This window comes from Emydura macquarii, unplaced genomic scaffold, assembly GCF_026122565.2.
Source record: "Emydura macquarii macquarii isolate MOO-44397 ecotype Brisbane River unplaced genomic scaffold, CSIRO-AGI_Emac_v2 contig_383, whole genome shotgun sequence".
NCBI lineage: Eukaryota > Metazoa > Chordata > Testudines > Chelidae > Emydura > Emydura macquarii.
In genome coordinates this window covers 12,640,781-12,784,959 of record NW_027130520.1, presented here as the reverse complement: position 1 = coordinate 12,784,959, position 144,179 = coordinate 12,640,781, and the positions used below count along the sequence as shown (strand labels likewise).

The 144,179-nt window shown below is 41.0% G+C and overlaps 1 protein-coding gene across 4 annotated transcripts; it reads left to right on the top strand.

Moving 5' to 3' along the window:
- The first annotated feature begins 81,518 nt into the window (after nucleotides 1-81,518).
- Nucleotides 81,519-141,986, top strand: SYBU (syntabulin). Of its 4 annotated transcripts, XM_067537406.1 has the most exons (8): nucleotides 81,519-81,628; nucleotides 82,246-82,306; nucleotides 84,755-84,965; nucleotides 108,228-108,425; nucleotides 130,452-130,554; nucleotides 133,291-133,494; nucleotides 139,092-139,238; nucleotides 140,216-141,986. In XM_067537406.1, the coding sequence occupies exons 2-8, from the start codon at nucleotides 82,280-82,282 to the stop codon at nucleotides 141,342-141,344; spliced, it is 2,019 nt and encodes a 672-aa protein (XP_067393507.1). In that variant the 5' UTR covers nucleotides 81,519-81,628; nucleotides 82,246-82,279; the 3' UTR covers nucleotides 141,345-141,986. The 4 variants fall into 4 exon arrangements, with proteins under 4 accessions (XP_067393507.1, XP_067393505.1, XP_067393504.1 ...); XM_067537404.1 differs by lacking the exons at nucleotides 81,519-81,628; nucleotides 82,246-82,306 and adding an exon at nucleotides 83,909-84,515 and having other exon boundaries at nucleotides 133,291-133,395; XM_067537403.1 differs by lacking the exons at nucleotides 81,519-81,628; nucleotides 82,246-82,306 and adding an exon at nucleotides 83,909-84,515.
- The last annotated feature ends 2,193 nt before the right edge of the window (nucleotides 141,987-144,179 follow it).

Genomic DNA, 144,179 nt, shown 5'->3' with positions numbered 1-144,179 from the left:
TGCATCCAATTTGTGGTTGTGAAGGTGCTGTTAAAGTTACTCAGGACAGCAAAAGAAAATTGGTTTGAGCAGCAGAGCACAGCAGACTTGCATGTGGGAGTCAAGTAAAGGATGTCCTTGGCAGCAGCCAATGTCTTCCTTGCTGTACCATCACTTTCCCTTCTGTTTTCTATTGCCTTTTTCTCATTTCCATTCTCCCCCTCTTCTTTTTCACTGCCTTCACATTTTCCATACCACCAAAAGCTCCCTTTATAACCTCCTTTTCTTATGTTGTTTTGTTATTGAAGGAAATCTGGAATTTTAACTCTTCCCAACAGAGTTACAATAGTTCTCTTTCCAGACATATGTCTTTTATCACAGATAGCAGAAGCCATATGAATTAATTTCATGACTGGAAGATTTCTGGATATGTAGTTCTTACAACATGCTCTGATTTGGCTGAGCTGCAGAGCAGAAACCTTAGCAATAATTGATAAATGCAAATGTTTAAGCGAGATAATTATTTTATTTCACAGTGAGTGGGAGTGTAACTAGTGTTTGGAAAAACACAAGAAGTTCAGACATTCAGTTGACACAAGGGACTCAAAAGTTCAGATCTTACAGAAACTATCTAGACCAGCTGGATCTGGAAAATGGCTGCCTGGAAAAAAAATCACAAGATGGTTTTTCCCTTAAGGCTTCTGATAAGAAATCAGCCTTTCAAGCAGTGTGTCGGCACTTCCACTTCTGATCCTAGCCAGAACCAACCGGAATACATGAGAAGTAGTTTTTATTAAAAAATGTGGAATAAAATACTTTCTTATTGAAAAATGAGGTCAACGTTGAAATTTTCTGAAGGAGAAAATAATGTTGACAGACTCTTCTGCCAGGGAAAACTAAAATATTTCAGGTCAACTGAAAATGCCAAAATGGAACATTTTGAAATTTCTAATAAAATTTTTTCAGAACTTTTGTCTGGATATTTTGACTTTTCATCCTAAATCAGGACAAAAAAAATTGAAGTATCAGAATTTTATGCATGATGGAAATTTCATTTTTCAATCAGCCCTACTGAAAAGTGATGTGGGGGAAGTCATCAGAACATTTTTCTTTTGAACCTTCAAAATGGTTCCTTTGCCCTTACAGTTGAGTAAAGCTACTGTTGATTTTTATTTTATTTTATTTACCTACAATCTCACTTCCCAAGAAAGTCATTCATCAGCTTCTCAGTTCTAAAGTCCATTGTACTCTGTTCCCTGGAATGCAAATATTTTTGTCTCACAACAATTTAAGATAATTAATTTGGTATGTGGGTTTTATGGATCTGATTTTTTAAACTGGAGACTTGCAGGACTGTTTAAATTATGCACTTTATTTGTGCTTGCTAGGATCACAAATATATTCATGATTTGTAGATTGTAGTAGACAAATGGCCAGGTAAGGGCCTGATTCACCCAGACTAGTGAGCACATATCTAACTTTGAGCACATGAGTAGTCCCATGGATTTCAATGGGATTCCTCATAAGCTTAAACTCATTGATGTGAATAAGTAAATGATTAACTTTAAAATTGTGAAAAATAAAAACCCAGTTGAAACCACTGGAACAATTCACATACTTAAAGTTAGGCATATGCTCAAGTATCTTACTGAGTCAGAGCCAAAATATATATCAGAAATTTAGTAGCATTTGCATATAGAATTTTCAGTTGTGTTTGCATACACAAATTAGGTGAGCAATTTCACATGCTTTTTGCATATGAGCCTGGGCCTTTTTGTCAATCAGATCCAGATGATGAGGAAGAAAAAGACTGAAACTGAATGACAGCAAAATGGGAGTTTTGAAAGAGGATCTGCTTTTAAAAATGTATTTGTTTACCTGCTAACGCAAATCATAAATGTCTTTGCCATAAATGACCATTGAAAATCACCCCTTCTTGTTCAGAGGTTTTCACCCCTACACATCACTTTCCAGCAGTATTGCCAGCATCAAGCATTTAAAAACCATGAATTGGACAAAAAAACTCATGAGATTTTTAAAAATATAAATTTGGGAGGTTTTTTTATTTGGTTTCCTGTTTCTAAGCCCTTAGGATTCCCTCAGTCCATATTTTTAGTATTTTCTTTAAATTAAAAGGGCTAGAAAGTACTTTTACTTTTTTGTTTTAATGAAAACAGATTCTCAGATATTCACCTGACTCCTAGACCAGGGGCTTTAAAGACAAACACTGAAGATAATGAGAATTGCGATGAAATCACAAGAGTTGGCAATATTGACAGAGAGGAATAATGTAGTTAGAATTGGGAAATTTTATACTGCGTTAGTATTGTATGACTCTGAAACTTGTTATAATGCAGTAAACTATAAAATAATCTGAGCAATATTGCCCACAAATAGGCATACTCTAAGCAGCTTTAACAAATTACTGGAGTCCTCCATTCAATGACTAGGCCTGCTGTTGATGTCTCACCTGTGTTACCACTGCTGAGCCTTGACCTGGGACCATCATGATCTGTGTGGGGAACTTCACCACAGTCTGACAGCAACTCTTTTAAATGAGTCAAAATTGAATGTCCCTATGGCTAAACCAGAAGAGCTGTGCTAAACTTACATTGCTAAATGCTATTCTGTATATCTCTCAATCATCTAGAACTTACCCAGTGACAAATACAGGGGATTTTAGTACTAAACTGGCACTGTCATCTATTCCAGTTCTTCAAAGTACATCTTTTTAGCCTTTTCTTTGTTCTACTTCTGCTGTATCACCTACATCCAAAGAAAATAATATACAACTCTAAAACGCCTCTATCTAGTTTCTTGGACAGTTCCCCAACATTCTGGTGGAGTTGCAAATGTGACACTACTTCTAATGCATATGCTATTCTAGTAGTAATGCAATTTACTCATTGCTTATGTTATAGAATGAGATTGTGTAACAACTTTTCTCTATGATTAAGGCGTCTTTTTCTGCTATGAATGTAGGTAGACGTCTCCTCGGAAGTTTTAGCACACTTCATTGCTAGACAAGAGACCCCCATTCCATGGGGCAGTGGAAACTAGATGGATGGCTAAGTAGACTGCAGGAGTCCACACACTCTGTAACCATAGTGATGGAAATGACTGGATAGCTGCATCTCCTGACAGAGGTGATAAGGTGTCAATTGTAGCCCTGGAAGAGGCACTTCATCCCATCTACCTGGCTGGAGACAAAACATTAATGCTGAATGATGGAAATGATATTCTGATTTGGAGCACTTCTTTCTTAGCATGTGATATGAGGAATGTTTTCAAACCCAAATATATCAACTTTTTAACTTCATATTATCTTCCTCCCTGGTGTTCCAAATCCATCCTTTACTTGAATTCTTTAACTGGTTTCTTTTAAACTCACCTATAAGGCTCATGACAGTAACATCCCCACCTTTATACCTGCTCTCAGTTCTCCCTCCTCCTTGTGCATCTCTCTGCATGCATCCCCATCCTTTCTCTTATTTCTATCTCCAGGCCCAAAAGTTCCCATTGATGTGACTGTTGTTGACGTCAGTGAAAATGTATCAGGTCGTCTTTTGCCCCTATTTTAGTCTTGTGCTTCACTCAAGTTGCTCCCTTTGATTGGAATAGTCTCTCACGTCCTGTTTGCAAAGCATCTTCTACCTTCTCCAAATACTGCCTTAAAACCCACTTCTTCCAAGAATTCTTCCTACCTTTTACTCTTTACCACTGATCTCTCTCCACACCATCCTTTACCTGAACTATAGGCCTGTGTCTTTGTTTGCTCCTGCTTAGCCTATAAACTCAGTCCAAAAGAATAACATCTTATTCTAAGATTTTAAAGTGCTATTTAAATGTACAGGGCTATAAAAACCATTACCAATGCTAAAAATAATTATAAATAATTCAAGCTCACCTTTTATTTCTTTACAATGTGAAAGGCATTAGGCACAGAACCTTGTTTGTCTCACTACTGTAAGTAGTTTCCTGAAACTCATTGATATGATTCACATGAGTAAGGATAGCATGATTTTAACCAAGAATCTAAAATCACTTGGTTGTCAGGTTTCCTTTTATGTTGGGGTGGCTAGCTGGGCTGGGAGGATTTGGTTTCTCCCCATGTAAATGAAAAAAATGTCTCAAAGGATTGATGGGATAAAGGGTCAGAAATCAGACTCAGAGGTACTATCCAAGCTTGACAAAAGTAGGTTTTGGCCAAGAAAACGAAAGTCTAAAATGTTAGTTAAAAATTGGAAGTGTCAAGAAAGAGTATCTACAGTGAGGCTGTCATCCAATTACACCTCAGTAAACTCAAGTTTGTCATCCATTGCTGTTATTTAAAACTATTTTTCCTCTAAAAGCTCAAAACTCAAATACCTTGAAGGTCTCCTCAACTTTCATTTTTCAGAACATAAAAGGTTCTCTATCAAAGAGAGCTTTTGTTGATGTAAATGCTTGATTAGGAACCTTCTTGTGTTTCTGAAGGAAAAGGGGGCTCTCAACTAGGTCTCATAAAATATACACGAAAGTACTCTTTGTAAGTCATAAGTACATTTTTAGTACTTCATGCCAAATGAAAAAATAATGGCTTTACATTGCCTCCAATAAAAACATAAGAATGAACATACTGGGTCAGACTAATGGTCTATTTAGCCCAGTATCCTGTCTTCCGACAGTGGGCAATGCCAGGTGCTTCAGAGTGAATTAACAGAACAGGTAATCATCAAGTGATCCATCCCATCACCCATTCCCAGCTCTGGCAAACAGTAGTCCCTGAATATCTGGCTAATAGCCATTGATGGACCTATCCTGCATGAATTTATCTAGATCGTTTTTGAACCTCATATAGTCTTGGCCTTCACAACATCCTCTGGCAAGGAGTTCTACAGGTTGACTGTGTGGTGTGTGAAAAAATAATTCCTTTTGTTTATTTTAAACCTGCTGCCTATTAATATTTAGTAACTGGCCTAGGAAGGAAGCTACCATACTTGTGGAAATGGTATGAAAGAGATCGGAGAAGGAAGACAAGTAGGCAAGCCTATCTGACAGATAGAACAGAGTGTTGGGCAGGGAGGAGTGGCATAGAAGGCACAGAAAAGGAACATTGGAACCCAGTTTAAGGTATGTTTTTTTCACTTGAATTCTTAATCTGAAGAAAAATCCACTGGTCCCAGATACCACTACTTTAGGGCAGCCCTAAGTAATTAGAAACAATTACATGTCTGAGAATGGAACCTGCATTTCCACTGTTCTCAAGTCAGAATGCTCCCATGAGGAACAGCCTTTTGTGCTGGGAAAGCCACTTGTCTAAATGGATAATACTTTCCCTAAACAAAAAGTAAATGTAAACTGCTTTAAGCTTTTATTGTCTCATCCCTGTGCTTTTACCAGCTTGTCATCTTTTGTTATTACAGTGAAGTGAGATGAACTCTTCTATGATGATGATGATGATGATTCCTGCTCGAACATGCAGGAATGAAATCAGGAAGGCCAAAGCACAATTGGAGTTGCAGCTAGCAAGGGATGTGAAGGGGAACAAGAAGGGTTTCTACAGGTATGTTACCAAAAAGAGGAAGATTAGGGAAAGTGTGAGCCCCTTACAGAATGGGGGAGGCAACCTAGTGACAGAGGATGTGGAGAAAGCTGAGGTACTCAATGCCTTTTTTGCCTGTCTTCACAGACAAGGTCAGCTCCCAGACTACTGCACTGGGCGGCACAGAATGGGAAGGAGGTGAACATCCCGCAGTGCTAAAGGAACAGGTCCAAGACTATTTAGAAAGATTGGACATACACAAGTCCATGGGGCCAGATGCAATGCACCCAAGGGTGCTGAGGGAGTTGGCTGATGTGATTTCAGAGTCATTAGCTATTATCTTTGAAAGCTTGTGGCAATTGGGGAAGGTCCCTGATGACTGGAAAAAAGCAAATATAGTGCCCATCTTCAAGAAAGGGAGGAAAGAAGATGCGGGGCACTACAGACTGTTCAGTCTCACCTCAATCCCTGGAAAAATCATGGAGCAGGTCCTCAAGGAATCCATTTTAAGGCACTTAGAAGAGAGGAAGGTGATCAGCAACAGTAACATTGATTCACCAAGGGAAAGTCATGCCTGACCAATCTGATTGCTTTCTGTGAAGAAGTGACTAGCTTTGTGAATGTGGAGAAAGCGGTGGACATGATATACCTTGACTTTAGCAAAGCTTTTGATACGGTCTCTCACAGTATTCTTATCAGCAAGTTAAGGAAGTATGGGTTGGATGAATGGACTATAAAATGGATAGAGAACTGGCTAGATCATAGGGCTCAACGAGTAGTGATCAATGGCTCCATGTCTAGCTGGCAGCCGGTCACAAGCGGAGTGCCCCAGGCATCGGTCCTGGGGCCAGTTTTGTTCAACATCTTCATTAATGATCTGGAGGATGGGGTAGATTGCACCCTCAGCAAGTTTGCAGATGACACTAAACTGAGGGGAGTGGTAGATACCCTGGAAGTTAGGGATAGGATACAGAAGGACCCAAACAAACTGGAGGATTGGGCCAAAAGAAATCTGATGAAGTTCAGCAAGGACAAGTGTAGAGTCCTGCACTAAGGAAGGAAGAATCCCATGCACAGTTACAGACTGGGGACCAATGAGCTAGGCAGCAGTTCTGCAGAAAAGGACCTGGGGGTAACAGTGGATAAAAAGCTGGATATGAGTCAGCAGTGTGCCCTGGTTGCCAAGAAAGCTAATAGCATATTGGACTGCATTAATAGGAGCATTGCCAGCAGATCGCGGGAAGTGATTATTCTCCTCTATTCGGCATTGGTGAGGCCGCATTTGGAGTATTGTGTCCAGTTTTGGGCCCCCGACTACAAAAAGGATGTGGAGAAGTTGGAGAGAGTCCAGCGGAGGGCAACAAAAATTATTAGGGGGCTGGAGCACAAGACTTATGAGGAGAGGCTGTGGGAACTAGGCTTGTTTAGTCTGCAGAAGAGAAGAGTGAGGGGGGATTTGATAGCAGCCTTTAACTACCTGAAAGGGGGGTCCAGGGAGGATGGAGCTAGGCTGTTCTCAGTGGTGGCAGATGACAGAACAAGGAGCAACGGTCTCAAGTTGCAGTGGGGGAGGTCTAGGTTGGACATTAGGAAAAAGTTTTTCACTAGGAGGGTGGTGAAGCACTGGAATGGGTTACCTAGGGAGGTGGTGGAATCTCCATCTTTGGAGGTTTTTAAGCTGAGTCTTGAGAAAGCCCTGGCTGGGATTATTTGGCTGAGGTTAGTCCTGGTTAGTCCTGCTTTGAGCAGGGGGTTGGACTAGATGACCTCCTAAGGTCCCTTCCAACTCTATGATTCTATGATGAAAGTTTTAAATGGTGCCCATTCAGTGACCTGATTTCATTTCAAATATGGTGTCTCTACTCTTGGAAAGATCCAGGAAATCAAAGGAGGGCAGGTCATGACAGATAGTTAAAATCCCTGCTATGTTTTGCAAGTTCCAACATGTCACTCTGACACTCCTCTGCTGAAATGGTTTGACATGTTTGTTTGGGCTGTTTTTTAAAGTTTGACTTTTCTTTTGTTCTCTTTTTGCTAATTTCCTTTTATTGTCCATGGCATAATAAAGAGGCAAAGAGTGCTGTTACCACTGAAAACAACTAGGACTCTGATCCTCCCTTCAATTGCAGTAGTTTTTGTAAACAGCTATCTTACTTGGTTTGATCCCTTTCAATCAGTCCTTAATCTTTACACTTGTACGTGTGATTGTTCAGATCCTTCTTTTCTCTCACCTTTCTTGTGGTTGTTCCATGTTCCTATAATTTTCCTGATTTCCTCTGAGAAATGCTAAAACCAAGCCATGTGACTTGATAACCTTCAGTTATAATTTAAAAGTTATAAGAAAAATCCTTAAAGGGCTTTTTGTCTTGCCTACACTGAAATGTTTACACATTGTTGAGTTGAGTAGGGATCAACTACCTGTGCATCTGAACCAAGCTATACTAAACACCATGGTTTCAGATAGCATGGCTGAGCCCTGCTCCAGTGGCTGGAACAATGTTTTCTTCTCTAACTAATTTACTCATTCCTGACCAGAGCCTGAGCAGAGATATAGTGAATTGTTCATATCCTATCAGTCATCTCATCTGAACAAGCCACTTAGGACTGCTGAACACCGATTAGACATTCACTGTTTGTCATGAACTCCCACTAATTTCAATGGGATGGAATGCTAGTCTTGATTTTATTTTTATTTCCTTGATTTTTGTCAATGTGTCTTAATATTAACATTAAGTAAAATGAGTGTCATGTAATTTTTTTTTACCAATGGGCTTTTTTCAATAAACCAACAAAAAAAAAGTAATACCTCTGACATACACAGAATGGAAATGCCCCAATACACTAAAATAACCACTCTTTTAGATCCCAGCTTGAAAAGATGAGCTTCACTGAACTTAGATGACTCACAAGGTGTAAAGGTAAGCATATATATAAGTCTTTGAAGGACTGGGACCTTGTTTTGCAGATCATTGATGCAATGGACTTTGAGAAGCTTGTGACCCATGATGTCAGTTTTTGGGCAGTAAGGGGTGTTTTAAGGTGTTGCATACCTAGTAATTTTATTGCAAAAGTTACTAAAAGTGTGTAATCTAGAGAAACAAAAAATCATAGGGCAACTCTTAATTGTACCTCACAATGCAAATTCAGGGATGTAATTCCCATTATTTTAATAACATTAGATACTTGTGATGCCCTAGGAACACCATAATTAAAGACAAGGAAAATAATCACGATTATTAACTATGACTGTAGCTTTTGTCTTTCTGGCAGGAAATTCTCAGAACAGCTAAAACTTTGGGGGAGGGGTTTGTTTGTTTTCTTCAGAAACAGATCATGTCAGTACCAAACTGGTGATTTGTACCAGGAGGAAGTGCTCTATTCTTTGATGAAACAATCTTGTTGGTTGTTTGCCTTTTGACCAAATGGTTCCTAGATTTACAACCTACCCTTTTTTTAGTACATTTACAATTTGTAGGTAGACTCCTTTGAAAAAATTCTATAAAAGTCATAAATCACAATAATTCAGATTTATAACACCTGCCTGAGCAGGGGACTGGATGACCTCTTGTAGTCCCTTCCAGCCCTACATTTCTATGATTTCTATGATTATTTACATCTTTTAAACATAGTATAAAAGAAAGTAATATAGAATGGCAATGCAAAATAGAAGTAATAAAGTTGCCTTCCAGAGTTGGTGTAAACACACATGGGAGGTAATAAATATGGTTTTATGGCTAAGATGTATCAACCTCTAACATTTTTGGTGCCTATCAGTGGCTAATAGAAAACAGAAATTTTCTAGGCATTTCCTTAATTTGTTCAAACATTTAATTTTATTAAATAAGCAACCAAACCCCTGAGAGCTATCATAGTCTCTCAAACATCATTTGTATTAAAGTAATTATAAGAATCTCCTAAAATTCAGTAAAGGAGAAGATAAATTTGTAATAACCTAAGATTATATAATGACATTATTAATAACTCTTTCTCATCAATATTGAGGTTCATCCCTACACAATAAGTGCAGAAAGACCTCAAAACAGATATAAACTTTTTGTGAAAATTCATCACTGAAGTGATGAAAGCTAATTAGATGGTTTGCATTAATGTTAGGGAGGGTTTCCAAAATATGCTCTTATGAAATACTGGACTTAATTCTCATTTTCAGAACAAAAGTAACTGCTTAGATGCATGAGTTCACAAGAAGTATCTAAAGCCCTATAACCTCAGGGTACTTTGTTGTAGAGACTGAAACTGCAAACAGTACTTGGAGCTGGAAAAAAAAAATCTGTATCATTGTGTGAACCCTGATTCAAATCAATGAGAGGCTTTCCACTGATTTCAAAGCACAATCAAGGCCATAGAACATTACCTGCACATTTGAGCAGTGATGGAAGGCTGTGCAATGAATCTTAAAATATTTGCCCTGACCATTAAGACTATGTGCATTGTTTAAAATTTTTTTTACCAACCTGTGAAATATCAGAGAAAACCCCAAAGCAACCAGTGCAGCTTGCTTCATTCTGTTTTACGTACAGCTCTAGATTGGGCTGCGAATGGATGTAATGGGTTAGTTTAAATCCAAACAGAGGGTTTGATCCTGCATTCCTTTCACATTCTAAATTCCCATCTAAGTCAATGAGAGTTTGGGGTTCTAGAGGAACACAGGCTCAGACTCTGAAAATAGATCAAATCAGCTGTGGGGTCTGTTCTTCAAGGATGCTCTGTAAAAGGGCTAATTCACTTGATTTCACAGAACTTAACTGGGAAAGGTACTAATGTGCTGTAGCAAGCTGGTCACTGGCTGCCCAGCCACAAATCACAGGCACAATGAAAGCCTACCTACGGCCTATCAGATAGAGCTGTTTAGAATCTGGAATTTCATGGGAAATTTTAAATTTAAATTTTAAATACTTCAAAGTTTCAAATATTTTGACCTCATTGTTTCAATAATTTGTTTCAATAATTTTTTATTTAAATTTTTGTCAATTCATTCATAAGTTGCAAATACCCTGAATACAGAGAGTTAAATAGTTACAATTCAGAGTGAGCAATAGTGGTTCTTGTTTAGGCCCTGGAGCAGTCCAGTCAAGGGTTAGGCCTCTTCAAGCTTAACGCCTAGATATCCTCTCCAGTTCAGTCTCTGTTCAAGCAAATAGGAGCCTGCATGTTTCCAGGACAGGTTCAGCTAGTGTGTCTCATTGGGGCCTCTCTGCATGGACTCCCTGCCCAGCTGTTGCTGTTCCCCCATAAGTCCCACACAGACCTGCACCCAGCTGTGACATCCCGCCATCCCAGCCTATTCAACACATGGCTCTGCCTACATTTCCTACGGATAACTCTGTGTATCTGACTTCCCTGCAGTTCTGGCTTGCCGTGAGGTTTCTGCTTCCCAACCGAGCCCAGCCACTTCTGGTTCCCTGGCCTGGTCAGCCGGAAGGACATGTGCAGTGAGAGAGGGATGATGGAAATCGTATTTCCCTGCTTAGCAGATCCATCACAATTTATAATCTGCTGTCATTGTTTTTCATATCATTCTTTTATGTTTAGTTTCTTAAAAGGTCATGCCAGCTGTAGACAGGGCATGTAGAGCATCACCCTGGCTGGACACCACTGGCATCTGAAGTGGGAGTGTTGAGGCGCAATTCAACAACAAAAGGCTTATACTGTAATATCTTAAACTGTCTTGGAATTCCTGTTCTCTGGGCTTTCAAGACCTTGCATTTGCAATGCAGAAACTACTTGTTTGTGCTGAATTAGGTCCTAAATAAGTGAAATAAATGTATTGTATAAATTTCAAAATTACTGTGCATCCCACTGCAAGTAGGCAGAGTAGATGTAGTATCTGCAGCATGAGTTCTATGACAATTCTGAGAGGTTATAAAGATCATTTGGCGCTCCCTAGAAGTGATCCTGAAGTTCTATCACATCCTGCCCCAGTGATGTCTTCTGGAGGAAGAACCAGCAAGTTCTTTCAGCAAGACAATTACCTGGGTTTAGAGGCTGCTCAAGAAGGCAATCCCAGTTTTGCAGTTAACTAGTTGAGCAGTTAACTAACTGCAGCTGAGCCTATTTAGGCTCAACATCTTTCAAGAAGGGTGCACTACTTGTATAGGAGAGATGCACACAAAGTAGTTGTGCTGGACAGAACCAGGGCAGGGAGAGGTAGGGAAAGCACAGAAACTAGACTGTCCGGTTTATTGTTTTCTATTTTTGAGTTTACTGCTTGTAAAACATCTTGAAGTGAATTCAGTTAGGAACTTTTCCCAAACTGGTGTCTAACAAGAAAATCTGCAATAAAACTCTACTCAGACAGCATGATTTGTGTCCAAACCTGACCCTTGGGTGAACTTTATCTTTTATCATTCTGACCCTGGTCCTGCTATGGAAATCACTGAACATGAATGTTGCAAAAATAAAACTACAATCTCAAGACTGTCTATGCTGCAGATGGTAGGGTACTTCCCAACCTGGGCAGACAGACATGTGCTAGCTCTGCTTGAATTAGCACACTAAAAATAGCAGCGTGTGTCTATGAATCAATATGTCCATAGTGGCTCAGGCTAACTGCCCAGGTACCAAGCCTCATAAATGATAAAGGAGTGAAATTGTCAGTGAACTAGACTCCTTGCCCCCCAAAATCACACATAGGTGCATAAGAGATTGAAAATGGTAGTCTTTCTCCACTCATGTAAATCAGGCTGCAAGTATCAGTCAGCTTGCTGTTGTTGTTTTTTATTTTTATACATCTTGTGATTTTTTTCATACATTAGTCCACGAATTTTGAATGACTGACAATAACTCATTCATAGCTCAAACTCATATACTGTGTCCTTTTCTTTAATTGTAATGAGTGCCAGTCTGCTATTTTTCATATAACTCTCAGAGGCAGCTATCTTAGTGTATATTATAGTGTGAAGAAAATATCTTCCTTGGCTAATTAGATTGGAAACATTACTCATCTAATTCTTGCCAGTGTGGTGTAGACTCAGGATGCGTAAGCCATAATAACAATAATTCTTACCTCTTGTATAATGCTTTTATTCACAGAGCTCAAACATGAATAATGTTCTCTCTTGATAATGTTTTAATTATCTAATAATACTGTCTCTTAGGCCTAATCCTTTGTATGAAAGAACATTTTATTTTTGTAAGGCGACTATTATGTGCTTATGAAAGGGGAAAACTAATGTATTGTGAAGAGCTACAAGAAGGTATAATGCAGATAGGTGCTCTGCTAATCATCCTCCCCAGTGTTCTGCCAATGCACTCTAGCCTGAACCATGACTTTTGAGGGATGGGGCAAGAGGGCAAAAATTCTCATTGTGACTGTTGTAATAACCTGCTTCACCTATGTTATTGTAGTGTTGTTACCCTAGTGGATCAGTGTTAAATTGTGAATATTTTTCATCTAAGAGAAACGAAATCAGTATCAAAGTTGTGTAAAATATTGTTTTTCTTCTTTGGTCAACACAACACATCCAACTAGGAGCATATGATTTTTTTTAACCTTCAAAAGTACCTGATATTGGCCACTTCTGGAGGCAGCAGACAGATGTGATGGCTGAATTAGTGTGGCAAATTCCCTGTTTCAATAGGATTTAAAGTGTTCACCGGAGTTTCAAATTTAGGCAAATAAGACCATGAAGTTTTACATGAAAAATATAAGCTCAGTTTTTCCATTAATCTCCCATGATCTGGTTTGCCTTGTTGCTGCTTCCATCCAGGATCAGACTCCTGTGTGCAAAAAACCTGCTGATATCATCATTTCACTGAGTGCTCAGGTCTCTCTGGACCTATTTGAAAGCAGCCAGCTAAAAAGCATCAGAAAGGAACATCAGCAGTCAGTTTAGCAGGAGCAACTGGAGATGTATGAATTAGTCTGAACTATTTCTGTTAATATGGATTGTAACTGGGGCTAAGGGTTGGCATGTTGAAAGAAAAAAAAAGAGAGAGCATCTTAAACTATCGCTTTAAAATAAACTGCTGTGATTTTGTACTGTCGAGGCATCACTTTTATAAAACTAAATATTTTTCTACAAGTACAAAGTGCGTGGGCAAAAACATCTTGACTCAACCTCAACTCAAATTTTGATCCACTGTCTGGTCACTCATACAGTAAATGGTTCTCTGTTTCACTGGATCATTGTCATCTTTGTCCGACCTTAGGTAGAAGTTAAATTTTTCTGGACAGTAATTGCCAGGATTATTCTTAGTTCCATTTTGAAGGATGGTACCTTGTTTGATTTTGTCCACTGCTGTGGTTCCCTCACCCTCCAAGTTCTTTTCTAAACTTATTGTCAAGGGGTTGCTCAGTTTGTTAGTTAATTCCCATTACTTTTTCTATTGTCTTTCTCATCAAGCAGTCTTTGTTAGCTTTGCCTATTGAATATATATACACAGATTAGATATCAGGGCACTGAGTGAGACAAAGAGACTGAGACACCCTAAACAATATGAACACAGTTATGCAATGCATTAATCATCAAGCTAACAAAAGAAGTTTAGCAAAAAAAGGTAAATCTTCTCAGCTACCATAACAAAGATCAATGTATCTTTGCTCAGAATATCTAGAGGCTGCAGCTCAGTATGTCAGGAGCATTGTGTTTTCATTTCCGTAGCTACTCTTTGCTCTACATACAGGTTAATTAAGATCATCGTTGATTTTTCCAGCTCTAATTACTTATTATTTCTTCCAGCATCTGCATGGACAAGTCGTTCTCATCTGGCATTATGTCTTTTCAATCTTGTCTCACATTGCATTTTTAAGAGGAATGTACTATTTTAATATTTTTGTACCACTACCATGAATAGTCTCAGGGGAAAAGTGATTTGAATTATCTCTTAAACAAAGTTCTTGTTTTGTTTTGGGGTTTGGGTTTTTGTTTTTGAAAAAACAAGAAACATTCTACACTGTTGGCCAAATTCATCCCTAATATCATACCAGTGTCCTTATTTTTCACAGGATACTTCATACAACTATTGCATATGATGGGTGAAAGCAGGGGTGCTGTAACCATTTTTGTAGTGGGGGTGCTAAGAGCCATTGAACCAAACTGTAAACCCTGTATATATTGGAAACCATTTCAAGCCAGGAGGTGCAGCAGCACCCCTGCATCCCTAGTTCCAGCACATACGAGTTAAAGATTGGTCTTTCATCATAAGACAGAGAGGAATTAACTATTTATTGCTTTGTATGGTATGTATCACTATTCAGTCTGCTGTTCTGTGATGCAAGGTAAACTGCTCTCTGGGAAATCTTTCTGTACATTTTTCAGTTGCTTGTAGACTTCTTGCCTTAAAAAGCCTAAATCTGTGACTTGTTTGTACATCTCTCTCTGCTTATTCTTAGCTCATTACTAGATACAAAATAGCTGCACATCAGCTTTCTGAAGAACTTGACTGTATTTCAGAACAACCCTCACTTGTTGAGCACTGGTATGTAGCATGGTTGTTAAGACCCTATATTGCATTCTGGCTAGTCTTGCAAATTTAGCCCCTCTTTCAGCAAGTACTTAAGCATGTGCTTAAAAAGTTAAGTATGAGCTTAAGTGCTTTGCTGAATCAGATCTTAAACTGTGACTTTACTTAAATAATCATTTATGATGTCTTTACTTAACATTAGTCTATCATTTCCCTGTTTGTGTCTTAAATTAGGCATTCACTTTGCCTAATGAGCCAGAGATCCCATTAATTACTGAGCAGCAGCTAAAGTAGTCTTTTCCCTGTTCAAAAGAGTTGCATCTTTTTTCCACTTCCCCTGCATATAGTTATCAGAATTTTTTATTTCCCTCCACTTCCTTATCATGATTGTATCTGAAGCCCTTGTATTGTGTTTGTCTGATTTAAGCTGAAGGCTTTGACAAACAGTTCTTACTCGTGTGTTTTCTAAAGGAAAGTCTTAAGTTGCAGCACTCCACGAAAGACAATACTAGATAAACTTTTTAATTACCATTTTTTTTGCTTCTCTTATTTTTCTTCTATAACTCTTAGCCACAATCATATATTCTGCTTCTGATATGTCTCTGCTGTAAATTGGTCACAGTTTTTCATCCTAACGGGACTACTTTTCTTTGGAATTTAGTATCTAGGATAAAATTGTAAGTATTTAAGTAACTTAGGCTCTTAAATCCCATTTTCAAATGTGGCTTAGACATTTAACAGCCTAACTGGCAGTGAAAGTCAATGGGACTTAAGCTCCTAAATCACTGAGGCCCTTTTGAAAATTTTATCTTTTGTGGCTCAGATCCTTCCTGTCCTCCTTCATCCTTGTTTCCACATATCAAGCAGCAATGGTTGCCAGAATTGCTTTTCATCATTTGTGTTTGGCAAGAATGTCATCTCCTTTATATAATTGCTCCTTCTGGCCTTAAAATCTATGGTAAGCACCCTAACCGAACCCTCCTCTAAAGTTACAGAAGCCTTCGTTGGGCTCCATTAAAAAGCATCCTATGTTTCAGCCTCCTAATAAGAGATGTCAAGACAATTCAGATGCACTGGGGATCATCAATCCTGTTTTCATATCTCATTCACAAAATGAGATTTATAAACTGTCTAAAAATACACGCAGGCATAGGACCACTGCTGAAAGGAAGCAAAATGATAGCAAGGTTCTGGTGGGGGTGACTTATTGTGGTTGATTTGGAACAACCCTTCATAACAAGATTACTTACGAATTTAAGTATGTTCCACTGAATATTTTTAACAAATAAGTGACTCACAGGCAGAAAAACAACAGTTTATATGGGGTAAGGTTTCTATTTTAATGAATTAACTTAGTCTGAGTAAAAGCCAAGCATTTTACAATATTACTTTATACAGCCTGCATAATTTTGTAAATAAGGCTAAATATAAATGCTACAGATAATACAGATTCTTTTTGCTCAGTTGGTAGAGGTTTTTGGAGCAAAAGGTTCTTATGATCATGGGGTGCATGTGGCTGTGGTGGGTAGAACAGCTGATGACCATGAAGTTCCAGGCAGTACAGAATCATTAGTGTCCATTCTGCATAAAGAAAACTGTACTCTGTTGTTCCATGACACTGAGGATTAGATTTGAACAAGAAAATGGAAGGGGGGGGGATTCAACATTTCACAATAAATTTTCTTGGGATGGCAGTGAAGACAGTTTGTCCTTTTGAAAAAGGCTATGTTCAGTTTTTGCAGTTCCAATTTCTAATGTCATCCACAGTGTGGGTGTTGGGGAGGAAGGGGGAAGGATAGGGTTCTTCCTTCCTTCCTTCTTAAAGGAGACACACAACATTTCATCCCTCTATCAATTTCAGCAATACAGAACACTGAAGTAAGGATGTTGATTTCAACTTTCTGTTAAATGGTCCAATTAGGCACAACTTGTTTTAATCAACAAGGAATCTCTCAAATACTTAGAAGTAGCAGATGCAACATTTGCAGACATGCATAATATTCTTCAGAACTGGCAACCATCAAGGAAGAATTTAGGAGAAGCATTCCATTCCTAGAGCTTTTGACAAGGATATCCTCAGAGGAGGCATCAAACAATTAGGGCATATCCAGTTATAACTCTTTTGCTATTACAACCTGTCAGAGGAATAGATTCATGTATGTGTATTTCTCTGGATTGTATGCCCCACCTTTTCATTTTTAAGGTCATTTTAAGAGGTCTTAAATAAAAAGGTCCTGACATATGCCTGTATCTTCTCTATGGAAATATAGGATACAGGAAGGAGCAGTTTACCTGGCCTCTCTGCTAATCACAAAATGCTGATCAAATGGGTATATGTTCCCCTGGATTGTTACAGGTGTTTTCATGTATTGGTGTATGCACCAGCTTTAGGCATAAATCTCACTGAGCTTCTTTGTATTATAGTTTATAGGAAAGGACTTTTCTGATCCAAAATTGGCAATTCCTTGAATCCTATACTTGTGAAAGAAACTCGCCACAGTTAAGCATTCAGTTTTGTTTGTGACCCTGAAGTAGAGTTCATGTGCAAAGTAACTGCCCATGTAAGAAATAAAGACCCCTGAGTTTTGATGATGGTAGATGGCTATTGAAGTGTAAAGTGTTACATAATTGTATAGAGGAACTCCATTTTTGCATTTCCCCGAAAACTTGTTACTAATTAAAAATAAAAAAGTACAGCATTTCTTATCTAATGAGTCTTGCATTGGTTAAACTGAAATATGTAGTGTGGATGACACTAGTATTTTGAGTTTTATTCTTCCAGTCCCTTTCTCCTTTAAAAAACATCAGTCATCAGTGAAAGATATTCCATTTTTGGAAACCAGAGCTTGACCTTATAGCTCTCCTTGAATAGTCCCAGGGATGTCTTCCTTATGTTGCCCAATTAAACAATTCTCCAGGCTCCTTACAGCCATCTATTTGTATGTTACCAGTTAAAATGTTCTTGTTCTATGCAGATTCACATCTGTGAGAGCAGCAGAGAAAATGTTTTATTTCCATGATTTCTAAATTCCTTAAATTAGTAATTTAATTAACCAATCCACTCAAACTGCCTTCTGTCATTAGAATTTTTCTCCTACAGAACTTTCCATTTTTACTGCCTTGTAACAAACACTTTTGACTGGCCAAATGGTCACATTGAGCTTTTTATAGATCTTAATTAAACTTGCCTTGAGTTCTTCATCTGAACTCTGGCAAAGAGGATCCTTGATATATTAAGTAATTCTTCCTCTAATACACTCAGGTCAATATATGCAAACCTCAGTGCCTACAGTAGTTCATTTGTACTACTGTAGTACATAAAGGATTCAACTGAGATTGAGGCCTCCATTGTGCTAGGCACTGTACAAATTCAGAGTTAAGTGAAGTCCCCATGCAACAGAGCTTAAAGTCTGAATAGCCAAGATAGAAACAAGTAGTAGTGTTGCCTCTCTCCAGCCCAAGCAGTTAACCAATATCTGAAGCCTTGTTGGGTGGTTTCCATTAGAAGGAAAAAGGGATGATACATTTTTTCTTTGGTGCAATTCTCTTTATTTACAAAGAGTATGCACAAAGTCCTGTTTCGGTGAATACAAAAGATACACACAACAGCAGGCAACTTCCTTGCTTATAATTTTCAAGTCTCCCCTTCTACTCAGGTCTGTGCCCCAGGGAATTCTGTCTCTCTACTCCTTCTCAGGACTACACTCATGACTGGTTCTTTGGCAATCTGCTTATTTTCTGGCTTTAACACACACAGTTTGCCAAACAATCTACAACCCGTTTCTGCAGCCAGGGAAACCCTTAACTCACATGGTTTAGTTTCTAATCAGGCCTGGCCGCATGGCACATTTCCTTAGGCAGTAGCTTCTATTGGTTCCAGCTATCTCACTATATAAAGGGGCTTAATTGCTACTTATATTTAGCCTGAAAGAAGGGAGCTTAGCACACTCATTGTCTCTATGCAGGTCTTGTAATTGTCTATAGATCAAAGACTACTTGATGCCAGCCATTAACAGCTCCCAGCATAACAGTGGTATTATCCCCATTTTACAGATGAGAACTGAGTAAAAGAGATATTAAGTGATCTGCCCAAGATTACACAGGAAGTTTGTGGTGAAACCAGAAACAGACCCCAGATCTCCTGAGTTCTAGGCCAACATCTTAACCACAAGACCACCCTTCCTCTCAAGTTTGGTAGCTAAATCTATATTTAGCATCTAAATTAGGCTCCAATCCTGCAAACATTTACACATGTGTTTACCATAGTAATGGGCTAAACTAAAGTCTATGGCACTGCTCACATGCCTAAAGTTAGTTAAACCTGTGGGTGATTTTGCAGGATTAGGCCTAAATGGCCTGATTTTCAAAGGTGCTGAGTACCTGCAGCTCCCTAAAAATCAATGGAATTTATGTGTGCTCATCACTGCTTAAAAAAAGGCCAGTTATTTATTTGGGGCCCTAAGTCAGACATCCATTTTTCCATATTTTGTACCTCGGTGCATCTGTACGAAACTATTCTTAATTTTACAAAAACAATCTTGACAAAGCTGACAGTTGTTTGAGGTGGGAGTTTTACTGGCTATACTTTTCTGAATTATGTTAACTGCACAGCAACTATACTGATAAAAATAATTGCAAGCAACAATGTTGTTTTACTTCCAGTCAGTAATTTATAAAAAGAAACCCTTTCCTCAAAACTCCTAAAACAGGAATTTTTAGAGAAATAAAGGTTTTAACTTAACTCTCTATAAAGAAATACATTCAAATACCCCCGCAGTTAAATTGGCATAATTTTATACACAGCAACGTTAGACTATCTTGAGAATAAAGAACCATTTTCATTGCAAATGAAACAGCTCCATTAACCAATTTATTCGGCAAAAAAGCTGATAGAAATGCTTATTTTTTTCTGTTTAAATCACTTTGTCTGGTTGAGAGTAAAGTGCTGGTCTGAATCAGCATCATCAGGAACTTCACAAGTTTGTTCAATTTACATTGTGCCTATTCCTAAAAATTGTGGTGTCTTTTAAAAGAGTCATGGAACATCCATGCATCACGGCATGTTTTTATGCTAACTAACCATTTGTTATGCTGACCCATTTGCTTCAAATGCCAAAGATATCCAAAGGAGAATAACTCTTTGCAGGAGCTCTGTCAAGAAGCAAAAGATAATGCTTTATTTTTAACATAGAGAGATTAAAAATGATATAGTTGGTAGTGCCAGCACACAGCTCAGCTGAGCTTAAAACAGAGGGAGGCAAATGTGGCTGTGATTCTAGAAAAGTTTCTGTGATTCTAGAAACTGAGCTGGCCCTGGCACAAGTCAGAACATCCCTTAAACTGTGCTAATATCAACAAGCTGGGAATGGGCCCCGAGTGGGCATTATACCAGTAAGGATCACCAAAGAGCACCATGATCCAGCCTTGCCCCTGACATGCTTCCTGTATCAGGTGATGGTAACAAGTGGAGTTAGAGCAAGTTACGGTGCTTTTACATTACCTGGGTATTCCCCAGCATCAGAAGAATCCCTCACTATTCCTTTGGGGTTGTTCTTCTAGCTGCTTTGCACACCCTGAGCAGAGCAAACCAGTGGAATGGGGGCGAAGGATCCAGCCATGAAGCTCTCAAAAACGTGTAGTAACTCTTAGCTACTTACCCATGATTAGCCTTGATAACTGGCCCAGCTGGCACAGAACCCAAGTTTTCATTAAACCTCAAAATCCTTACTCTGGCCCATGTGCTTTGCTTTTAGACTGAGCAGAATATGGCAGTAATGTATTTTTATACATTGTTTTAAGGGTCTGGCGGTGATGCCCTCTGTAGAAGTTGGCAAATCAGTCAACCTCAGTTTCCCCATCTATAAGACAGCAATAATAATGCTTACCTACCTACCTCATAAGAGTGCTGTGGATTCTTTACTTAATGTCATAAGCAAACCAATGGAATGGGGGCTAACTTTGGTGATGAAAGCATTAAGTGAGTGCTATGTATTAATCCCAGTGATTTTAATTGTAGTGCCCTGTCTACTGGATTACCTCTTGCCACAGTAAATGGAATTAACATTCACTATAATTCAAACACAGCATTGGTGGTTTATAGTAAAAATTAAAAAAAAATTATTAACAGTAGAACATAGCTTAGTGATGCCAGTAAAAGGAATTAAGGTAGAAAGAGTTACATGCAAAGAAAAGTGAAAACAGGCATCTAAAAGTCTAGATATAGGCTTTGTTCAATATGGTTTATCACTTATATTCAATATAAGTGAGAAACTTTAACTACCTGAAAGGGGTTTCCAGGGAGGATGGAGCTAGGCTGTTGTCAGTGGTGGCAAAGAACAAGGAGCAATGGTCTAAAGTTGCAGTGTGGGAGGTCTAGGTTGGACATTAGGAAAAACTTTTTCATTAGGAGGTTGGTGAAGCACTGGAATGGGTTACCTAGGGAAGTGGTGAAATATGCATCCTTAGAGGTTTTTAAGGTGTGGCTTGACAAAGTCCTGGCTGGGATGGTTTAGTTGGAGTTGGTCCTACTTTGAGCAGGGGGTTGGACTAGATGACCTCCTGAGGTCCGTTCCAACCCTAATCTTCTATGATTCTATGAATATCCAGAAACTTCAACCCCCACTCAGTTGAAGGACCCATTTTTCTCAGCTTGCAAGGGCTCTTTTCCCTTGTGTCTGTCTTGTATGGATGCCATAGATGGTGTCTGTCTTTGCTTATACCTGCCAAAGTTCAATAACTTTGTTTCAAGAAACAGGATGACCTAATGCTGTTCATACCATCCCGTAGGCTTCCCATCCCCCTGCATGTAAATAGGGATTCCATTGTTTTGATTCCACCATGTTTAATTTACACAGGAGACAGGTAAATAGCTGTCTTCTCTCTTGTTAGGGAGGAAACTTGTTTCTCATGTTTGGCCACAGACTTTAAAGCATAATATCATCAAGTATCCATGTTTCTTCATATAGTGTTAATACATACATTTCACAATGATACAAATCACCAGTGTGTCATTAGCTTTCAGAAAAGACCTCACCGTATACAATTCTATAATTCAATTCCTTATCACTTGAGGTTCAACTGCCCTGTTTTTTTAGCGCAGTGAACCTTTGCAATGGATTCTTCTGAAGGTTACCACTCAAAATAAGGTGTATTCAAGCCTGAGGAAGGTGACATGGAATCTGGTGGTGAAAGAAACTCCATGCTCTTTCTTCCCCCACTTGTTATCTTAAATACAAATTGTTCTGTTTCCTGCTATTTCCTCCCCCTGCTGTCTTGATGATCCTGTTTACTGCTTGTATATAAATTAAGGTAAACACACATTTTTTTGTTTAGGATAGACCTATTTAACATCTCCCCTGACGTGGTTTACACACACTTTAGTCATAATTGCAGCATATATTCACAACTCTTAATCCACATTGCATACACACGTTATGCAAGAATATTAATGATCTGGGAGTTATTAGTTTTTAAATGATCCCTCACAAGACATATTTTGTACAAAGATTATTACATCAGTGTGTAGTGTGGGAATACAGTGGTCCTTAGTGACAGTCCCTCCCACAAAAGAATATGAACTAGCTGAAAAAATCAACACCAGCCCTATATCAATGCTCTTTGTTCTTACTTGCCCCCGCCTTCAAAACAGAACAATGCAGTACACTCAGAGTATCAACAAATTCAAGCTATTTCAAATCAAAGATGAGAATGAGTTCCAAGGCTGAGGACCTTAGGGGAAAACATCTTGACTGCACTTCCCTCCTCTGAAAGTGTAAGGACTCTAGCTAAAACACCTTTGCTAATAACAAATGTAGTAGCCTCTCACACTGGCAGGTCCCAGGTTATGTTGGGTTTCATCGGTGAAAACCAATGCCTTAATCACCACCAGGATGGCAGTAGGCAGCCAATGAAGATAACAAAATACTAGTACAAAAAGCTTAACAAATGGGCTGTCATGTTTTGCAACAGATTTGGTTTTCTAATGGATTTAAAGGGCAGAGCATCAGGCAGGTTTGAGAGGGTGGAAGGGAAAGACGCTGCAGTTGAACAGCAGCATTGCTACTGCCTAGTGTGGTGTGACTCAGTGACCACTCTGGCAACCCAGTAAACACTGCGCTAACTCCCAATTGAAGACACCTCTAAAAATGCAGTGGATCTGAAGATGATGGTACCCTGGAGAGCAGCCAGCCTCTTGTCCTGTTCATTTACAGTGTATATTACTTATTTGTACATCTTGTGTTTCATAGTGAAATTGAATTTACATGCAGCTAACACCATACTTCACATCAAATAAGCAATTAAGGGAAACATTTATAAGTCAGGCAGCCAGACTGATTGGCTTACGAATTAGTTCTAAGATTTCTCGTCATGCGTGTGCCTCTCAGCATCGCATTAGCCTTTGCACCTCACAATTCCCAGAGCAGACCAGTCAGTGACCTGGCTAATGGAGATGACAGATGCTACTGTGTAGGGGGAAGTGATTTTCAGAGAACTCAGAACTTCTGAAGCACTATATAAATAATAAAAATCATTGTTAGGACTCGTTTCCTAGTTAGGAAGCATATAAGCATTGTAGAAATGAACTAGTCCTAGATCAGATGCAGTGTCTAAGAACAGTAGGAAATTTCTGGAGCATCCAAAAAAGAGGAGTGGACACTGAGATACAAATGGGGAAACAAAATGACCCATAGAAAGAAGATGAGAATCAGAAGAAAAATAATAACAAATGCCCGACATATTGCCTCCAGGAGAGGACAGCATCTTAACAAATGTACCTGGTCAGGAATGGGATAATGAATAACACAAGGAAAATACAGAACTTCCCCCCAAGAATCATTTATCTTAATTGTAACCATATGAAGAATGGGAAACTTCATATTGACTAGATGTTGCTTTCTGTGACGGAGTCTACAGGCCCCACACTGAAACAGGGCTGAGAGTAGAGCAATACTAGGCTAGGGAGGTTCAGGGCATGTTCCCTGTGGAGGAACAGTTTCAAAGGGCACTGGTAGCCCAGGGACAGTGGGGGAAGGAGCTGTATGCTGAGCTAGGAAGCAAGGCTGATGCTGACAACCGTGGTAGGAGAGGCTACAGCTTTGTGAAGGCTGCTCTGGCATCAGGGATTTGGATTCCGCCCCTTTTTGGGAGCTGAAAGCTCTAAAAGAGGTTGCTTGAACAGGTCATTAAGAGATGGAGGAGAGTCTTCTAACCCAGTGATCATGCCCCAAACTGAAAAGCTCCAGACTGACAGGAAGATAGCCCAGGGGAAAGCCTAATTTGGGGTAGCTCAATAACTGGATCAGATGCTATGATAAACCCCCGGGGCCCTGGGTTGGGACCTGATGTAGTGGGTGGGCCTTGACCCCCCTACCTTGTCTCTCACTGCCAGCTTTTTGGTAGGGACAGAGCCTCTGGGGGGAGTAGTTGGAGCACACAGGAGTAAAAGAAGCCACAGCTGCGGCCCCCTCTGGGACGACTAAGCCACTGGAGAGAGTAGAACCATGGCCACACCACTAGGCCAGCTGGTCATTGGACTATCCTTCTATGCTTTCAACAAATCATTGTTTTAAAAAGCTCAGTTATTACTTTGAAATTTGATGTAACCAGCCTAATTGTTCTTATGTTACTCTTGAAAGGTTAGCCCTCTACAAGAGCTCATCAGACGCCCATCAAAGTCAATGGACAAGCTTCTGTTCACTTTGATGGGGGCTATATTGGGCTCTGCAAGTCTAATAAACAACACAGACCAATCATTCTTTCTAAGTATTCCTCAGCTGGCTGGCAGGCTAGAAAATGCCACCATTCTGTTAAGTTAGACAGCCTCAGTGCTGAGTCGTCTTGATCTTGTTCTCATGTGCCATCTAGTGGCCATATAGAGTTCATGCAGCTCTCTCTAGAGCAATAATCGTAGATGGCAAAATCCTCAGAGCACCCTGCCAGTGTGGGATTGTTCCCTCCACTGTATTCTCCAGCACTGTCCTGGCCAGTTCAACATGACCAAAGTGGTGGGATCTCCACCACTTCATGGAACATGTACAGATACCTAGAACAAAATGCTGCTATCTACATCTGGGCACATTGTGGGGGGGCGCTGCCCCTTAAAGCGTACAATCTATGAGACAAGCAATGTATGAAGGGTGGGAGAAAAGGAATACAATCTAATATAGTTAGGCATTTGAAATTTTTGTTGTTATATGCAGGGCTGGTAGCAGCACTGCCTATTATTAAGATTGCCTGACACTTCCAATTCTAAGACCATGTTTTCAGATGTTTATAACTTTGCCAAAAAAAACTATCTGGGCTGAAATCTTGTATGCCATCTGTATGATGCAGGTTGAATTTTTTTTATTTATTTCAGCCAAAACAGTTCAGTTACTTTCAAGAACAAGGCTAGGGGAAACGTGTTATTTTGCCCATGTTAAAGAACTCTGGTAACTTTTTCTTTGAATAGTTCTAGTGCCCCCATGCTTTGAAGCAGGGTCTTGAAATTTGATGGGACGGGAGGGGGGGAGATGGGAGGGCTTTAGGTCAGAGGTGTGCCTTTGGCCAATTTAAAAGGCTTTGAAAAATCACAGTTTGCAAATGCTCATTAAAGATGTCTTTGATTTTAGCAGCTAAAATTTCTAGCCTTACCAGCATGCTCCTTCCCCTCATAGTTCCTTTGTGTGACCAGACTGCACATGCACCATCCCCACAAAGAGACTGAGACTGAAATGCACCAAACCAGGGCTACTGGACTTTCCCTGTCATGGCTGCTCCCTGCTCCCAGGGTGCGGCTGGGCATTGGAACTGCAAATAGAAGGCTGTCTCTCCTCTCTATGACCCACCTTGTGGAGGAGGAAGCTGCCTGACTTGAATGCAAGAGGGACAGACTGGAGGGAGGGAAGGGAGTAGATTGGTACAAAGAGTCTGGTGAGACTGATACTGGAGGGGGGAAGAAACCAGAACTGAGTGGACAAGAGACTGGGACTAAGAGCTGGCAGTGTGGGGAAGAAGGAAGGCAAGAACTGGTGTTTGGGTAAGGAGGCTGGGACTGGGAACCAGTAGTGGAGGAAAACTGGGGCTAGGAACTGGTGCAGGAAACAGTGGGGACTGAGAGCCAGTTGGATGAGTGGGGTTGACCAAGATAGGATTAGGAGTTTGTGAGGGGGGTGAGATTGGGACTATCTGGCCAAGGAAACTGAGACTAGGAACCTGCGGACAGGGATCAGTGGGGGAAGGGGACAGATCTGACAAGGAGCTGGATGTGAGGGGGAGAACTGGGACTGGCTGGGCAAAATAACTAGGACAGGGAAGTAGTGGCGGGAAAGGCACTGAGATTGGCTGAAGGGCTCAGGGATGAGGATTAGAACTGGGAGCCAGTGGCGAAATGGGAGAGACAGAACTGACAAGGAACTAGAACTGGTTGAGCAAGAAGAATGAGACAGAAATGAGAACTTGAAGGGTGGATACTGGGACTGGGTTCAAAAGGAGAATGTGACTGGGATGAGGAGCAAGGGGTGGGAAAGAGATGAGACAGGTTGGAAGGGACTAGACAGAAGAAGTCAAGCTTGGGGAAAACAGGCAGAAGAGTCTGTGCCCTCTAGAGACCACTTCCTTCCAGAACTTGGAATAGAACCCCAGCTTCCTGAGTCTCACTATTCCTCTGCTCTCGGAAAATACCTGTGAAACTCACTGGCAAAGTTTGTATCTCGTTCACTTCTAATACAGGTCCACATAGAGGATGAGAACCTAATACTGCTGTTACTCAGTTAGTTCGAGTGACAGAGGTCGGTATGGTGGCTCTGAAGGTTCCAACCCTGCTGATGACCCATGTGAATATAAACATGATGCCACTGTGATGAATGTTTTTCAGTTCTTTATAAGCCTAGGACACTGCACACAAAAAGCTATGTGAAAGGAACAGTATCAAGGTTGCAAAATCAAGCACTCAAAAGTTAGGAAATGCCAGAACTAGGGTTGTCTAAGCAATCTTAGGCCCCATTGAAAGTATGCATTATGATACAGTCTTTAATTAAATGATCACATACTATGTTTTCCACAAACCCCCCTGGATAGGAGGCACCTGTTCTAGGGATAAATTAAGATTGTGTAGTAAAAGGAGGTGTAGTTTGTAGGACCTTTGCCTCATTTGTTGGAGTAGTTGGAAAGGGTGTACTGAACGAGGAAGTGGACTGCAGGAACAAAATGGACAGTTCCATGTTTAAGTTGAATGCTGCCCTGGAGAACTGGATTCTTCCCTGCCTCTGCCATAGAGTTCCTGTGTGATGCTAGGCAAGTCACTTAAACCAGCCTTTTCACTCCTGGTCACTAATTGTGTGTTCCTCATTTTCTGGCTGCACAATTGGATTCCTTGGGAACTGATCTGCAGAAGTGAAGCTGCAATTGCAGACAGTGGGAGCGGTGCTTGGAACACATAAAATGCTGTGTAATGCTCAGTACTTGAAAAATCAGGACCTAGGTGTTGGAAAGTGGGCACTCAAAATTAGCAGAAAATGTTTATCTTAATCTCTCTGTTCTCCACCTGTAGAATAGAGATCATAACCACCCCTTACCTCCCAGGGGCTATGTGAAGAAAAGCCAATGGGGAGATTAATAATAACTGTTTTCAGAGCAGAGTTTGACTAATGCACAGTAAATAAGGCCCAGGGTCACACACTGAACAAGGAGGATGAACAAAACATTCAACAGCTGCTCATGAAGTGAGCGTACTCCATCCTGTGCACTAAATGAGGAAGGGATCCAGTGGGGAAAAAATAGTCTGTGAAGAGGCAGTTAAAGACTATATCATAACGCACATGCACCAAGGGGGCCTCATTAAGAGTTGCAGAAGCAACCTTAATTCTGGCATTTCTGAACTTTTGGGAGCTTAACTTTGCAACCCTAATGGTCATTTAATTAGATTTTTGTGTGTAATCAATAGATAACATGTCCCTCAACCTTGCCATCAGTAAGTGATTAATATTCTTACAGGCATGGCAACAGAAGTGGGTCTTGAGGAGGGAATTGAAGGACGTGAGGGTAGTGGCGTTAGGAATCAGTTCACAGAAGGCATGCCGTGCGTGGAAGGAGATACTAGCAACTTTATCACTTGCCATCTCCTTCCATCTTTTTTCCCAGGACTATGGACTATACAAGGATACAGTGATATCGTTTCCTCAGAAAACTTCTCCTTTACTTCTAGCCTGTGCCTCTTAACTTGTTTCTGCTAACCTGCACCTACCTGAGTTACGTATTGTATAAAAAGGTAATCACATTACTTATTACCTGTTACCTTTATTTTGACTTGTACAATAAATTAATTAAATAAATCTTCTCGTGTTCACATTTGCATGACAGATGCTGCATAAAATATAAGTCTTCCTCTAGGTGTCAGTGTTTGCTGTCAATTTGAAACCCAATATGTTACTGTGGTTCAAATATGCGTTAAAAGTTACTGGATCAAATTTACCGCTGGCGTGAGTGGCCCCACTCCTCTGAAGTGAATGGAATTGCCCTTGCTGCCACCTGTGGTGCAGCTGACCTATTGCATATAGTGGACAATGGTATGTTGAGTCTTGTCAGTGGCACCAAGAACTTCAGAAGGTTAATTTTCCCTGTGCACATTCCTAAAATTCTGGTACATCTCAAAGTGTTACTGCATAAATATATCCGTGGGAACATGGGTGGGTGGAAGCGTGTGCTTTTTAAGGTAAGTTTCTTGGTTTTTCTAATTCACCTAGAGTCCTTCCAGTGACTCTCAACCTTAGATGTCTCCTTCAAAGGTCTTTTGTAATTCATGTACTAATAAAGTATCCTAAGAATTGCTAAGTCTGTTGTAACAAAACCTGAAACTAGGTGAAAACTTAACTGACTCAGATCTCGCTATAAACCTGTGTGAAGCTTTCGGTTGGTTTCAGCCTATTTTCAGACAAACCTGGAACAATTTACAGTTTTAAGTGGCAACCACAAGAATCATAGAATCATAAGACTGGAAGGGACCTTTCAAGGTCATCTAGTCCAATCACCTGCACTTATGGCAGGATCAAGCATTTATCTAGACCAACTCTGACAGGTGTTTGTCTAACCTTGCCCTTAAAAATCTCTAAGGAAGGAGATTCCACAACATCTCTAACCAATTTATTTCAGTGCTTAACTACCCTGACAGTTTGGAAGTTTTTCCTAATGTCCAATCTAAACAGTCCTTGCTGCAATTTAAGCCCATTGCTTCTAGTCTTATCCTCAGAGGTTAAGGAGAACAATTTTTCTCCCCCTACCCATAAGGCTTGTTACCCTGTCGAAGAAAGCTATCAGGTTGGTTGAAGATGATTTTTTCTTGACAAATTCATGCTGACTGTTACTTATCATCTTATCATCTTCTATGTGTTTGCAGATTCTTTGCTTAATTATTTCCTCCATTATATTTCCAGGTACTGAAGTTAAGCTGACTAGTCTGTAATTCCCCACGTTATCCTTATTTCCCTTTTTATAGATTGGCACTATATTTGCCCTTTTCCAGTCTTCCGGAATCTCCCCCATCTTCCATAAATTTTCAAAGATAATCGTTAATGGCTCAGATACCTCCTCAGTCAGCTCTTTGAGTATTGTAGGATGTATTTCATCAGGTTCTGGTGACTTGAAGACATCTAACTTGTCTAAGTAATTTTTAACTTATTCTTTCCCTATTTTAGCCTCATATCCCACCTCATTTTCACTGGCATTCACTATGTTAAACATCCAATCACTACTAACTTTTTCAGTGAGAACTGAAACAAAAAAGTAATTTAGTCATTTAGCGTGGTCACACTGGAACTAAGCAAAACATGACATTTTTGCTGAGTTTCACTTTGAGATTTAGGATTTGTTCAGACCTGAAATTCAAAGCAGAACTTGGCCTGCAAAACCAAGTGAACTGAAAGGAATTAGAAAAGTTTCATCCATCCGCCACATTAACATCTGGATAAAAGCTGCTAAAAAGCAAAAGCAACACTAGCTTTGTTTGTATTAAGAGTGAAATTCACCCTGGGGCAGTGAGCCAGTGAGAAATCCTCTGCACAATCTCAGCCAAAGGCATGGCAGAATGGTGGGGCCACAGGGTACAATAATCGAGTATATGGGATCTCTACTTCCTCAGCATGCTGTTAAAGTCCTGGGCCTGAGTAGCGCAGCAGAGAGTGGCATTCGGGAGGGTGGCCAAAGATCTGATAGTTCAGATCCATTGACCCTAACTTAGCCGCTGTCTACTCCAGCCCATATGCGGAAATAACAGCCAGGCATTGTCAGTTCCACTAAAGTAACTGGGAATTTTCCATTGCCTGTAATGGATGGAGGATCAAGCTCAGAAATCTCTATCTGAGTTGACTCTTGTCTGTGGGCCCAGCCCTGGAAGGTATTCAGTATGTCCAACCCCCGCTGATGACCATGGGAATAGAGGGCATCCAGGACTGGGTCCTATTTAAGATACTGGGCTGTCCCTATGCACCATCACAGTAGCTGAGGTCAGATGGGATTGCCTGCAGGAATGCTTCTAGATCAGGGGGTAGGGCGCAGGAAATCTTCTGGAAATCTTGCTTTTCACTTTGGTGCAAGTGATCCTGAACCTGCTGCACTTAAGGGCACAGTGTAAAGTGCATTATAATAGTTTCTTCATTAAACACTGCCATGGTGCTCACCAGCGGAGAAGAGCTCATAATTTAAATCCAACTATTTTTTGGACATTCCTTTATTTAGGGTCATGTTTGTTTTTAACTAGAGATGGTTCTGAATCAAAAATCCTGGATTCTATCTCTTGTAATATCTCTGGGGAGGGAAGGGTGAGCAGAGCTGGATTTGCTCTGGATTTGCATCTCCTGGCTGACATCTTTATCTTTAATGGGCCTGTTGTATACTTCATGAGAGTGAAGAGACAGCACTCAAGTGATTCTTTATTGGCACCTTGCTAATATGACAAGACCCTGTAATTCTTAATGGATCTCATACATTATAAATGAAGCCAAATTCACACATATGAATACCATGAATTGTAAAAGGGGCTGGAAATCCAGCTAGATATGGGAGTCCCAGGCTGCCACATCTTTGTTTTAATAGCTTAATTTTAGAGTCAAGTCCATTTATTTTTATTGGCATTTGAAAAAGAATGATAGATGCAAATGCTCAGATTATTATGAAGTGCACATATTAAACATAATTACAATCACAATCATGTGGAATTAACAAGCTATATCTTTTTTATTATTGTAATAACATAAAATAGTCTCCAAAGAGACAATCCACTTACAATCAGTAGAAGGAAATCAGGTGGTTAATACAATATGTCTTGAGAAAACAAAAATATGCCACAATTCATGCATGCAAAATAAAAAATTGTACCCCACTTCCAATTTATATTCATACCACCATAAACTAACAAATTCAATCTGACAAACACCATGTTTTAGGACTCTGTGCCTTCTGAGGCATTAATACAGTTTTATGTTACACATTTCATCTTGCTCTCCTTTATTTTTATTCTTTGTATTAGGTCTTGGGCTAAAACATGAGAGTTGTCTTACAAAAAAGAAGATATTCAAGGATCTCCATTGTGTTCTCTTCAGAAAGACACCCTTTGATCAGATGGAATTTATTGCATAACAGAAGATCAAATTTAACTAGTTTGTCTAATGGCAATCAACAGGAATAAAATCAAATCTTCTATAAAAAAATCTATTTGGAAGCTCAGGAGAGAAGAAATCCAAGACCAATTAACTGTAATTTAAAGCACCATAATGGCTGTGGGATGACGCTGCATGAGGCACAATTTATGTCTCCTTTCCAACCAGTCATTAAGTTCATTTTAATTACTAGCTATTTACTACAGCCCCTATGCTCCCCTCCACTGTGTGGTGAAAATAATGTAAATAATCCCACAGTAATTTACAAGGGCACATGGTCCTTCCCTGCCACATAGCTGTCTCTGTCCTTTCTGGGAAGCTCCACATGCCTAATGACCTGCTCTGGGAAGTGAAAAGAGGTCAAGGACAGAAGCAAGAGCAAGAAGTTGATTTTACACAACATTAATGCCCTTGTATAACTCTGCTCAGAGCAACACTAACTAATTCCCTGAGCTCTGTGACCACCATCACTGGGGTCACAGAGTGTGACAGTGGCTCCAGGATCAATGCACCAAAACCACCAACCAGCCATAATGCTGGTACTCCAGTGGGGGGAACAAGGCTGAGCAGAATGTTGAAGGACAGGCCCTCATGTAACCACCTGGAGCTCTCCAGGGCTAGGAACAGTTTTTTCTGTATATTCTAGATCAGAGATCCCCAAATTGTGAAGCACGCCCCCTCGGGGGGCATGGAGGAATGTTGAGGGGGCCCAGCAGGGCCTGGGCCAGCCCCCATGGGGGGCGAGGAGGGAGTGCCACCTAGCCCCACTCTGCCCACACCTCTGCTACAGTCCCACCCCCCCCCCCCAGATGAAGCCCCAGCACCTGGTCTGAGTCTTGGAGTTTAAGGCCAAAAGGGACTACCAAGTCGTCTAGTCTGTCCTTCTGTATATCACAGGCCACCAACACCACCCAGCACCCACACACTAAACCCCACAACCATAAATCTTTGAATGCAGGTGAGTGGTACCCATCAATCTCGAGGCAAAGGGAGACATGTACCCATCCAAGGACAGAATATGGCTTCAGGTGGTTCCACTACCTGCTGTGGTTTCTGAGTTTACCTTTTTCTCAAACCACAGCTAAGAACCAAAAGAAACACTAGATTATCATTGTGAATTACTGTTATTATTTGCTCAGTTCTGACAATGTTCTTGGTGCTGTCCAATGCATAAGAATACAGTTCCCCTTCTGAAAAAGACAGTCTGAAAGACAGACACAAAGAAGTCAGGACACATTAAGACATCTAGAGGTGGGGATGGCTTAGAGGGTTTATTCTTTTTGATAGGTTTTTTTTCCCATTATCAATCACTTATTGTGGCCCCAGTTCAAAATGTTTGAGCCAGAAGGTTCATTCTGAGGGACAAAACTGCTCAACTTACTTATGAGTAGTCCTATTTGACTTCAATATGTAGGGTCAAAAGATTACTTAATAATCAGGTTTTAAAAGCCTTATAACTTGGAAAGTTACTTTAAAACATTAAATGCCCCAATGTTTCTTTCAAGACAGATCTTAGTCAAAGTCTAATATCTTAGGTAAGCCAAGTTATGCTGTCATGAGAAAGGTGGAAGTGAAACCACGTTATGAATTGTTGATGTAATATGTACTTGATATGAAACTCTCATGCATAGAGTTTAAGATAAAAAGCTTTGTACAATGGACCCAAAAAAGGATGGCTAAAGCAACAGCACCAGATAAATGGGATAGCATGGGTCAAATGTAGTACTCTTTTCCTGGATGGAGTCTCAGAAAAGCCAACTCCAGTGGACACTGATCTGAAGAACTTCTGTGTGTTGCACAGTATCTGGACAAAGGAGGGGGAAGGAGGTTGATGCCCAGATCCAGATGAATTTGACCATGCTTAATATTGAGAGCAGTGTAACTTTGGGCTGAGGGTTTCTTAGGTGAGAGTAGAGGTGGTGGGTAGGACACAGGCAGAGTAGTGAAAGGACAGTGAGCAAGTGGCTACAGGGCTGAATGCTGTGGTATCTTTGGCTAGGGTGCCTACAAATAGAATTGCCAGTATGCAGTTTTGTGTACATTTTCAGTGTGTTACAAATTCTTTGTTTCTGAGGTGAGCGTGTGACTTAAGAGGGTATGCGTGCATACATGGGCACACAAATAATCAGCTTGTCTTAAGGTGCAGTCTCGTTCGTCAGATGTGAGGCAGGAAGTCAGTCTGAGGACTCCATTTCTCTACCCTTTTTTCCTCCTGGGCTGGTTGTTAGTACAGTTTCCTATTCTTCTTGAAAGTCTAGTCATTAGTATTATCAGGCTCAAAGCTGGATTTTCCAAAAATTATGAAGCTCCATGTAGCTCCCTGAGTTCAGAGGTATCTTCCTCTGATACTGTAGGATGCTCATTAACTATTTTTCTGCCTAACTGCCTAAGGGTTATATCTTCAGACTTACTATAGCTGCCTGTCCAGGAGAAAAGTTTGACGCTTACCCATCTTGATATAACATTCAGACACTGACACTGACACATACCAGCTTCGTAGTAGTTCATTGCTTTCACTTGAAAGGTAATGACTGGCTGTTTCTTTCATTTTCTGGATCCAGATCTTACTCTTATTGAACTCAATGGCAAAACTCCATTGCTTTAAGTGGTGGATGGTCATTAGTGAGAGATTCTGAGTTTCTTGTCTTTTTGTTTCTAAACTGCTTTGATTGTAATTAAGAAGAAGAAAAAGGGAGAAAATTGTGTAATTCTCATGTGGTGAAAATTTGCTGCTGTATGAAATTTAAGCATATGGAAGTTTTGCTTCCAACTCCCCATACACCACTTAGAACTTCATTAGGTAATCGATAAAGGCATGTTAAGAACCGATATACTAGATCAGGTTTTACCAGTAGACACATATGCCATACATTTTCAAAGCATTACATGGGTCTAATTGCACAGCTCATTAAAATCATCAGAGTCACTCTACTGAAAAAACCCCACAATATTACAGGGACTCTGAGGACGGATTGACAGCATCTCTCTCCAGTTTCACTCAACAGCCTTCAAAACTATCAAGAGAACCCCAAAATGCATGATTGCTTCCCTAAGAATGGACATAGGAAAAAGCTTGGTGTACCATTAGCCTGCTTAGAGCTGGTCAGGAATTTTCCAATTAAACATTTTTTCATCAGAAAAATCACAATTTGTTGTAACTGAAACTGTGCAGGAAAGGGTCAGTTTTCATGAAACTCCTGATTCAAAATAATTTTGAAAAGAAGTTTTGAAATTGTGAAAAGGTCTTATTTTCTATATGGAGAAATGTCATTTGTTGGCTTGAAATGACTTTTTGTGTCAAAATTTTAGTTAATTTATGTTACAAATGGATTTTAAAAACTTTAAATAGTCAGAACTGAAACAAAACATTTTAATGTATCAAAACAATGTTTTGATTGACCCAGTCTGAAATTTTTATAGATTATCAGTTCATGAATATTTTTGAGATTAGCTCTTTATCCCAATTCAGGACAAGAAAATGTTTTGATATCTCAACAACCCTCACAGAACAGGAAACCATTTTCCCCCCAGTTCTAATCCTAATCTGACCCTTCTCACCTCTTTCCTACCTTTGTTAAATGAGGCTTTCTTTCCAGACCGTGGGCAGTGTCATTAGAACTAGGTATTGCGTAGATTTCATATCTATTTGATTATGGCATTATATCACCTCAGTTATGACAGTGGTAGAGTAGAGATGATCACACTCTCTTCACAAAAGATGGTCATTAAAAACAAGAGCTGATCTGTTTCAGTCACACATCCCAGTTCTGATGATAAGTAACACTGAAATAACTGCTACCTGACTTTCTCTCGTGGTTTGTCCACTCTCTCTCTACCTACTGTACACACATACCCTCTCAGGAAATTAAGATCTCTGGCAGACAAAAAGGATTATTTTCATGGATTCATGGCTGACCCCATTTGGTTGCTTTTAAACCCCTCCAGCATTCTCCTGCCTCATAAATTAATGCACTAACCTTTCTTCATGAATATTCCCATTAGAGCATTGGGGAGAGGGGAAAAGGAAATTTTGCTTCTGTTTTTGAAACCAGGTTTTTGTTTTGTTTTTAGATTCATGAAATAGCTTGACAATGCTTAGGTAGTTAGTATGTTGTGACCACTGCATATTATACTAATCATAACTGTCTCCCTGTTTTCTTGCAATTCCCTGGTCTAGTTGTTGTTTTCACCTGTTGTCTCTTGCTTAGGTGAGTGGCTCTTTGGGGCCTCTAGTGTGCTACTGGAATTCAAATAACTAGTAATATTAAGAGTAATACTAAACCTAGAATAAAGTTCAGAGGTTTGTTTTCTTTTGTTGCCATTTTTCCAGCAGGAAAAGCAGTTTCCCTCTCTTTCCTGAGAAGTGCGACATTCAGAAAAAAGTCAGAGGATGATTCATTTAGTGATGCAAGTGAAGTGACATAAGGCACGAATCTGATCTAAGATAAAAATATGTGAAATTAAGGATTTATAATGGAAACACTGGCACAACCTTAATCATGTGTGTTCTACAGAGCATCACTAAAATTACAGAGGGGCTAGCTTGAAGGAACCTTAATAGATTTATGGGGGAAATGCTATAACTATTTCTCCCTTCCAGATTTGTTGAGATAAGTCCATATCTATGTGGGTCAGCTGAAGGTGCTGATTAGCATTTAAAAGGTTGACTTGACCTTCCAGCTCACAATACATGTACATTTCACATAGGCACAGAACCACACAAACAAGAAAAGACCAGAATAAAATTTGTGTAGGACAAGAGGATATTAGGCTTATTAAAATAACATAGGACTTCCCCTAGAGGGGGTAATTAGCATGATATAATCACACTGATGTGCATGGGAAAAAATGGTCAGTGCAAGATATTTCACAGCATCCCATGTCATTAGTAGTTATCTCATGGAAATATGAACCTCTAATTCTCTATTGCTTAACACATTCCCTCCACCACCCATCATCACTTCTCATTAAAAAGTTCAGTCTGGGAGTCCTGACAGGCTACACAGTGAGTTAGCATCTCTTTGAAAGAGTCTAATACCCAGGGGGAGGGGAATCCATCCAGCAAACTCACAAAATTTTACATTTACTCTGTTTCACATTTTTCTAATTTAGAATTAAAGACAGAGAGCCAAATTCTGCCTCTGGTTACACTCATGCAGTCTGAGTAACCTCAGTAGGGTTTTACAGGTGTATCCAACAAAAGTAGTTGGCCCAGAGATTTCCCATTTCCCTCAGCAACAAACTGATCTCCATCTCAGAGTAGCCATCAGGCTGACCCAGATTGTCTTACAAATAGGGGGTATTTGTCCTCTTATATTATTCCTTAATGATCAAAGTGATTGGCTTTCTTCTTCATAGCCTTCTACTTTATGATCTACTTTGTTAAAAATTCTTACTATTGTCATATGTTGGTTGTATAGTTCAAGTTTCTATGGCCATTTATAAGATAAAATAAATGTTGTAATTTATAAACTGTGTCCAGTTACAAAAACGTTGTGACATAGGTACAACAATTCACAACACACAATTTTTAATCACAGAGAAAAGGTGTGGAAGGTAATGTCTTTTACTGGACCAACTTCTGCTAGTGAAAGAGACACACTTTTGGGCTACAATGAACTCTTCTTCAGGCTCAAAAGCATGTCTCTTTCACCAACAGAAACTGGTCTAAGATATTACCTCATTCACCTTGTCTCTCTCTAATATCCTGGAAGTAACACAGCTGGAACAACACAGCAAATAATTTTTAATCACCACAAGCAAAAGAAAAGATGCCTCATCTCCCATTGTAAGCAAAAGCCTAAAAAAATAGGGTCTTTCAAGAAATTATGTTTAAAAATCAAAACAAAAGACCAACAAATTTTGCTCTGATGAATAAGCAGCGGAAGGGAATTCCAAATCTGGAGACCTTCAACTGAAAACACCCTGCCACCAAATATTTAAATCTAAGGGTATGTCTACATGTACAGCGCTACAGTGATGCAGCTGCACCACTTCTTCACATGTGGTGAAGACGCTCTATGCCATCAGGAGAGAGCTCACCCACTGGCATAAAAAAAACCCTCTGCAAGCGGCAGAAGTTATGCCTGTGGGAGAAGCTCTCTGCCAACATAGTGCTGTGCACACAAGCCCTTATGTGAGTGTAATGTATGTCACCCAGAGGGCGGAATATTCACACCCCTGAGTGTGATAAGTTTTGCCAACATAGGCTGTAGTGCAGACATAGCCTAAGACCTCTTCTCTCAAGTGACCCAACTAATCTTAACTGCTGTGATGACACATGGGAAGAGAGGTGTCTTATTTAAAGAGCCAGGGCTCAGCCTCAAGGCATTACACTGCACATAGATCAATGTCAGAAACTTGAATTGCAGTCTGAAGCAAATAGGAAGCCAGTGCAGTCCTCATAGAATTGAAGTAATGTGCTCCGTGGGGCTAATGCCACCAAGCAGATGCAGCTTAGTGAATATAGCGATCATGATAGGCACCAGACTCAACGGCGCTGGAGACTGAAACCCTCTATCCACAACCAAGTGCAAGGTAAATAATGTCATTGCAAGCTTCCCACATAGCCCTGCAAATGTGCCTCGACTCTGACCTGACGGGGCCACTTTTAAGGGGAGAGAATGGTTCTGTATCTATGCCCATTTGATCTTTGGCCTCTCTATTGAGAGAGTCAGCAAGAGTGACAACTGTGATGAACTCATGTGTCTAGTCTTTCAATGAAGTATCTGAGCATCTTCTAGTAGTGCATTAAGCAATGTGGCCAACATCTGTCATGGGTTTGTTCTCTCATTCTCTCCCCAAGAGAGAAGAGTATACAATGGTGTGTTGTGTTTTGGAATCTTTTTTTTTTTTAAAGAAAATGTTGCAATATGTTTCTATTGCAGCGTTATTGTACCGTATTAGTCCCAGGATATCAGAGAGGCAAGGTAGGTGATGTAATATCTTTTATTGGACTAACTTCTGTTGGTGAAAGAGACAAGCTTTCAAGCTACACAGAGATCTTCAGGTCTCGGATAGGTACTCAGAATGTCATACTCAATACAAGGTGGAACAGATTGTTAAAAGCAGAAGGAGTTAATAATGTTGCAAGAGACCATTCAAGATGAAGTGGGCAATTAACACCTCGGCAGTCATAGGACAAAGGAAGTTTAAGTGGGTTACAGGTTGTTGTATTGAGATATATAACCAGTATCTCTATTGAGTGCATGATTTTTAATGTCTGGCAAAGTTATGAATTTAAGCTATATGTTTATGTGAGAGAAGGGACGGTCAAAGAAATGCACCTTGCACTTAGATTGAAAGGCGGAGAGTCTTTAGTACCTGTGGGAATTCATTCCACAATCTTGGGCTGGTCCATGAGAAAGTTTTGTCTCCTGCACAGATGACCTTTACTGTAGAAATTTTCATTGTGCCAGAGGAACGAGTTGTTGACCACAGTTGACCCTGAGCTTTGGCGATCTTTTTGATATCCAGGACCCAGACCATTGAGCACCTTGAAGATAAGGACTGAGACCTTGAACTCAGTTCAATATGCTATGGGAAGCCAGTGTAGGGAGTAGAGGAAAGGTTGTGTGTGCTTGCAGTAGTCTGTGTTGCTAAGGAGACACACTGTAGTGTTTTGTACCAGTTGGAGTTTCCTAAGCACTGAAAGCTTCATGTCCAAATATATCACACTGCTTCCAGCTGAGAGATGAGGAAGGCAAGAATAATTGAGGCCAGTTTATCATTGCCAAGATGGGATGGAAGCTGTTAGCCAAGCAGAGATGGTGAAAATTTAGCATCAGTGAGGAAACCAGGAGCACTCATAAGCTGTGGACTGGATGGATCAATTGTAGATGTGTACCTTCAACTAAGGGAGACTGCAGTGTGGCTGCAAACACTTCAGAATGCTTTCTTCTGCCCACCAACATCACCTCTTGCTCAGGTTCAGCCTTAATCATCTGTTCTTCATCCAAAAGCTGATCTTGTCCAAACACTGAGCCATCTTGATTGCACTGGCATGGACCTATGTGGTAAAGGATAGGTAGAACTGTGTACCATTTGCATATGCTGGTGTTTGAGTCCATGTCATCTGACCCATTCACCAGTTCCTTGTGGCTTCATAGAGATAGTGAATAGGACTAGAGAAAGAATTGATCCTTGTGGGACTCCACAAGTGAGGGGGCTAGTATGGAGATGCAGTTTCTGATCACCACTTGTTACGCGCATCCCCCCAAAAGGGACTCAGACATTTTTAGCACATTACCCTGGACCTCTGCCACCCTTCTCAGGTGAGACGGGTCTATCTTAAGGTTGACAATGTTGAATGTTGCAGAGAGGTCCAAGAGGCTGAGAATGGATTGTCTGCCTTCTACCCATTCACAGCAGGAGATTATCCATCAGCACCACTCAAGTTGTTTCAGTTCCATGTTCTGACCAGAATCCACACTGTGCCACATCTATGCTACAAGCTTCAGTTTGATGAATTTACAGTTGGCCTTAGGCTAGCTTTTCTATGAGCTTGCCCCGGGATGGAAAGTTGGACCTGTAGGTGACTAGAAGTAGTGTATCCAGGGTGTAGTGTATCCATTGAAGAAATCCACTGGGATCTGAACTGAGGCCACCAGTTCATTTCTAATAGATCCCCAGAGGGCCCTCAGACAGTGACAACCATTGGCTGCTACCAGATGGGCTAAATTAGAACTGGTGATCTAGTACAAGTGCAAAGCTCTGTAACCTATTACTACCCCACTGCTATTGTTGTTAAACTTCCCAAAACTAGTTTTACAAAAAGGATATAAAGATATTTCATTTACCTGTATTTGTTCAACTTGAATCGCACTTAGCCTCCTACATTTCCAGTATGTCATTTGTCTTCACAGCTGTCATTCCCCTCATTCTCAGTCATGAGATCAGCATGTTAGGCACAGTTAGACTAACATGATGCTTGAATTTGAATGGTTTCCAAGAGATGCTAAAGAAAAGTCTGGACTTTTTTTTTTTACTGTTACTTTAAAATCAGCATGACAAAGATTTGTTTGCTTCAGTGAGCACTGAGTCGGTGATTTAATGCACATTTTTTATTTTATAAAAATAGCCTGCCTTCTTCCCTCCTTCTGCTGTACAAGAGTGCTTGAGGGTGGGACTGGCATAATAAGGTCAGTGCTGCAGTGCAGTGTAACAAACTTGTCAGTAAATGTTATTATCAAAAGCAGTGGCTCAAGATCATTGCTTTATTCAGCTCACCAGCTTAGGGAACAATTTCATGTCACACAACTTGCTGCTTACAGCAATGAACGATGCATAGATTAAAAAAAAACACAAAAAAAACCCCTTTCATTTAAAACCAGAATAAGATTAAGAATTAAGACATTGACACATCCCTAATTCTCTGTACATTTTGATAACAATATCTGCATGTGTTTTGTGCCCATCACCATAGTATTTAGGCTCCTTGGCTCCTAGTAAATTCTCTTTGTACTGCTGTAGTTGAAAATTCACATGTTGTAGGGAGATCCTCTAGCAGGTAAAGGTACTGAACTGCCTTAAACACAAGGCCATTCTTCCACCCCTTGACCATGTCAAGATTTCAGACATGGACATGGCAGAAAGTGTCAGAGAGAGGCAACAAAAATATTAAAGCAGTGAAAATATTTCCATACAAGGAGAGACTGAAGAGATTAGCAGTGGACTATTTAATTTTCAGGGGTCATAATAGAAAAATGTAAAATAATGAATGATACAGAGAAAGATAACCAGTCACTTATGCTGTCACATCATACAAAACCAAGGAGATGCAACACAACTAAAAGTCCAAAAATCTAAAATTGATTAAATGTATTACTTTAACATAATGCATAATTAATCTGTAGAACTCTTTGCCACAAGATATTCATGGGGGAAAACAAGCAGAATTTTTAAAAGGATTAGCTACTTATAAGAATAATGAGAAAAAATGACGACAAGATATAGAAATCTCATGCTTCAGCACATATGGCAACCACTAACTGCCTGGATTGAGGGAGAAAGTTCTTATATACAATAAAATCTCCATAACTGTCCATTATTTGGATTTCTTTTTCTGAATTGTCTGGCTATTGCAATAAGATTCTGGACTAAACAACTAATCTGATCCATTATTGCAGTTACTATTTTCATGGCTCCTGGGATACAGGGCTTATTGGAGCTTTAATCTGCCACATTTATAATGTGATGCCACTTTACATGCAACATTACAGGGTTAAATCTGTTCAATCAGTCAAATACTCTGACTGAGTGCCCCTGAATGCTTTGAAACAGTGGTTCTCAATCAGGGGTATACATACCTCTGGGGGTACGCAGAGATCTTCCAGGGGGTACATCAGCTCATCTAGATATTTGCCTAGTTTTACAACAGGCTACATAAAAAGCACTAACAAAGTCAACACAAACTAAAATTTCATACAGACAATGCTTTTTATACTCCTCTATCTACTATGCACTGAAATGTAAGTTCAATATTTATATTCCAATTGATTTATTTTATAATTATATGGTAAAAATGAGAAAGTAAGCAATTTTTCAGTAATAGTGGGCTGTGACACTTCTGTATTTTTATGTCTGATTTTCTAAACAAGTAGTTTGTAAGTGAAGTGAAACTTGGGGCTATGCAGCACAAATCAGAATCCTAAAAGTGGTATAGTAGTATGAAAAGGTTGAGAGCAACTACTTTAAAATATAGCTTCTCCTCTTCTCCAGCTGCTTTCTCCCAAACCTCTTTTTTTTCTTCCTTGCCTCCCTTTTCCCATTGGATCTCCATATTGAATTAGCCTTATCTGAGAAATTATGCAAGTCTTTCCACTCCACTTCATTCTAGTAACTGAAGGTCTCTTTGGCTCGCTTACCCCTGCAATGATGATCTGAACAGGCATCCCATTTTGTAATCCTATATACTGAAAATGTTTAGTGAGCAGATTGTTCAAAATGATTTAAATTAGTATCGCCCTGTACATCATTCTGACATTCACAATTGATCTTTAAGCAGATGAATATTTTGTAGAAGGTCAATATGCAGCTAACATTAATGAAAAGATAGCCTCTAACACTGGCCTTGGGAAACATCTCTGTTTCACAGCAGTTTTAATGTAAAGAACCACTGAATCAAAAGATGCTTTCTCTAAAGAAGGAATTGCCACTAGCAGTCCAGCTATCCCGGTATCCTGCCTTTGACAGTGGACAGCACTCGATGCTTCAAAGGGATATGCTAGAATCCCTATAATGGATGGTGATGGCATAACTTGCCTGTAGGTGAAATTTCTAAACCCCCCTCTGCCCCCATCAGCTAGTGGTTGGCTAATGCCCTGAAGCATGAAGGTTTATATATGGGTTTATCCTATCTAATGCAACTGTGCATGTTCTCATTACCCATATAAATGTCAAATCCTTTTTTGAATCTTGCTAGGAGGCTAAAGGAAAAGGAGATCATGTAAATTAAGGGAAGTTATTAAAACCATACATCAATCTGTTGAACTGATCAGTAAAATACGAAATAGTTGTTAAAAAGGGGGTTAGTTAATGGGGTGTTCTGGTTCTTGAAGGAAGAGAGGAATCAGAAGGGGGGAACCAGTGTCCAGGCTACCCCTTCTAAGCAGTCTCAACTGAAGAAAGACCCTGGGGACAACATGGGCAGACAGAGCAAGAGGAAATGGTCCCCGATGAAGACTGAGTCTTGGGGCCAGGAACCTTGTAGTGTAGGGTGGGGCAAGGTTCCCTCTCTCCCAATCAATCAATCCAACCAAGACCAACTCCCTGACTGGGAAAACTGCACACAGCTCCCTGGTCTCAATGTGAAGCGGGAAAATAGGGACCTTTTTGCCAGTGGACTGTCAACTCCAGGAGGGAAACTGGCAACCCAGAGTCCTTTTCCTAAGCTCTGGAAAAAGGATGGGAAAAACCACAGCAGACAGCCCACAGAACACTGGTTTGGGGGGGGGGGGGGGGGGGGGACTTTTGCTATCAAGGTTTTATGTTTGAGATCACTTTCTTTTGAAAGACTTTTGTGGCCTGCCCAAGTGGAGCTGGGCCAGGGAAATGTAAAAGGCCTGCTGAGAAGAGGGAGTCAGAGGCCCAGGGTGATAAGCCTGTCACAGTTACCTTGCTGTCTAGTTAATCATGGCACAACCTAAATATGGCAGTACAGTAGGAACAGAAGGAAGTATCCCAATAGGCAGAGCTCAAACTGAATGGGCATGCAGAGGTACCTTTAGCTGGCTAGTAAGACTGCCACATAACTGATCTGAAAGTGTGTCTACAGCTTCTGGGAGGCCATCCCACCTCCAGGGATAGGTCACACCTAGCAGTGAGTTCTGCTAGAGACAATGGGAGGGAGAGAGCATCCCAACGGCAGACAGTGGGGATTAGGAAGTAGTTACAAGCTGAACAAACTGTGCCTGGGAGCCCACCCAGACCCAGGCACAGGAGGGAAAAGTTGGGTAGCAGCAGCTGAAGAGCATAGGGTAGATCTTCACCTGGTGTAAGTTGTCATAACTCTGCTGAAGTCATTGGAGCTATACCAGTCTACACTAGCCCAGAATCTGCTCCCGCAATCTGTCATGGAAGTTGTCTCAAATTAAAAAAAGAGGAATAATGGAGACGAGAGAGAAGGTGTGGAAGAAAGATAAGGTAGCAGTGAAGCGAAAAGAGAGAGGGAGAGAGATGGGTGGAAGGAAGAAAAGAAAGAGCTGAAAGGGCAATACATTCTTAGTGAGTGTGAGGGAGGAGAAAATTGGGAAGATGAGGAAGGAGAAAGAGACAAGTAGATACAGAGATGGAGTCAGGGAAAGTGGAAGGAAGAGAGAAATTAGTAGAAATGAGATATAGTAGCAAAGAAAGAAAGCAGAGGAAGAAATGTGTTGGGTGGGAGAAGGATGATGGAGAGGAGGAGACCAGGAAACAGGGGAAATAAAGAGAGGGTTGGGGAGGAAATCAAGGACAGATAGAAAGAGAGGCAACTGACATATCAAATAATTAAAGCTGAGGAAATACTGCAGAATCCTGCACAGCCTCTTGACTTCAATGAATTCACAACAGGCATGAACATTCCTATTATATTCACTTTCCATAACCTTTTCTGTGCCTGAATTTTTATGGTAGAAATATTAGAAAAGAACAGATTTCCAGATGCATGTGGAAGTACTGATGTTGTGTACTCATCTAGTCATGTAGTAAAACAATATGATGTAATTTCTCTGACCGATCACAGCTAATTGACACAGCTTAAAAAGCAAATGCCAAGCACTTGCAAAGAACTGTTTTCAATCAATCCTGAGTGGGAAATAAATTCACATACACCAAAAAAAAAAAAAAAAAAAAAAATCTAACCCATCTGAAAAATGAATAATCTAAAGAAATCACCACCTGCTTATGGATATTCCATGGATAGCCCACAAGCAAAAGAAGTGGCAATTTCAAACAAATTATTCACTGTGAATTATTAGCTCAGCTCTAAAAATAATAGAAGTTCTTTAAAAATGAAGGGAGGAAGACAGATAATGAAATAGAGATGGAAGAAAAGAAAGGGGAATGATTCCCTTCCCTGAGCTCCCATTTGTCTAGTTCTGTCTCCGAGTCAGTATGAATGGCCAAATTACTGTCTGGTGTCAGGAAGGCAGATAGAGCTGGAGAAAAGAGCTGGAAACGATAACACTGAAGCCCAAAAGTCAATAAAACATGTCACATATTGGTGGAGAGCACCATAACTAATGGGTACTGTCAGCTTTTCCATTACAGTAAATGAGGAATCTATTTTAGAGATCAGACAAAAGATCATGGAAGTCAGAAATTAAGGTAAAGTAAAGAGTAATGGCTGCTTGTAATTGCTATATAATATTATCCGGTTGCATCTTCAATATATGTCCCTCTAACTTCAGTTGGAGCTGCCTGGTACTTAATACTTCTGAAAATTATGCAACTTGGATTTAAGAGCTTACTTTCAGACACCCGTTTTTTAAAATCTTGGCCTTATTATAAGGCTGCTGTCCTCCGACTCTTCTTCTGTAAAAAGGAGAGGGTCAGAACAATTAATATGTATTCCTCTTAATTCTTCTTACTATCATATCCTAAACCATTGTATAGAATTACTGTGTACTGCTAGACAGCTGTTGCATCACACCCCGGAATTGGCTGTATTTCAGTAGTGAGTAAAGTGATCCTTATGTCAAAGTAGTATTATGACAAGGCTGAATTTCCTAATGTGTAAAATGCTTTGAGATCCCAAAAGGTGCCATAGTAGTGTGAAATATTATGCCCAACTTTTTTATAGGTTAGTTATTTAAAAGATTAAAACAAAATTTTTGACAGTGCTCAAAATATCCATTTAGGCACCTATGCAAATAGGTGAATTTTCAAGTGTTCAGCCCCCAGGAGCTCCCACTGTTGTAAATGGTTACCAACTGTGGATGATGAGTCCTTTTAAATATCTTGCTCTAATTATGCAGATTTATTACATTAAAATGCAAATTCTTAATGTCTGTGCTACTGTACAGCACAAAACTATCAGAAAAAGCTATAATATACTACATAAAATAAATATCCTGAATATGGCACAAAATGTAAATGTCAAAATAATTATTCATATGCTCTGTTTCATAAAATTTAAAAGTAGTATCACTGAGTTGAAGATTAATGAAATAATATAATTGGGGGGGGGGGGTAGAATTTCATCTGCCATTAAAAAGTAAAGAAAGAGCAAAGAATATAGTTTTCCCTAAGAACTACAGCAATCTAAATTTCCATCCTGTGTTAGGCATGATTCATTAGTATCTGTAGCCACTTGTTTTGTGTTAATAAAGTTACAATTAATTCTACATGGAAATCAGAATTTCATTTATATTACTATATCTGACACAAACCAAATATTTGGCATCCATCTTGCTTATATTTGCCTCCAAGGTGCTGGCCTTTATATACTCTCTGCAAATCTGGGTTAAACAAAGGAGGAGTCTGCGCCTGATTGATGCATGGCATGTTATAGGAGAGAAGGATGCTCATAACTTCTCAAGGAGCATCAGGTCTTTCATGTGGAGGTACCCACTGGTACTCTGGCTGGCTGATCAGCTGTTAATAAGGGAAGAATTTTAAAAAGATCTCCATCCCATAAATGAACTTGGACAGGCAGAGAAAAAGCAGTCAGATTGAAGAATCTACCCATCCAATTCTATCCCAAATGAAGATCAGGGAAAAGCAAGGAGCAGGGAGACATACTGTAACAGCATGGCACTCACCTCTCACAAGTGCCCCTTCTGGTCAAATGTGTCTGCAGTCTTTAAACAGTCCCAGCCCTAGTATCGGGCCATACCCCCAGGACTTCCTCCCTGGAGGCAATGGTTTCACCCTTTCTGGACCTTTCTGCCCCCAGCTCTCCAACTGGGGCACTAAGTAGTTCAGAACCCCTTCTAGGGGCTTATCACTGTCCAATTGTCAGCCACTTCCCCAGTGACCTTTGGGACGGGATCCTGCCCCACCCACTTCTCCAGGTCTCAGAACAGGGAACCTAAGAATATTAGCGACACACCACAATGTTCCTTTAACAAAACTGCTTCCATTTCCCTCTATCATTTCCCCACAACCCCAGCCTTCACCAATGCCACACCCTTAACTCAGAACTCTTCTATGTTCAGACCCCACAGCCTGCCAGGAGCTCTGGTTCCCTGTCAGCACTGAGCTGTCTGTGGTGTTGCAATTCCTTTTAGCCATTTGCATTCCTCTGGTTCCAACAAGAAACTGACTGTCTCTGGCTTTGCAGATCCTTTTTATACAGCCCTCCTGGGCCCTGATTGGCTAGTCCTTTGCGGCCTCCCCCGATTGGCTTCTTCCTGCACGGTCTCTCTAGGCCACTCAGATGACTTAGCTCCATTGATCCTTTGCTGGGATAGGTGTGGCAGGACCCCGAGGCCACCAGGAAGGGGCCTCTGGGCCTAGTCCAACCTGTCACACCTACATACTCATGAAAGATAGAGATCCTCACAACTATTGGTGATCATAAACAGAAGTAACAGCTCCCAGAACAGCAGCTGGCTATGGGAATGGTCTTCCTCTCTCTACCCAAATCAAGTTTTGATTTGGTCTGGGGTTTTGTTTTATTTCTGTCTGTTTTCAAATGCAACAGCCAGTGTATTGTGAATTCAGAATTATTGAAATTAACCAAACTTTGAATTTCAAAATATAAAAAGGGGAGAGGCTGGCTTACCTAAAACATAAGCTACATAATTGCATACAATAGAGAACATTAAACAAAAATTGTGCTTCCACTGCCATTGCTATATCGTGATTAGTGGAAATGGAGTCAGAGGTCCCATGTTCCCTGGTAGGACTGTAATTGATAGGACACCAGGAAAACAGGGAATGCAGGGAGTTAGGGTGGCAGCAACTCAGCCTCATGGGCAGATCAGTGCAGAGGATTTAACAAAGTTCCACTTGATCAACTTAACTTTAATTCATAATCACTCTTTCCAAATGTAGCATGATGGCAACGTCTGGGCTGTGAATTCTCTGTGGTGCAACGACTGGCAGTGTGAGCTATGGAACTTGGTCTAAAGCCCCCGGAGCCCTGGATTTTTCAGACATAGACCTATCCCCGCCATGATGTTGGTGGAAGAAGAAGTTCGAGCTGCACATAGACTTGGTCAATCAGGAGGAAGACAACAGCAGGAAAGTAAATCTATTATTTTACCTTAGTGGTGAACAGGCAGAGAGATCTGCACCACTCTGAAGCATACCACACCTCAAGTCTCATAACGCTCCTAGGAACCCTGGGGACCTATTGGTCCTTAAAGCAGAACAAAAATGTGGAGCAACAGAGGTTTCTCATTAGAGACCACTTCAAAGGGGAAGAGAGAGACTCGTATGTAGCTGCCTTAGTAACACTGGATGCTACATGCAATTTTGGGGACTTGACAAGATGCCCTATTTCAAGATAGTCTGTGGCACTTGGGATCACCATCTATGGAAGAAGCTGCTCTGGGAAGGCGATCTCACATTAGATAAATACTTAGACATGATGCATGCAGTCATAACCTCAAGAGAAAGGATGAAAGCCCCAGGAGGCACAACACCTCCAGAAGTACATGCACTGAGACAACAGCAAAGGAGAGCCGGGGGGCCAGGGTTTCATATGCATAGTGAGATGCACATACTGTGGATGACAGCTTGAGTGGGTAAAGGAGAAGTGCCCCACACTAGGTTAGCATTGCAAGAAATGTGGTGATTTGAACCATTTTAGCACTGGAGCAAGAGCAGAGGAAGGTCTCATAGAGATTCAGTCAGACTTCCCCAAGAGGGGGATGGCACATTAGGAGTGGTGATAACATCATGACTCTTTTATAGAATCATGGAAGATTAGGGTTGGAAGGTACCTCAGGAGGTCATCTAGTCCAACCCCCTGCTCAAAGTGGGAGCAACCCCAACTAAATCAACCCAGCCACAGCTTTGTCAAGCCAGGCCTTAAAAACCTCTACAGATGGAGTTTTGACCACCTCCCTAGGTAACCCATTCCATTTCCTTGAGTCCAAGAGTATATCATGGACAATATTAACCTCTGTGCATGCAACAGTGTAAATAGAGAACCACCCTGTGCAATTGCAGCTATATAGTAAGGCCTCCCATAATGTGATTCCTTGGGGGGTGACTTGGACTCAAACACACCAATTACAAAGAGCAGGCAGAATCTAATAACATACAATGCAAACATAATGGAGCCTGAAGGAAAATGTGACCTCATAGTAACAAACCTGAAAAATAACAGATGGTACCAACTGAAGATTGTGGGGGTGGATGGTAAGTACCACAGACCACTCTTGGAGAATACAGCCCTACATGCCATAGATCTGATCAGGGTACAGCATCAGAACTGTATAGTCACAATGTGAGAAGCAAAATCGGAAGTGCCGTGGACAATGGAGCATATGGGGATCTTTTCAAAGGTGATGGGTGCTTCAAAGGAAAGCTGCAATTGAAAGTAGACCCCAGAGTAAAACCCACATGCTTATCACGAAGGAAAATCCCAGTGGCACATATAATCCGGTATGCAAGGAGCTCAGAAGTTTGCCAAGCAGGGGTATCATAGCACGTGTAGAAGCCAATACAGCATGGTGGTGATAAAGAATCCATCAGGCAAATTATGCATCTGCATAGGTCCAAAGTCACTGAACTGAGCAGTTGAAAAGTTGCCACTATCCACTGTCCACAACTGATGACATCTGGCCAGAACTTTCCAAGGCCAGAATCTTTACAGTGTGTGTACAGTGTGAGAAACAGGTTTTGGCACATAAATCTGGATAAGTAGTCCTGTAAGCTGACGGATTTTGCAATACCACTTGGTCACTACAGATGTCTGTGCATGTCAAAGGGCATAAACTCAGCACTAGAGGTGTTTCAGAGAAGACTCATGCAAGATCTCGAAGGAATGCCTGAGTTGAAAATAACTGCAGATAATATCCTCATTGTAGGTGAAGGGAGCAATGATACAGATGCTGAATGAGACCATGACAGAAAGCTACAAGCTTTTCTACAGCAATGCAGGGACAAGATCCGAGAACATAAAACTCAACTCAGAAAAAATGCAACTCAAACACACCATGAGGTGACATACATTAGACATCTGCTAGCAGCAGAGGGAATGAAAGTAAATCGCAATAAAATTAAGGCAGTCAAAGACATGCCAGCTCAAGTTGCATGTGTGCTTCAAAGGCATGATAAATGTTCTTTCCAAATTCTGCTGCACTAGCAGAACCCACACATCAGTTCATATGGTCGGATGTTGAGTGGGACTGGGAAGGTTCCTGTGATGGGGTGTATAAACTCCTCACTGGACAGCAAAGGATTAAGGAGCAGCTCTGAGCTCAGGAGGCCCTGTCCCTCTGCCCATGCCAACCATGATTCACTTGGAGGCGGGGCTTAAAAGGGAGCTGGCCAGGACAGCAGGACAGGGAGAAGGATCAGTTCTGGGAGCTCCATAGAGGGACACAGCCAGACCCAGATGAGCATCAGTGAGCGGCAGAGTGACTGCCAACTACTGTAACCACTAGGTGGGGTGGCTGCCAGAGGCAGTGGCTGCTTGGCTGAGACTTTGGACCCATTGACAGTTCCCAACTGAAAACATTTAACATGCTGAAACAAAGGATAATGAATGCCGCTGTCCTGAAGTACTACCCGCAAGGAGAGCAACTGACACACCAGAGTGACACATTGGAGAAAGGATTGGGTGTAGCTCTCTTTCAGGAAGAGCTGGCCACCTATATCTGCAGAGCACTGTCAGAGACTGAATAAGGGTGTGCTTAAATAGAAAAAAAGCTTCTGGCTGGGGTATTTGAAGAGCAGTGATTCCAGCACTACACCTGTGCCCACCCAGTCACAGTGCAATCAGACCATAAACCCCTAAAGACAATCCTGGCAAAGCTTTTTAGTGCTCCAAAGACACGTTGATGCACCTCCAGGGCTACCAGTTAGAGATAAGATACTGTCCAGGATGATTACTGGTGTTAGCTGACATCCTGAGCAGGGCTTGTATACCCAGCATCAGTGACTTGGGGTAAGGAGATCAGGACAGTGAATCCATATTTCCCAGATTCAACAGCAAAGCAAAGAGGCTATGTAAAAGAGCATCCAACTACAGTCAGTCAAAAGAGCAAGTTGAGCAAAATGGCCAGAAGACAAAAGCCAAGTACTGACAGGAGAAGAACCATATTATCAAATTATGGATGAGCTGAGTACGCAGGATGGACTCATATTTTGAGGACACAGAGTTATTGTCCCTGCCTCTTTATGTAAGGCTGTCATGCAAAAATACATGCTTCACAGTGGCATTAAGAGCTGTCTTAGATGGGCTCAAGAGTATGTTTTACTGGACAGAAATAACTACACAACCCTGCTCCTTGATGGAAGGATGTGACCCCAGACAGTCATGTAATAACCATCAGCAGAAAGAGATTTTGTTATCACATAAGCTGCCCATCCAACCATAGGAAAAGGTGGGAACAGACTTATTTACCTTCAAGGAAGTACAGTACTTGATTACAGTGGATTGCTACACAAACTTTTGAGAGATCAATGCTCTGCCTGATACAAAAAGCAAGTCAATGATTGACAAACTGAGGGCCCACTTTGTGATATATGGGATTCCAGATACTGCATTCAACAACATACCCCAATGTGCTGCAGAAGAATTAAGGAATTTGCACAGTAATGGAAGCTTGATTACCACATCTCCACCCCAGAACGCCCGCAGAGGAACAGGGATACAGTTTCTTCATGTCAGGGATTTTATTCCCTTCCCCCCAGACTTCAAGCTGATGGGACAAATCCACATGCAAGTCTCCTCTTCATGGGTGTGGTGAGGAGCAATTAGCAAAGTCTTTGTTCTTTGATGTTTCACAATAGCTCATTTGGTTTCAATGGCTTCTTGGTGGGCAGAACCATACGCCTTCTGTAAGAAGCCAGCATTTTACATTAGTTAATGCTTCTTTCCTGTTTGAGTTATGCAGTTACAGAAGTTTACACTGCAAACAGTCAATCCTTATAACACGAGACACAGATGTTATAAATGAGATTAATACAAGTACAATTTATGAGCATTTCATAACAATCTAAACACTAAACACATTTTTATAAATCTAGTATCTATCTTAAAAATACTAACACACAAGCAAGCCAGACTGGTTTCCAGCTATGCATGTGTCAGTGTTCAGTTGAGGCCTAGGAGCCTGGGCATGAGTTGGCACCTGGTCTGCCAGAGTCACATGTATTACCCTCCTTTAATTCTTTGTTAACTGAGTCCTGTATCAGTCACTCCATTACCTTGCCTGGGATTGATGTAAGACTGGCAGGCCTATAATTACCTGGCTCATTCTGTTTACCCTTTTAAAATATTGGCACAATATTCTTTCTTCCTGTCCTCTAGAACATCTCTGGTGTTCCAAGGCATTAAAAATCAACATTAATGATCCAGCAAGCTTCTTCACCAGCTCTTTCAAAATCATTGGATGCAAGTTGTCTGGACCTGCTGATTTTAAAATGTCTAACACTAGTGCTGCTGTTTAACATCCTCCAGAGATTCTAGTGAAATGGAAAGAATGTTATCATATGATATGACTACATCATCTGTTTTTTCCCAAATAGAGAACAGACATATTTATTGAACACATCTGCCTTTTCTGCATTATTACTGACAATTCTACCATTTCCATTTAGTAATGGACCAATTGCATTGTTGGGATTCTTTTTGTTCCTAATATACTAAAAACTCCTTATCGGCCTTAACTTTGCTGGTCATAGACTTCTTGTGTCCCTTTGCTTCCCTTATCAGTTTTCTACAATTGCCTATCTTCTGATTTATATTCATTACTACCAACTTCCCTTTTTTTCCATTTATTATATATATATATATATATATATATTTTTTTATAGCTACCTAAACCAGGTCAAATATTTCACTGAGCAGCAGACTGCCTAACAGCTAGGTGCAGGGACACTCCGCATTGCAATGCCTAATTCCCTTTGTGGATCTCACCTGAAGTGCACAGCAATGGAAAGGGCCCATAGTAAATCATCATCTTTTTCTTCATTCTGTGATAGTAGTGCTTCTTCTACTATTTCCAATGCTGAAACAAGAGCCTTGGTAGGGCATATGTGATATCTTGTACCCATATGTCTCATGTCTTTCACAGTCACGCAGAGAGAAAATCTTTTTTTTTTTTTCTTCTTTCTTCTGTTCATGCCATGCTTTGGCTTTGTTGGAGTGGCATGTCGCTACCATATAATTTTTAATGGTTTGAATATTGGTGCCTAGATACTTTGGTATAGGTAGAATGCAAGTTACTAAGGCACCGATCCTACAAATCCACGTACTTGGCTTTACTCCCATGAGGATTCCTATTGCTGCCTTCAGACATCTAAGTATACAGTACCTTATCCAGCCAGTTCTGTGAAATTCTTTATAAAACAATGAACAATTTAATCTGAAAATCTGAAAACTCTTAGAAATTTATAAGCATACTGTACTTTACCAAAGATTCCACATTTCTGGTATAAACAACAAGGAGTTGAAGTTAATAGGATTACTCAGGATCAGAAAGTGAAGCACCCCTGTACAAGTGTTTGGTGGATCAGGGCTCCAACGTTCTTTCACCAATGCAGAAACACAGTCTCACACTGTCCTCTGCTTTGGCCCAGGAGAGTCAAGACAGCAGTACAAACCCTTACATTACTCTTAATTATATTTATTTATAAAATATGCTTCCACAAAATTTCTTATTAGCTGGGTTTTGGTGTATTATTTGACATTACAATTTTTTATTCTGTTTCCATATTCAGTTCTTTGGGTCTATATTACATATAAATATGCCATTGAATATATAGTTTCATTTTTTAAATTGGAGTTCCTTATTTTTGAGCATACACTGTGACCAAAACATGCCATTTAACTCTGCTAACTAAGGCTGGTACTCAGGATATTATACTGACAAGAGTTTACCAGCTGTAAAGTTAAATGAGCAGGTGCCATGGAATATTATGCTAGTCTCATGCTGTTTTAGAGCTCTGTTGTGTCTACATCCTGTGAAGTGCTAAGCACCCTCAAGGCAGTTTCATTTGCCATTGTCATCAATCTTGCACCTTCCACAGAAGAATTCTGGGTTATATCAATTAAGAGTAATGCATTCATCCCATACACTTCAATGAGAGAATGGGTTTAAGTCAGGCAATTAAGCTAATTTTTCCCTCATAATAATGTGAGTTGCTAGACTTAAATTTGTAATTCCTCACTAAACTGTTTTCATAAAGCTGTTGCCTACAGTAGGAGATATACTTTCAGCCAGTACAAAATATGATCCCTAAAGTGACTCTGACATAGTCAGTGAATTATGCTGTTTAATGATTTGTCTACTCTGTCCTTGGTACTGAAATGTGAAATGGTGTGTTTCTGGGTGAACAGCTATTGTGCTTTAGTATGCGCCCAAGTAATGGGATTGATTTCTCGTCCTGGTGAATTACTGTGAACATGAAGCATTTAGAAGTTTTTTTCAGACACTTTATGTGGTCAAGAGCCAGTTAACTAAAGCCAATTGCTTAGATATTAGTAAGTTCATCTATTTCATCTATTTATTTGTTCATGTGCTACATAGCAATGAGAAGAAACCACTGTATTGAAATTCACAGAAGCTCATTAATATTTGGGCTCTAAACCTTAGTGATTGCACCCTTGACTTTCATCATTTCCAGATTGTTTTTCTCTTTTCTCACACTGTTTTAAAAACTGTCGGTGCTGGTTGGTTATGTTACAGTACTCTTTCCAAACAGGTACCATGTCACCATACAAGAAGCCAAAAAAATCACACAAGAAACTAGATGTCTTTAGAAGGTAAAAAGCTAGAACTTTTATTAACAGTCTGAATGTTCTGAGTGTGCAGAAATATCCCTGGGTAATTTCATCTTTATTGATCAGAAAGATTCCCCAACAGTTAATTACTCTACAAGAATACCAAGGAATAAAACAGTACTTCTCCCCTTCTAAATCCATCTGTTTGGATATACACAAGCCAAAATGTAACATCCTTCTTCAGCTGTAGGAAAGTCTGCTCTCTGCTTTGGTTATACACTGTGGTAGTTCCTGATTTTGTTGTGGGGGTTAAAATAAATTGTTACATTTATATTATGTCCAGGTTATTGTTATTACTGGGTAATTGATAGCCAGTTTATTTTAATAGTGTATTTTTAAGAGTGTGTCAGGGTTGCCCAGAGCATGGGATACGGGCTCTTTTGTTACAGAGTAGTAAACCAAATTGAAATAAACATATAAACTAGCCACTCAGGCAAAAACAAATGCAGAGAAGATGAGCTAACTCTAAGAGTATGCCTACGCAGCAAAAAAAAAACCTGCAGCAGTGAGTTTCAGAGTCTTGGTCAATAGACTCAGGTTCACGGGACTCGCGCTTCAGGGCTAAAATAGCCGTATAGATGTTCAGGTACAGGCCATAGTCTAGACTTCAAGATCCACTCCCCCCACTGGATCTCAGGGCATGGGCTCCAGCCCAAGTCCTAATGTCTGCACTGCTATTTTTAGTCCTGCAGCACAAGTCCTGTGAGCCTGAGCCAGTTGACCCAGGCTCTGAAACTTGTTGCCACAGGTCTTTTTTCATTTTGTAGACATACTCTCTGTCATTTCTTGACCCATGTGACAAAATAGGAGTCCTAGGTACAACTCTACAAGAGTAAACTTCAGATTCTGGCGATGTCATCTTGGTAGTGGATGAAATATAATGGGCTCAAGGGTCAGAGCAAGAGAAAGACTAGACCCCAAGATTCAAGTCAATGAGGCAGTAGTGAAGACAACCACTACCACTATGGAGGGAAGATCATGTAATTGGTAGCTTAAGAGATGATTCAAGGAGGCTGAGTGAGAAGCTGAGAGACAAGTGAGGAAACAAGCTGTGGCTGGCAGATGGCCAGTAGCAGCAGACTCAAGATGGAGCAACGTGTGAGCAAGAGGTGTGAGCTAGCCATACATCTTTATGGCAGGAAGACAACCTAGAGAAACACCCAGTGAATCCAAAGACAACAGAACTCTACAAAAGGTCTAGAGGCCAAAAATTAATTTCCCTCCAAAAGGGTGTTGGACTAGAAGAGGTACTAAGTCTGAGAACCCCGCAGAGCACAGGTATTAGGTCTGAGAACCACACAGAGCACAGCTGCACTGCCTCTCAGGGCTGAGCTATTTTTTACTGTAACTGTTTAAGCCATGTATCTAAGCTATTTGCACTCTCCTTTCTGTAAGCCTAAATAAAGAATCCTTTTTCATACTAGGAGTAGGTGAATATTTATTGGGGACCCAGTAAGAGTTACAGTCTGTAGAGGCTAGGGCCCAAGGAGCCAACATTGCTTACACAGAGTACATGATCAAATCTGTACAAGGGACTGCTCTTTCATGGCACTCAGAGAGAGACCCAGCAGTGGGACTGGTTACAATATGTTTCCCAGTGCTTTGCTTAGTTCAGTACTAAATTATTCAAGTCTTGTGGCTTTCACCACTTTGAAAGAAAGACTATTCCAGTCATTGCCATTACAAAAAGGAAGATTTTCCCGATATTCAGACTACATTTTTCTTGGTTTAATTTCATCCCATTACTCTTACTTATACCCCTTTTTCATTCTAAGCAATTTCTCCCTCTTTGGAGGGCGTGTAATATTCAAATACTGATAGGATTCTGCAAGGTATGAGTCAGACATCTCGGTTTCAAAGACTGTCAAACACTTTGATTGACATAAGCATCTAAAAAGAGGGGTGGGATTATTTCATTATTGACATTTATTTTCACTGTATTTGGAATGTGTTTTGCAGGAGAATGCTTTGAAAGGGCAGTAAACACTAGCATGACCAGGAGTTTCCAGATTCATTTATTCATGCCTCTGGCTGGTTTTTGTCCATTCTTAATCTGAATGGGTGAGGCACAAGGGGGGTATTTTTTTATCAGGATATTTGGCTAGAAGCACTTTGTCAGATCAAATCAGCGCTCAGTGAAGTAGCAGAAGCAGAGATACAAACTAGTTTTATCATTAGCATTCTGTCTAGAACAAAGGGATAGTTCAGTAGCACAAGATTTACTTACTGCATGTTTCGCTGATTTCTGTTTTAGAGGATAGTCACGACTGTGCACTTGGATTCATTTAAACCTCCTATTGCTTCGTCTTTTGGGTCCAGACCAAGAAGGAGGTTACCTGTGCTATCCATTTGCCCAAGCCTGGGTTCTCCGGAAAGACACTACTGTGTTATTTCTTCTCTTCTTTTCGAAAGGCAAGTCTTCTCTTTTTTCAAGTTTGAGGGAGATTGATTCTATCTGTTTTATTCAAACTGTGGGGTCAAATTCTGCTTGCCTTACATGAATAAAGCCAGCAGAATTTGACCCAGGAATCAGCATTAAAAGAGTTTAAGAGAAGTGTCATTTGTGGGAGGAAAATGATTTGGTCATCTTTCACATTCATAGCTCCAAAAGAATATTTAAATGATCAAGTAATCAACGTATTTGATTTCAGTCACTGACATAGAAATTGCAAAAATGGCAATTACCTAATGTGACAATAATCCCTACTTTATAATTTTCAATATAATAGAGCCTTTTAAAAATCATTTCAGAAATACTGCTTTGTTACTATTCATTTCAGGGGTAAATATCTTTATGATGTGACTGATAAATAAATAAATAAATCTGGTATATTGTGCCAGTTAACTATATTAGTGCTTGCTAGCTGAACAGTAATTATGAATCTGCCTCCAGTTTCTTTAAAAGTCTTCATTTTGGATCTCTTTATTTAGCTTTAAATATTCACAAGAAGACATGGCTTGGCGTAAAAAGTCTCAATTTTTAAAAACTTGTTTTGGTTGAAAAGTTTGGTCAGTTTTAGCTAATAGAAATAGTTTTTGTTGTTGTTTTGGTTTTGGTTTGGTTTAATTTTAGGTATTTATAAATAATTTTCTATTAAAAAACTGCACATTTTTAAAATGATCATATCTAAGCTGTAGTTAAAAAAACCAAAATAAATATAAATGGAGAAATTCAGGTTGGGTAATTTGTAAAAGTGCCAACCTAACAGCGAATTGGCAGAGCAATGCACTCTTTTGTGGGAGATGTGGAGTCAAGAGCAATGGCAAATCTTTTGCTCCTGGGTGTGCAGCATTCATAGAAAATCATCTTACAGTTGTGGGGAGGGGGCATATACAATATACATTTCTTTCTAACATTATCTGACTTGGGAATATTCTGAAACTCATTGTTTGCTTTTTTCTTTTACCTCAGGCTTGAGGTGCAGTGATGCTTACACTGTGAGGGAAATAGGGAGATCAGTGGGGGGGAAACAATGGTCTTGAATAAAGAGTGGACAACATCTTCATGGATAGATGTCCTTGTTTTTCACTTTAATGATCAAAGTACGCTATCCTTTTAACCTTTAGCAATTGCTTTATATTTTCCATGCTGCCTTCACAGGAAAAATGGCTAGAAATACACATTTTTTAAAAATGAAAGCTGAAATTCTCCTTTACATTTCTAATTCCTCCAAATCTGGGGGGCCCACAGCTATCGGTTTTATTGAGCCAAATTCAAATTAGCTTACTTCATACCTAGTACCACTGAAATCAATGTAATGTAGGGTAGATTTAGCCTTGAGTGCCAAAATTTTACTCTTATATTGGTGTGTACAATTTCATTTGACATAAGCAGGAATTGTATATTGCATATTAGAATATGGACTGCATATTCTATAGTGTTATTCCTTTGGCAGGAGCTCTAAAGTGGGTTAATGAATGTTTTTCACTATGAACTGTCAGTTTCATTGTTTTTATGAGTTGTCCAGGTCCTCAGCATTACTTTAATTCCTTATTGTTTCCAATTTTGATACATTCAGTGCTGACAAAATTGCACTGGAAAAGTCTTACTGTACAAAACATCAAAATCAGAGTTCTTTGTGGATTCCGTTATCCTCATTCAAATTTTAAATGAGTCCATTGTGTTCATAAATTATCATTTTGTCTATATCTTGTTTCTATTATGTTAGTTAAAGAAGTTAATGAGTCCTTGGAATATGTTTAAATGTGAATTTTCCACAGGTAAATTGTCTTCCTATCTTAAAAAACTGTGTATGGGACATCTGGCCAGATTCACTGTTAATGGTATAATTTGCATATACCTCCACCAAACCTGTCTGCTGCACAATGGTGGATTCACCTGAGTGAGGGCATATGGTAATACCCACAAATACTCTTCCTTGGGGTTTCTGTCTGGGAAGGACATCTTTACTTTACTTTCTGCCAAGATTTTGTAGTCGCTTCATTGGTGGAGGCTTCTCAGTGGGTGCACTGTCAGCAAATCCCTTGTTGTCCTGGATACACCTCTTTCATGGCGGTGGTACCCATTTTGGGGGCTGTATTGGAAGGCTGATGGCCACCTATCAAAAGAAAATTTTCAGATGCCTTGTTCTATCACAACCCACATTCTGATTGGACTTTCTGGTGCTCTGCTAGGATCTACATTGATGGAAGTCAGCACATACCCTGGGTAAATCTAGGTCATGATATTTTCAAGTTACCGCTGAAGAATGAAATAATAATCCATAAAAACTAACTTAATTTTCATGTATTTTTAAAATAAAGAATTAATATTTTGAACATAAAAATATACAGCACCTTTCATTTTGGAGGAGTTCCAGCTTTGCCAACTTTAATTTATTAAAATCTGTATAACCTTTGTGAAGTAGGTAAGCATTATTTTCGTTTAACTGATAGGCGAACTAAGGCACAGAGATACTAGGTTATTTCCTCAAGGGTCACAAGACAAGTAAATGGTAGAGGCAGGAATAAAACATAGGAGTCCTTGTTGCCACTCCTCTGCTCTAGCCACTAGAGAAAATTTCCTCTCATAACTGAGATACACAAGTTATTAAAGAGATTAGCAAATGTTCATAGATTCCAAGGTCAGAAGGAACCATTATGATCCTCTAGTCTGAATTTTGTATAACAGGCCATAGAACTTCCCCAAAATAATTCCTAGCACAGATTTTTAGAAAAACAACCAATCTTGATTTAAAAATTGTCAGTGATGGAGAATCCATTATGATCCTTGATAGATTTTTCCAATGGTTAATTACTCTCACTTTTAAAAATGTCTGACTTATTTCCAGTCTGAATTTGTCTAGCTTCAACTTCCAACCCCTGGATCATGTTATACATTTCTCTGCTAGACTGTAGAGCCCATTATTGAATATGTGTTCCAATGTAGATACTTATAGATTGTTATCGAGTCACCCCTTAACTTTCTCTTTATTAAGCTAAATACATTGAGCTCCTTGAGTCTATCACTATCAGGGTATGTCTACAATGGTCTTCCCCCTCAGCACTACAGCCATCAATGCAGCAACATTGATTGAGTGGGTCTGATGCAGACATACTCAAATTGATTGCCAAGTGCTTCTCCATCAACTCCACTGAAACAAGAAGCGCAATCTATGTCAACAGAAGAGCGTCTCCTGTCGACATAGCATAGTGAAGACAGCACAGCAACTCGATGCAAGGTATCTTACATTACTTACGTAACGTAACTGAAGTACCTTGAATTAACGGAGCTGTGCAATGTAGACCAGGTGTCAGGCATGTGTGCTAATCATTCTTGTGGCTCTTCTCTGAACCGCCTCTCCAAACTATAACATCCTTCTTGACTTGTGGGGACCAGAAACTATGTGTATTAGTTTTAACTCTTTCTCTGTGTGTGGTTAATAGTAGTATTATTATTACTATTAATAATTGTACAACAGCAGCCAGTGCAAGTTAAAGGAGGCTCACAGGTTCCCTAAATTTGCATCCAACTTCACAGGGACATTCCAGCAGCCAGGAATAGCTGACAGGCAAACGCACTTCAGATATATGTGTAGTATTAACTATGTGTGATTATAAATTACTATCACTGTTCATAATTTAAAAATGTCAATTTTAAGTCTGTCTAATCTAGCAAAGCTCTTATACTGTACAAAAAGATAAACATTTTCAAAAAGATATTTATTTCTTTTACATGAAGCATTTTAAACAACATTTATAGCACATTGATCATTTCCTCTACTACTTGTGGGGAAGGCACATAGCAGACACTTTACATAATTCTCAGCACCACAAACAGATTAGGATCATAAGTAGGACAACCATATAGAAAGAGTGAAAAATCGGGACAGGATGTGGGGGAGGGGGGGGGTAATAGGCACCTATATAAGTAATAGCCCCAAATATCGGGACTGTCCCTATAAAATCAGGACATCTGGTCATGCTAACCATAAGGAACACAGCTAATCATGTGCTCAGCCCAAGTAGCTGGGCTCAGTTTTAGTTGCTTAGAGGATAGGGAAGGAGATAAATCCTTCATGCCAGATGGTGGAATAGTAACAGTCTGTGCGACCTCTATCCAGCCTTAGGAAGCTGGTCCCAGTGGCACATCCTCTCCCTGCACAACAGAACCATGGCAGTTTCACTAGAGGCAAGGTTCTCTGCGTTTGGGATTAAAGGCCTGAAAATCTCCAAATGACTTCAGTAGGTCTTGGATCAGTCCTTAAGTAAAGAACAGTAACATCTATAGCAAACAACAGTTGGTGATACAGAATAGTTGAAAAAAGTCATGAACTGCCAGTGTTTTCCAGTGACATTACTGAAGACTATCTTGTTAAAAAAATCACAATTGATGTATTAACAGTATATAAAGTAAAAAAGGAGAAATCTTCCTTTCAGCAGGGTAAGCGCACTAATACAAATACAACTATCAAATTGATGCCAATTAAAATTGTTAAATGTTCTGTCTGGGAAGAACACTGGCAACAAGTAATATAATCCTCTTGAAGCAGGAATGTTTATACATATAACTCCTCTAGTGACAAAGAGTATTGAGATTATATATACAGAACTTGGTTATTTTGCTCCCCAGCTCTCTACTTCTCATAGACTTCTCACCCTGAAGATATAGTCAGTGTGCAGGAATTAATGGTAATTGGAGTCATGTATATAAATACCAGCACTAAATATCATATATATATTTTCAGATATATTTTCAGATATGTAATTAATAAACATATTATGATGTCACTAGCATTCAACTATGGATGCAGAAATTTGCAAATAGGGAGCTGATTTTCCTCTAACTTACACATCTGTGTAATTGAGCTTTACCCCAGTGTAAAATTGATATAAATGAGAGGCACATCAGACCCAAAGTGTTCATAGTTGCTTTTCAGTGGACATCTTCACCCCTGTTAATACTTAGAGCCAAATTCTCTGCTGGCATAACTGCAGTGAAGTCAATGGACTACACAAATAGAGAATTTGACCCTTAGTTCTTTAGGAAAATGTGGAATTTGATGGAGAATCATTTTGAAAATTGTTTGTTTAGATTTTTGAGTCTTTTGGAAATCTGTCTGTTTACTGAAAACTAAACAATAACAAATTCAAATCTCTTGTATGAGGACACATTATATAAAGGAGAAGCTTCAGTTCTCTCCTCTTATCAGATGCTGTAAGCACATAGGAGCATAATGATCTGGAATGCACATCCTGGAAAAGGCATAATATGTCATTTGAAGCTATGCACAGCTGTAGAAGCTGAATTAAACATTTGGACTTTTAAACAAAAACATGACTGTCATAACATGCCAAGTGAGTTCCTGAGACTGAGAAAGCATCCACTGATATCAATGAATATTGTTAGGGAGCAAAAGCATGGGTTAAGCAAAATAAATATTCAGTTTCCAAACAATGGAAAGTTAGTAAAATCAATATATTTCAAAATGTTTTGTTATATCTTAGAGGAAGAATTTTTAAAACACAAAAGGATAAACTATTTTGAAACTTAAATATTTGGCTTTAGAACTTTCTGCAGCAGCAAGTTTTAATACCACTGGTTTTAAATTAGAGCAGGAGAATGAGAACTGCAATTTTGGGGGCCTGATTCTCCATTCTGGCTGAGCTCCACACCATACAGGAACAGGGAGGAAAAAAAGTAAAGATGGCTTTAAACCACCTTTACACTTCCTCTGCTCTGTCTAGGGCCAACTGAGCACTGTTGATTAATTTAGATCCAGTCAACATGTTAAAGATGTTAACATAATCCAGTCACTATTTAACATTAAACAGTTTTTAAAAGGTTGGGGGTTTGGTATATAGAGACTTCAGCCTGTTTAGTACTATGGCAAATACAATACTAAACATTTTTAAACTTTTATTAAAGATCAAGAAAAGAAGGAAAAACACTGAAAGCATTTGAAATGTAAGGTATTAAGTAAGGCTTTCATTTTGACAACATCCATTGTTCCCTTTCCATTTAGCTGGAGAGAGTTTTTAGAAGGTAAAAGTCCCTTGTTTGAGAGTTTCTTACATGGTATCAAGGGTGGTAATAAAAGTCTTTGGGGAAAAATAGAAGAAATTAGCTGAGATGGGCTGGAGCTGGTGTTGCTGTTGTATTTAAAGTCTGATCCAGTTTTATCCCAGGTGGTGTTTGAGATTCAGCTGGAGCTCACAGAGGAGAGGATGTCATCTGGGTCCCTCTCTCTGGCCAGGTCTGGTCAGGATTTTTTTCAAGATTAGGATGAAGAAGATTCAGGGTCCCAGGAGATGATGGGTTTGGAAGTCATGATGGTGAAACTCCCTCCAGTAGCCACCATTAGTTTTGTCATCTTTTTTCCCCAAAGTCTCTTTCTTAAAAAACTTAAAAAGGAACCAATGGGTGGAATAGCCCTCCCCCTCATTATTTTGTCTCCTGATTAGACTTAATATTTGACACACTAATTTAGGTGTATTAATTGCTGGATTTACATTTTTTTGTTTACTAATCATGATTTTAACAAAGGTTTTGAGTTATATTACTAGGCCTTTTTGTTTGAATTAATTTAGTTTTTCTGTCTTTTTTGTACTTATTATCTTTTGTTACTATAGGTTATTTTGACATTTTATTAATTTCTATATACTTTTTTTAGTTGAGTTTATAAATTGGGATAAATTTGTCAGCCTAATTATTAAACATCACCCAGTGCAAGTTAGAGTAGGCTCAGGGTTGCTCTAAATTGCATCCAACTTCACAGGGACATTCCAGCAGCCAGGAATAGCCAACATGCAGACACACTTCACTGATGCCCCATTTTTCTGGGAGCACTTCCTAACCAGGGGGATAGGAAGGTGCATGTCAGAATTAATACTAGCTTTATACTATCAAAGAATTTCCCTTATGCCAGGTGAAAATTCCTGGTGACTGCTTTTCCTGGCTTTGTGGCCCTATTATGCTGGTGGGACAGTGGAAACAGAACATACAAGAACAACCTATCAGGTGCCTGGTTTCTATTCCTCACTCTGCCACTGACTCACCGTGTGACCTTGGGCAAATCATTTAATTTCAGTCTCTGTGACTCAGGTTACTCATTTGTAAAATGAATATCATAATATTTACCTGCTTCCTGGGGTGCTATTAGACTAAATTAATATAAGCAATATTCTTTGAGATCTTTGGAAGAATGACATCATAAGTGAAAAGTATTATTAGCTTCAAGTGATGTTATGATAATCTGTATAACACAGTATTTAATTTATGATTGCTATAATACTTTGTCAATACCGGATCAAGCAAGATCTGCTATTTTAATATGTTTGCTGTTTCCTCTAAGGTTATTTACTGAGCTTTTATATTTGAGTATATGGATACATGAAAGCTTAGCATGCAACAGCTTGATTTATCCAATTAACAATTTAAGTTGCAAAAGCATTTTTTGACATGCAGAATGTTTTTCTTTTCCATATGTTCTGCTACTTAGACCAGAATTTTAATGGAGTTAAATGTTTTTTACTCAAAGCTAGTAAAACTCCTGTAAATTAATAAAAAAAATAGACTTACATTTAGCTCATTTTTTATATTAGAACTTTAGAAAAGGACTGTCAAGGAGTCTGAAAATCCATCTATAATGCTATAACAGTTTGACAGTATTTAGAAGCGCCTAATGATTATTTAAATATTGACTGTATTGAGGTTGGACCTATTCACTGATTCTTTATAATTCCTTAGAACATACATTTACATATACAGTAAAATATACTTATGTGCCATTTACTAAAATAATAAAAATTATCTCGCTTTCATTATTTTGGCATTACCCATGCTATTACAAAAAAGGTCTGTCAGCATTTTCACAAAATGCCCTAATTTCAGGAGTTTTACATTTTGCTTTGAAAATTTCTGTATTCATGTGAACCAAATAAAACAAACGAAAGACCTGACACAGTTAAGAGCACACATGTGTAAATGAAGTCCGTTCTAACCTAAATAAAAAGGGCTCATATGCTCTCTTGTGCATATTTGCTAGAAATTATTCATATTAGGCACAGGACTGATTTTTGCAGTACACACTTTTGTTCTGTCATTACTCCGCTACAAGACATTGCAACACAAAACCTGTTGTATGTTAGGCTCCCTTTCCTTCCTCCCTTGGAGAACAACTTGTGGCTAGTGATGTGAGACTGCAGCGATGCAGCTGGGAGGGAAGAGAGAGGTGGGCCTGTCCAAAGTCCACCAGATTTCCCTCCTCACGTGAAAACAATAATTATGGAACCTTAAAATACTGCAAGTGGTTAGTCACAAACACGTTTTAAACTGCTATAAATAAAGATTGTGTTTTTGCATTTCATGGGCATCATCTTATGAACAAGATTTTATGTCAAAAGGATGCTTAACACCCTAAGACAGAGAGAGATTGAGTGTATCAGTTTTCTTTTTATTTTAATGCCCCATTTTCTTCAGTCTTGGTCTCCATTTCTGGCCTTCTTGTACCATTACCTCTGTACAAAATTCAGGAGCTCTCTTTCACCATCAACCCTGTTACCAAGACATCCTTTTAGACAGTAATGCCACTCTTTAGGCAGCCACCAGAGGGTATTAAAGAAGTACTCTGCAACATGATTACATGGACTATACTACTCATTTCGAAATGCAAACTAAACCAAGCAGTTAAAATTGTCCCATTTTTATATTATCTTATCTTTTCACATAGTCTCACCACTCCAATACTGTTTCTGCCTATTCTTACACATTTAATTAATATGATCAAGGGAAGTGATTATTCCCCTCTATTCGGCATTGGTGAGGCCTCATTTGGAGTACTGTGTCCAGTTTTTGGACCCCCAGTACAGCAAGGATGTGGACAAATTGGAAAGAGTCCAGTAGAAGTCAATGAAAATTATTAGGGGGCTGGAGATCATGACTTATGAAGACTGGCTGAGAGAACTAGACTTGTTTAGTCTGTGGAAGAGAAGGATGAGGGGGGATTTGATAGCAACCTTTAACTACCTGAAAGGGGGTTCCAGGGAGGATGGAGCTGGGCTGTTCTCAGTGGTAGATGACAGAACTAGAAGTAATGGTCTCAAGTTGCAGTGGGGGAGGTCTAGGTTGGATATTAGGAAAACATTTTTCACTAGGAGGGTGGTGAAGCACTGGAATGGGTTACCTAGGGAGATGGTGGAATCTCCATTCTTAAAGGTTTTTAAGGCCCAGCTTGACAAAGCCCTGGCTGTGATGATTTAGTTGGGGTTGGTCCTGCTTTGAGCAGTGGATTGGACTAGATGACCTCCTGAGGTCCCTTCAAGCCCTAATCCTCTATCATTCTATGATTTTATGATTCTATATGAGCAAATGACTTAAAGTTTCTATACTTTTCAAGATGCAACCACATGCAATTCTATGCAAAGATAATATTTTCCCATGTTAGATAAGTCTGCAGAGTTGCTTTACATGTATTGTGACAGGGCCAGACAGGACAGCTATGGAATGGTGCTGGAAGACATTTACATTTATATTAGCCCCAGGCTCCATAAAGCCCTATTCCCTGGGTAATCCAGCTGGGGCTATTTCAAGGCAATTGGGCCAATTAGGCCACCTGGGGCCTATCAAGGAAACTGCCGCAGCAGTTAAAAGCCTCCATTTCAGGCAGGCCCAGGTAGCTGAAAGGTAGTTGCCAGCTGGAGCCACACCACACCACACCACACCAAACTGCAGAGCTTGGGACTATCATCTGGTGCTGCCACCATACCAGAGACAGAGAGGTTCCAGCCAGGGAAGGCAGAACAACCCTTCGCACTGGTACCAGGGAGTGGGCTGCAAGCGGTGAGGCCACGGACAGGCGACCCAGGGAAGGTAGTCGGTCTCAGGGACTAAGCGGTGTGAGATCGCTCTTAGAAGGGTCCCTGGATAGGGGCCTGAGGTATAGGGCAGGACTGGGCTCCCCCCACACCTCTCCCAACCGCACTACCAGTGTGGCTGGAAAAGCGCAGGATTCACAGGTGGAATAGGCCCAACCCGCCACAGTATGCACGTATAAAGGTTATTTTAAAGAACAAATCTTTGTATTATAGGAGTTTGATCAAAATTGTTAGGACTAGAATACAAATATAGATGATTTCCTTTATGCTTTTACTTTTTAAAATGAACTCACTTCTCATGGAAGGTACCAGATTTAAGTCCTGTATTTATGCAGAAAACAGGAACAACTGACTAAGTTCTTTAGGAGGGTGACTGTTGCTAATTACGTGATGCACAGCACCTAGTACCATGGGACCCTCATCCTGTTTGGGGTCTTTGGGTCTACTATAAACAAACTAATAACAAGGGCAGCAGCATTACAGTCTTCACACGTTGCCCTCTAGTGTCCTTAAGCCAGTCCTATAGAATTGACCTTCTGAGCCTTCTGCCCATTCTCTGTTGTCACTGCCAACTGTGATAATTTTTTTAAATGTGATCACCTTTCCTTTAGGAACCAGACTGAATAGTGACAGTTTGCATTTACCACTAATCTAGACTTTGATTTGAATCTGTGACCTAGAAGATGAAGCCTCTGTCTATATCCCATTACCAATCTCTGATCCCATTACCAAAGCCCCAAAATGTGGGTGGACAATGAATGTTGTTGGCCTTCCTTAGTAAATATCTTCTATGCAGAATTCATATGTTAACACTTGTAAGCCTAGAAGTCATATATCAATGTCTTCTGAAAGATGGTGATACATTTTACACATCAAATTAGAATATTGCTGGAATAATCATTTGGAGCCTCAAGTATATGAAAGCATTCATAGACTTACTTTGTTATGTTTGTTATGCTATGCTTACTTCTCATGTTTCTATGTTTTTACTACTTTTAGTAGATATTTATGATTCCCCGCCTGATCTCAGATAATCATGCGCAACTATAAAAATAATAGGATTAAAAATGGGACAGATTGTGTGGCATTCTGCTAAGGGGAACATATAGGCAGATAACCATTTACGTGAACAACTGTGTAGAGAATATTATGACAGGAGGAATAAAATATCCTCTTAACTCGATACTCATCAGTTTCCCATTCTCCACACTTTCCAGGGCTTAAGGCTGTTACAAGTGTGATCTGTCAGTAGTCCCCCTCCTGCTCAGAGGTCCTGAGAGATCCAAGTTCACTTTGAAAATCTTCAGTCCTGGAACCTCTAGATCAGCGGCTCTCAACCTTTTTTCCCCAAGTACCAGTCGGATCAGGTCAAGTACCACTGGTCCTGACCCGAGTAGTTCTCGAGGAAAAAAAGGGGGGAACAGTACTCTCCACCGAATCTTGCCCGCCGTTGCACAAATTTCGGCAGCAGAAATTATACCACTGGGACATGCGGAGCCGGCCGGGTTGCCTGTAGGAACTGACACCCGCCGCCTAAACCCTGCAGCGGGAAGGAATTTCGGCGGCAGCAGGAGGGAGTTGGGGGGGAATTCGGAGCAGTATAAAACGCATATTCGGCGGAAGAGGGAAAATACGGCCAGTATTGCAAGCGTCTTCAGCGGGGAAGGGGGGTTCGGCGGCGGCGGGGGGGAAATCGGCGGCGGCGGCAGGGTACACCTCGCGTACCACCAAGCCGTCCTCCGCGTACCACCAGTGGTACGCGTACCACCGGTTGAGAACCCCTGCTCTAGATGCCACATCATGAGTCTCCCCCCTGAGGGCAGGTTTTGGTGGCAGAAGTGTTAGAGGAAGGGGACCTGAAGAAAGCATGAAGGCACTGGGCCCCTACACAGAGTCCTACACATCTAATAGATTCCTTGAAATCTACAGGTTCTGGGAATTAGAATCATCCACTCAATCTTCACAGAGAAGGAGCAACTCTTCCCCCTGATGGTATGATCTAGGGGAAATCTTCCTTCCCTCTAGGTCCTCTCCTGCTGGTTTTTCCCAATGGGGAAGATGGTCTGGCCTTGAATTGGATACTCAGTCAAATTCTGTTTGACTAACATTTTTGGAAGTCAGTGAGATTCCATGGAGTGTAAGTCAGATCAGAATTTGGCCAGTGCAGAGTGAAGTAAATATTTTAGTAAATTATTTGCAAAAGCTGTGATTTCAAGGCAACAACATAACACATAGTGTGGTTTTCTTTTACAATACAAAATAATCACCAGGGAGGATTATTGTTTAAGGGTGTCCTGTAGGAGCCTGTCATGCAGCTTTTCATTGTACACTTTGACTCTACATTTTGTGTTTTTATTATAACATACACCTGAATGATGCAATCTGCCCCAAAAGCCATTCACTCCCTTCCTCGGGCACTGTCACGTTCATCAGTGCTGCAGCTGTGGTTGTAAATGCTTGTTATCTTATGCTGATGTTAAATATTGCAGAAATTTCTGGGCACAAACTGTGCCTGGAAGCCATGGCACTCTGTCAGCAAGAGGTTGCATCAATATTTGTAAGCATGGAATGGAAGAGTGAGTTCTAATGCAGTACTTTTACAAGGAGGCTTACACGTGTGACCAGTAACAAGTCGTGGTTGAAACTTGGAATTTCCATTCCATGGAAAATTCAAACATTTCAAAAACCATCATTCCAAATCAGAATTAAAAGGTGACATTTTGAAATTTCCCACGAAATGACATTTCTGAAAACATTTTGTTTCAGGTCAATCACAACATTACATTTCTGTTCAATTTATATCATCATTAGTAATTGGTGTTCTAGTTAGTAGTTAATTTTTAAATTGGTATTCTAATTGGCAAGTAGTGTTCTAATTGCTACTTGGTTTGCTAATTGGTATAATATAAAACATAAAATTAATATAAAACTATAATATAAAATGTAATCTTTCATTGTATATTTTCTTCTTGGCAAGTTGGGGGCAGTTGTGCAACTCATTATACAGACCATCTAAACAGATCATCTAAAACGTTCTCACCTTTCTGACTGCTTGTTTTGCTGCTCTCTTGGAGGCTCTATAGGCGGCAACTACTTCTTCCGAAGGGTTATTTACTATCACCTCTCTGGCTTCTCTCATTTCTTACTCTTTTCTGCGCATCCTCATTCCACCACCATTCTTCAAAAGACTGTGGTCTACCCAGCTTAGCACATCCAAATAGCACCTCAGTATCTCAGATAATACATTCTTAAGACACACCACTCTTCTTCTGCCATTCCAATTTGTGTATCTCTTGGCTCAAACTTTGTGACTGTCTCCATCAATCTGCACAGTGTATTGCCAGTCATAACAGTTACCACAAATGGCCTGTGTCCCATTTCACTTATGATAATCTTATAGTCTGAGTTCCAGAAGATGCTCAGCATGCCTGAGTCCCATGTAACTTTTACACTGTGCTACAGAACAAGACGTTTTTTGATTTCTTTGTTCCACAGAAAAAAATGGGTGCAGATTTCCTTGATTTCAGAACGGAAGTTGTATAATGGTGGATACCAACCGAGGTTAGACTCTTTCATTTTAAAGTATTTTGGTGAATTACTGGGAAAACTTTCTGCTGGCAGATATGACTTCATATTCTTCAGACTTTTCTCGTCCTAACAAGAGACTGGATCAAACCTATTCACAAGGATCTGGGGAAGGGAGAGAATTGACTGAGCAGAGAACAGGGATAAAGGGGATAGCAACAGCATGGATCTTTGTGTGGGAACGATAAAAAAAATGGGAAGCAGAGGTGAATAATGCCTATGACTGGCTGCAATATGAATCTGGGAATAGTGTGGTTGTGGATAGAATTTACAGCTTTGTGTGTACAAAACATGAGGTTCAGATTAGAGCAATGAAAAATTATCGTGCTGCCTTTGTCAATGGTATTAGTGACTCATCACTGAAAAAAAGGATAATCTGAATAAACATTGTTGCAGTGAATAGCAAAGAGCTATTCGTTTTGAAAAATTCCCTCCCGTTGCTCTCTTGGATAACTATACCTCAGTACCTCTGAATAGAGGTTTTGTAGGGAATGAAGCAAGCAAAAGGCAGCCTGTTGCTAAAGTGTTTGATATTTGTATACACTATGGGAAAAGTTGAAATTCCATGTACTAACGTTCTTCATATAGCCAAACTAGAAGCCCATCACAGAGTATGTCCCAAATATATATACTCTATATTTGGGACATGCATACATAACAAAAATGAGATGTAAGGAGTTCACTGATATCATTGGACAAGTCATAAAACATGAAATGATAACTGCCAACTTCAAGGAGCAGGCTCACTATTTTTTATTATGCATCGATGGCTTTATCAACTCAAATGGTAGGGACTTAGAAATTATATCTACTTTCGTGGATAAAACTGGTTTGCCAAATGTTAAATTCTTGGGCTTAGACAATGGTAAGCATGGTAATGCTGAAATCCTGAAGCACACTCTTCTTAATGTCTTCTTAACACTTGGCATAGAAATTAGTAATAAACTTTTTGGTTTCGTATGAGATGGCCTCCTTTACCTGGAAATCAGGAAAGAAGTCTTTGCCCTCCTCGAGCAGGCTATATACCATTTCTTATGTCAGTACATTGCCTGAATCACCATATGGAGCTGGCAGCTAAACATACTTTTTAAAATATTGGTCTTAATGTTATTGAAATACTGAACTTATACTAAAAAAGCCCTAAACATCTTTGTGATTAAAAAATTTAGCAGAGATTATGGAGGAAAGTATAACCCAGTCTGAAAAAGCAAATGAAACCCATTGGGTACAGCACAAAAATAGAGCAAGTACAGCCTTAATTCAATTATTTCCTGTGGTAGTGCCACATCTTGGAAGCATAGTCAGTGAGACAATAACAAATATTGTTTATAAAACAAAACTCCTGGGCTACTTGAGAACTCTTGTCCAGCTTGAAGTTTGTGCTGCATCATTTACTAATAGAAATGGTTGATCTGCTCTCAAAGCTGGCATTGTCTCTTCAGAAAGATATTGTTGATTTGTTCTAAGTCACATCACTGCCAGAGAAATTCTATAGTACTCTAAAAGAGATAAAGAATGGAATTTTGTATGGTGCACTGAATGACTTGTTAGCTGATGCAGAAAAAGACCCAAAGTCGGTAACTTTCAGTGGAATCAGACTATACTGTGATGGTAACATGCTTAAGAATTTTAGGTTTCACTTACACTGACATGGCAAACTGTAAGAAATAGAATTGGAGACTTACATAAAGAAGATTTATTCCAGTGTTTGAAATTGTTGGACACAAACATTTGGCCAGACAATAAACAAGCTTTAGAAGAACATGGGGTTAAAGAGCTTGAAATATTTATTTAACAATATTTGAAATACTGTTAAAATTAAATAACGTTGATAGTTCCCAGTTGACCAGAGAATGGGGTTTAGTCAAAAGTTTTAGACTATAAAAAAATAACTTGGCTCTCAAGGCAAAACTTTGTCAACGTGTACTATCAAACTATAAAGATAAATTGCCTTATCTTTATCATATGATTTGTATTATCCAGTCATTTCCAGTTTCAATTGCTATTCTGAAGAAAGGGTTCTTCTCTCTCAGGAGGATGAAATCATGTTACAGAAACAGAATGTTTGAAAAAGCACTTGAGAATCTGCTGAGAATTTGCACTATAGGCCCTGAGCCAGACATATAGACTTGCTGTCAACCTACCCTTCTGTAAGCTAAGCAGACCAGGCATGCTATCTTTTAGCAAGAGATCAGCAGAAGCCCTAGTTTCTGAGGCAGAGACATATTTTTCTAGATTAAAAAAAAAAAATTATAAACTTTTTGTCACCTGTCTTTATAATTTAATTCTTTTGGAGACATCCTTAAAGGTCTGCTGACATTTTTATAAAGATTATACTGTACTGGTTGTGAAATAAAAGTTGATCTTTTGCTTATTTTTTTCTTTGTAAATTGTAATATCACAAAGTAGCAGATGGTGTATGCCATAATATTTAAAAAATTCTCATATATTGTGTGAGTGTGAGACAGATTGTACAATGGGAGATGAGTTAATTCACATTTATACTACAATGAAAGTTAATTGTTTAAGTAACTATATGGGTGACACGTGTTCACAATAAGTAGCAGAGTTCAGGTTTTACATTTCAAATAAAATCTTCCTATGTCATAAAATCAAGCACCTAAAAATTCCTACTGCAAGACATAGTATTTGTCTAAAATATTCACCGGAATAAATGGAATACCAATGATTATTAACTAGATGACCGCTAACTTTCCACCTGTATGTTACATTTAAAAGCATTGATGAAGAAAATATACACATATTCTGGGTGCTATTTGATTTTACATTTATAGTGAAACTAATATAATTGGTCTGGAGCAGTTTATGGCATTTGCTTACATAAGATTTCAGCAACTTAGTAATTCATTTTGTCACAAGTTCTCTCTTGGGTCTACAAGTATGCTTCTTTTAACTCCACTGATACCATATAAAAATAATGTTTTATATTTATATATGTTTTATTGCACAACATTTTCAAAAAATAAAAAATATCCCCTTGTACTGATACATCGAAGCTGTAATTTTAATAATGAGTATGGGCCTAATCATGCAGTCTTGCCTCAGGCAAAACTACTGTTGCAGTCAATGGCAATTCTGCTTGGATCAGGCCTGTAAATTTGGGCTCTTTATGTTATTGAAGGCCTGATCTGCATTCCCTGAATATCCACAACTTCTGTTCGCTTCATACAGCCCAGTTAAGTGAACTGACTTGCTAGACGCAAAAATTCATGTTTCAGAAACATCTATTTGAAATTAAAAGTTGAATGGAACAGTAAAAAGGACACTAAGTTAAGTCCATTTAAAAAAACACTTTTACAACAGAAAAATAGAATACTTACTATTTGACATTAAGTGGCCAAATCTGTATTCCCTTTCCACCCGAAACTCCAGCTGATGTCAATGAGAGTTTTGAGTACACAAGGCTAGGACTGAGCTCTGAACATACATACTAAAACATGAGGAAATCAGGAATGCTATATAAAAGTGATTTTTAAAATAATTACAATTACTAACATTTGTTCTGAAACTGAGGTGTTTTTTATTGCTTTCAAATTGTTGGTGTTCACATTGCCAAACAGTGCAGACACAGTATAGTATGCCCAAATAATTCTACTTCATAATCTAGAATAGTTTCCCAATGACTGATTCTGCAAACCTCACCTACGGCAAAACTCACCTTGGGCTTCAACAGGGAATTCAATGTAAAAATCTTTAAAGCAGAATCTGGCCAATTGACTATTATGGGAGTTATGCACAATTAAAAAATGCAGGATCAAGTTATATTACAAGCCCTTAACAAACTGGGAGGCTGATCCTCTAATACTTACTCAGTACTTACGCCAATGAAGCCAGTGAACCAACTTTATGCTGCAGTAAGAGATATATACATTCTTTATGCTTTCTAAAGCTAGCTGCACCAGTAGACTTGGTGCTCAAGAGGGAGAGAAGAGGTCGTGTGCCCAATCCTTGGTCATGGTGGTGCAGCGCTGCTGTAGGAAGGCGGCACAGAGCTTGTTTAAATGAGCTTCCTTGCTGCCCCCAGATGAGGGAGCTCTAAACATTTCCAGGCCCTTTCTTTCCCTGCTTTATGCAGCTCTAATAGATTCCTTTGGTGGGGAAGCAAGAGGGAGAACCGGAACTGGGTCCCCATAATGTTTTTTTTACTATAGGGTGTGTGTGAGAGAGTTGCAAGGGGATTGTGTCATCCATAATTCCCAATCCCCTTGCACCCAAGTGCTTGGAGCCAGGGCCCAAGTATAATTTTTTCGGGTCCAGTACAAATTTGTATCATGGGCCCCCTCCCACACACATACATACAATCTCATGAGCCATGAAAATGTTTTTCCTCATGGGGCTGCAGCCTGGGCCGGGACCTCCAGTAAAGTGTACCCTTTTCATCACCATGTGAGGGCCCTGCTTGGAGCCATTTAGTCTGATTATGTGAAAATGAGCAAAGGGATTGGGTGCAAGCATGTGCCACTACAGAGCCAACGCAAGTCCTGTGGGGTACATGCCATAGACAAGCTTTGCAACTCCTGTGGGATATATGCCACAGACACTGCTGGAGCCAGTCTTTGAGCAGGCGCCAGTAGGAATTTTGCCTTAATACATGTCTACAGGATCAATACCTTTTTCTGGAAGTAATGTAACTTCACTGACATGTATCTGAGTATTAACAGTAACTTAAATTAAACTGATGTATTTCTTTATTGGTATAAACAACACAAGTTCATGGCTCGAACTGGATCTGTCACTTTCAACTAAATAAACCAGAATATAAAACAATGGATTTAACATCTTTGTCCTTCCAAGATTAGTGGAAAATGTTAATATTCCCATGCTGATACTTGCTTTGTCTGTTTTAAACAGTATGTAGGATAGACATAAATAAAATCACAGACTAATAATATAAACAACTTTGAGACAAAGTACAATTGATTAAAACAGTGCATTCTTTCTTTTCATGTTTATCAAATTAAGTATAAAATGATGATTAATAATTTCATTTTCTCATTGTAGGTATTACTGAGATAGAGATATACATATGAAAATCTGTATATACAGCACAACAATCGTGCTTATCTTTAAACTGTCAGACATCAGCCTATAAACATACATCTTCTACTGGAAATGATGCAGTAGTTATCCTTTTAAAAAAAATCTTAAATTATTAAAGCTTATGTATCAAACCAATTTTGCTGCAATATTACTGAAATGCATAAAAAGCATGACATTATGATTATTTGAATGTGTAGGTGCCTAGGTAGTTAAATGATAGGTGCCTTGTAAGTGCCCAACGTAGACAGTACATATAATTATTGTGTTGAAAAAAATTGGGTATAGTAACAATGCATTTCATATCAAGCTCATTTACATTAATAATGTTCTCAAGTAGATGATATACCTTTCTTAACCAAAACATATTAATAAAAATGCTTAAATGCCATATCTTTCTGATACTTTTATTGGGTAGAAGTGGTGATTTGAAAGCTCCCAGAGACTTATTGCAGACTGTTGTGGTCTATTTGATTACTGTAAGAATTTACATCCAAAATTACAAAAACAAATGATTCTGCTCCTATTTTAAATCAATGGGAGTTGGGCATTTATTTCTATTAATATTATTATTCATTCTTTATATTACCGTAGCACTCTAAGGCACCAAACAGGGCTGAATTGTACTAGGCATTGTACAAACAGATAAAGTGGCCTTGCTCCAAAGAGTTTACAGTTTAAGGTTCTGATCTTGGACCTGCTCTGAGTCTGCCTGTGCAGAAACAATTGTAGGATAAAGGTCTAACTAGAAAATTGATTATAATACAAAATAAGAGGGAAGAAAGGCAGGGCTAGGATAACAATAATACTATCTTGTGCTTATATTGGCTGACCTCACATACAACTCAGTAGGAGCAGGCCATAAAATTATGACCAAATTAAAAACATTATACTATATATGGAATAAATAAGATAGAGTTTTGCAAAGATTCTTGTTCTTGGTTAGTGCTACTGATTTATAATTCTGAAGCCACAGACACATTAACTGAAATATTTACATTAATTGATTTGTACGTGAAAACCCATTTGTCTTTGTCCAAGAACACATGTTCTTCTCTTTACTACCATAAGTAATCCCAGTGGGCTTAATTTAATACTAAAATTAAGATAAAAAGCTGTCTGCAAGATTTAAAAAATATTTTTAAGAAAGCACTTTTTAACATGGTTCTCGCTTTATTCTTTTATTGCTGATGTTTTATGAAAAAGGACACTGTCAAGATTAGTAAATCCCAATTTTGACCTTTCATTTTTTGTTTTCCTCTTACAACAAATTACAAGGCTTTGCAAAAATATGTGATATTTTTCTTCTTCAAGTGATTACCTACATGGATTGCACTCTTGTTGCACATGTGCCCCATGTGTGTTAGACTGGATTCTCTTGGCCAGCAGTATCCACTGGGCACGTCTGCACTCTTGTCCCCACAACCACATCCAAGAGCATAAAGAGCAAGTGGGCCCAACCCTTACAGTGTCCATCTGCTTCTCTGCGGTAGTTAGTGATTACTAGTTACATAGTATTGTACTTAGTTTGCCCATTGGCATTTTAAAACTTTTTTTAAAGAAAGAAAATGTTGACTGTTTTATTTTGTTAGTTTTTCACAGATATATAATAGACTTGGAGCCATTCCCACCCCCTCGTACAGAGACTCATTCTGACAGAAGATAAATCTGAAGTCCTTTTATTAAAATTGTGTCCTCCTAAATAATGATGGTGCCAGTTATTGTTCCAGGTTCCTCCAAATAAGTTTGAGGTTTGATATTTAATAAATTGGGCCTGATCGCGTTAACACTTAGGCATGTGAGAGTAAGTCTCATTAAGGACTAGTCATGTGAATAAAGCTACTTACACGAGTTTGCGGGACCAGACCTTATATGCAAAACTTCCACTGACTTCAATCAGACTCGTGGTTCCACTTACAAGATCTGGCACAGTGTCTTTCATTTCCCTTCTTAACATCTAGAAATGAAATGGATGATGAAGGAAAAAATAAAAAATGATGGTCCTGACTCCTTGTGGGTTACATTTCCAATAATTACCAAATCCAAATGAACACTTCATCCTGACAGCATATCATGCATATTAAAATCCTTATTATCCTATTAGTTTTAGTGCCTCTTCATGGTAGTTATCTGAAGAAAAGAACACAGGCATAGTGTAACAGACTGTCAATGTTTGCTTGAAACATCTCACCCTTTTAGTAGATGTTGAGTCTGCTGGGAAATGGTTAATTGGGTTCTGCTTACTTGTTATCTAACCTGGACACAAAGAGGTGGGAGTGGCTTTTTGGGAAAACTACATATAGACTGTAGATTGTGCAGTCTTGAAGGAAGAATTCTAGGAGTAGCCAAGCCTACGGAGAAGATTGGAGTTGATCTTTACCATCTTATTGCTGCTTTTGTTTAGTAAAGTCAATTAGAAAAGGAACTGGATTATACATAGTGTGGAACATATCTGCAGAGCAGGTTAGGAAAAGTGCTGGGTCTCCATCTTCAAAACTAGGAACCATAAAAGATCATTCATAAAATTGTGTGTATGTGTATAGAATCTTCTGTTTCCCTTAACTGAAACATTAACCAATTGCATTTTGCATTTATTTCCCATCTATAACCTTCATTCAAAAGATTTTCTTTCCAATATTTTTAATACAGAGGTGCTTATAGTCTTCTCCTTCTTCAAGTTTTGATCTTGTGGATCATTTTAAAATCATCCTGTCCCATAGTGTTATTAGAATAGTAAATGAATGACCTTTTATTTTACATTTAATATATATTTTGCACTGTGGCTTATCACCTACATATTGGCCCCCAAACTTTCTAGTAAACACATAAATAAGATCACAAGGATTGACTTACTCTTAGTATTCATAAATAATCTAAAATGTTTTTTTCCTGGTTTTAAGATCACTTTTGTATTTTGTGTTTTCATGACACTTTTCATTTCCATCCCTTCCCTAGTTTTGAAAAATGAATTTAAGCATTATTTGAGTAGCTCTTTTTCATGTTATGGTCTATGTCGTATTTGTGGAAGAAGAAATGTTAAGTGTCATAAGCCTGAAGCTGGCAAAATAAAGCTGCTTCATAAAACTCAGGGAACGGCATCAACAACTATCTGGCTTCATTAATGAATTCATATAATTTGTTGTCAGGATGACAGGGCCAAACCCTGCTTTACGCTACACACACAAAACTCCTGTGACCTCAGTGAAAGATGTTCGTCCAAGAGCAAATTTGGTGCATAAGCAGCATAAAAGAGATTTTGCTGACCAGTGCTAGACACCCAGTTCAGAGAGTTGAAGGGCAAATGAATTAGATTCTAGAACAGTAAGTGGGAATACTTGGAAAAAAAGTGTGCAGGACCAATGTGCAATTGGATGGAAAGATGGGCTATATTTGGGAACTTTTTAAAATGAACTTCACCATGAAGGTTTCCAGCACATGGCTGAGGTTTTTCTGAATAGCTTATATGTGGAGCCAATAATATAACATGTTCCATGGTTCCATGATGGAGAAGGACACACATAATTGCTAGCTAATAGAACTTTAATGAATTAAGACCATATCCTCCCCTTCAGTTGTGTAAGTAAATGTAGAGGTAAGTGACACAGTTACATTTTTCTACTGTGGATAAAGTCTTACTATATATTAATTTAGAATGGGAATCCTTTAGATTTTGCAGCACTAACACAAAGCTATTAAAAGAGGCCAAGGATCAAACAAGCATGGCAGCAATACTACTCTTTTTCCCCTAGAAATTGTCCCTCCAGACACAGGGTGGAACAGTGTAAGAAAGATTACATTACTTTTGTTATATCTAAACAGTGGACAAGTAGAAGACTTCAGGCCCTAGGGCTGTTACTGTTGGACTTACACAAGGGCTAAAACAAAATAAACCTAATCAATGCTTTGTTTCAAAGCACATAAGGGAAACACATGCATAGGAAATCAGTAAAAAAAATTGCTCTCCTTTTCAAATCTCATGTAAATTTAATTCTTTTCTAATTTAAATCCATTTTCCTTTCCCTTAAAGGCACATTGACAACCTGAAATTATTCAAATATGAACAAGAGTTATAAGCAGTTTCAAATACTACAGAGGAAATAGTGAAACTGACCAGAATCCTGCAGAAATTTGTGCCTGTGCAAAAAGTTAAGCAAGTGCTTATTACTCCAAGTGCATTCAAATGAACAATGCAAATAAGCAGAAAATAAAGGGTTTTTTTGGTCTTATCTCAGTTACAGTTATCAAAGGTAGTATTTGTAGCAATAACATGTCAATATTTTCACAGTGATTTCTTTTAAAATGTTTCTTTGGCCAGGAAAACAAACTGAACTTGCTAAAATTATCAAAGGAGGGAGAAAAAACAAAATAATTCAATAGAGGATCTGGAAATTATTATTATCATCTAATGGACAGTGAATATTATTTGAACAAGCAAAGATGTGACTTTAAGTCCTTGGAATTTTTTCCATATATATGGATTGTTTGGAACAAAATGTTTGCTTGAACATTAATGAATGTTTCATTACTTTAATGTCAAACTGGAAATTTTTATGCAAAAATATCCCAGGAAGAGATAAAAGGGGATATACATTAGGAATCGTAAGGCAGCATGAAGACTTAATTTTGTATATCTTGTTCCTTAGAATGTCAAGCAACAGATTTCAGCTTCAAATGGAAAGCTATGGAGAAGGTTGTGATTCAATATTAAATCATCTTTTTCTTAGCTGAGTTACTATGGTGATGGCAATGCTGCACAGCTTCATCTGCTGTTTCTACTGCTGCAACAGCTTTGCTGGTGCATATGGGAGATCGCTTATGCATACATGCTATGTACAGCTCACTAGAGAAACACACATGAAGAGACCATTTTCTAGTGGGATGGAGGAGTGAATCTATTTCTGTGGTTTAGGTGTATAGTTGCAGTCTTGCATTTTCAATGGGGCCTCTAAGGTGTCACTGCAGGAGGAGGATGTCTGGGATATTTCCTCGTGTGTTTCTGCCTGGCTGCCTATGAATGTATATTCCAATAAATACACTTGTATAACATTTTCCAAGTATACAGCAACTATCATCCAAGGATTTCAAGATAATGACCACTTTACCCCTGTGATTTCCAGAGATGGGCTGAGAGTGTTGGCAATATCAGGTGAAAGCTGGTTTGATTCCAATTGGCAGAGCACATTGGAGCAATGGAGAAGCTGTGGATCTAATCCCAGTATTAGTTTAATAAATTAGTAATCTAATTGATTGTGTATTTAACAACCAGCTGACACCTTCTATTGGTCATGGTTTGCTCCTGCATGTTTTGAGAAGCACATCATCTTTCAGTTTGATACCTCCTATGGTTTCCAGAGATCCACAAAAAGAGGGATTTCTGAACAGCTATTTTTAAACACCCACTATTCTTTAATATGTATATTACAGCAGCACCCAGAAATCCCAGTCAGATTTGGTGTCCCACTGTATTAGGCACAGATGAAAACAAAACTCTTCCCTAAGAATTTTACAATGTAAGGCACTGATCCTGCAAGCAGACCTGCCCCAAACAGACAGCTCCCTAGGCAGAGGCTCCCAGGCTCCCCCCTTTAGATCAACATAAGGCTGAAACACCGATCCTGGAAAAACCTACGTTACTCAAGTGAGTAGTCCCACTGGTACTCAGCTGAGCGCAGCTAGGGCCTACGACAACTGGCAAGAAGCCTGGGGGAAAGAATACAACAATTTTAGGTACCTTTGCAATGTGTTGATTAAAGATGAAGTGGCAACTCCCTCCTCCCCCCCCCCCTTTCTTCTGCTTTGGCTGCCTTCCCAGCGGCAGACGGGGGGAACGGGCAATTGTCACGAACTCCAGCCTTCCTTCCCCGCACCTAATGCCGGGAGAGGCGCCTGCTGCCAACCCCCCACCAGACGTTGCCAATGTCGGCACTGATCTCTCCCGTCCCAGCCCAGGGACCGTGTCGCACCGGGCTAGTTCTGCAGGGGCAGGCTCGGCGGGGGGGTCAGAGTCTCCAGGCGCCGGGCCGGCAGGAGGCTGCATCTGGCCCACCAAGTGCCGCGGCCCCTCAGCCCGGGGTGTCGCTCCCTGGGCTCGGTGACGGGCGAAGCCGCAAAGGCAGGGACCGAGCCCTGCCCACAGGGTGCACCCGAGCGCCCCGGGCAGCAGGGAGCGGGCCAGCCCGTCAGGCAGCGGCGGAGCTGGGCTGCCAGCGCTAGCAGTGCTGCGGCTGCGGCGGCACCACGTGTCGGGGCGGGGGAGCAGCGGGCTGGGCTGGGCTGGGCTCTGCACCCCGGCGGCTCCCTGCGGCAGCCTTTGCTCAGCGCGTCTCCTGTCTGCTCTCTCCCAGCCAGGTGCCCCGGGTCGCGCCCGAATCAGGCGGGATGGGACCTCTCCGCGAGGGCAGCAAGGTGAGCAGGGCTGGCGGGGCGGCCTCGGAGCCCTTTGGCCGCAGGTGGCGAGTCTCGGGAGTCGGGCCCTGCGGGACAAGTGCGGGGGAGAGGCGGCGGCACCGGCACCGGGCTGGGCTGGCCTGGCCAGAGCGGGTCTGAGGAGGGGGCATCGGGGCTGGCAGGGGCAGGGCGGGAAGGGATCTGGGGAAGGGGCATCGGGGCTGGCAGGGGCGGGAGGGCATAGGAGGGGGCATCGGGGCTGGCAGGGGCGGGAAGGAGTCTGGGGAGCGGGAAGCGGGGCTGGCAGGGTGTCATGGTTGGTAGGAGGCTCTGAGGCAGGGGGAATCAGGGCTGGCACGGGCAGGGTGGGAGTCGGGGTCTGAGGGCGGATTCAGGGCTGGCAGGGGGATTTGAGGAGTGGGAATCGGGGCTGGCAGGGGTGGGGAAGTCTGAGAGCGGGGTCAGGCTGGCAGGGGGCCTATGGAGGGGGGATCGGGGCCGGCAGCTGGTCATGGTTGGTAGAGGGATCTGAGGCAGGGGGTTGGTACTGGCAGGGGTGGGGAGATCTGAAGAAGGGGTATCAGCGCTGGCTGGGGCAAGAGGGGATCTGAGGAGGGGGCATTGGGGCTTCCAGGGATGGGAGGGAGGTCTAAGGAGTGGGCATCGGGGCTGCGAGGGGCAGGAGGGGGTCTGAAGACAGGGCATCGGGACTGCCAGGGTGTCATGGTAGCAGGCTCTGAGGCAGGGGGAATCAGGGCTGGCATGGGCAGGTGTGGGTCTGAGAGTGAGGTCAGGCCTGGCAAGGGCAGGGGGTCTGAGGAGGGGGAATCGGGGCTGGCAGAGCTGGGGAGTCTGAGGGCAGGATCAGGGCTGGCAGAGCCTGGAGGTCTGTGGAGGGAGGGATCAGGGCTGGCAGGGGATCATGGTTGGTAGAGGGCTCTGAGAAAGGGGAATCAGGGCTGGCAGGGGGGTCTGAGATGGGAGCATCGGGGATGGCAGGAGTGGGGGGTCTGAAGGCAGGGTCAGGGCTGGCAGAGGTGGGGGGTCTGAAGAGGGGGAATTGGGGTGGGGGTCTGTGGAGGGGGATCAGGGCTGGCAGGACGTCATGGTTGATAGGGAGCTCTGAGGCAGGAAGTTGGGGCTGGCAGAGGCAGGAGGGGCATCCGGACTGGCAGGGGGCCAGAGGGGAGGGTCAGGGCTTCAGAGGCGAGGGGGTCTGAGGGTGGGGTCGGGACTGGCAGGGGTGGGAGGGGAGTCTGGGGAGGGGGATCAAGATTGGCAGCATGTCATGGTTGGTATGAGGACTGGCAGGTGTAGGGGGTCTGAGGAGGGGCCGTCAGGGCTGGCAGAGGCCAGGGGGTCTGAGGGTGGGGTTGGGGCTGGGGCTGGCAGGGTTGGGGGGTCTGAGGAGGGGGCATTGGGGCTGGTGTGGGGTCTGAGGCTGGGGGTTGGGGTTGGCAGGGGCTCTGAGGAGGGGAGATCAGGGTTGGCAGGAGTCTTGGGGCTCTGAGGCAGGATATTGGGGGGAGGGATCTGGGGAGGAGGGGTTGGCAGGGAGCTCGGAGGAGCGGGATTGGGGCTGGCACAAAATGGCTGGGAGGTCCTGAGTTGGGAGTAGCCCAGGAGAGATGATATCTAGGCCCTGGATTCCATCAGAAAGGCCAGACAGGGGGTGTTTATTTGGGGACTCTTTCACCACAACTGCTGCGCAGGAAGCAGCAGTAGCAGGAGGGGAAATTACTGTCACCATCACTGGGTGAAAGGGGTTGAGTCATAGAATCTCAGAAGTGTAGGACTGGAAGGGACTCAAGAGGTCTTCTAGTCCAGTCCTCTGCACTCAAGACAGGATTAAGTAATAATTAGACAATCCCTGACAGGTGTTTGTCTAACCTATTCTTAAAAATCCTCCAATGACAGAGATTCCACAGCCTCTCTAGGCAATTTATTCCAGTGCTTAACTACCCTGACAGTTAGGATGTTTTTTCTAATGTCCAATCTAAACCTCCCTTGGTGTAACTTAAGCCCATTTGCTTCCAGTCCTATCCTCAGAAGTTAATCAAAATAATTTTTCACCATCCATCTTGTAACAACCTTTTATGTACTTGAAAACTGTTTTCATGTTCCCCCTCTGTTGTCTCTGAAGAGGCAAATGCATCCATCATCTACCCGTGAGCCTTCACCATGCAGGAGCCTCCATCACTGTATGTGTAAGGAGGGGAGCTCAGATGTGAGTTGGGGTGGGTTATTCCTGGTATGATGGTGGTTTTGTGGGGGAGATTACACTGGGACATTTGTGGGGGAGTTCAGTGCAGGAGGTTACTCCTGGGTCATGTGAGGGGAGGTTGTGGCTGGGAGTTTACTCCTGAGGTTTTTGGGAGGGGTGGTTATGAATGGGGGTTATACAGCAAGAGATGATACATATGTAGACCATATCTTCTTGTGCCCATCTTGTTTGTTTTTGAGTAGGAGCAGAAACTGCACCAGGAGAAGGAGATATCCCGCAGCCGCATCCCCCGCCTGCTCCTTCGGCCTCATATGTCCCAGCAGCAACAGCAGCAACAAAAAGTGTCCCCAGCCTCTGAGTCACCCTTCTCAGAGGAGGAGAGTAGAGAGTTCAACCCCCGCAGCTCTTCCGGAGGCTCAGCAAGGACTATCAGCAGCAACAGCTTCTGTTCAGGTACCGCCACCAGGCACACGGGGGGGGGGGGGTGCAAAAATAGAGATGGCCTGATTTTCCTCTCATTTAAGACCAGGATAAATTAAGAGTAACTCCACTAAAGTATGTGAAGTTTGTGTTAATGATTGGATAATCAGGTCCTGTGTGTGTAATGTGTTTGGAGAGTGATAATATGTTGGCATGCAGTTGTTTTTCTTTATATGCTTAATATATTCACTGGTGGGGATAGTGAGCACATTTAATGCCCTATTTGTTTATTATTTATTCATATGGTGCCTTAGGCATGCTTTGCAGACAAAATAAAAATTGATTTCCACTGAAATCCAGTATCTGTTTTTTTAATATATGTCTAAGTGACACCACATGTTTCCATTTCAAATTCTAAAGGCTTTTCTTTCCTATCCATTACTTATAAAGTTGGCATCTTTAACAGAACAGTTTATTAGAGATACATTTAGATGAAGAAAGCATCTTTAAAACTATGGTTTTTGTCTGACATGTTGACAACCCTGAGGCCAATGGAGCTAGATATGTAAAACAGGAGGGCTAGTTGCCATAGGAGATTACAGGCCTGGGTCATGTACTGTGACTGATTATTATTATTATTATTTTTAACACAGAACTCCACACTAATTTCATGTAGTGTTCCACGTGTGGATCAGTAGTAGAATATAAACCAATGTGGCAAGGTAACAAATAGGTTGGCTGTAATTTTCATTGTTAAAATGAAATTAACATTGTTTGAAAGTTCAACCTTCTGCCAAAGAAATATAAAGATGCTGCACTGACTAATGGAAAGTACTTAGCTACACATACAGTATACGGGACATCGGTCTTGTGGAAAGTGCAATGGCTCAGTGATGTATCAGAGGGCAGAAATAAACCATAACTCTTGAAGTGCAGGACATGATAGGTCTTCTGCTAAGACTGACTTTTGAGAGACTGTTTAAAATACATAACTAATTATCCTTTATGGTATGGAAAATTTTAAACCAAATATTTAATATTATGCAGTTGCAATAGAATCTAGCACAGTTTCAGACCCTGTCCTGCAAAACGTATGTACATACTTAACTTTATGCATTTTGAATAGTCCTATCGATTCTGTTGGAGTACTCATAATGTGTAAAGTTATGCATGTGCATACATTTTTGCAGAATCGAGAACTATTCCTTTTAACTTAGAATCATAGAATCATAGAATATTAGAGTTGGAAGGGACCTCAGGCGGTCATCTAGTCCAACCCCCTGCTCAAAGCAGGACTAACCTCAGCTATATCATCCCAGCCAGGGCTTTGTCAAGCCTCAGCTAAAAAACCTGTAAAGGTGGAGATTCCACCACCTCCTTAGGTAACCCATTCCAGTGCTTCACCACCCTCCTAGTGAAAAACTTTTTCCTAATGTCCAACCTAGACTCCCCCAACTGCAACTTGAGACCGTTGCTCCTTGTTCTGTCATCTGCCACCACTGAGAACAGCCTAGCCCCATCCTCCCTGGAACCCTCTTTCAGGTAGTTAAAGGCTGCTAACAAATCCCCCCTCATTCTTCTCTTTTGCAGACTAAACAAGCCCAGTTTCCTTAGCCTCTCCTCATAAGTCCTGTGCTCCAGCCCCCTAATCATTTTTGTGCCCTCCACTGGACTCTCTCCAACTTGTCTACATCCTTTTTGTAGTGGGGGGCCCAAAACTGGACACAATACTCTAAATGCGGCCTCACCAATGCCGAATTGAGGGGAATAATCACTTCCCGTGACCTGCTGGCAATGCTCCCCCTAATGCAGCCCAATATGCTATTAGCCTTCTTGGCAACCAGGGCACACTGCTGACTCATATCCAGCTTTTTATCCGCTGTCACCCCCGGGTCCTTTTCTGCAGAACTGCTGCCTAGCTCGTCGGTCCCCAGTCTATAGCTGTGCATGGGATTCTTCCTTCCTAAGTGGAGGACTCTGCACTTTTCTTTGTTGAATCTCATTAGATTTCTTTTGGCTCAATCCTCCAGTTTGTTTAGGTCCTTCTGTATCCTATCCCTACCTTCCAAGGTATCTACCACTCCCCCCAGCTTAGTGTCATCCACAAACTTGCTGAGGGTGTAATCTACCCCATCTTCCAGATCATTAATGAAGATGTTGAACAAAACCGGCCCAGGACCGACCCCTGGGGCACGTCGCTTGTGACCAGTTGCCAGCTAGACATGGAGCCATTGATCACTACTCGTTGAGCCCTATGCTCTAGCCAGTTCTCTATCCATTTTATAGTCCATTCATCCAACCCATACTTCCTTAACTTGCCAGTAAGAATACTGTGAGAGACAGTATCAAAAGCTTTGCTAAAGTCAAGGTATATCACATCCACCGCCTTCCCTACATCCACAGAGCCAGTCACCTCATCATAGAAAGCAATCAGGTTGGTCAGGCATGACTTTCCCTTGGTGAATCCATGTTGACTGTTCCTGATCACCTTCCTCTCTTCCAAGTGCCTTAAAATGGATTCCTTAATGACCTGCTCCATGATTTTTCCAGGGATTGAAGTGAGGCTGACCGGTCTATAGTTCCCCGGATCCTCTTTCCTCCCTTTTTTGAAGATGGGCACTATATTTGCTTTTTTCCAGTCTTCAGGGACCTCCCCCTGTTGCCAAAAGCTTTCAAAGATAATAGCCAATGGCTCTGAAATCACCTTCTTGATATACAATATTCAGGTACTCATTTTGAAGATTTTTTGTGGGGAAGGACTTAATATTTCATATAGAACTTATTTTTAGTATTTCCAGCTAATCACAACATCTTAGTTATTACAGGTATTTTGTGATTCTTAAAATGTCGGAATAAGTTCCTGAATTTTCTTGTTTTGGTCCATTCACAGAATCACCAAACAGCAAGATGCAATTATTTTTTCTGAGTGAAGCCAGAATAGAATAATTTCTAATGGGCATTTTGATTTTTCCTCTCCAAAATTGGATCCAAATTATTTTGTATTTTTTTCCCTAAATAGTTAAAACTACATGCGGGAACAGTTTACTTTCCTAGATAAGGAATAACATTTGTAATATCTATCTGTGGTTATAGTATTGCATCCTTATCTCTGGCATACTTCAGAGTTCAGTGGAATGACCTGTTAGATTATCATTTAATGAATAAAGGGCATCATTTAAAAAACAGAAAGAATAGAAAAAAAGCTTCCTCCTTAACCTTCCATGAGTTTTAAACAGTTCCATGTTATGCTCTTTTAATTTATGAGTTTATCGATTTCCTCACAAATTACTGTACACAGGATGTGGGAGTTGCCTAAAGGAATATTTCACTGAAATTGTTTTTTAAAATTTTAGAATTAAATTATTTTATATCTCTCCAAAATCGGTCCTTTCTTGACTAGTGCCAGAACCTTTGTCTGTGCTCCAACAGTCTCTCACCGTGACTATTGCAACATCCTCCTTTCTGGACCCCTTTATTTTCATGTCTCATTCTTGAAGTCCATCCAACACACTACAACCAAAATTATTTGCTGCTGCTCCAACCATATAAATCCTCTCTTTGAGTCTGCATAATAGCTTTCTATATCCTTCTGTGTGTGTGTGGTGTATATATATATACATATAAAATCCCCTATTTTTGACATTTCTAAGGCACCACGTCCGTGCCTAGGGTAACCACCTGAAAATGCTGTAAGGGCAGGCTGTAAAAGGCGAGCAGATTCTCCCAGCACTGGCAGGTGACACTGAAGTCAGACTTCCCAACCAGCCACAAACAGTGCTTCTGATTCCACACACTGGTTATCAAGAAGCCAAAATAAAAATATACACAGCCCCCTTTACTGCATTTCAGTCTTTGGCTTCCAATCAGCCATTAGGTCCAGTAAAGAGATCAGTTATTTAAAACTCTATGCTCTTTACCAAAAAGGTTTCTCCTGACCCCAAAAGGTCAGCCACAGTACCAGGTCAATATACATTTAGATCTTACCCAAAATACCACCCTGCCAGCCAATCCTTTAGTAAATAAAACTAAAGGTTTATTATAAAAAGAAAGAAATAAACTATAAGAGAAATGTTAAAAGATTAAATCAATCAGATACATACAAATAATTTGAAAGTCCATATATATCAGATTTCTAGAAGAATTGTGGAGTTTTCAGGCTTGTATAATCCCTCTGGTGTACATCCAGTACCTGGATGGATCTCAGTCCTTTGTTTCACAGCTTCAGTTCAGTTCAGGTGTCAATGAGTTGATCCAGAGGTAGGTTGGAGACTAAAGACAAAATGGATGTCATGCAGCTGCCTTTTATGTCCTTTGGCTTCTTTCATGCTGCTTGTGGAATTTTACAGTAATTAAAATGGAGTCCAGAGTCACATGAGTAAGTCCTGGTGACTCATCAGGTATATCCCTGGCTTCTCCCTCTGGGCCCCCTGTACCTGTGAATTTCTTAATGGGCCATTAAACAGTCTAGTGCTGCAGCCATCCTGTCTTGGGTGTTGCCCAGACACAGCACAATTTGAAATACAGATATATCAACCATATCCATAACTTCCATTACACATATAACACATGAACATAAACATTATCATCTTACTTAGCACATTATAACCTTTCTAACAGTATCTAACATGGCATATCTCACATGAATTATTATGATTTTGACACACTGATGTTAAATAATATAATAAATGCCCCCCCCCCGAATCCAGCTAGTGTGACACCCCCAACGCGAGATTGGTGTAGAAGGGAGTAATCAGAGCTCCTGAATACACCTCAAGGGCCCCCCTAATCCAGCCAGCATCACACCAGTTATAGTAGTATTCAGAAATACAATATTCAAACTTTTCCCCTTCGAGGCCCTGCACAGCTTTTGATGTCCGTATCCTGTCTCTAGTCATCTCTTATTCCTCCACATACCCTAGGCTAGTTCATCTTGATGCTCTCTGTTGTTCCCTACTAGTAGCTATGAGCCTTTTCTCATGTCACCTCTTTGGTTTGCCTAGAACATCTTCCCCAATGTCATGCACCACATAATTTGACTCAACAGAGGCCTCCTCCATACTTGCTGCTTTCAGTTTAAAGCTTATCACTGACCACCAGCCTGGCCTTTTCTCACTGTCTTCCAGTTTTAAAGCATGTATTTTTTAAAAAGAGGAATTTACAAGATACATGCCTAAGATAACAATAAAAGCACCTCAAGTTTGGTCACTCCTGTCTCCCCAGGCCTCTGGTACCTTCTTCCCAACTTTTGTTTGTAGTCATCCCTTGCCATGGGTTGTGTCCAAGTTGGATTGTAAGGACCTGTCATCTTTCTAGTTTAACAGTGATATACACAGCTATGGTGATTAAACTTAACAAATAATAACTTTGGAAGAGGTGGAACGATCATCAGGAGGTCAACTTCTGATGCTGAAAAAAGCCTGTGAGCATTACAGTGAAAGATCTGGAACCCTCCCCTCCAATAAAAACCATTACATATATGAGAATCTAAAAGAGAAAAATTTCCTAACTGTGTAAGCAGCAGCTGAAGTGACTCAACACCTGAAATAATTCCTTTCCCCTCACCCCTTCCCTTGAAATATCTCTACCCTCCCTTATCATTGACACTAAGCTCTTATACTCTGGAAAGCCTTCTTAAAAAAATAGAATCAGCTCTCCCCTCTAGCCCACTCTGCATATATTTCTGCTGTTTGTGTCCGCAGAGCTTCTGAGCCTGTTAATTTTCCTTGTCTGCCTACACTGTCCCTGATGCATACCAGAAGGCTTCAAGTTCTTCTCTTTCTGTAACTGACAGGAGCAGAGTCTTCTGGGGCCTCCTAATGTTGTTTCAGGCAGGCAGCGGGAAGAAAATAAAAGGGTTCAGGACCTCTGGGAACACTAATAGTGCTGCAGTCATGGAGGCAGGCAGGCAGCAAGGAAGGAAATTACTCTCAGTGCGAAGAAGAAACACTTAATTTTGCTCCTTAAACTCTGCCCTGGGGGAGGAGTACTAGTACTTGGTGAGCTCAGAGTTAAATGTGGGGAATCATTTTCCCCATTCTCTTCTAGAAAACGCCTTATCAGGGAACTTGATATTTTTATGCAACTTACTGCATATTTAACAGTATTAGTATAATGTACTCATTCAATTCATGGTAGAAGCTGTTTCCAAATTCTCACAAAGATATGGTGTCTGAGTATTAACATACCTAGCTATTAAATTCTTGATAAAAATAGATTTTGAAGCATAGATTGCTTCTGTCCATTGTATTTTAGATATTCTTTCTGAAAACAGGTCAGGCAATTTATGTGCTTATAGCAGTATTTATAGTATGTAATCTTTATTAAACAAGTTTTCAGGGTTTCAATAGGAGCTGTTTGTCAGCTGGCAGCGTAGCACTTCTCTACCCTTCTTTGATTTGGATGTCAGCCAGAGGATTCAAATGTCAAGCTATGAAAAACATTCTCCCAGCAACATAAGCTGGCTATACTGCTACCAAGTATTTCCCCATGTCATGCATGTTTTCCTTATAAATTACATTTTTGGTTTTGAACTACAAACCAGATTTACCTTGTCAGTCAGGAGAAAGGTGCATACTTTAAACATCATAGACAAATAATCCAGTTCATGGCCCATTTCTGCAGCTACTCCAAAGGAAAATGAGGTTTTCCTAAAGACTTCTTTGGGAATTCCAGCTAACGAATCTACCTTCTAGGTAAGAAGACACTGAGCGTGGAGTGTTACCCTTGATTTGTGTGTACACCTCCTTTTAGACGCATAGACTTTAAGACCAGAAGAGATCGTCATGATAATCTGGTCTACCACCTGCACATCACAGGCCACAGAACCTGACTCACTCCCTCCTGAACAGACCCATAGCCTTTGGCTGAGTTATTGAAGTCCTTATATCTTGATTTAAAGACTTCAAGTTAGAGAGAATTCACCATTTACTGTAGTTTAAACCTGCAAGTTACCTGTGCCCATGCTACAGAGGAAGGCAAAAACACCCTGTGGTCTCTGCCAATCTGAACCTGGGGGGAAATTCCTTCCCAACCCTAAACATGGCGTTCAGCTGGACCATGAGCATGTCAACAAGACTCACCACCCAGGCCCTTGGGAAAGAATTCTCTAGTAACTCAGAGGCCTTCCCACCTCTAGCCATTGGGTATATTTGCTACTAGCAGTCACAGATGGGCCACATGCCAGTGTAGGCAATCTCCTCATACCATCCCGTCCACAAACTTATCAAGAGCAGTCTTGAAGCCATTTTAGGGGTTTTTGCCCCACAGCGCCCCTTGGAAAGCTGTTTCAGAACTTTACTCCACTGATGGTTAGAGAGTTTTGTCTAATTTTCAAGCCTAAACTTGTTGTTGTCTAGTTTATATCCATTTGTTCTTGTGTCAACATTGGTGCTTAACTTAACTCCTCTCCCTCCCTGGTTTTTATCGCTCTGATGTATTTATAGAGAGCAATCCTATCTTGCCTCATCCTTTGGTTAGGCTAAACAAGTCAAGCTCCTTGAGTCTCCTTTGTAAGATAGGTTTTCTATTCCTCTGATCATTCTAGTAGCCCTTCTCTGCACCTGTTCCAGTTTGAATTCATCTTTCTTAAACATGGGGGACCAGAATTGCACACAGTATTCCAGATGAGGTCTAACCAGTGTCTTGTTTATTGGTAATAACACTTCCCAATCTCTACTGGAATAACTTCTCCTGATACATCCTAGGATTGTATTATCCTTTTTCACAGCCACATCACATTGGCAGTTCATAGTTTTCCTATGATCAGCCAATGCACCCAGATCTTTCTCCTCCTCTGTCACTTCCAACTGACACATCTCCATAGCAAAAATTCTTGTTGTTAGTCCCTAAATGCATGCTCTGGCACTTAGTACTATTAAATTTCATCCCATCTCTATTATTCCAGTTTTCAAGGTTGTTCAGACCTTGTATGTTATTCCGGCTCTCCTCCATATTGCCAATACCTCAGAACTGTGTATCATCCACAGATTTTATTAGCGCAGTCCCATTTTTTGTGCTAAGGTCATTAATGAAAATATTCAATAAGATTGGTCTCAAAACTGATCCTTGAGCAACTCCATTAAGGACTTCCTTTCATCCTGACGGATCACCTTTCAGTATGATCCACTGGAGTCTCCCTTTAATCAGTTCCTTATCCACCTTTCAATTCTCATATTAATCTCCATCTTTTCCAATTTAACTAATAATTTCCCATGTGGAAGTGCATCAAATGCCTTACTGAAATCCAGGTAGATTAGATTTACAGCATTTCCTTTGTCTAAAAAATCAGTATCTCCTCAAAGAAAGAGATCAGGTTGATCTGGCACAATCTATCTTTTCTAAAACCAGGTTGTGATTTATCCCGATTACTACTTACCTCTATGTCTTTAAGTACTTTTTCAAAATTTGTTTCAAGATTTTGCATACAAGGGGAGTTTTTTCATGGATTAAAGACAATATTTGGCCTAGAGTAGCTAAATTCCATAGTCTGTTTAGTCTGCCTTTTTGATAGTGAGACAAGGTGGGTGAGGTAATATATTTTATTGGACAACCTCTGTTGATGAAAGAGACAAGCTTTGACTCCACCCTCAGTGTCTTATTACGAAGAAGGCAGATTCATTAGCTGGAATTCTTTAGGAGAAGAAGTCTTTAGAAGTCATTTTTCTCCTCTCTTTCTCTAACAAAAGTTGGCCTAATAAAAGATATTTCCTCACTCACTGTGGCTTTCTAATGTCCTGGAACCAACAGGAGTACAACAACATTGCAAACAATTTTTAATCGAGAGTCAGTCTGGAGAGAACGGGTGCTTTCTTTTCATTTTTCATCTTCTGAATAGCTCATCATTTTAATGGCATTTTTAATTTTACCTTTTTAGCAGTTCTGATGTTTTTCTTCTCAATATTTGTATTCATCTTTGTTTAGATTCTAGCCTATTGACTTACAGGAAACAGTGCAGAAAACATTGGTTAGCTGAGGTGCTTTAACCTTAAAGAAGTATGTGGGTTTTAATAATCAGTTGTAGTAAATAGCTGTTTGAATTAGAGGAGTTGTTTTAATTCAAATGCTAAGTAGTCTTCTGGGTTTTAGTCTCATTTGCAATATCTCCTTGTTAATAAGCATAAATAGTACTTCTAGTTATCTAGAAGTTAGATGACAACCAGTGGTTACAATGGGTGCACCTTTGTTACCCATTTAGAAAATTCTGGCCAAAGTTTTCAAAACAAGGTGTACAGAGCCTTGTTTTTGAAAATCTTGGCCTTTGTGTTCATTGTGTTTACATTGTAAATTCACTCTGTCTGCCACAGGAAGTTCTCTATTACCATATCCTGTTCACATTACTCACATGCATAGTCCATTTTAGACTATTTTGCCAATTGGTCCAGTTATTGGTTGATACTCAAGGCGAGTTCAAGAAGAATGCTTGTGTGAGTAAAGCAAACAGGATTTGGCCATGTGTGTATATATATTTATTTAAATCAGTTTGAATAAGCTATGTTTATTACTACCTGCAAATAACTGAGTCTGAGGACCTGTACAGGTTCATAGAAGAGTCATCTTCATTCACTGTAGGCAGTTAATATGCTGTACCTTCAATAATGGCTGAAATAATTTCTCACTAGGACAGTGAAGTAGATTGTGTTAAACTAGCTAACCAGAGTGTACTTAACTGTATATGTCTGAGGAGAAAAAGAGAGAAAATTGCACCATTTTACTGGGTCAACAATGCGCAGATCAAAACATAAGGTTACTATGATTAGTTTCCTTATATGTTAAAGTCCCCTCAATCTTGATACCTGTTTTTATCAGAAGAAATGATTTGTTAGAGTATAAGCTTGGCTTTTAGTACGTATTTTCTTTTATTGACATTTATTGCATCAGAGAAATGTGTTTAAAATTGCCCCCACATACCAAAAGCATTTTCAGAACCCTTCTTTATACCATTTGTTTGAACTGTCTAATCTGAAATCAAATCCTTCTCAAACTGGGTGAGTTTGTTTGGGAGACCCATTGTTGTAGATGCTCCATCTTGCAAAGCTGTGTGGGTACCTTGATTTTCATTTTCTAAATACATAGGGCCAAATTCTGCTTTCAGATACACACTTGTGGCTCTTATCCAAGGGCAGCATTTGGTCCCATGTGTCCATTTTTCAGTGCTGTTTACTCTGGGAGGAGCTCTTGCTAGGCCATACTTGTATGAATAATTTGGAAATTTAGTTAGTTAACTGGGTAGCATCTATATTTTTAGAGAGAAAGATTTTAAATGAGGAGGTTAGAAAAGTTTTTATTTACTGAAGTGCAGACTCCTGCCTGCTTTTCTTTCTCCCTCTTCCTCTCTCTCCACTATTGCGTCATACAAAATGACTGCACTTGTATTACTGCACTATACAACTGCTTGGGAAGCCAAGACATTTGACCTTCTGAATGTCTACAGTCACATGCTCTGTATATTACTCAGCACTGTGATCTCTAAAGGCCTGATACAGAGACTGCTTAAGTCAGGAAAGGTTCCTATTGGCTTCAATGGGGGTTTTGGATTATGCCCTATGAAATGGGCATCTAGCACTTTGCCCCTTCTGGAGCACAGGTTTGTCCTAACTGTGTATGATGATAACAAAAATGACTTAATTCAGTGTTAAGAAGTGCTATGTATCTTTCATTAAAAATACCTAATCCAAGATATTTTGTTTTAAAACGGTTTTAATACAAATTTGTATTGAGTTAAACATTGTCGTTTGTATCAACAAGCATTGAAAGGTTTAAACAGAATGAAAAAACCCTGTTCTTAATCAGAAGCCCAAAATGCTGCTGAATAAAGAGAACATGTTCTGTTGAAGGAGATTCTGTGGTATTTTAAAAACAAAATCTGCATGTCATATCTTGGTTCTGATAAATTACTCCCCCACTGATATCAACAGGAGTTCCACATATATAGAGACAGCAGAATATTAGGATTGAGAGACGGCATTCAAATTTTGGAGCATAATTATGCCTTCATCCTCCACCACCACAAATCCCCTCTTAAAAATATTGAGTAGGGGGTATGCAGTGATTCATATCCACAAACTGGAATTTGGATGGCCCTGAAGCCAGTATATAAAATATGCATACAAAAGACTATTGAGTGGGATACCCATCTTCCTCCTTTATTATTAGAAGCCAGATCCCGGAGGCTTTTTAAAGAGTGTTGCTGTTACAATAATCGCTGTAATATAATCCATTCTAGTTGTCAGCAAAGTTATAGTGGCCTTGTACTGGAAATTGTGTTGTAACAGAGGGCCTGGAGTTTGTGTTATAACAGAGGGCTTAATGAAAAGGGTGGAGTGTAATGTTCTGTGCCATTTAAGGATCAGGCACTTATTCCAACAAAGATTATTCATGGATTTTATTTCCAAGTACTTAAACTTTAGTAACTGAACCAACTATTGTTTACAATTTCTTTTTTCCAGGCGTAGTATGATTTAATATATATAGTCCACAGAATTTCACTGTTTCTATTCCTGCACTGCTTATACCTTGTAAGATAGAGAATCTTTATCAGCTGCAATGGACAATGATGGTTTTCCCTTTGGGCTGTAGGCAAAGGAAAGAGATTAGCAAAAGGAGCTCTGATAGTAGGAAAAATCTTCATCTTTCTTTGGAGGCCTATGACACCTAGTTTGAAAGCCTTCCTCACTCTTTTCCTTAGACTTAAAACCTTTCTTTAAGAAGTATCTGACTAAAAATTGTTTGTGGAACTTCCTGTATAAATGCTTTTGTGATGTGATATGAAGGCCTCTGGGAATTATATAATTTCCTGTGTAGTTTCTCATAGTATCAGATTAGCATTTTTCATTTATATTTTTATCAATACAGCCTGAGAGCTTTTGTGTTGTAATATATACTGTAATATATATATATATACAAAATATATACTGTTAGTTATGTTATAAATGTAATGACAGAGCCAGAAGACCACAATTATATAGTCTTTATTCATATGGTTTCCCAGAACCACTTGGACTGGGTTCATAGGAGAAACATTCAGATAGGATGAAGGAGGACCTTTTTTGTGCTGTCAAAGTACATTAAATGTTGCTGCATCAGTAGAACTAAGTTGTAGCTCTCCTTTTTATAATGAATTCAAACATAAGGGGCAATAACTTACAGATCCTGCTCATTTTTAGATGTACTTTCGCTGACTCATTTCTGTCATTTGTAGTGCTGCCCTGTTTAAACCAGCATTACCAGATGTAATGATGTATTTTAATGTCAATATATCACTGTGTTGCTGGTGAAAGCTCTCCTTGGTTAATAGGTAACCTGTGCCATTCACAAACTGATGCTCAAGGGCTCTCTGTTATATAACTACTTGTACTGTATCCAGATACAGTACAGCATTTCCATATCAAATTAGCCACTCCTATTATCCTTATTTTAATTACAACAGCTACCATAATTTCACTGATGGTATCGTTGAGTGTTTTCCTTGGCAATATCTTAACATGTATATTGGTTCAGACACTGAGCAGTTAATTTGGTATCCTATCTCTGGCTGTGGCCAGTATCTAATACTTTAGAAAAAGGCAACATGAACTCCCCCTTCCTTCTCCCTACAAAATTTGTACTATGTAGCCAGTTGTGCATTGCTATAGGTATGATGTGCATATATGTGAGAGAATTCCTTCCTGAGCTCCAGTGATCAGTTTATACCCTGAAGCTTTAAAGTCTGATTAACCATATATAGGTAAGCTAGAAGACTTCCTAATGTTATCAATAGTCATAGTAATACAAGTGAGGTTGTTCTTTATGCTTAGAATTTTTTTTACATTTGAATTTTAGCCAGTGCATGCAAATGTCACAACACTGAGTAATTTTCTTGCTGATCCTGTTTGTCTGTAGGTTTAATGTATCACTACGCCTGCAGTGAAGTTTGAAAGTTGGCAGGTACATCAGATCTTAGGGGTAGTGATTTAAAGACAGTTTTTCAACAATAAAATCCAGTTGATAGTCAAGGTGAAGATTACTTAACAAGATGTTCTTACAAGAATACTTCAAAAGCAAAAGAATATAGATACATCAAAGAAAACAGTGAAAGCTATGAAATGTATTTCAGTATATGTACTCTGTATTTTATATTTTCTATAATTATAATAATAAAAGTAAACTATTCCTAAGCAGAAGGGACCATTACGATCATCTAGTCTGATCTGCTGCATAATGCAAGCCTCAGAACCTCACCCACCCACTCCTGTAATAGACCCCTAACCTATGACTGAGTTATTGAAGTCCTCAAATCATGGTTTAAAGACTTCAAGGTACAGAGAATCCACCAGAAAGTGACCTGTGTCCCAAGCTACAGAGGAAGGTGAAAAACCCCTAGGGCCTCTGCCAATCAACCCTGGGGGAAAATTTCTTCCCAACCCCAAATATGGTGATCAGCTAAACCCTGAGCATGTGGGCAAGACTCACTAGCCAGACACCCTAGAAAAAATTCTCTGTAGCAATGAGCCCTCCCATCTAACATCCCCTTGGGCCTATTTACTATAAAGTAGTCAAAGATCAGTTAATTGCCAAATTAGGCTGTCTCATCATACCACCCCTCCATAAACTTATCAAGCTCAGTCTTGAAACCAGCTACGGTTTTTTTTTGCCCCCACTACTCCCCTTGGAAGGCTATTCAAGAACTTCACTCCTCTGATGGTTAGAAACCTTGATCTGATTTCAAGTCTAAACTTCCTAATGGCCAGTTCATATCCATTTGTTCTTGTGAACTTAAATACTTCCTCTCCGTCCCTGATATTTGTCCCTGATGTATTTATAGAGAGCCATCATATCTCCTGTCAGCCTTCTTCTGGTTAAGCTAAACAAGCCAAGCCTCTCGTAAGGCAGGTTTTCTATTCCTCGGATTGTCCTAGTAGCCCTTCTCTGCACCTGTTCCAGTTTGAATTCATCTTTCTTAAACATGGGGGACCAGAACTGCACACAGTATTCCAGATGAGGTTTCACCAGCGCCTTGTAACCTCCCTATCTCTACTGGAAATACCTCACTTGATGCATCCTAGGATAGCATTAACTTTTTTCACAGCCACATCCTGTGATCTACCAATACCCCCGGTGACCTCCTCTGTCACTTCCAACTGATATGTCCCCAGCCTATAGCAAGAATTCTTATTATTAGTCCATAAATGCATGACCTAGCACTTTCCACTATTAAATTTCATCCTATTTCTATTAGTCCAATTTATAAGATCATCCAGATTTTCTTGTAGGATATCCCCAGTCTCTCTCTGCATTGGCAATACCTCCCAACTTCGTGTCATCCTCAAACTTTATTAGCACAGTCCCACTTTTTGTGCCAAGGTTAGTAGTAAAAAAGGTTAAATAAGATTGGTCCCAAGACTGATCCCTGAGGAACTCCACTAGTAACCTCCTTCCAGCCTGACAGTTCACCTTTCAGTGTGACCCATTGTAGTCTCCCCTTTAACTAATTCCTTATATACCTTTCAATTTTAACCTTTAACCTCAATGTCCTTTACTACTTTCTCTTTCAGAAATTTTTTCCAAGACCTTGCATATTACCGAGGTCAAACTAACAGGCCTGTAGTTACCTGGCTCACTTTTTTCCCTTTCTTAAAAGTAGAATTATGTTACCAATTCTCTAGTCATATGGTACAACCCCTGAGTTTACAGATTCATTAAAAATCCTTGCTAATGGGCTTGCTATTTCATGTCTGTTCCTTTACCATATTTAGATGGAGATTATCCAGGCTCCCAGATTTAGTCCCATTAAGCTGTTCGAGTTTGGCTTCTACCTCAGATGTGGTAATTTCTACATCCATATCCTCATTCCCATTAGCCACCCCTACCACTATCCCTAAGGTCTTCATTAGCCTCATTAAAAACTGAGGCAAATTATTTATTTAGATATTGGGCCATGCCTAGATTATCTTTAACCTCCACCCCATTGTCAGTGCTTATCAGTCCCACTTCTTCTTTCTTTGTTTTCTTCTTATTGATATGGCTATAGAACCTTTTACTATTGGTTTTAATTCCCTTTGCAAGGTCCAAGTCTACTTGGCTTTTAGCGTTTCTCACTTTATCCCTACATGTTCTGACCTCCAAAAGGTAGCTTTTCTTGCTGATCCCTCCCCGTCCCAATCTTCCACTCTTGTAGGCTTCCTGCTTTCTCTTAATCACCTGTCTGAGATGCTTGCTCATCCAGCTTGGTCTACAACCCTTGCCTATGAATTTTTCCCCTTCCTTGGGATGCAGGCCTCAGATAATTTCTGCAACTTTGACTTGAAGTAATTCCAAGCCTCCTCCACCCTTAGATCCATGAGTTCTTCAGGCCAGTCCACTTCCCCAAATAATTCTCTTAATTTTTTTAAGTTAGCCCTTTTGAAATCAAAGACCCTAGTCACAGATCTATTTTTGTTTATCCTTCCATTTAGTTCAAACTGAATTAGCTCATGGTCATTCGAACCATGGTTGTCCTCTACAACCAGTTCTTCTAGGAATTCCTCATTACTAACCAATATCAAATCTAAAATGGCATCCCTTCTTGTTGATTCAGTAGCTATTTGGTGAAGGAATCAGTCAGCTATCACATCCAGGAAAATCTGGGCCCTATTATTACTAGCATTTGTTCTCCAGTCTATATCTGGAAAGTTAAAGTCTCCCATAGTCACACAATTCCCAGTAGTATTTACCTTATTAAAAACATTAAAGAGGTCTATTCATATTCAAATTGGATCCTGATGATCTGTAGCACACCCCAAGCACTACCCCGGAGAAGCCCTAGTACCTTTCTTCCCCAATGTGATTTTCACCCAGACAGACTCTGTCTTATCCATTCTATCACTTCTGATTTCTTTACAGTCTACCTCATCATTGATATACAATGCTAATCCACCACTTTTGCCTTTATTTCTATTTTTCCAATACAGCACATACCCTTCAAACCTGTACTCCAGTCATGACTACTATTCCACCATGTTTCTGTTATCCCTATAATATCTGGTTTCACTTCCTGCACCAGTTGATTTAATTCCTGCGTTTTGTTACCCAGGCTCCTTGCATTGGATACAAATATCTTAAATTTTGCTGTGTGGCTTCACTCACATTCTTTACCTAATTTGGCACAGTCATTCTACTGCCAGTATCGCTGATTGTTCTGGTACCTACACTACCCTTCCTCTTAATTGTAGGCCCAAAGCTTGATTCTGCTATATTGATTCTATGTGAAATACCCTTATTCCTTTGGTACGTGACAAACCACCACAGCAATCTCTGTAAGGCTTTGCATTTTGAGTAGGTAGGGTGATCTGTTCACTATTGAAAAGTTTGTTTGAAACCACCATCTGTTTGTCCAAAACTAACATCTGGTCATTGATTATCCTGTTTATAAAGTTACCAAAGATCATTCTGTAAAACTGCTGCTATTGTTGAAGTACACGTTTTAAGATCACTGCTTAAATTAACATCAGCAAATGTTCTGAAACGGAAAAATTCAATGTTAAATGAGGATGTTTTGTAATAGTGGATATTTTAAATAAAAAGAAATAATTGTTTCTGAAGGACACTTATGTCTTCCAGGTACGAGCTTTAAGTAAATGTTAAGAAATTAGGGTGTGACTAAATGAATGACTGATGTGTGTGTGGGAGTCCAGGGAGTGATGGGAAAAGGCACCAGCCTCGATGTTCAAGGGAGTGAAAACAACAACTTACTACCCAGATGGCTGAAGACTGCCCACCCTGATGACCCTGGGATCCACCTCAAAGGACAAACACAAAATTAACTATGAAAAACAACAACGGTCATGCTTGCAAAACTTGGGTGATTAATAATCACACCAGGATGCAGCATGATGAAGCAGAACCCATAGAGTGGCATAAGAGCTTACCCTTATAAAAAAGGGAATGAAAAAATGAGGACTTCAGGTTTGGTTCTATAATCATCATCCAGGAGCATCGGTACACACCGACAGACCTGTGCTCCCTCCCTTGTGCTTAGCCACCTGGCCAGTGGACTAACACGAGCAACTGAGGCTGGTCATTGTACTCCATCTTTTTAGAATCTTGTGTGTGTGAGTGAGTGAGTGAGAAAGTGTGCAGGCAATTGCTTTTTAAAATTTTTCACTAAACGTGGAGTATTGCCTTGTCCCCCTGAATAAGAGCCTGCTGTTTAGTTTATAAGTGTAATGTTTTGGTGGAGAATTGCAAACGGGGACATTGGCATACATCTCAGTTATTGCGAATCTGGTGTGCACACCATTAAAGAAAGGTACCTTGTTTTGAAAAATTGCCCACCAATATTTGCAGTCACCTCATGAAGGAGCTCGTACTATGTGACGGTCACTGCTACTCACACGTTAGGAGTCCACACTGCGTGTCGAGTACTCACACGTTAGGAGTCCACACTGCGTGTCGAGTTTTGAAGTAAGCAGGTCCCCACTTGCATGTTAGGAGCTCGCACTGCGTGCGGAGTGTGAGAATCTATGCTGCCAGCATGCTAGGAGTTCACACTGCGTGCTGTTTACACATTGAAACCCAGGGAATCTGTGCAGGAAAATCTTTCTTGACAAAAATTGTGTGCATGCAGAGGGTTTCCCTGTGATGTTACCCCTCCCCCCATTCTCCTACTCACTGCTGTGTCCTTTCCTATTTCATTTTCCTCCCTGTCAATGTTAAAATCAGGCGTGGAGATTACATGGGCATCTCCCAACTGTCTCCCCCAAATTCCTAGTTTAAATCTCTCTTAATCAGTTGTGCCAACCTCCATTCTAGAAGTCTATTTACCTCCCTGCTCAGGTGAAGTCCATCCCAAGAGAACAGTCCTTTGTCCATGAATGCCTCCCTGTGACCATACATCCCAAAGCCCTCCTTATAGCACCACTGCCTGAGCCATCTGATGATCATCAGAATCTTGTCACAGCTTTGTTGTCCTCCTCTAGCGACAGGCAGAATCCCACTGAAGATCACCTGAGCCTCCTTAAGAGTCTTCCCCAGCCTGGCATAGTTTCCCTTGATACGTTCCAGCGAGAATCTAGCTATATCTTTTGTTCCCACATGAAGGATAAGCAGTGGATTCTTTCCCATTCCTGTTAAGATGCTTTTCAGCTTCAGGTCCACATCTTGGCACCAGGCAGACAGCACACCCTTCTGTTCTCTGGATCAGCTCTGGTTACAGGCCTGTCTGTTCTTCTCACTAGGGAGTCCCCAATTGCCTTTTCCTGATGATGGTGCGATTCTCCGGCCCATCCCCTGCTCTTTTTGGCTGCAACTCCTCTCATTTTCTATTCTCCCTTGCAATCTTCTGCAACCCATCCTGTTTTCTCCTGGGTCTCTTATATGGTGGTATATCCATTGGCTCATCCACTCTTTGTATAGGACTAGCTGCTCTTCTCTTCTTCCTTGCCCTCCTACCTTCAGTTACCGCCTGCTGTGCCCCTTCTTCATTTTCCAACCTGTTCTTGAGCTCTATTTTTCCTTCACTAGTCCATCTTTTCCTTTGCCTGGTTCTCGTAGTCACGTGTTTCCACTGGCCCCTTTCCTTACCCAGCAGTCTCCCCTGAGAGTTCTTTGGTCCCACTTCCATCTGCAGGTCTGGGCTTTTCCTTTCAGACTCCTCATGCCTTTGATCCATCATCTTCTCGAACTCCCTTTTAAACTCAACCAGTTTCCACCTGTGTCTCCAAGCCTCAGCTCTTCTCTTCCATCAGCTCTATCAGGCAACACTTCATACAGAGTTCATTTCAGGCACCCCCTTCAGGATAATGTATATCCTGCAGCTTCCACATCCAGTCATCTTCATTATCTCTTTCGCTGCTTGGGTCACTACCACTGTTGCCTCTGTATCTGTCATAGCCTTCCTACCTGTCACCAAGCTGAGTCCCAGACTCCCTTGTTTATAGCTCTGTTTTCTGGCTGCCTTTATAGGCCCCCTAATTAAGGAAGCCCTGCCCCCTAATCAGGCTCAGCTGCTCTCAGGTCCTCTTGCTATCATAGCTTCCTAACAATCACATGTTTGCAGGAGAACTAGCATATAAATTGTTCCTCATGGAACCTGACTTTCTTTACTCAGGCAGAACTCCCATTGAGTTACAAGACTGAGTCCTTAGCTGACAATAATGCAAACTACATTGATATTTTCTCTGTAGTAGATAAAGGTTAATTCCATTTTGGATATATATACTTCAGTTACCTGATTAACAATTCAGGAATGGGCCCCTTGTCTTCCTGTCCTATTTCTAGGTAGGTCAAATATTTCACAAACTTTCCCTTTCTCAGAATGGCCAGTACTCACTCAGCAGAACTAATCCATGTACCTGTATATAAAGGAAGACCCTTAAATGGTCTACATGACCTTTTTTAAGATTGTTTTGAAAGGAACTCTGTATTGGCAATGAATGCTTTTAAAATCTTATCCTTTTATAAACCTGGTCATCTGAGCATGTCTGTGGGATGAAAGTTGGCTCTACTAGTGTGACATGCAGCTAAGCTTCACCCTTTCCAGGAGAATAAAAATGCTACCAAGATTTTTTCAGTGCTCTGCTTTGTAGGGAATTTAGTTGAAATAATGTTTTTAAAACTAATTCTCTTTAGATTTCAGTAGCAGTTGTGAGGGAGGGATGAAGAACATTGATGGCTGATCTCGTTTGGAATGTGTAAATGTGCACCCCTTCCAGTGTTTTTCCTTCCCCTTCCATTTTTTTTCATGGGATGATCAGCTGCAAACTGATTAGCAAAGGTACACTCTCAACTCACAGCTAATGTTATCTTGTCCTTTGTGATGGACAGTAGTGTTGCGTGTGCAGCTGCTGCTTTTGGCAATAGTGAAAGTTTTGATCCTGTAGAAGACACTGCATTGAAAGGTACATCTGATACATGTAAGGAAAAAATGACTGGCAGCATGGACTAGGTCCAGAAAATGTACAGAGGTACACTTTTTCCATACTAATGATTAAACTGTGAGTTCACACAGAAGCCTTAAGTATATAGCTTGTTCAAAATAATAAACAGCAACAGGAGAGAGGAGCATAATAAAACCATTCATTTTCTGCAGCTCAGGTTTACACTCTGACTTGGTTGTTGATGTGTCTAAAGGTCATAAATGATATGAATAGAGAAGACATTGTTATTAGTGCCAAGTTCTCTTAGTTCCCTTGATAAATGGGAATATCACATTTATCACAAATGCATATCACAATACAAGCTGTAGAGCTTACGCAAATTAATTATAATGGGGAGGTGAAAGCAGTACATTATCAGATGCCAAATTAACTGCTGATCAAAATGTCTGTTTCTATGTATTTTATTTGCTAATCTGCTTTCTTCTACATTTGTTGTCAGTTTTGCTCATTTGTCTTTTTTTAATGCTTTAATTCAGAATTGTGGGTAGGGGTCTGTAGTTTGCTTTAAACTAAAACACCTTCATCAACTCCTGACATACTTTAAAGTAGAGATTCTCTCTGGTGTTTAAAATAATTTGTGTCTGGACTATATTCTAACTATAGCTTTAAGATTTTGTAAATTTTGGTATGCTTCGGAGGAGAGGGTGTTTCTGGAAATAGCTACATTTGTTGCTTAAGCAGAATTCAAGAACTCACTCAGCGGAACCAGTCCATGGTCCAGCAGATAAATTGTGCACACTCATCCAGTATTTAAGTGTGAAAGACTGGTGAGTCCTGCTGACTAATTCACAGAAGAAAATTGATATTGATCTTGAGAAAATTGCCTTCTATTCTCCTCTGCATATTGAATTTGATCATGAGGTTTATATGAATGAGGAGAATAAAGAACAAGATAATAGTGTATGGAAGAACCTTGTATTAGTAGGGGGATGGACTGGAAGGTCTAATGGATCTTCTAACTGTCTCATGAGGAACTGAGACTAATTGGGGGGGTAGGAGAAAGGTACCAGCAAAATGGTCAAAAGAAGACAAACTCAGGATGGAATTTAATTTATCTACAGCAGTCAAAGGTACTTGTTAATGAAGTTTGCAACATGGTCAGGTAGGTACCTGCACAGTCTCTTAATTTACATGGTATACACTGTTAGCAAACACTCTTCACCTGTGGGCCTTGCAGGTAATTCACAAAGTAGATTTGGCTGTCCTGATTCAGCAACATTGCTAGAAGCAGGCAAAGCCCCCCAGAACTAACTTGGACTGGCTGATTTTACTTTTGGGCAAGATTGTTACAGCTCTTATTCAGCTGAGCAGGGAGTAGGGAGAAATAGGCCTCTTCTTGCTTCCCAGTGTAAAGAGCTGGTTGTTCCAGCCCCAGTGAGGAGAGAGAGCAAGGATAGCTTGTCTGAGACTCACTGTTGCAAGCAAGCTGGTGGAAAGGGTTAGAGAGTACACTCACCGTCAGAGTAATGGGCTGGTTGTTCCAGCCACAGTGGGGAGAGCAAGGACAGCTTGTCTGAGACTCTTGAGCAAGCTGGTGAAAAGGGTTAGAGTACACTCACCGCCAGAGTAACTGACTAGGCACATAGGGGAAGTAAGCTGCTTCTCAAGAAAGGAGGCAATAACTTTACTCCCTTCCCAAAACAAAGGGAGCACAAGAGAGGAATTATGATTAATAACCATTATCTACTCTGCTCCTTGACTAGCCCCTTGCTCTCAGTCAGATTGTAAAGTTCTAACCCTTTATTTCTTTCCTCCCCTCTTCTCTGGGTAGACATGGTTTTCAGGTGGTCCCCATGCAGAGCTAATTGCGGAAGCAGACCTGAATTATAAACATGGCAATGAGCAAAGTGCAGATGGGCAGTTGTTAAAGAAATACGATTGTGTATTTATTCAGTTAAGGAATAGGTACATCTAGGTGTGTCACATTATCGCATGTGGTGGGGAGTTTTATTCATGAAGACAATACCAGTTGAATATAGTGCACAATACTGAAAGATATTGGCTTTATTTCAGCCTTGGAAAGAACAAACAAATGACTCAGCTCTCTGGAACATGGGAAATTTCTGGCCTCAAAGTGACATCGTGGTTCCGTTTTTTAACAATTTAAACAAATAAATCACTTAAATAACATTTAAGTAATAGTAGGAAGGATTTTTTTCTTAAATATGTGACTTTTTATCTGGACTATATACCTGTTGATTGTTAGGAGTTTATTTTGTTTGCACAACTTTGAATAAACCAGCATTTCTGTATCTCCAAGAGATGAAAGCTAATGATTATGCATTAGGTTTCCCTCACACGCATGCAGGTTTACACAGAAGTACTGTTCGTATGATGCAGTAATTTTAGTGCCAGGTATCAAAATGCCACTTTCTGGAAATTAAAAATGATCTTTGTAATTGCAGTTGCTTTAAAATAAAAATAATTAATTTTGAGCATTTTGCTTATCATAGTGTAGATATTTATAGGATGATATAATACTAGAGTTGCCCAGTAAAAAATCCAGAAAAATACCAAAGAAAACAAATGACTTCAGTTATAATTATCCATCACCGAGACAAAAATGCCCGACCAAAATCCTTCAGCAACCATAGATGCATTGCACCATATCGTAATTACTTAAAATTAACAATGTACATTATATTTATCTGCAGTGATGTTTTGCTGAAGACAAGTTTAAGTCAAGCACCCATATAAATGAGTCATCCGAAGTATTTGGCATGTGTGTTGAATCGCACTCTAGCAAAGCCTTAGTCTAATAAAACTTTGATAGTAGGTATTGTATGATCACTAGGACGAATTGTCACCAGAACGGGTATGTGTTGCTAGTGCGCTCTCAATCTAGTGAACTGTAGCCACACAGCTTATGCCATTGGACTTGAAGGCCCTTCTGCAGTTCTGGTATGAAGGAACTGTGGGGAAAAACGTCTGCCGCATGCTCACTTTTGGCCCACACTTACATACATACAGTAGATGCGCAGTCAGAACTTATCACAGACACATGCATACAAATGAATTCTTATTTTAACACATATCCTATTTTGTATACTTCATGTTACAATATTCCATTACCATGCCGAGTAAGAGGAGGTTAATCTTAGGTCTGGGTTTTCAGAAGTTGCCTGTGATTTTGCACCTTCACAGAATTATGGAAACAAATATTTACAGTGGCATTTTATAGCACTTAGGTATCCAAGCAATATATTGCATCCACAATTCAGCTGTTCAGCTCTTGGGTGTAGAAAAGCGGGAACAAAATGGGCCTTATTTTTGAGTACAGGTTGTGCATTTTAGGCATGCTGTTTCTGATTTGTGTGTAGTATTGTCCAAAGGATTTGGTTTTCTGCTTTCTTCATTTCACTTATTAGTTAACAATTCTTGTGTTCATTTTTTGTCTTGTTTTCAGATGACACTGGCTGCCCCAGTAGCCAATCAGTATCTCCCGTTAAGACTCCTTCTGATGCTGGAAACAGTCCAATTAGTTTTTGTACTGGTAGTGATGGAGATTATACCAAAAAGAAATTTAATGCTGGAATGATGGGGGAAGGAAACCCACAGTCTGCTCGATATAAGAAGGAAACAAAGACAAACCTTGTAAAACCAGGTAAGTACATGTTAGATCCTTTCTTTTTATTAATTTCTCTTTAATGCATACAGTATATTTAAAAGTTCTCACCAAGCAGCAAAGAGGACTTTGTTTATGTAGGTGGTGAACAAAGAAATAACTGGGCCATTTATACATGATTAACTGCAAGATTTGAAGAGCAGTAAGTAGTGGGCCTTTTTAGTGACAGTGTAATAATTTGAGGCCTTGATATAATTTTTTAAGACTGGATGTGATATGAAACATACTGAAATGCAAAATTTGCTGTGTAGAATAAATTGCACATATTTTTGTTGTTCTTCACGTGTGACACATTCTTATAGATCATTCCGGGACTGGAATAGAAGGAACTTTGCTTACCTTCTTCAAACACATGAAGTTAACACAGTATAACTGCAAATTGCACACATTCAACTTGCGAATGTTACACTTACTGTGCAATGCTGTTATGATCTGATCTAATTTTACTGGTGCGAGTAACTGTCAAGTAACAAATGATCTTAATGAGATTATAATAAACCATCCAAAGTGTAACTGGTAAAATTCATGGTGGTTGATTTGTGAACTGCATGGGGGAAAGTGTTTCCTATTTTGGCGGGGATTCATCAAGGGAGGGTTTAGGATTGTGTTTTACTTCAACGTGAGTGAATACCAGTCTAGGGTCAGGTCACCTTTATATTGGCTGTGGATACTCAGAGGCTGTGCACTGTAATGTTACAGAAGGGGCAGAACAATGTTTCCATGAGCTGGAGGATGAGAAAGGGTCAGTTTCCCTAAGGTACTGGGTTCTCCAGTTCTTCTTGTAACAGTCATGAGGAGGGTAGACATAAGACTGGGTTATTAACATTTAACAGTCCTGCTGATTTCATCTGGTGCCTCATCATTGGGAACACAGGACAGTGGCTGCCTGGTACTCTACTCTTTGGTCCATGCCATTCAAAGCAAGGGGTAGGTGGTTAATCAGTCCATCATTATCCAAGACTTAATCATGGATAAGGTCCCTAATTTAGTTTATATTGTTGAGACTTGGCTGGATAATTCCGCTGATCTGTTGTTAGCTCCCTTTGTTCAGCATGATAAGGCAGAAGTATTAACATCTGACTCTAGAATGTAGGTGCACCACTCCAAAAACAGAATGATTTGTATGTATCTAGATTGTCCATAAATCATAGGGGAGCATTATGTTAAGAACAGTTGTGATACAGATTGCTATGAAGAACCTTACATTTCTCTTGGTCATAAAGGGGTAGAATGATAGGTTTGTTTTCTGGGGGGAGACTATTTTATTAATGGCTTTATGCAATGGCATTTGTATCTTGTATTTGGTTGCTTTTATTTATTCTCTGTTGCACATTTCTGCAAACAGTGGAAAAAATAATAGAACTGTGTCTGCTGTTCAGGCACAAAGTTACAGAATGTGCTAGTTTGAATAGATGCTATGTCATGGGAATGGTTCCATTGTTCTTTAATAATAGCGAGTTGTGCTTTCACTGTCATGTTGAAATGCATTTTAAAATCCTGCCAGTGCACTTTAGGAAATGTATAACTATATTCTAAAAGCAGGGTCATTCTGCTTTATTGTGAAATTACCATATCTAAAAATCTGTACTTGGTATCATTCTTGATGTTTTCCCCCCATTTAATCCCTAAAATAAATTGTTGTGCTTTTTTATTTGCAGATTCACAGAGGATGGGATGGGGAGAGGATGGGAGATTGATCAGAATACATCCCTTTCTGCTGTCATTTATTTTGCAGTATTTAGTAACCTCTTTTAATGTTTCTGCAGTCCAAGAGTACTGTCATCTGAAGGAGGTATAATTGTGAACAATGGAATATCAAAGATCATAGTATTCAGTCATAAATCTGGGCTTTGGTTTGGGCATGCGTTGTGGCTCCTATCATACTCTGAGTCCCACACACTCTGAGTCCCAGACATTTTGATTTAATAAAAATGAGTGTAAGCCAGGGACTGAATGAGCTCTCCTTTGACATCTCCTGACAAACCGGGGGAAAAGACTTCAAAAGCAGACAGTATTTGCGTAGACATGCCTACTCTGCGTAGGTGTTCAGCAGATGGAGCTGCTTTACCAAAGGCATCAGTTTCAGCTGGTTTTAGGTTACACTTTACTTTAGTATTGAATGCAAGAGTAATTAATGGTTGTTATCCTTATTGCATGAGTAAAAGACAGCAGAACTGTAGTTAGAATGTCCTGATTGAAGGGGTCACCCTAAACTGAACCTCACTTGCTAAGCAGAGGGTAGGGAATGCTAAATTGTAATGAAAGTGAAAGGGGCCAGGCCCCTACCTGATCATATGAAATCTGTTTAAAGAGTCCCTAAACACCATTTGACCTTCCCCTTGCTAGTGTTTAAAGTCAGAGATGATGGAATTCAAGTGTGATCAACTAGTTTTTGTTCAATGGTTGCTAGAGCTGAAATCACTGATGAACAGTTGGTCTAGAAGCTATAAATCTTAGACTTGCTGTGGGGATAGTGTTATGGTGAAAGACAACAAAAAGGCAATACCTCAGAGATTCTCCCCTATCCAGTAAAATCTCTGAGAGTTGAAATCACTAAGAGTTGGGCTAAGTGGACCCTCAGAATTTGGCAGTAAATGGCAGGCAACAGCAGTTTTAACAGTGGCAGAAATAACAGTAATGGCAGAGTACAGAGGCAGATGGCGGCAGAGATAGGATCAGCAGCAAAAAGTGAGCCCACTGCAGAGGTAGCAGCAGTAGCAGAGACATAGATGCACTTCCACTGGCCCTAAACTCACATGAATGCGCCTCTGGATTCTGGGTCCTTGCTGACCAAGGACACTCAACTTTGAGTAGGATGCAGCAGAAGGACAAGAGAAGTGGCATGTTAAAGGGCCATTAGTTTGTTTGACTTTCACACCGCAAGGTGGGAAACTAAGGCAAATGTCGCTGCCCAACATACTGTGGGGTGGGTATTTCTTACGGTTGCCTGCTTTCAAATTGTGGTTGTGATGTTTTCCCAAATTAATGATGCGTCCCCTTTCCCTTTTAATAAAAGTTTTCTCCTGGTATGCACAGACTCAGTGCTTTTAAGCTGGGAAGTAGTGACTATTTGAGGCGCCTAGGAATGGTGTTTAGTTTTCCCAGATTACAGAGTTGGGGCTCGAGACAGTTCTTTTTTGTATTGATAAGAGGAGCCCTTAGATATTGAACTCGGTCCTTGTTGCTGCTGACTCCACCCGGCAGAAGGGTTTACAAGTGTTTTGCTGATGTGGTTGTTTGTATTCACAAGTAGTGGTATAATGAATAGGGGAGTCTGAGGGCAGGTCTGCACTAGAATTGTTACAGCACAGCAGCTGCACCGCTGTAGTGCTTCTGGTGAAGCTGCTGTATTCTGACTTGAGAGCACTCTCCCGTCAGCATAATTACTCCACCTCCATGAGAGGCAGAAGCCATGTTGGTGGGAGAGGGTCTCCCGCCAACGTAGCACCAGTGTAGACAGTGCTTAGGTCGCCGTAATCTGTGTCACGCAGGGGTTGGCTTTTCACACCCCTAAGTAACGTACGTTATACTGACTTATGGTAGTGTAGACCTACCCTTAGAATATTAGAGGGGAGTGAATTCCAGGTTCACTGCGTCAGTTATTAAACCATCTGTGCTATGTTTATCTTGAGCACCAGATTTCTTCCTGTGCTCAATCTTTGGAAGAGAATAATATGTATACTGGTCAACTGATCATGATTTTTGGGGGCGTCCTACCTGGCTTTTAGAATGTCTGCTTTGCTTCTTAAATGATTGAATATGTGCTTTGCTTGTTTAAAGTGTGTACGCCCCTGATAGTGGACACAAAAGAGACATCAGAAATAGCCCTAAATAGAAACATAATGTCACCCAAAGTTTGTTTTCCACAGAATTTCCTCTTGTTGTTCTCTCTGATTTGTGTGTGGACATAGAGCTGTGTAAATAACTGATATTCAATTATTTATACAAACTGGAACCGCTTCAGCAGAGAGATTGAGGGAGACTCACCCCAATTGCCTAGTAGGTGGGGCATTCTGCTGAGAGGTGGGAGATTTAGGTTCAAGTCCCTGCCTCAGAGGGGAGATTCAAATCTGGGTCTCCCACATCTTAAGTGAGTGCACTAACCACTGGACTATTGAGTCTAAGGGCTTGGACTGTCATTATTTTACAAATTCACTAAATGTTTTGGTTGACCCCAAACTGCATTTTTTTGGTGAAAGAACATTTTGGCCAAAAATTTTTGCCTCGCTCCAGTGTGAACTTGCAGAATGATAAAGTTTATCAGATCCCATCTAACATGTTGTCTAGCTAGCAAATGCATGGTAAAACAAATATTTTTTGACATTGTTCTTTTTTGCTTGTTTCCTTTCCTTGCTCTTTGGTCCTCAAAATAAATGGGGCCCATTCAGAAAGCTAGCCAGTGCTTTCAGTTCATATGCTGCATGCAGAGAGCCCTGCTGCACATTTTACTGATAGGCTCTGTTTTACTTTCATGTCTGTTGCTATGGAGCTGTGTAGATTTGCTTACTTGACCTGCTGACGGGAGGCGTTATTAAAGGCTCTGTCTCCATGGATACACCAGTATGAAACTGTATTCCACAGAGAAATTAAAATACACATCTCTCTTCAAAAGAAAAAAGATGCAGTGGTTTGGTATAAAGCTGTACACTCTTGACTGTTCCCAAAGCTTGCATTCTAAATATGAACTTGGATAACATCACAGTAAAAAGATTTTGTGTGTACCTTGTTATGTACAAGGCATCGCTGCTGATACAATTGTATCAAGATAAGACTGAAATTTAAACTCATTTTCAGTTTTTTGCTTCCTGTCCGTGATAGATTATGCTGCTAAAAAGGGGCTGATTTTCCTGAGTACCTGCAGCTGTTGTTGAATTCAGCTGGAACTGTGGGAGCTCACCACTTCTCCAAATCAGCCCTCCTAACTGACCTCCCCTCAGTTCACAGGGAACAAGGCCCAGATCATTCTAGAACTTAACTACCTCCCCCCTTCTATCATTCTTCAGCTGCCCCTTAGCCCTTCTGTCTCACATATCACCCACCCCCACTCCCGCTCAACACCATGGGGTTGGGTTACTTGGGACGAGAGGCAATGCTGTTGCAATAAGCCATTGGCATTGCCATGTTGGCTTCCGGCCCTATGCTGCACTCGGAAAAGGAAAGGTTGCAGGGACAGGAACCATCTGGTCACCCTAGCATTCTTCTCTTTATTTCTGTGCATCCACTAAAGTGGGGCATAGTCGATCACTAGGGTGAACTTCCACTCCAGCAGGTAGTAACAGAGAGTCTCCATGGCCCATTTAACCTCTAGACGCTCTTTTTGACCACGTCGTACCTTTCCTTCCTGGGGAGGAGTTTCCTGTTCAAGTACAGGATTGGGTGCTCTTCCTCCCCCACCATCTGCGAAAGGACAACCCCTACCTCTACCTCTGAGACATCTGTTTGTAGGATGAAATCTTTCCCGAAGACTGGGGCTATGAGTACTGGATGGCTGCAAAGGGCGGTCCTTAGATCTTTGAATGCTTCTTTCGCCATAGCAGTCCACTTTATTATATCCGGGCCCTGAGCTTTTTATTAGGTCCGTCGATGGCCATGTTCTGTTGGCAAAGTGAGGAATAAATCTCTGATAATACCCTACTATTCCTAGGACTGTTCTGACCTGCTTTTTGTGCACCGGTCGGGGCCAGTTCTGTATTGCCTCTACCTTATTCCATTGGGGTTTCACCAAGCCTCTCCCTATCACATACACGAGGTATCTGGCTTTGGCTAGCCCTATCGTGCACTTGGAAAGGTTTGCAGTGAGGTCAGCCTTTCTGAGGGCGTCTAACACCGCCTCTACTTTACCTAAGTGTGTCTCCCAATCAGGGCTATGGACAACTACATCATCTAAGTAGGCAGTGGCATACTTGGCGTGGGGACTTAGTAGTTTGTCCATTAGTCGTTGAAATGTCACTGGGGCTCCATATAGTCTGAAAGAGAGATGGTGTATTGAAAGAGGCCATTGGGTGTAGAGAAGGCGGTCTTCTCCTTCACATCTTTGGCTAGTGGAATTTGCCAGTAGACTTTGGTCAAGTCCAGGGTTGTCAGATATTGGACTTTGCCTAACTGATCAACTAGTTCATTGATGTGCGGTATTGGGTAGGCATCAAATTTGGATATTTCATTTAATTTCTGGAAGTCATTACAAAACCTCAGAGTGCCGACAGGCTTAGGAACTAGGACGATAGGGCTGGGACCACTGGCTGTGGGATTCTTCAATAACCCCAAGTTCCAGCATCCGTCTTACGTCCAACCTGATTTCTTGCCTTTTGACCTCTGGTATTCGATAGGGTTTTATCATCAACCATGCTCCAGGGTTGGTGACGATGTGGTGCTGGACTACCTGGATGTGTGGAAAACACGTCTTGGTTCTGCTGGATCATACTGATGACCTCTGCTCGCTGTACTGGTGTTAATTTGGGGGATATCCTTGCATCCACCTGCAGGGCATCTGCCTGGGAGGGTGCTTCCTTGGTGACCAGATACATCTCCCAGTCTCACCAGGGTTTCAACAAATTCACGTGATAGCTGTGTTCCGGCTTTCGGCGGTATGGCTGTTTCACCTTATAATTCACCTCCCCAACAGCTTCCACTATCTCATATGGCCCTTGCTAGCTGGCCAGGAGCTGAGGGCTGAAAATTCCACTGGGTGGCAGGCCACCTAGGAGACATTGTGATGCTGAATACCTTATGTGTAAGTACCGTGAAGGATCTGGGCTAAGTGACTACCAAGTGACTTTGACACACATAAGTCACTTAAGCCTTGCAAAGTTGTGTAGAGTAACACCTAAATACCTTAGAAAATCTGGGCCATTGGAATGTATAGTAAAATATTCAAAAGTGCCAATGTGATTTAGAAGCCTAAATCCCATTGAAAGTTAATGACTTTTAGGCTCATAAGTCACTTAGACCTTTTTCCTGACACTGCCATTTTTATGTTAAAGTCTCTTACTTTAAACATTTACCTACCAAAAAGAAAAAGATTACAAAAATACTGTAACTACTCATGTTACACAATATTAAGCACCGGACTGACACAATTTCACCATGGTGGACTATTTAAAGGACTATTGAATGGTTTTCAGTATATAAGAGGCAAAAGATTAAAGTATTCTTTTACTTCTGGTTTTATATATTTAAACTAAGATCACATTTTCTATATCAACACTAGAAGCTTGCAGCAGCAATTATAAGATAGCTAGCTTTTTTCTTTTTTGTTCAAGAAATATTGTTTCAAACTAGCAGTATGAAGTAACAGCAAAGTGCATTTTAAGCTTAAAAAGATTTGTATTTCTGCCCAAAAGCCTGCAGAATCCTATTTTACTAGATATGGCCTGGATAAGTAAAAATTTAATTTTAGATAAAAGGTTTTCACTAGTTCCAACCAGCCAGTAATACTGTATTACACAATACCATTAAACAAGAAGAATAAAACTGTTCTGGATCAGAATAGAACTGTTAATGTTACTAAGCTGCCATTGAGACACTGATGACCAAATCATAGGTGTTAGGCTCCCTCCCCTTCCAGAAAAGGATTTCAGCTGTGGCTCAATATACAGTAGGTACAATAAATGCTATTTGGTATTTTTAAGATAGTCATTGTGTGATTCAAGTTTTTGAAAAAAATTGGGACAGGTGGAGGATGGGAAAAGCTGTAATTCCTTGGGCAAAAATACTACTTTAATGAAGAGCAAGGGCTCTTTTTTCTACACCATGACATCTGAGCCAAAAAAAATGAAACTGGGTGCCATACACACTGCACACAGCCTGCGTTTATTTTAAAATATGTTAAAGGTCAACCTAGAATGTGTTTTGCAGTTTGTCTGTTTACTTAACTGAAGCTTTTGCCATCTACTTCTTCTGGCTGTCTTCTGCCGTCTTCAGTCTCCTTTGCTTTCATAGGAGAAATACTGTGGATAGGAAAGAGGCCATAATGAATCTTCCTTCAGGAGAAGTTGTGTTTGTAATTGTGCTGTGCATTTGAACTACAGTCTCTCTTTTTTCGGCAGATGTTTGAAATAGCTTGCTGAATCCCTAATTACGTTAAGAGAATTCTGGACCTGGACCAGCAAGATTTTCCCATGTACTCCCACTGAGCTCAGTTTTTACTATAGGTTCTTGCTTATGCAATACCACCCATAGCAATTTGAATTCTTCATTAATTCTTCGTTACTTTTCAGCTATCATATCCCTCATCTCTGTTGCTGTTGTTTCTTTTTAGTTTAGAATGTACAAATTAAATTCCTTTAATCTCTTTTCATAAACCATGCTCTTATCCTGTTATCGTTACTGTTGTCTTTTGGTTTTCCTCCATCTTACTGATGCCTTTTTGAACAAGGATGCTGGGTTTATATTGCATTCCAAGTGATGATTAATCAAGAATTGATTCATGACTTCCTTATTTTTCTTACATGCAGTTTACCCTATATATCTAACATCTTACTTACTTAGTATCTTCAAAGTGCCTTCGAACACTAACTCTCAGACCAACTTTTTGAATATATATAGTGGGGGACACTGAAGCAAAAAAAGGTTAAATTGTTGTCATACAATCAAAGCCTTTGGAACAGGAATTACACTATTAGAATCATAGAAGATTAGGGTTGGAAGGACCTAAAGAGGTCATCTAGTCCAATCCCTGCTCAATGCAGGACCAACCCCAACTAAATCATCCCAGCCAGGGCTTTGTCAAGCCAGACCTTAAAAACCTCTCAGGATGGAAATTCCACCACCTCCCTAGGTTAACCCATTCCAGTGCTTCACCACCCTCCTAGTGAAAAAAGTGAATTAGTTGGTTAATATTTTTCCTCTGTATTCCCCACTCCCATCCCAAATCCCGCTCCATATTACTTTCCATTCTGTGTTGTCCAGCTTTGGTCTTCCAGCTGTTTAATAATTAAATACCCTCTGTCTATGTTCATTTAACTGCCCCACAGTGTTCCTGTCCATGCAACTTTACTATGTATTTTCTAATTGTTTTTAATAAATCTTATTTTACATACAAATGAGACATCAGTGAAGATTGTTCAACTTTTAGGGGTGTATTTTCCCTCTTATATACGTGAATCCTATTTTAATTGAAATGTAGGTATTTTGGGTGGGAGATAAAAACGCATGATCATCAAATAAATGTTTTCTTACTGGTTGACTGGTAGTGTGGTGTAACCCAGGCACTGGCTACTGATATTTGGATTACATTGCTATGTCTCCTATTGATTTCCTTTATGATCACAGGCAAATCACTTAGGTGTTGTGACGCTTGGCATTGTAACACCTAATTTTGAGGCACCTAGAAATCACAGGAACAATATTATGATCCACAATGTCTGAATGTGACACCTAGGCTCCTTATACTATGAATGGGGAGCGAAAAGTGCCTTAGAATGCAATCTACAAAAGCCAGCACTCTAGGCAGAAAGCCATCTAGCTAGCCAATGGGAGATGATGACGAGAGGAATGTGTCTTAAACCTTGCCCCTCTTATAGAGAGAGTCACCTAAGTCTGGATTGCAGGGTGGTGCCTATCGGGAACCCCTCTTCTGGAGTCAGACAGCTTAGGTGCCTAAGTCATTTCTTGTGAGGAGTTAGGCTTCCTGTGAGAAGGGGTGAGACGGTGGGTGCTGGTGCCCACCTTATAACTTGTAGCCCAGTGGTTACAGCACTCAACTGGGATGGAGACCCATGGTCAGTTTCCTCCTCAGCTTGAGGGGGGGGGAAAAGGATTTGAACAGGAGTCTCCTACCTCTCAGGTGAGTGCTTGATCCATTGAGCTATGGAATATTCTAAGGTAGGGCTCCTGCAATCTCTTCTGTTGAAGTTGTTCTACCTTTTGATAAATAATTAAAGAATCATTGGAGCATGGAGACCTGATCCTGGGTCTCCCAATTCCCAGCTTGCTGCCTTAATCACCAGGCTAGAGAGTCATGCTTCCTCTGTCTCTGACCGAGTTACTCTTTAAGTATTTATACACAACGGAGCAGCTTCAACAGGGGAAATTGAGGGAGCCCGACATCAGAATATCACCTGAAAGGTGGGAGACGCCTGTTTAAATCCATGCTGCCCCTCAGGCAGAGGAGGGAATTGAACCTGAGTCTCCACATCCCAAGTGAGTGCTCTAACCACTGGGCTAAAAGATATCAAATGGGCAACGCTGGGTCCATCACCACCTCCTACTAGTCTGGCCAGATTTTGAATGAGACCTAATCCAGTAGGTGGCCTCTGAGCATGCCTACCAGATTGGGCCTCCCTCATGAGTTAGACAGATGAATGCCTTTCTTCCCCCTGTTCATGGATTGCTCTCGGGCTTAGGTGGAAGATGGGTGTCTGGGCACCTTGAGTGGGGCAGCAGTGCACATACCCAGAGGCAGAAACTTAGTTGCCTAAGGAACTTCTACAGCAAACACATAGGCATTGAGTGAGCTTAAACACCTACTGGGCTAGGTGGCAGCTAAGTGGGAGTTTTGTGGATTGCAGTGGAACCTAAAACTGGGACATAGGCACTTAAGTACCTTCGTTGATCTGGGCCGTACGCTCTCTATGGCTCAGTTTACCATCTACAAATGAATACCCACCTCATAGCATTGTTTTGTGAATTAGTGAAGGCTTTTAAAGCACTTTGAGATCATCAAATAAAAGTTAAGAAATGTCCCCAATACCACCTCCCCTCTTCAGAAGTTAATATTGGAAAATCTTTAGGAGAGAGCCATATTCAAGTCTCAGCCTATTGAGCAAAGATTAAAAAGAGAGTGGAAATTACTAAATTAAGATGCCACACCATTTACCTTTAATTTTTATGTATTTTCTGTGGAAAAAAAAGAGCTCAGAAACAATTAATATTTTTTATCAAGCAAATAAGTAATATATGCAAAAATGATAAGGGAAATTATTCTAACAGTATTGTAAATCTTGCAAGCACAGACATAGGAGATTAGAGTCCATCATGTCACAGATCATACTTCTCCAGATGTGTGTTTTCTAACTATCATCTGTGTCTCCTAGGATGTAGCGTAACATAATGTTTAAAGCTTCATTTAAGCATTTTTAGTGCATCTTATTTGTAGTTTTCTGAGAATTTTTATTAGATTTTATTTTTAAAAAAACAGACAAACCCCAAAACCCTTGAAATCTTTGTTTAACTTTTTATGAAGCTCTAAGACTGTTTGTTTTTAGGTGTTGGACTTTTCAGTGTACTACTTATCTTCCTCACTTTTGGAATTCAATCAGTAAGATATTAACTCTCTAAATCTAGGAATTGAGCTTTCTGAGAGTGTAGAGTTTAGTAGAACTTACCAAATAAAAAAAAAGTGTGACTGTAACCCCTCAAGCATTAATATGCTGAAATGCACAGTCTCCAGCTTTCTAATTAGTGTTGGTTAATGATATGCTATTGAGAATAATTTAAGATGTGACAATAGAAGTAACCCATGATGTATTGCTTTTTATCTAAAAACTGCATTGATTTCATTAGACTGAAAATAAAATTGTCCACTTATCCCCAGCTTTTTTGTTTCGATAAGTGACATTTGAACTAATAACAAAACCTTTTTTTAATGCTTTCTGTATGTGAGTTGATAGTCAGTAAATATTTGGTGAGATTATGAAAAACATCTTGCTCTTTGTCCTTTGAACTGTAGATTTATTTAGTTTAGTTACTTCCCAGATGTATTTCTCATTCCAATAATTTTTTGTTCGCTAGAAGAAAACACGTCAAACTGAGTTAATTTGTTTGATATATATTGTAATTAAAAACATCTGATTCATATTAGAGGTAATTTGTTTAAAAGCTTTCAATGTAAGAAAGTTTGCATGTGTTTGTAGGTATTGCGTGTGTACTGTACATTTGTTCCCGAACACTGAAATGACATTAACTCAACACCAGCCTGTCTTCCCTTTAGTTGTCAGAACCAGGCTCAAAGATGTGCTGGAGGGGCCTCCAGAAGCCCCTTGTAAAAATTCTGTGACTAAACTGAAAGGAGAGTTGAAATGACTTCTCAATCTCAGGTGGAGCTCCCTTTGTGTGTGCTACGAAATCATCCCTGCCAGAACGAATTGCACCAAGTGCAAGGTATCTTCAAAAATATCCAACTGCGAGTTGAGCACCATGCTGTATTATTATTAGCAATATACTCAGCTTATTTCTTCAGATGCCAAGTCTGAACATTTCTAGTGAAGAGCACTTAAAATGTTTGTTGGCCAACTGAGGCTGCATCTGTGCTTCTCTGTGCCTATGAAAGCATTTTTGTTTAAATGGGAAAAACAGATTCTTTCTTTCTGCCTTGGGAGCAAATGCTTCCTTGGGACAAAGGGTTTATCCCAGGCTAAGGAGTGAAATTTCATAGGAGCCTCTTGTTAAATTATTGTCAGCACAGTTCAAATTGTATACGGCAATAGAAAAAATAGTTAGGGAATTCCAACTGAGGTATCCTTTCAATCTATACTAAATAGAATTAAAAATGATCAATTTGAAATAATGTTTGCCTGATTTAACATCTGTTTGCTGATGTTCTGCAAATCCATGGATTAAAAAAACAGTTAAGAAAAAAAAGCTCAAATTCTAGCTCTCATTGTACAGCATACGTCACACATTCAGAAGATATCAGCAGTTAGGTTTTTAGTGTCTGCTGTTTGTTTGCAGAAAGGAACATGATTGATTAAGAGTAGTTTTACAGCATACATAGGTAGTGCTCTGTATTTAATCTGAGATATGCAAACAGAGTAGTTAATTGTTCAGATATCCCACACTCTGCACTCATGTACTTCAGATTATAATCAAAGCCACAGTAGCTAAAGCTGCATGACAGATGTAGAGACCTGGTTAATGAGAGGGGTTTTGTTTACCTTAGTATGGAGATGACATACATGGTTTTCCATGGTAGGGAAAGGAAACAAGTTGGATGAGCAAAGATCAAAGCAAAAAAAAAAAAAAAAAACCAGTTTAGATCACAGAACCTGTGGTCAGGATGGAGATTGTCTGTAAAATAAAGGAAGGATCCAGATGTGGAGAAATGCTCTGTGCTTTTACACACACCTAGGAATCTGTTGTCCCTTCCCGCACACTGCCTTGTACTCCAATCTGACATCAGGTTTGCAGAGTGTATGCTACCAAGGTCATAAGCTAAATGGTACTGGAAAAAAAAGTAACATCAAATGGCAGACACCATTTATACATTGCTATTAACGGACTAGATAGAGCTCATATCTTTTTCTGTCTTAAAGTGTCTTAATCAACTCACCTTCAAACTCCTTATCTTATGTTATTAGTAGCAGTTACTAGAAATTCATGTTGTTTCACCATCACAACTGCCACATTCAGTTTTTCAGAGTTTGCTTTCACAAAGGACTTCTGGAAAACCAAATCTCTCTGACCCTGTTTCTTGATGGCCAGTCACCCCATACAGTTGTCCTTCCTCCAAAATAGAGATAGGATCATTCAGTAGGGGAGGACCTGTTGTATCTTGAGCAATAAGCGGGTGAGAGATGTAGAGCAGATGTTTGGTGAATCCCTATATCTTTAGACATGATTATTGATTCGATCTCTCTGCTTCATCCAGAGTTTCCTTTGGACACAGAGTATCAGCAGATGTTTAATGTATGCTGTCATTGTTGGCTTTTCCACATCTGTTGTCTGTGGAATTTTCTTTTTGTACAATGTGGGACGTGGATGACTTGGAATGAGGTACAATTACTTACTGGTAATTGCTTGTATTGTGGAATCATAAAAGATTAGGATTGGAAGGGACCTCAGGGAGGTCATCTGGTGTCCAACTCCCTGCTTAAAGCAGGACCAACCCCCAACTAAATCATCCCAGCCAGTGCTTTGTCAAGCCTGGCCTTTAAAACCTCTAAGGATGGAGATTGACCACCTCCCTAGGTAACCCATTCCAGTACTTCACCACCCTCCTAGTGAAAAACTTTTTCCTAATATCCAACCTAGACCTCCCCCACTGCAACTTGAGACCGTTGCTCCTTGTTCTGTCATCTGCCACCACTGAGAACAGCCTAGCTCCATCCTCTTTGGAACCCCCTTCAGGTAGTTGAAGGCTGCTATCAAATCCCTCCCTCACTCTTCTCTTCTGCAGACTAAATAAAGACAGTTCCTTCAGCCTCTCCTCATATGTCATGTGCCCCAGTCCCTTAATAATTTTCGTTGTACTCCGCTGGACACTCTCCAGTTTGTCCACATTCTTCCTGTAGCGAGGGGCCCAAAACTGGAGACAGTACTCCAAATGTGGCCTCACCAGTGCTGAATAGAGGTGAATAATCACTTCCCTCGATCAGCTGGCAGTGCTCCTACTAATGCAGCCCAATATGCTGTTAGCCTTCTTGACAACAAGGGCACACTTTAGACTTATATACAGCTTCTTGTCCACTATAACCCCCAGATCCTTTTCTGCAGAACTGCTGCTTAGCCTGTCGGTCTCCAGTGTGTAACTGTGCATGGGATTCTTACATCCTAAGTGCAGGACTGTGCATTTGTCCTTGTTGAACCTCATCAGATTTCTTTTGGCCCAATCCTCCAATTTATCTAGGACATGCTGTGTACTATGCCTACTCTCCAGTGTATCTACCACTCCCCCCAGCATAGTGTCATCTGCGAACTTGCTGAGGGTGCAGTCCACCCCATCCTCCAGATAATTAATGATTGTAGCATTTCTCTCTAGTCTCCTATCCTGTTTCCCAATGTTCCCACCCCAGGCTGTACCAAGGTGATTGGTACGTTCATGCATAGTTGTGGGGTTTGCTACCTTAGACTGAGCAGAAAAGAGGTGGGCTGGTGTCTTTATGGTGTCTATGATTGATAAATCTGTCTTTTTCCTCTTTATTTCCTGGGAGGTGGCGCCATTGTGCTGATTATGTAGAATTCTGTTTGTAAGACGGGGAAAGTCTGACAACTACTACATTTAGCAATTAGTGATAACTGTATGCTTCATCACATTGGCAAGAGAGTACATTCTCGCATTGTCTGCCCTAGAATCCAATAATTTTTAGAGGGTCATCTAAAAAGAAACTGAGACTTGGAGACAGGCCTCACCTCTCCCTAGCTTCTGTTTCATCACCCCTATCTCTTGATGATAGAATGTTCATTTCTGGATTGCGGGAATGGATTCTTGCACAAACCTGTTCTTGCAGGGACACTCAAAGCAGCCCAATGCTAAGTTAAGTAGAAGAGGTGCAGTGTTTGTATTTACCAGTAACATACTCTTTGTGCTGTGAAAACTTAGCTCTCAGAATGATAGATTTAGCTATATGATAAAAGGTTTCAAAATCAATTCTACAGAAACTTTAAATCCAAATCCTTTCAGCAGCATCCACTGTAATTACTTTAATCCACTCTCCATGACTTTAGCTGCTTCTAATGGTTTCACTGGATCTTTTTATACAATCAGGTCCTATCTTCTCCTTTGGGAGCTTTAAATAAAGCTATCTGCAGCATTAATTATTTGCTGCATGGCTGCAAACCCATGTGTGTTTTGGGGCCCTTTCAGTGATACCAGAGCTGGAAGCTTTTTCAAGACAGGTAAACTCAAAGAATGTAAGGGCTTTCCATCTTAAAGTCAACAGATCTTTTTTGTCAATATCATTTTATTTACAGCAGTGTTACATTTTATGATATTAAGTAAAACCCAGCATCAAGGTTGATCTTTGTGATGCATTCTGTATTACGGAGTCACAACATGAGTGAGTTCTGTGGCTTATACATATTCACAGCTTCAGCTCAGCTTGCAGGAGTGATAAGAATAACATACAAAAGGTGGTTAAACTGTAATAGGTCCGCGCTTGTGATATTGGGTTTGAAGAATCCGATCCCATACTGTCACTGTTGCAAATGTTGTTTGAACTATTCCCTCTTCCCTTCTATGTTTAATACTAACCATTTAAACAGGAAAATGAACCATAAAACAACAAACAGGAAGCTTCAATCTTCAGTCTGGATTTACAAAAGCAAAGAGATTAAAAGTTAAAGTTGTAGCTACATCTTTAAGGCCACTAATGTACCTAAGATAAGGAATACATATAATCAGGGGCATGCACAAGGGGGGCAAGCAGGGCACGGCCTCCTCCCCCCCTATAATCGTCAGTGAGCACAGAACTCCGGTCCCGGGATTGTGGTGGCCAGGGGAGTGAGCTGCTTCTCCTGGGACTGGGATGGCAGAGGGAGAATGCAAGCGCCTCCCAGGGCAGGGGCACAGAGTATGCCCTCCAAAATGGGTCAAAGTTAAATTTCTGCACACACCCTTGCATACAGTATACAGTACCTAGATGATGGATAATACCTAGGCACAATAAAATAGGGTTACTCCACTCTGTGTATACAACATGAGTGTGTGTGTATATAATTTCTGAATATACGTTATGTATACACTCCTCTTACCTATATACATAATGTGCATGTATTCATATTACATACACTATACTGTGTTTTATATATTTCAATGCTTAGATATTATGATGGTGAGCACTATAGGAGAACCTCATCTAGCTGTCATGAGCTGTAACTGCTACCTGCATTATATGTTCAAAGCACTGAACTCTGGGATTGGCAAAGCAGGGACGCACTGCATGATGGGAGATCTGTGCTCCTGATGTTAATGAACCCACCCCTGCATACACCCAGCTCCACAGTTATCAGACCATTCTAGTTATTGATCTCCAAAACACTGAATTTGCCTGATTGCACTGTAAACTCCCTTGAAGGAACACTGCCCATAGCTAGGAATGATCAGCTCCTATTGTCCAGCATAAAGAAAACCACTCTGGTATACTCCCTTGAGTCATTGTCTACCCATAAACAAAGCTAGTGTTCGCCCTTGAACCATTGTTTCTTCCCCACAAAAACCCCTACACAAGTTCAAACCTCTGGTTCTGATGCCTGGATCCAAATGCTGCATCAGCTCCGCTGGGACTTCACCTTTTCCTGACTGATCGTGTTGGGGGATCTGCCTGTCTCAAGCGCTCTGGACCCTAAGCTGAACTGTCTGTCTCCTGGGAACCTTTGAGCTGCCCGGAGTGGTGAGACTCCCTCCCTCCCCCCACAACATTCTCTCTCTCTCTTTTAGTCCAGGTATAACTTTCTACTTTTGTAATCAAACCTGGGCTAGCTTTCTCCAATACCCCAACTGAAATTGTATAGTATTGTAAGTGTTTGATTGTTTTTCTCTCCTTGTATGATATTACTATTAGTATCATAAGTTTTATATACCTGGCAATGAACTAACTCTTATAATCACGCTGGTTGCCAGTCTCTCTCTCCCAACTTCATTTACTCCTTTGTGTTCTTGGCTTCCCTATCTTGATCTGCAGCAAGGCTTCTTTTACCTAAGCCAAAGATTCCTGGAGTGCCCAAAAATCCTATGGGGCTTGCTCATGAAGGGGGTTACTACTAGAACAATTGTAGAGTGAGGGGGGAGGCAGCTGAGAAGTGCTGCTCTGCCTAGCCTACGGAGTCCAGGGGCATATAAGGGTGGCAGCTGAAAGTGCTGTTTGACCCAACCTGCTCAGAAGGGCGCTCTATTCTGGTGCGGTGCAAAGGGGCATATAAGGGTGGCCGCTGAAAGTGCTGTGTCACCCAGCCTGCTGAGTTCAGGGACATATAAGGGGCCAGCTGAGAGTGCTGATAGCCCAGTCCGCTCAGACGCACTCGGTTAATCAGTGTGTATGTGTGGGGGGTTTAGCCCTGAAAACCTTAGGTCCTGCAGGATAGCTCCATTGGGAGGGGACTTGTAGCCATGTGAACACACAAGTAACACAAGCAGTACATTAATAGAATCACACACCCCCTTCCAGGAAAGTAACCCTAATAAATGAGCATACCCCAAGGTGACGAGCAAATCTGGTAACAGTAACTTGTCCAAAGCCACCCAGCCAGTCAGTGTGAGAGCCCAGATCTAGACATTACTTCTCATACATTCATTCAAGACATAAAACTATTACTGTTTATTGGTGTATTAAAAACAAACATTGGAAAACTTCTTAGTAATTTGTTGGCCATAATTATACCATATTATTGCGGAGTGGAGTCCGCTGTACACCACTGTGATTCCCTGTGCCCTGGGACTATGCACTGCTCCACATGTGTGTACTACTACTTGGGAGCCCTTTGCTAGGCTGATAGAGACCATAGCAATGGACTTTCCTGAATCCTGTGGGGTATATGTAGCACAAGTGTTGTTATAAAAACATGCTGTGCTGTCCGTTGGCAGCCAGTCTGTAAGCAGGTGTCGGTGCATAAATTCACCGGTGGCTAGGGCATAGGAAAAAATATTTTGAATGAATTTCAAATGAGAAATGTGTGAGGCATAATGTATGCAGCATTTGACTTGTTTTACAGTAAAAAACAGGTGACTGTCACATAAAATAAAGTCAACCTCAAAATAAGTCTGATGCTATGACACCTTGAGGACAAAAGAACATATAATACTTGAGAGATTTAAACTTCTCTCACGTTTAGTGCAGCTTTTGAGGCTGTTTTGCTGTTCAGACGTGAGCCATAGGATTCAAACTGTTGCAACAATAAAAGTGTATCATAAAATCTTATAAACACTTTCCAAGGCAGTGTGGCCTGGAGAACGGGCACAGGCTTGGGAATTAGCAGAGACTGAATACTAATCCTGTCTCTACCACTGAGTTGCTGTGTGGCCTTGGGCAAGCCACTTCTTTTGTTCTGTTAACAGGTCTGTCAGCTGGAGTAAATACTTACTACCTAGGTCACCAGGGTGAGTGACTATTAATGTCTGTGCTTGTACACATAATGGCCTTATTGTTTTAGGCAGGGATGCCTCACAAGTGGGGAAAATATTTTTTTAAAATCTCAGTGGGGTAGGTGAGCTTGGGTTGCACACAGTTCTAGCCTGAACGTCTGCCATGCTCAGAAACACCAGCAAGTTTGATATCTTTAATATGAAAGAAGCAGTGAAGGATCCTGTAAAATACTCACTCTCAGAAGTTAAGCCTGGGCATAAGTGTTTGCAGAATTGAGGCCACAGAGGTTAATTTTTGCTCAGCGGAACCAGCCCCAGCCCCAAATTTACTACAGTGCTCTTTTAGAAATCTCCGAATTTGAGATGGGTACATTTTCAGTATCTGCTTAGCCTTATCTACAATACCTTGTTTGGAAGCCCTTCACAGTACTGCAAGTAAAGCAGTTCAGGAAGAGGGTATTACGCTTTATTTCCTTAGAATACTCTCAATAACAAGATCTGATTATGATGTGGTCTACTTAATTGTAGACTTCCCTCGTCTAAGGCTGTCTTTGTCTGCATAGAAGCAAATACTTTACTTTGCTTTAGAAAGCCACTGACTTCTTGTTTGAGGCCGGAGCATAATAGAGGTATGAAATATTCATAATGTGTTTACCTGCTCTAGTCTTGTTTGCAAACTTATAGTTGTAATTAATATACATAGACGCTATCTCCTGAACATTTAAAACAAAATCATTCTATATATTCTATCTATAGGATATTTTGTTTATAAGGAAAACTCTATTGTTGCTTTAGGCATGATATCCCATTTTCAGTTGCTTTGCATCCCCAAGGATGGACTCAGTGGCAGATGTTGATGGATACCGTCTATAAACAGTACAAGGAAGCAGTGTTGCTTTTCTCTTCCCAGTCCCCCATGTTTGCATTTTATTTTTGTTTGATTATAAGTAAATTGCTGAGCCTCTAATTTGGCTTGTGGAATCTTTATTACTGGCTGTGTTTGCAGAGATGGCAGTTAGAAAAAACATCTTTTTACATGTAAACAGAGTATATTTGATATGGAAGCAGTTAAAGGCAATGGAACTGGAGCCTCATGATGCCATTTTTCTAGAGTCACTTTTTAAGAATTGGGCTGTAAATTTGTGTTTTGAGGTGTTTTTTTAGGGGGAAAAAAGCTGCTGGGATCAGTGGAATCCAGCAGTGTTAAATGTCATGGGGTAGGAAGTGCTTACCTGACTGAGCCTGGACTGTATTCTTATTTGCCATTGGCATTAAGGCTTGGTCTACACTGGTGGCAGTGGTCAACGGGAGATAAGCAAGCAACATAATGTACCTTGCATATCTTCCGTCGACGTATTTACGCTCACGTAGCGCAGCGTCTTCATGTATCTTCGTCTGCATCGACGGGAGACACCCTCTTGTTGACATGGTCTTACTCCTTTCGGGGAGGTAGATTAATGGAGTCAACTGGCGAGTGCTCTCCGATCAACTGTGCGGGTCTACAAAGTTGATGCTGCTGCATCGATCCCTGCTGCTGCAGCAGTAAAAACATACCCAAAGTCTGAATGTACAGAGCTGGAGTGATGTCACTTATGACATTAGGGGCTTGTGTAAGCTAGAAAATTACATTGGGTTAGACCATGTATGACTTAAGTCTGCTACAGCCACAACCAGCTGACTCGATGTTAAACTAACTAGCCCTTGTCCATGCCAAATGCTGCGGCATGTTTAATATCATGTCAGCTAGCACGTTTGCTGACACAATGTAATTTTCCAGGGTAGAGAGCTTGGGAGTGTAGGAGGATGTTCTGAGCTGCCCGCTTGCTTTATTCGAGACTTAATGAGCCAGTGAACTTCAAGATTCAAAAACAAAGGGCAGGATTCAACCTCTGGAAACACTAGCATTACCCACAGAGCTGGGCCCTGGAAATGAAAACTGCAAGCCACACAATGTGCCCCTAGCCCTCACTTTGGGGGAGTTTGCAGCCAGCCCCCACAGCGAGAGTAATGGATGGTGCTGGCTGGAGAGGGGATGTGGCCAGGGGATAATTGATTCAGTATCTCTCCCAGGGAAACCTCCACCATCAGGTTTCCCTTGGGCCTAGGCCACAACTTAAAGCCGTCCTCCTTTAGAGGAACCCCTGGGGAGGAGAGCAGCGTACCACTGCTTTATCCATCCTTCCTCCTCCTCTCAAGAGGTGAATTCCCCTCCCCAAGTGTAGCTGTCAAGCTGGCACGGGAAGATTTAACATTCACACTTCCAGTTCCTTCACTGACTGGCTACATGGCCTTGGACGAGTCACCTCTTCATGCTTCCATTTACCCATTTGCAATTTGGATAGAACTGATTAGTTTTGCAGGGATTAATTAATGGTTGTAAAGTGCTTTTGGAATCCAGGGATGAAAGATATTATGTACATAGTAATTTTTCTTCTGGCTGATAAGCTATTATTAAAGCAAGTTGGAAGCTTATTTCCATCCTTTCCCATAGAGCTCTCGCACTGGCAGCTTTTTTTTCATGGCTGCTTCCAGCATTGGGTTTGGATATGATAAACCTGAAAAAATTGCCATGTTTTTTTCGAGTCATAAGAGCTTCTTGCCCAGTGAACATAATGAGTGCAGTTCTCCTTTAAGTAACAGAGTCAGGAAAATGAAAGCTGTAAATCATGGAGAATCAGTAATCCGATAGTATGGCTTAACACCAAAGAAGCAGCCTACAGCCAGGCATTGTTATTGGATTACTGTAAAACTGTTTAAAGGTGCCTTACTATTTCTCCGTGTCAGATTAAAATCTGTATGTTGATACCAGCTCATCTGTTTCTGATAAGTGGGTCCTCTGCCCCCCAGATAAGTAATATTTTCCTGTTCAAAGTGCAGGGAATCCAACAGCAGTTGTTTGCTTAGTGTGACTGTGCACATGAAAGAATGGTCAGCATCCCCACTCATACACTGACACCTGTTAGAAGGTAGAAGTGTTTCCATACAAATGTTTATAGCCTGCTTCTAAAGGGATTTATGCAAAATAGAAGTTGTAATAGCCTGTTGTTTTTTACTGTTGTTGAAGTGTCTGTTTTGAGAGAGCTGTTGAAAGTCTGGAATATATCCACAATTTCTCCTAAGGGGTGTGTTTGAAAACACAGGCTAACTTTTAAAGTTCACATGGGACAGGCAAAGGAAGGATGGCTATGATTCATCATGACTTTTAAAAACTGTACATCAATCCTTGAGTTATAATTTCCATCATGTTTTTGCTCTTCCCTTTTCCTTTCCAGGGAGTGAAGCTGATTTTAGCTCTTCAAGCAGCACGGGCAGCATTTCAGCTCCTGAAGTCCATATGTCTGCTGCTGGGAGCAAAAGAGCCTCTTTTTCTCGCAAGTAAGCAAAGCAATTTATCTTATACTATTAGTGCTGCTTAGTAGAAGGACGTGCTAATCCACCAGTTATATCTTTTAAAACATTTTGGACTGCAGTGTGTTCTCTGATAGTACAGACAATTAGAATCTGTGATCTAGGAGAGAACAAATATGATGTATTTGGAGAATATAAACTATGATACAGTAGGATTATGTGACCAACAACAGTTTTGTTCATAACATACCTTTGAGAACCTTTGAGATAAAAAAATGTTTAGCATAGAAAGGGGAAACAACTGGTTGTGTGCTTAATTAAGTGCAACCATTCCAACCAATTAACCTTAACCTTCTGGTCACATCGCTTTGTTTTCCTGCTGTGACAAATTGTCAGCTCACCACACACCTTACAGAGTCATGATATCATCTGGTGAAAGAAAAAAGTTGATGCTTGTGTCTTTAATGCTTGTTTCTAAATATCAAGTCCCATCCCTTCACATTAATGGGTATAAAAATACATATTTCTTGAAAGCTATTAAAATACCTTTGATTAAATATTTCTCCAAGTTGCCTCCACATCACATGTCTGATACAAACCTAGACACCTTGTAGGATCTGAATTGTTTTGGCTGGACCATATTGTGCGGTGCCTTACATAATCCCTGATGCTTGCAGTCTTTTTGAGCAGTCAGGGCAGGTTAAAATTGACAAGACAAGATTCCTGCTCTTTATGGAATCACAAGACTGAAGCTGGCAACGAGAGTGGAGGGACAGCATGATTCCCATATTTTCAAGTCACATGAGCTCATCCATGATCATAACAGACCCAGTATGCAGGGATTGGTATCATAATGCCTAAGTGAAAGAGCATCTGATCTGTATCATGGTACCGGTACACAAATAAACAGCACTTTACCTCTGTTCATGCTGCATTTACCCTCTGCAACAGAGGGGTTTTGTGTTTAAATCCTAGTGTAATAACTACATGATTAAATCCAAATCTTCGTTATTTCTTACTAGCAGCATGACCTCTTGTTGTAACTTTAAATATTCCAAGCAAGACACCAGTCTTAATTTGTTCCGAAGTAATGCATAACGTTCCTTCAAATGCATGTCTTGGAACATTCGGGTATGTGCAAATTCAGGCTTGCAAAAAAAAATAAATACCATACGGGGCAAAGAAAATGGAAATAGTCCTTTCCTGTCACTTTTAATTGTTTTTAAATGTTTGCCTTCGCTCTGTTTAAGAATTTTAAAAAAGCAGTTGGACTTAATTGTGTCACATTGAATGCTGCAGCATTTCAGTGATGTCATAACCACACTCCTGTGTTTTATTGTAAGCTAGTTATAAAGTCACCCAAACCACAGCACTGCCATGCTGGCTTGCAGCACTGCCACGCAACCATCTGTTCCATATAAAGTGTTCATTTTCAGAAGAGGGAGGAAACCAGGTCAGACAATTTTAAGAGGAAAGGATTTTTGCTTCATGATTTCTGTGATATTTTCATTGATGTGTTGGATCCTTCTCATTTTTTGGCTGGATTTCTTTTCTTTCTGTTTCTTTGGAAACGTGTTTTTACTTTTTGTTAGTTTAAAGGAGCAGCTTCCATGGGGGAGAGTGGTGGTGACATTTCATGAAAGTAGGTAGGAATGTTTCCAGGCTAAAATGTAATCTTGTAAACCGTTTCCAGAATGTCACAGGTCCTTGCCAGATGCCTGGGTCTTGGACAGCACTGATGGGAGTTGCTTTAAAGTGCAAATAATGGATAGTTCAGAATGTTTTATTAAGACTGGGGAGGGACAGATATGAGAGGGACTTGGAGGAAGCAGCTGAGTTGTCTTGAAGCTCTCCAGGTACTGAGCCTTTGGGACTATTTCAGAATTCCTTCAGTCAGGGTAAGACCATATCTAAGTACATCAATAGCTGGCAGTAACAGTTGAAGTACTCTGTGCCAAAAGGGCAAAGGAACCAAAACTTCTTTCCATTGGCCACTATGACCTCTCAGGCCACCTGCTAAGGATAATGACAGAAATCTTGCCACGTGTTGTAATTGGTCCCCAAGGACAAGGGTCCTGCTACAAGCCTAATTGGAGAAGGGTCAAATCAGAGTCTCTTGGAAATACCGTATTAGACTGCAGTCTTCTAATTACTTGAATGTAGGCCAGAAAACTTAAATGTGCAGCTTGCTAACTTAAATGGGTGTAGTGGGAATGAGAAGAGTAGGGTGGAGTCAGTGGAAACAAAAACCTTAAGTATAGAAAGGTAGATCGTGTAGTTTTCTCTAAACCATCTGATTCTGACTAACCACTTCATGGTGGTAGTGAAAGATGCATGGTACCTGGAGGTGCTAAGGGCACATCTACACTGCAGTTGGAGGTGTAATTTTCAGTTCATGTACATGTTCACGTGCTAAAAACAGCAGTACAGTTGTGGTAGCATGTTAGACTATCTGCCCCAGGTAAAATCCTGTCTGAGACGCTAGGCATGTACATGGGAGGCTAGTCTGACCCACCACCAACACCCCCAAGGCTATGCTGCTATTTTCAATGTGCTAGCTTGATCAAACCTAGCAAGGGCATGTCTCCTTGGGCTGGAATTTACCCCTCCAGCTCCAGTGTAGATGGATCCTAAGACCTACTTTCTTCCCACCTGATCTTATTTATGTTGTAGAGCATCATGGGGTGACCTTATAGCAGGACACGCTGTGAGTTGCATGGTACAGTATAACCCAACAAACCTTACTCTTTGGTTTGCCTTCAGTCGTGGCCCTCATGGACGGAATAATGGATCTTCATCATACAAGTCTGGAGCCAGCCCACCTGCTTCTCGTGAGAAGGACCTTTTGTCAGTCCTGTGCAGAAATCAGTTGAGTCCTGTTAACTTCAATCAGAATTGTGGGGCTTCTTCAGCCAGTAGCAGTAACTCAGGTTCATATAAGGGAAGTGATAGCAGCCCAGTTATGAGGCAAGTGCTTGTTCCTTCTTTCCAGTTTTAATTCTGTTATCTTGTCCTCTCCATTCTGTACTGTGGGATCAGTCCTCTGGTCTGGAGAACAAAACATCTTGCACCTCAGTGTAGATTGACAGTGTAGATTGATTGGGGTATTGGTAAAGGGGCACTCAGAAACACACTCCATCCCATTTTCCTTCCACCATGGAAGCTTGATCACCTCAGTATCACAAGATATATGGCTTCCACTAGCCTAAAGACTATATCAACCAGTTCTTCTTTGAGTGATTGCTTATGTCCATTCCACTATAGGTGAGTGCACGCCTCCGTGCATGCTTCCTGGAACTTTTTTCCCCTTAGCAGACCCTGTAGGGCCAGCCCCCTGGAGTCCCGCAAACATGCCGCGGCATATGAGGCACTGCCAGCCCTACGCCCCCTCAGTTCCTGCTTTCCGCCCGTGATGGTTGTTGGAACTAGCCTTGCTCTCTGCAAGTACTATTCTCCTTGTTTGAACTTTTGTTATTCTAAGTAGTTTAGTTAGTTTTAAGTAGTTTTTAAGTGATTGTTAAGTGTAGTTAGATAAGCAAGTCCCTGAGGGGACTTAGAGCGGCCGGGCTATGCCCCGGTCGCCGGGATACAAGTTGTGTGCCTCCTGCAGGAAGGCTTTCCTGCTCAGCAACCCCCATGATTGGTGCCTTAAGTGCTTGGGGGAAGTGCACAGTAAAGAAAAATGCAAGATCTGCAGGGCTTTTAAACCGAGGACGCAGAAGGACCGAGAAATCTGGTTAAAAGCCCTGCTCATAGAGGCAGCCCTCCGTCCGGCGTCTGAGCCGGCCCACTCCACCTCGGTGTAGAGTGCACCGCCGGCACTGACCGCAACTCGGCACCGAGCAACATCACTGGTGCAGAAGAGGAAGAAGCAACGAGTGGAGCGCGGACACTCCCCTGCGCCATCAGTACGGGCAGGGTTGAGTGCGGAGATGCACCGAACCCAGCCCTTCGAGTCTTCTCCGGTGCCTGCATCTCCGAGCAGGGAGCCTCCCCTGACTCCTGGGAGTGGGAGAGTGCCCCTGCCGAAGCCATCGACACGGGAGGCTTTTCAGGCGGCAAGAGCCTTGTTGGCCTTGTCTACACCACCTCCGTCCCCCCCTTTGCCTCCCCTCCACCGAGGGAGGAAGGGGCCAGTGTCTGGGGGCAAACCCACGTTGGGTCCCCCCAAAGGGCGGTGGAGATCCCCGGTACAGGGAGGAAGATCTCCCACCAGACGGCCTCTGGGGGTAGAGCAGGGACGCTCCCCCAGCAGTCCCAGGTTGGTGTCGTCAAGCTGGCCTGCTTTGACTCAGGACATGGAGTCCCCCTCTCGATGCCGACGTCAATCCCTGGCACCGGAGACAGCTCATGCCAGGAGGCGGCACTGGTCGAGGTCTGCCAGGCGGCGCTTGGACAGCTCCCACTCCAGATCCCCGGCACCGAGGAGTTGCCTGCATCGAGGCGGTGCAGAACACGGTCACCATCGGAGGACCCAGCACCGAGGAGTTCGCCCGCACCGAGATGGCGCAGAACCCGGTCGCCATCCAAGGGCTCAGCACCGCAGACTTCGGAGCGGCGCCAGTCTCGGTCACCGAAAGGCAAGCAGCACCGCAAGTCATCGGTACCGAGACGACTCTCTGGTACCCCGAGCTCTTCTCATTTTGATGGTGTGCCTGAGGGTGGTGCCCCGACTGCTCTCCTGGATCTGCCTCGCTCCTTCCTAGACAGGTTAAGGCCCTTCTATCCTGAATGGGCAAAGATCATGTTGGACCGCTGGGTCCTTGGGATAGTCTCAGGGAGCTATGCCCTATAGCTTACATCTACCCCCCAACAACCCTCCCCCTACGTCCCTCTTCAGGGACCCCTCTCACGAACAACTCCTGTTGCAGGAAGTGGACACCCTCCTCAACATAGGAGAGATGGAAATGGTCCTTCAAGACAAAAGGGGGAAGGGGTTCTATTCAACGTTCTTCCTCATCCCTAACGCGAAGAGCAGTCTGAGACCCATATTAGACCTGCATCGTCTAAACAAATATGTCAAACGACTCAGGTTTCGCATGGTTTCCCTAGCCTCCATAATCCCTTCCCTGGATCCAGGAGACTGGTATGCCGCCCTCGACCTCAAGGACACATAATTTCATGTGTCTATCCTACCCAGCCACAGGCGCTTTCTTCGCTTCTCGGTGGCTGGCTCCCACTACCAATTTACAGCCCTACCCTTTGGCCTCTCTTCAGCTCTAGGGGTGTTCACCAAATGCATGGCGGTAGTGGCTGCCCACCTGAGACGAAAGAGTGTGCAAATTTTTCCTTACCTGGACGATTGGCTGATGAGGGGCAGGTCCAGGTCCCAAATGCAGGAGAGCATGACCCTGACTTGCTCCACGTGCAGCAGGCTGGAACTGCTCATAAATGAGCAGAAGTCCACACTAATCCCAGTGCAACGTATAGAATTTATTGGGGCCACCCTGGACTCCTCTCAGGCCAGAGCCTTCCTGCCTCAGCCACGTTTTGAGGCGATGGTCTCTATCATCTCCCAGCTGCACCGATGTCCTACGACAACAGCCAGGCACTACATACAGCTGTTAGGCCATATGGCGGCCTGCACGTACATAGTGAGACTAGCTCGCCTGAGGCTCAGACCGCACTCAGGCGTGGTTGGCCTGGTATATGTGCTGAGCAGAAACCCACTGGATCGGGTGGTCACAGTTCCCCTGCTCGTCCTAGCTCCCTAAACTGTGGAGGTCTCCCAGAGCAGAGTTGAAGGGCATTCCATTCAGGGAGCTGGTCCTGTCGGTCACCCTAATCTCCAACGCCTTGGATGTGTGATGGGGAGCTCACATCAGCACCAACCTAAACACTCAAGGGCTCTGTCTGTGGGACCTTACCATGAGGCACGATTTCCACTTGACTGCTTCTCACCTCCCAGGAGTGAGGAACGATGAGGCGGATCACCTCAGCAGATCGTTTCTACCCCGCCACAACTGGTCATTGCACCCAGAGGTAGTGACTATGATCTTCCAGAAGTGGGGTGTTCCCCAACTGGACTTATTCACGTCGGCCTGGAACGTGAAGTGCCTGAGGTTCTGCTTGCTCCGGGGTCGTGAGACAGTCGATTTCCGATGCATTCCTCATTAACTGGACGGGGACCCTCATGTACGCGTTCCTGCCCATTCCGCTCCCGCCCAAGGTCCTGCTGAAAATAAAGAGGGACAGGGCGGACGTTATACTCATCGCTCTGGCCTGGCCGAGACAGCACTGCTTCAGCATGCTGCTGGACCTTTCCATCGCCCCACCCATGGAGCTCCTGAGGCAGCACGACCTTCTCTCCCAGGACCATGGTCGCCTGTGCGCCCAGACCTGGACTCCCTGCACCTCACGGCCTGGAGGCTCTGTGGCTGACGGAGCGAAAGAGAGCCTACTCGGTGCAGATCCAAAAAGTCCTGCTGGGCAGCAGGAAACCTTCTACACAGGTCGTGTATCGAGCTAAGTGGAAACAGTTTACATCTTGGGCGGAGTCCTGGGGCATTCCGTCCAGCCTCTCACCTGTACAGGCGATCCTGGAGTACCTGCTCCAGCTAAAGCTCCAGGGTCTGGCTCTGGCCTCGTTGAAGGTTCACCTGGCGGCCATTTCGGTCTTCTTTCACCACTAGAAGAGAGATCCTTGTTCTCCCATCCCATGTTGGTCAGGTTCCTCAAGGAGGTGGAGAGGCTTTATCTGCAGGTCCGGTGCCTCTCTGGGATCTCAACCTGGTCCTCTCGAGACCATGGAGCCCCCCTTTGAACCCATGGCTTCATGCCCCTTGCTCATGCTTTCATGGAAGGTAGCCTTTCTGATGGCCATTACCTCGGCTAGGAGGGTCTCCAAGATTAAGGCCTTGACCTCGGAACCCCCTTGTACAGTATTTTATAAGGATAAGGTGCAGTTGAGGCCACATCCAGCCTTCCTGCCCAAGGTGGTTTCCCAATTTCATTGTAACCAAGATATTTTTCTCCCCATGTTTTTTCCCAAACCGCACGGTTCGGAGGAGGAGAGGAGATGGCATTCGCTGGATGTGAGACGAGCCCTGGCCTTCTACATTGAGTATACAAAGCCATTCTGGAAATCGATGCAGCTCTTTGTTGCAGTGGCCGACCGGATGAAAGGCTCACCTGTCTCCACCCAACGCATCTCCTCGTGGATTACATCATGCATCAGGTTCTGCTACGAGCAGGCAAAGGTGCCGCTTCCGGGAACCGTCACAGCGCACTCAACCAGAGCTCAAGCCTCGTCTACAGCCTTCCTGGCGAGAGTGCCCCTGCAAGACATCTGCAAAGCTGCCACCTGGTTGTTGGTGCATACCTTCACATCCCACTATGCCATCGTCCATCAGGCGAGAAAGGACGCGGGATTTGGCAGAGCCATGCTGAGGGCAGCTCACCGGTAACTCCAACCCACCTTCAAGGTACTGCTTGTTAGTCATCTATAGTGGAATGGACATGAGCAATCACTTGAAGGAGAAAACAAGGTTACTTACCAGTAACTGATGTTCTTCGAGATGTGTTGCTCATGTCCATTCCACAACCCACCCCTCATCCCCGCTGCTGGAGTTGGCAGAAAGAAGGAACTGAGGGGGCATTGGGCTGGCAGTGCCTCATATACTACGGCATGTGCGCGGAACTCCAGGGGGCACCAGAGCTGGCCCTATTGGGTCTGCTAAGGGGAAGAAGGTTCTGGGAACTGTGCACGGAGGCGTGCACTCACCTATAGTGGAATGGACACAAGCAACATATCTCGAAGAACATCAGTTACTGGTAAGTAACCTTGTTATTTCACTTCCAAGTCAGATGGTTTCATGTGGTTTAGTGCTGTTTGCTCTTTGTTTAATTTTGCAGCTGTTTCTCACACCGAATTCCCATTGATTAAAGAGGAAGTTGAGTGTGGAGTGGATGCAGAAGTTACTCTCCACTTGGGCTAGATCCACAATGGGATTTAGGTACCTAACTTATACTTTAGGTGGCTAAGTTCAAAATTTAGATCTTGAAATATGCCTGCTTAGCTGCTGCCTAACCCTGTAGGCGCCTGCATTCCCCCTGTGTGTGCGGCTACGTGTGCATGCGTACACTGAAGGCTAGATCACAAAATGGACTCATCCACAAGCTGTTGCTATTGTAATATCCTTTCAACTAATACAGTCAACTTAATTAACTGTCTGCTTCCTGCTGAATTCCTAACAACATCATAGTACGCTGCCTTGTCTGTATTAGTGTGGTGTCAGGCATCTCTACCAGTGACCTCACTGTACACTTGTAGAAAACACACCCTATTTTAAATGAAGGAATGTCAAGGTATTTGAAAGTCAAGGATCTACTCTGCTAGAATTGCACTGAGCCCAAGTACAGTAAATAGCAGAATTCTTATTGTAGCTGCAAACTGACAAATGCCTCAAGCACTATGATTTACCAGACAAAGTTGCTAATGTTTACTGTGACATACCCAAATTGAGTCCTGGGTAAACTCAACTTTGTGCCAGATTGGTGTGGAATCTTTCCTTTCTTAGGAAGGTAAAGAGTAGCAAGAATAACACTGTTTTTTTTTGTTTTAGACGATCGCTGAGATATACTTGTGGTGAGAATCATGGCATTAAAGCACCAAATCCAGAGCAGTATTTGACCCCACTGCAGCAGAAAGAAGTTACAGTGAGACATCTAAAAACAAAACTGAAGGAATCTGAGGGCAAACTTCAAGAAAGGTACATTTACTCCCAAAAAGCAATTTGGGGAGAAATGAGATTGATTCAGCAGTTTCCATTAGGGAAAAAACCCTGAAGTTCTTACTCCCTTCTTGATTGCAGTGAGTTTTGACTAAAGAGCTTAGAATTTGGCCATATCTGATTAAATTAAATTGTTTACAGCCATTTCAGGTTTCATAACCCATTCCATGAATGCATACAGTCCAGTTAACTTATGGAAAGGAGCCAGTGATCTCCTTTGAACCTGAACTGTTTTGAAGGGATAAATTTTTAAGTTCGTCTGATATTGCACCAATAACTTTTGCACATGCAAATGTTGATGCCTGCAGACTTGTAGCTGCATTTTCAGGGACTGGCTTTGCGAGTGGCTCAATCTGTTAACTGCAGTCATGCCCAAAGAGTGTATTTCTGCAAATATGAGAAGTTACTGCAAAATGTCTTCTCTTGTTCTAAACCTTTTTATAACAAAAAATTCTCTCCCTTGACAGCAAAATCTCTTCCTGCCTGGTTGTGCTTTTGTTTTTCTCACAATAGTACTATGTAGTGATGTTCTGCAGAAGAGCAACTGCTTAGATTACACAACAACAGGTGTTTCTTTAGTTGGGAGGTGTATGTTTTGGGTCTAAATAATGAGAGACACTGTGCAATGGGTGAGGAGAGATTTGAGTGAAGTGGAATTTTACATACATCTCTCTCCCCAAAACGAAAGGTGTGGCATAGATCACCTGTCAGGCTGCCTCTGGAGCTTGCTTTGTAGCCTCTACATGTGTGGTTATGTCAGTGATTCCACTTAGCAGTGGACCAACTTACCTTGCCACCCATTGCCCTCATGTTATACCTCTGCCAGTCCACTGTGAAACTACACCACCTTTTTGCAGTAGTTGTATGTCCTCACCATCCCTATGTGATGGAACGTCTCTGAATGCTTTAATTGACCAAAGAACAGAAGTTTTACAGTGAGTTTGCTTTTGCTACAGGGAAACAGAAACAGAAGAGCTCAAATCTCAGCTGGCTCGCATGAGGGAAGACTGGATTGAAGAGGAGTGTCATCGAGTGGAAGCGCAGCTGGCCTTGAAAGAAGCAAGAAAGGAGATCAAACAACTCAAGCAGGTTATTGAAACTATGAAAAACAGCTTGGCTGAGAAAGACAAAGGGATTCAGAAGTATTTCATAGACATAAATATCCAAAACAAGAAACTGGAGTCCTTGCTTCAGAGCATGGAGGTGGCTCAGAGTGGCTCTCTGAGGGATGAGCAGTGTCTAGAGTATACATGTGAGTCACCTGGTAAGTCTTTAAGTCCAAGTACAACATATTCCAAAATGGTGGACAGCCTAGTTATGGAGGACCAAGACATAGTGGACAGTAGGCTGTTGCTCAGCGATGACCTGGCTAATGGGACTGACTTTTTTGAAGAGATTATTCTGGCCACTACACCTGAATCTGGTGATCCAGCCCTCTTCGATTCCACTGCTGGGCCCTCTGCCCTAAACCAAAATGCACTTGAAAGAGTCCTTGCTGAAAAACTAACATGCTCACAGGCAGAGGAGGAGAGCGACAATAGCATGATGATGGAACAGGCCATTCAGACTGATGTGGTGCCATATAGCCCGGATGTGGAACAGCTCGTTCAGAACATATTCAGATCCCAAGATATCAGTCCTATGAGCCCATTTGCTTCCTTAAAGAGATTGGGTGGATTTCCTGCTGGATGCGTCAGTGAATCAGCTTTGCTACTGGATCTAAATCCAAGTGATCCAAATTCTGCCATCCTTTTGTCTCCCATGGATTCTCCAGGTAGCAAGGGGAATTGGAGTGTTAGTGAAAACCGTGCTATGAAGGAACTGGACTTTACAGCCTCTCATGATGAAACATTCAGAAATGTCATTACTGTCTCTCAGGCAGGCATCAGGAAAAGATACTGGAGCAGCAGTTTCTTTGTAGATCTTTTGGCTGTAGCAGCACCCATTGTACCAACAGTAATGTGGGTGTTTGGCACTCAGAGAGGAGGAACGAATCCTATCTATAACATCAGCGCACTGCTTCGTGGCTGTTGCCTGGTGGCGCTGCACTCTCTGCGCCATGCTCCTTTTAGTACCAAAATCTAAGTGCGCTGTCCAGTACTTTGCCAGTTGGCTGGGTTGGTGGGTGAAGAATCACAATAGACCATAAAAGTGTGTGTGTATAATGGCAGAGTCTGTCTTTTTGCTCCTGAATATTTGATTTGCACTATTTTTAGTTGGAAACATGTTCATTGTTTGAAACTGAAGGAAGGCTACGTGACATGGCGACTTGGTCCTACTAAGTGTACCACTCGTGTACTTTAGAAAGCATGCTGTCGCTTTTCATTTGTAGGCTGATGTATTGATTCTTATACTAAAAGCTCATACTTCCAAGGCAGCTTCGGGCATGTATTGTATGTCTGTCTGGCGTAGTGCTCTTGTAAAATATATAATTGCCCTAGCATTCCACTGCTCTTGTGTGTACAAGGGGACTATAACCAAAAATGCATTCATGTAGGTTGTTGAGCATCTTGAATCTGCTATGTTTGATAAATATGGGTGAATACATTTTATGAATATTATTTTAAAGTCTTAAATGAACTCTTATTGTAATCTGCTAGTCAGTCAAACCATGTGAAAGGCCGTCTTTGAGTGTATTGTGAATTAACTTATTTTTTGCTTATTTAATTGTGTTTTATTGGAAACACCGTTTATAATCACAAATTACAGTAAAGCATGTTAAAAGTATGAATTACTGTTTTATTTTAGCAGAACTCTCACCTGCAAAAAGCTATTTAAAAAAGTAATGCGGCTTTAAGGTTGAAATTTTACACACAGGCGGCAGGAGCCCAGTGACTGGCATAGGGTACTTGTGGATTGGCATTGTTACAATAACTTGGTTATTGCTCCCAGAGCAGATAGTGATCTAGAGATGAAGTGCTCTGTTTTCAGTCACCAGTCCCACAAGCCATCAAATCCACCCTTCCACCTATTTTGTATCATTGTGGACTAGGTTAATTTTAATCCTTTAACATATTTAGAATTTGGCCCAATACAGTTGCTCTGGGAACCGATATCTTTGAATTTCTGTACTCTAAGGCATGTAAAATCTCCTCCCTTAATTTTAGATTCCTGTATGTCTTTGCATTGCTTCTTTAACTACTTTAAAAAAAAAAAAAAAAAAAAAAAAAAAAGCCAGTGGGACCTAATGAAATGAGTTTAGTTGACTAGTCAGTCTTTTGAACACATGCTTTAACACTTGCACGCTGCCATATGAATGCGAGTGTGTTGCATGTGTACATCAAAATGCAAATTCTGTGCGCCCCTTTGTACACAACTGGAATTGCATGTGCAGATCCTAGAGAAGTAGCATTGTCTGGTGGATAAAACAAATGGAATGAGACAGTCAGATTCTATGCCTGGCTTTCTGCAGGTTCTTGTAGTGAGACCCTAAGACATTTAACCTCACTGTTCTCCAGTTTTTCTTTTTTGTAAAGTGTAACAACACTTCCCTACGCCACCTACTTCAAAGGGGTACTGCAAGGTGTGACTACCGATGTTCATGATGTGCACCTCTGCAAAGCCCACAGTTTTGTTTTTTAAAAGCTGTTTTAGTTATGCAGGAGTTGGCGCAGTCATGCCTACTGAAAACCAAACACTAGGATTGGTGCTTAGCAAGACGCAGATGTCAAGCAGCATTTTATCAAGCCAAAATTTCACATTGGGGCTGAGAAACAGCATGGGAAATTTCACAGGTAATTTTTAGAGGCATTTCTGAGTACCTGTCCAGGTGCTCAAACAAAGTGATTTGTTTACCCTAAGATTCTAACCAAGCAGAACAATAATTCCTGACTCCTTAGCTATAAGAATGTACTACAATGAGACTCATGCTTTATTCACAGGGTGATGTAAGAGTATAGAACCGCTTATAAGCCAAACTCCCTGGTCCAAAGAGCGTGGTCTAACAGGCAAGAAAACTAAACAGTTCTGATACAGGAGGTTGTAGTGAGGTCAGGACTTCACAGATAAAATTAAGGAGCTCAAACTTCATGCGCAGAAATCCCAGGGAGGCAAAAAGGAGGAAGGGCATTGTTGGCTTAGCAGAGACGTTTTGATTAAAATGGTTGAGAGCAGCAGCAAAATGTGGGGAGGTCAGTCTAGAAAAGGAGAACAGAAAGAAGTAATCATGCTGTAGTCTGTAGTAGGACTGATGTAGGAGAAAGCCTTTAGCAAGAATAACGAAGAGACGAGAGAGCAAAAAGGCCAGGACATAAGGAAAGGCTGCAGGGGAAGATGAGAAGAGTTGTCAGTGGGTATGCCTACACTGTAAAAACCACAATAGTCTCAGAGCTTGGGTCAACTGACTTGGGCTCATACTACAGGCCTAAAAATAGCAGCGTAGCTGTTTCTGCTCAGGCTGGAGCCTAGGCCCCACCTGCGCCGGGTCCCAATGTCCAGGCAGGAACATCTACATTGCTATTTTTAGCCCTGGTCAGTTGACTGGGGCTCTGAGACTCTGCTTCATGATTTTTTTGCAGCATAGCTATACCCAGTAGTGATGGAGAAGCAAGATGAGAAGTTCAGTTTTGGTGACAGGGTGTATCGGAATGGGTGTCTGGCCAGAGAGATGAAGGTTGGGGATGACGAGCATTTGGAAGGGTCAGATGATGAAGAATACAGAAACCTGAGAATACCAACAATTACTGGACTGCCCTGCTGAAGTAATGAAGAGTCACAGTAAGTTAGTATTTTAGAATCCATAAGCATTCCCACAAATATTGCTTCCCTTTTCAGTTACCTGAATTTATCTTGCGTTCAGCACAGACAGCCCCAGCAAGTGCTGACTGCATAGCTGACATGAATATGACAGATGCAGCCCTAGGGTTTTGTACAACTGCAGAAATGGGACTCTTGGTTAGGGTTTAAAGCAAAAATGACCCA

What these genes read in the sequence shown, in the direction of transcription:
- SYBU (XM_067537403.1), top strand. Translation starts at nt 84,438, where the DNA reads ATGCATCCATCATCTACCCGTGAGCCTTCACCATGCAGGAGCCTCCAT. An exon ending in GTAAGGAGGGGAGCTCAGAT is followed by an intron (nt 84,516 to 84,754) that starts GTGAGTTGGGGT and finishes GTTTTTGAGTAG; the next exon opens with GAGCAGAAACTGCACCAGGA. An exon ending in GATAGCAGCCCAGTTATGAG is followed by an intron (nt 133,495 to 139,091) that starts GCAAGTGCTTGT and finishes TTTTTGTTTTAG; the next exon opens with ACGATCGCTGAGATATACTT.